Source organism: Castanea sativa, chromosome 5 (assembly GCF_040712315.1).
Source record: "Castanea sativa cultivar Marrone di Chiusa Pesio chromosome 5, ASM4071231v1".
Lineage (NCBI taxonomy): Eukaryota > Viridiplantae > Streptophyta > Magnoliopsida > Fagales > Fagaceae > Castanea > Castanea sativa.
The window spans coordinates 32,957,301-33,093,574 of NC_134017.1; the positions used below are offsets into that span (position 1 = coordinate 32,957,301).

At 40.4% G+C, this 136,274-nt stretch overlaps 3 protein-coding genes, 66 non-coding genes and 7 pseudogenes across 72 annotated transcripts; 74 read left to right on the forward strand and 2 right to left on the reverse strand.

Moving 5' to 3' along the window:
• Nucleotides 1-15,771: 15,771 nt before the first annotated feature.
• LOC142636535 (magnesium transporter MRS2-1) lies at nt 15,772-26,100 on the forward strand. Its single transcript, XM_075810789.1, has 7 exons — nt 15,772-15,891; nt 15,975-16,071; nt 16,784-17,412; nt 24,077-24,205; nt 24,786-25,118; nt 25,213-25,260; nt 25,587-26,100. The coding sequence occupies exons 3-7, from the start codon at nt 16,822-16,824 to the stop codon at nt 25,815-25,817; spliced, it is 1,332 nt and encodes a 443-aa protein (XP_075666904.1). The 5' UTR covers nt 15,772-15,891; nt 15,975-16,071; nt 16,784-16,821; the 3' UTR covers nt 25,818-26,100.
• A 3,232-nt stretch (nt 26,101-29,332) lies between these two features.
• LOC142635084 (uncharacterized) lies at nt 29,333-29,701 on the reverse strand. Its single transcript, XM_075809299.1, has one exon. It carries the CDS (start codon nt 29,699-29,701, stop codon nt 29,333-29,335), a length of 369 nt encoding a protein of 122 aa, XP_075665414.1.
• Nucleotides 29,702-37,119: 7,418 nt separating this feature from the next.
• LOC142636594 (metal transporter Nramp1-like) lies at nt 37,120-63,146 on the reverse strand. 4 transcript variants are annotated; one of them, XM_075810859.1, is made up of 14 exons: nt 62,767-63,109; nt 62,246-62,377; nt 60,599-60,677; nt 60,466-60,506; nt 59,926-60,004; nt 59,716-59,820; nt 58,067-58,176; nt 57,667-57,848; nt 57,519-57,588; nt 57,150-57,323; nt 56,886-56,990; nt 41,356-41,487; nt 38,202-38,297; nt 37,120-37,587 (listed from the first exon to the last, which is right to left on the reverse strand). In XM_075810859.1, the coding sequence occupies exons 2-14, from the start codon at nt 62,363-62,365 to the stop codon at nt 37,261-37,263; spliced, it is 1,620 nt and encodes a 539-aa protein (XP_075666974.1). In that variant the 5' UTR covers nt 62,366-62,377; nt 62,767-63,109; the 3' UTR covers nt 37,120-37,260. The 4 variants fall into 4 exon arrangements, with proteins under 4 accessions (XP_075666974.1, XP_075666975.1, XP_075666973.1 ...); XM_075810860.1 differs by having other exon boundaries at nt 62,246-62,382; XM_075810858.1 differs by having other exon boundaries at nt 62,246-62,398.
• An 11,800-nt stretch (nt 63,147-74,946) lies between these two features.
• LOC142637555 (5S ribosomal RNA) lies at nt 74,947-75,065 on the forward strand. The gene has a single exon (XR_012844714.1). It is a non-coding gene; the product is annotated as a 5S ribosomal RNA (ribosomal RNA).
• Nucleotides 75,066-75,308: 243 nt separating this feature from the next.
• Nucleotides 75,309-75,426, forward strand: LOC142637608 (5S ribosomal RNA). The gene has a single exon (XR_012844764.1). It is a non-coding gene; the product is annotated as a 5S ribosomal RNA (ribosomal RNA).
• Nucleotides 75,427-75,669: 243 nt separating this feature from the next.
• Nucleotides 75,670-75,787, forward strand: LOC142637609 (5S ribosomal RNA). Its single transcript, XR_012844765.1, has one exon. It is a non-coding gene; the product is annotated as a 5S ribosomal RNA (ribosomal RNA).
• A 240-nt stretch (nt 75,788-76,027) lies between these two features.
• Nucleotides 76,028-76,145, forward strand: LOC142637654 (5S ribosomal RNA). The gene has a single exon (XR_012844808.1). It is a non-coding gene; the product is annotated as a 5S ribosomal RNA (ribosomal RNA).
• A 599-nt stretch (nt 76,146-76,744) lies between these two features.
• LOC142637602 (5S ribosomal RNA) lies at nt 76,745-76,863 on the forward strand. Its single transcript, XR_012844758.1, has one exon. It is a non-coding gene; the product is annotated as a 5S ribosomal RNA (ribosomal RNA).
• Nucleotides 76,864-77,103: 240 nt separating this feature from the next.
• LOC142637605 (5S ribosomal RNA) lies at nt 77,104-77,222 on the forward strand. The gene has a single exon (XR_012844761.1). It is a non-coding gene; the product is annotated as a 5S ribosomal RNA (ribosomal RNA).
• A 239-nt stretch (nt 77,223-77,461) lies between these two features.
• LOC142637678 (5S ribosomal RNA) lies at nt 77,462-77,579 on the forward strand. Its single transcript, XR_012844830.1, has one exon. It is a non-coding gene; the product is annotated as a 5S ribosomal RNA (ribosomal RNA).
• A 239-nt stretch (nt 77,580-77,818) lies between these two features.
• LOC142637597 (5S ribosomal RNA) lies at nt 77,819-77,935 on the forward strand. The gene has a single exon (XR_012844753.1). It is a non-coding gene; the product is annotated as a 5S ribosomal RNA (ribosomal RNA).
• Nucleotides 77,936-78,173: 238 nt separating this feature from the next.
• Nucleotides 78,174-78,291, forward strand: LOC142637620 (5S ribosomal RNA). Its single transcript, XR_012844776.1, has one exon. It is a non-coding gene; the product is annotated as a 5S ribosomal RNA (ribosomal RNA).
• A 238-nt stretch (nt 78,292-78,529) lies between these two features.
• On the forward strand, nt 78,530-78,648 carry LOC142637656 (5S ribosomal RNA). The gene has a single exon (XR_012844810.1). It is a non-coding gene; the product is annotated as a 5S ribosomal RNA (ribosomal RNA).
• Nucleotides 78,649-78,887: 239 nt separating this feature from the next.
• LOC142637642 (5S ribosomal RNA) lies at nt 78,888-79,005 on the forward strand. Its single transcript, XR_012844798.1, has one exon. It is a non-coding gene; the product is annotated as a 5S ribosomal RNA (ribosomal RNA).
• Nucleotides 79,006-79,245: 240 nt separating this feature from the next.
• LOC142637572 (5S ribosomal RNA) lies at nt 79,246-79,363 on the forward strand. The gene has a single exon (XR_012844730.1). It is a non-coding gene; the product is annotated as a 5S ribosomal RNA (ribosomal RNA).
• Nucleotides 79,364-79,602: 239 nt separating this feature from the next.
• Nucleotides 79,603-79,720, forward strand: LOC142637573 (5S ribosomal RNA). Its single transcript, XR_012844731.1, has one exon. It is a non-coding gene; the product is annotated as a 5S ribosomal RNA (ribosomal RNA).
• A 238-nt stretch (nt 79,721-79,958) lies between these two features.
• LOC142637627 (5S ribosomal RNA) lies at nt 79,959-80,077 on the forward strand. The gene has a single exon (XR_012844784.1). It is a non-coding gene; the product is annotated as a 5S ribosomal RNA (ribosomal RNA).
• A 239-nt stretch (nt 80,078-80,316) lies between these two features.
• On the forward strand, nt 80,317-80,433 carry LOC142637657 (5S ribosomal RNA). The gene has a single exon (XR_012844811.1). It is a non-coding gene; the product is annotated as a 5S ribosomal RNA (ribosomal RNA).
• A 242-nt stretch (nt 80,434-80,675) lies between these two features.
• LOC142637616 (5S ribosomal RNA) lies at nt 80,676-80,794 on the forward strand. The gene has a single exon (XR_012844771.1). It is a non-coding gene; the product is annotated as a 5S ribosomal RNA (ribosomal RNA).
• Nucleotides 80,795-81,026: 232 nt separating this feature from the next.
• LOC142637632 (5S ribosomal RNA) lies at nt 81,027-81,144 on the forward strand. The gene has a single exon (XR_012844788.1). It is a non-coding gene; the product is annotated as a 5S ribosomal RNA (ribosomal RNA).
• Nucleotides 81,145-81,383: 239 nt separating this feature from the next.
• Nucleotides 81,384-81,502, forward strand: LOC142637536 (5S ribosomal RNA). The gene has a single exon (XR_012844696.1). It is a non-coding gene; the product is annotated as a 5S ribosomal RNA (ribosomal RNA).
• A 238-nt stretch (nt 81,503-81,740) lies between these two features.
• Nucleotides 81,741-81,859, forward strand: LOC142637688 (5S ribosomal RNA; annotated as a pseudogene).
• A 237-nt stretch (nt 81,860-82,096) lies between these two features.
• LOC142637569 (5S ribosomal RNA) lies at nt 82,097-82,214 on the forward strand. Its single transcript, XR_012844727.1, has one exon. It is a non-coding gene; the product is annotated as a 5S ribosomal RNA (ribosomal RNA).
• A 238-nt stretch (nt 82,215-82,452) lies between these two features.
• On the forward strand, nt 82,453-82,569 carry LOC142637687 (5S ribosomal RNA; annotated as a pseudogene).
• A 238-nt stretch (nt 82,570-82,807) lies between these two features.
• On the forward strand, nt 82,808-82,925 carry LOC142637574 (5S ribosomal RNA). Its single transcript, XR_012844732.1, has one exon. It is a non-coding gene; the product is annotated as a 5S ribosomal RNA (ribosomal RNA).
• Nucleotides 82,926-83,163: 238 nt separating this feature from the next.
• On the forward strand, nt 83,164-83,282 carry LOC142637582 (5S ribosomal RNA). The gene has a single exon (XR_012844739.1). It is a non-coding gene; the product is annotated as a 5S ribosomal RNA (ribosomal RNA).
• Nucleotides 83,283-83,519: 237 nt separating this feature from the next.
• LOC142637584 (5S ribosomal RNA) lies at nt 83,520-83,637 on the forward strand. Its single transcript, XR_012844741.1, has one exon. It is a non-coding gene; the product is annotated as a 5S ribosomal RNA (ribosomal RNA).
• A 237-nt stretch (nt 83,638-83,874) lies between these two features.
• LOC142637615 (5S ribosomal RNA) lies at nt 83,875-83,992 on the forward strand. Its single transcript, XR_012844770.1, has one exon. It is a non-coding gene; the product is annotated as a 5S ribosomal RNA (ribosomal RNA).
• A 238-nt stretch (nt 83,993-84,230) lies between these two features.
• On the forward strand, nt 84,231-84,348 carry LOC142637575 (5S ribosomal RNA). Its single transcript, XR_012844733.1, has one exon. It is a non-coding gene; the product is annotated as a 5S ribosomal RNA (ribosomal RNA).
• A 237-nt stretch (nt 84,349-84,585) lies between these two features.
• LOC142637594 (5S ribosomal RNA) lies at nt 84,586-84,703 on the forward strand. The gene has a single exon (XR_012844751.1). It is a non-coding gene; the product is annotated as a 5S ribosomal RNA (ribosomal RNA).
• Nucleotides 84,704-84,941: 238 nt separating this feature from the next.
• On the forward strand, nt 84,942-85,058 carry LOC142637617 (5S ribosomal RNA). The gene has a single exon (XR_012844773.1). It is a non-coding gene; the product is annotated as a 5S ribosomal RNA (ribosomal RNA).
• Nucleotides 85,059-85,296: 238 nt separating this feature from the next.
• On the forward strand, nt 85,297-85,415 carry LOC142637663 (5S ribosomal RNA). The gene has a single exon (XR_012844816.1). It is a non-coding gene; the product is annotated as a 5S ribosomal RNA (ribosomal RNA).
• Nucleotides 85,416-85,667: 252 nt separating this feature from the next.
• LOC142637689 (5S ribosomal RNA) lies at nt 85,668-85,786 on the forward strand (annotated as a pseudogene).
• A 253-nt stretch (nt 85,787-86,039) lies between these two features.
• Nucleotides 86,040-86,158, forward strand: LOC142637545 (5S ribosomal RNA). Its single transcript, XR_012844705.1, has one exon. It is a non-coding gene; the product is annotated as a 5S ribosomal RNA (ribosomal RNA).
• A 240-nt stretch (nt 86,159-86,398) lies between these two features.
• On the forward strand, nt 86,399-86,515 carry LOC142637621 (5S ribosomal RNA). The gene has a single exon (XR_012844777.1). It is a non-coding gene; the product is annotated as a 5S ribosomal RNA (ribosomal RNA).
• Nucleotides 86,516-86,756: 241 nt separating this feature from the next.
• On the forward strand, nt 86,757-86,874 carry LOC142637576 (5S ribosomal RNA). The gene has a single exon (XR_012844734.1). It is a non-coding gene; the product is annotated as a 5S ribosomal RNA (ribosomal RNA).
• Nucleotides 86,875-87,114: 240 nt separating this feature from the next.
• On the forward strand, nt 87,115-87,232 carry LOC142637578 (5S ribosomal RNA). Its single transcript, XR_012844736.1, has one exon. It is a non-coding gene; the product is annotated as a 5S ribosomal RNA (ribosomal RNA).
• Nucleotides 87,233-87,471: 239 nt separating this feature from the next.
• LOC142637652 (5S ribosomal RNA) lies at nt 87,472-87,588 on the forward strand. The gene has a single exon (XR_012844806.1). It is a non-coding gene; the product is annotated as a 5S ribosomal RNA (ribosomal RNA).
• Nucleotides 87,589-87,829: 241 nt separating this feature from the next.
• Nucleotides 87,830-87,948, forward strand: LOC142637701 (5S ribosomal RNA; annotated as a pseudogene).
• A 253-nt stretch (nt 87,949-88,201) lies between these two features.
• On the forward strand, nt 88,202-88,320 carry LOC142637606 (5S ribosomal RNA). The gene has a single exon (XR_012844762.1). It is a non-coding gene; the product is annotated as a 5S ribosomal RNA (ribosomal RNA).
• Nucleotides 88,321-88,560: 240 nt separating this feature from the next.
• On the forward strand, nt 88,561-88,679 carry LOC142637535 (5S ribosomal RNA). The gene has a single exon (XR_012844695.1). It is a non-coding gene; the product is annotated as a 5S ribosomal RNA (ribosomal RNA).
• A 243-nt stretch (nt 88,680-88,922) lies between these two features.
• Nucleotides 88,923-89,041, forward strand: LOC142637558 (5S ribosomal RNA). The gene has a single exon (XR_012844717.1). It is a non-coding gene; the product is annotated as a 5S ribosomal RNA (ribosomal RNA).
• A 238-nt stretch (nt 89,042-89,279) lies between these two features.
• On the forward strand, nt 89,280-89,396 carry LOC142637614 (5S ribosomal RNA). Its single transcript, XR_012844769.1, has one exon. It is a non-coding gene; the product is annotated as a 5S ribosomal RNA (ribosomal RNA).
• A 240-nt stretch (nt 89,397-89,636) lies between these two features.
• On the forward strand, nt 89,637-89,755 carry LOC142637667 (5S ribosomal RNA). The gene has a single exon (XR_012844820.1). It is a non-coding gene; the product is annotated as a 5S ribosomal RNA (ribosomal RNA).
• Nucleotides 89,756-89,999: 244 nt separating this feature from the next.
• Nucleotides 90,000-90,118, forward strand: LOC142637691 (5S ribosomal RNA; annotated as a pseudogene).
• A 602-nt stretch (nt 90,119-90,720) lies between these two features.
• LOC142637682 (5S ribosomal RNA) lies at nt 90,721-90,835 on the forward strand (annotated as a pseudogene).
• Nucleotides 90,836-91,076: 241 nt separating this feature from the next.
• Nucleotides 91,077-91,195, forward strand: LOC142637600 (5S ribosomal RNA). Its single transcript, XR_012844756.1, has one exon. It is a non-coding gene; the product is annotated as a 5S ribosomal RNA (ribosomal RNA).
• Nucleotides 91,196-91,437: 242 nt separating this feature from the next.
• LOC142637631 (5S ribosomal RNA) lies at nt 91,438-91,556 on the forward strand. The gene has a single exon (XR_012844787.1). It is a non-coding gene; the product is annotated as a 5S ribosomal RNA (ribosomal RNA).
• A 244-nt stretch (nt 91,557-91,800) lies between these two features.
• LOC142637610 (5S ribosomal RNA) lies at nt 91,801-91,918 on the forward strand. Its single transcript, XR_012844766.1, has one exon. It is a non-coding gene; the product is annotated as a 5S ribosomal RNA (ribosomal RNA).
• A 241-nt stretch (nt 91,919-92,159) lies between these two features.
• On the forward strand, nt 92,160-92,278 carry LOC142637549 (5S ribosomal RNA). The gene has a single exon (XR_012844708.1). It is a non-coding gene; the product is annotated as a 5S ribosomal RNA (ribosomal RNA).
• A 242-nt stretch (nt 92,279-92,520) lies between these two features.
• LOC142637562 (5S ribosomal RNA) lies at nt 92,521-92,639 on the forward strand. Its single transcript, XR_012844721.1, has one exon. It is a non-coding gene; the product is annotated as a 5S ribosomal RNA (ribosomal RNA).
• Nucleotides 92,640-92,875: 236 nt separating this feature from the next.
• Nucleotides 92,876-92,994, forward strand: LOC142637567 (5S ribosomal RNA). Its single transcript, XR_012844725.1, has one exon. It is a non-coding gene; the product is annotated as a 5S ribosomal RNA (ribosomal RNA).
• A 244-nt stretch (nt 92,995-93,238) lies between these two features.
• On the forward strand, nt 93,239-93,357 carry LOC142637541 (5S ribosomal RNA). The gene has a single exon (XR_012844701.1). It is a non-coding gene; the product is annotated as a 5S ribosomal RNA (ribosomal RNA).
• A 243-nt stretch (nt 93,358-93,600) lies between these two features.
• On the forward strand, nt 93,601-93,718 carry LOC142637570 (5S ribosomal RNA). The gene has a single exon (XR_012844728.1). It is a non-coding gene; the product is annotated as a 5S ribosomal RNA (ribosomal RNA).
• Nucleotides 93,719-93,961: 243 nt separating this feature from the next.
• LOC142637500 (5S ribosomal RNA) lies at nt 93,962-94,080 on the forward strand. Its single transcript, XR_012844662.1, has one exon. It is a non-coding gene; the product is annotated as a 5S ribosomal RNA (ribosomal RNA).
• Nucleotides 94,081-94,323: 243 nt separating this feature from the next.
• On the forward strand, nt 94,324-94,442 carry LOC142637533 (5S ribosomal RNA). Its single transcript, XR_012844693.1, has one exon. It is a non-coding gene; the product is annotated as a 5S ribosomal RNA (ribosomal RNA).
• Nucleotides 94,443-94,686: 244 nt separating this feature from the next.
• LOC142637534 (5S ribosomal RNA) lies at nt 94,687-94,805 on the forward strand. The gene has a single exon (XR_012844694.1). It is a non-coding gene; the product is annotated as a 5S ribosomal RNA (ribosomal RNA).
• Nucleotides 94,806-95,049: 244 nt separating this feature from the next.
• LOC142637571 (5S ribosomal RNA) lies at nt 95,050-95,167 on the forward strand. The gene has a single exon (XR_012844729.1). It is a non-coding gene; the product is annotated as a 5S ribosomal RNA (ribosomal RNA).
• A 244-nt stretch (nt 95,168-95,411) lies between these two features.
• Nucleotides 95,412-95,530, forward strand: LOC142637539 (5S ribosomal RNA). Its single transcript, XR_012844699.1, has one exon. It is a non-coding gene; the product is annotated as a 5S ribosomal RNA (ribosomal RNA).
• A 244-nt stretch (nt 95,531-95,774) lies between these two features.
• Nucleotides 95,775-95,893, forward strand: LOC142637671 (5S ribosomal RNA). Its single transcript, XR_012844824.1, has one exon. It is a non-coding gene; the product is annotated as a 5S ribosomal RNA (ribosomal RNA).
• A 244-nt stretch (nt 95,894-96,137) lies between these two features.
• On the forward strand, nt 96,138-96,256 carry LOC142637599 (5S ribosomal RNA). Its single transcript, XR_012844755.1, has one exon. It is a non-coding gene; the product is annotated as a 5S ribosomal RNA (ribosomal RNA).
• Nucleotides 96,257-96,499: 243 nt separating this feature from the next.
• LOC142637598 (5S ribosomal RNA) lies at nt 96,500-96,618 on the forward strand. The gene has a single exon (XR_012844754.1). It is a non-coding gene; the product is annotated as a 5S ribosomal RNA (ribosomal RNA).
• Nucleotides 96,619-96,861: 243 nt separating this feature from the next.
• Nucleotides 96,862-96,980, forward strand: LOC142637629 (5S ribosomal RNA). The gene has a single exon (XR_012844785.1). It is a non-coding gene; the product is annotated as a 5S ribosomal RNA (ribosomal RNA).
• A 244-nt stretch (nt 96,981-97,224) lies between these two features.
• LOC142637643 (5S ribosomal RNA) lies at nt 97,225-97,340 on the forward strand. The gene has a single exon (XR_012844799.1). It is a non-coding gene; the product is annotated as a 5S ribosomal RNA (ribosomal RNA).
• A 244-nt stretch (nt 97,341-97,584) lies between these two features.
• Nucleotides 97,585-97,703, forward strand: LOC142637607 (5S ribosomal RNA). The gene has a single exon (XR_012844763.1). It is a non-coding gene; the product is annotated as a 5S ribosomal RNA (ribosomal RNA).
• A 244-nt stretch (nt 97,704-97,947) lies between these two features.
• Nucleotides 97,948-98,066, forward strand: LOC142637543 (5S ribosomal RNA). The gene has a single exon (XR_012844703.1). It is a non-coding gene; the product is annotated as a 5S ribosomal RNA (ribosomal RNA).
• A 243-nt stretch (nt 98,067-98,309) lies between these two features.
• Nucleotides 98,310-98,428, forward strand: LOC142637619 (5S ribosomal RNA). Its single transcript, XR_012844775.1, has one exon. It is a non-coding gene; the product is annotated as a 5S ribosomal RNA (ribosomal RNA).
• Nucleotides 98,429-98,672: 244 nt separating this feature from the next.
• On the forward strand, nt 98,673-98,791 carry LOC142637551 (5S ribosomal RNA). Its single transcript, XR_012844710.1, has one exon. It is a non-coding gene; the product is annotated as a 5S ribosomal RNA (ribosomal RNA).
• Nucleotides 98,792-99,035: 244 nt separating this feature from the next.
• On the forward strand, nt 99,036-99,154 carry LOC142637696 (5S ribosomal RNA; annotated as a pseudogene).
• A 244-nt stretch (nt 99,155-99,398) lies between these two features.
• LOC142637730 (5S ribosomal RNA) lies at nt 99,399-99,517 on the forward strand. The gene has a single exon (XR_012844856.1). It is a non-coding gene; the product is annotated as a 5S ribosomal RNA (ribosomal RNA).
• Nucleotides 99,518-99,760: 243 nt separating this feature from the next.
• Nucleotides 99,761-99,879, forward strand: LOC142637769 (5S ribosomal RNA). Its single transcript, XR_012844893.1, has one exon. It is a non-coding gene; the product is annotated as a 5S ribosomal RNA (ribosomal RNA).
• A 243-nt stretch (nt 99,880-100,122) lies between these two features.
• On the forward strand, nt 100,123-100,241 carry LOC142637560 (5S ribosomal RNA). The gene has a single exon (XR_012844719.1). It is a non-coding gene; the product is annotated as a 5S ribosomal RNA (ribosomal RNA).
• Nucleotides 100,242-100,485: 244 nt separating this feature from the next.
• LOC142637638 (5S ribosomal RNA) lies at nt 100,486-100,604 on the forward strand. Its single transcript, XR_012844794.1, has one exon. It is a non-coding gene; the product is annotated as a 5S ribosomal RNA (ribosomal RNA).
• A 244-nt stretch (nt 100,605-100,848) lies between these two features.
• On the forward strand, nt 100,849-100,967 carry LOC142637559 (5S ribosomal RNA). Its single transcript, XR_012844718.1, has one exon. It is a non-coding gene; the product is annotated as a 5S ribosomal RNA (ribosomal RNA).
• A 244-nt stretch (nt 100,968-101,211) lies between these two features.
• LOC142637540 (5S ribosomal RNA) lies at nt 101,212-101,330 on the forward strand. Its single transcript, XR_012844700.1, has one exon. It is a non-coding gene; the product is annotated as a 5S ribosomal RNA (ribosomal RNA).
• A 245-nt stretch (nt 101,331-101,575) lies between these two features.
• On the forward strand, nt 101,576-101,694 carry LOC142637583 (5S ribosomal RNA). The gene has a single exon (XR_012844740.1). It is a non-coding gene; the product is annotated as a 5S ribosomal RNA (ribosomal RNA).
• The last annotated feature ends 34,580 nt before the right edge of the window (nt 101,695-136,274 follow it).

Consider the following 136,274-nt stretch of genomic DNA (forward strand, 5'->3'; position numbering starts at 1 on the left):
AGACTTGGGAAAGGAACCAAAAGTAAGAATATGGCATTGAAGGCCAAAAGTAATGAGACTGATGAGTCTTCAAGTGATGAAGATTCCAAGATGAAGTCCTACATCACTAGGTAATTCAAGAAGTTCATAAAGAATGCCAATGTGAAAGGTTTTGACAAGGACCGTAAGCAATCCAGTTCTTCTTAATTCAAAAGTCAAGACAAAGAGAAAAAGGATGCTAAGGATGGCGGTCAGTATACTATTCCCTCCGGACCAAAGTGATTCGGATGTCAAGGTTTTGGGCACATGAGACAAAAATGTCCAACATATCTCAAGTAATTGGGAAAATCAAGGCTCTTGTTGCTACCTTGAGTGATACTGAGCCTGAGACTGAGTCAGATGACAGTGATGACGAGAGAGTCTTAAGTGCTTTCACTGCCACAGTGGATCCTACTGAGGGGATCGTAGAAGTAGTGGATGAAGAAGAGGACTTGGTGGAATCCAAGTTCGAGAAGATGGATGAACAGGATGGCATCCATACAGCCTATGCAAAGTTATACAAGGTATCTAAAAAGTATAAGAAGTTGTATAGGCTGTCTACTAACAAGCTTAGTGAAGTGGAGCTGGAATGAGAGGAGCTATCCACAAAGGTTGATGAAGCAAATCAAACCATTGGAGCGCTGGGGTTCGAGAACAACTTCTTGGCTGAAAGAACTAAGAAGTTTGAAGCAGAATTATTCTAAGTTCGAGCTCAGTTGGAAAGGACTTCTAATGCAAAGTTGGATGAAATGTGGAACCTCCAGAAATTAGCTTCTAACAAAACCGGCTTAGGATATTAACTCTCTAACTCTTCTCATATTGCCTCTTCTAATAAGACTATTTTTGTCTCACCTGCTAATAATGAAAATCTTGAGAAAAATGAAACTAAAACTGAGATAGCTAGTGAGAACAATCTAGTCAAAAACAAATCTATTCTAGGAGCACCCCCCTAAGATAGAGAAGAAAGAGATTAGAAACCCAAAGAGCAATAAGGCTAAAAATAAAAAGTCTCAACTAAAAAAGCCGCATTTCTGTCATCACTGTGGAACTTTGGGACACACTCATCCAAATTGCTATAAGTGGTTAGCCACTCAACAAAGCAATAATGTGTTATCATCTGGTGGTCAAGACCAGATTCCACCATCATTGGGTCCTCTAGGAGATCTTCTCATGGCCCTCATGTTCCTTTCAAACTTGAACAATTTCAATTTTACCCCCTCACCTTCGAAACAAAGGTTCAACTCTAGGAAATGATCTTCCTCCAAAACCAAAGTTTGGAAAGAAAAAGGCTCAAAGTGATTCAGTCACTTTTTCTCCCTCTCTCCCTTTATGTTTTTGCATTACTTGTTTGTTTTGCTTTCTAGTTCCTGAGTCATTCTAGCTTTATGCTTAATATGTTTACATGTTTTTTTTGTTTTTGTTTTTAGCTTTGTTTTATTTTGTTTTACAAAAAAAAAAAATTTTAAAAAGAAAAATACAAAAACAATGTGTGTTTGTGTATATTGGTACTTGTGTACCCTAGATGGCCATTGAAACAAAGTTTTCTAAATTTTGTATCTCTTGTAACTTAGATGAGCATCTCAATGCATAACAAAGCAAGTGAGCTTTGTGACTCGTGTTTGTGATAAGTATGATTAAGATTGTCTCTTATATCTCATACTCATATCACTCTTTTTGACGGGAAGGACTAGAAAATCATAAGAGAAAGACATAAATAACTATCTCACCACTAAAACCCGCCAATCATTTATAACATCTGTGTGCTTTGGCATAGCAAAATTGGGATGTTAAACATACATAATTAGGTATTTTCTTTTCTCTCTCTTATATGCCCATGCATTATATACTCAAAAAGAAAAATATGCAAAGAATAAAAGCAAAAAGATCAATATGCTTTTTATATGATTGCAAGTGTGTTTCTAGGAGATGTGGGAGTTAAAAGATGTACCTCAAAGGTGATAGTCCCCATCAAGCAGTTATGATTGTGTGTGAATGTATTTGATTTTCTCATATCTCAAATCTTCATAATATGAGACACATGCACTCTTACTATGTTTCAAACATTACACGCAAATTCTTTGCTACTTTTGATACATGTACAGGTACAATGTGATTTGGCTATCATAGGAGATACATGTGTTAATATATGCTCACTAAACTGTCTTAACTTGTTTTTGTAATATAAAATTGGTTAGACTTGTTTAGTGTGTGTGTGTGTGTGTGTGTGTTTGGATCTATGGATGCTATGCTTATATGTTGAGATATGTTTTGAGAGCTTAATATGTGGCTTGGATGTTTTTCTGAGTAGCTTGTTTGTTGCATTCATCTCTATGTGTTTTTCCCTTTTTGAAAAACCTTCTTTCTTCAAGCTCGACAGCTTCTCGACACATCCTCGACAGATTCCTTTCTATCGAGTCTTCATCTTGTGATCTCAATAGATCCTCGACAAATTCTTGATCCATCGAGATTTTTGGGTTATCTCTCGATAGCTTCTCGACAGTTTCTTCGATCCATCGAGCAAAATTCTTGTGCTCTTTGTCTACTCGATAGATTCTCAACAGATCCCCGATCCATCAAGACCATCCTTTAGCCATCGACAGATTCTCGATAGATTCTCTTCTGTCGAGATTTAGAGCTCGACAGATTCTTGATAGATCCTCGATCCATCGAGATGCAGTTTTCTATATATAGTGAGGCGTGATCCGGTTCTTTTCATTCTCACTTCTCCTTGATAAAATCTCTCTCTATCTCTTGATCCAAACCTCTCTTTCTCACCAAAATCCATCAACCCACTCCTTTCTCATCCTTGCTTCTTCTCCCTCTCCTTCTCCAAAGGCCTCTCTTGATGGTGAGAATGATGAGGATGGTGCTGACTCTTCTAATGATGAAGAGATAACGACCTTTCAGTGACTTACCCTTTGTCATTCGTGACAAAAAGGGGGAGTAGTTTTGGGTTTTGAAAGTAGTCTTGTACTTAAGGGGAGAGTTAGTATAGGACATATTTTTTGATAGGGGGAGTGTATATAGTATTAAGGGATGTAGTAAGGACTCTATGTATTCTTTTCTTCCTTATTTACATTAGCCTCTTATACACCGATCTTGTGACCATTTTATTACATACATTGTACTTTATTTTCATATATATATGATGATGATGTATGTTTTTCTTCACCTACCTCTACATATGTTGTTTCTTTTCTCTCTTTATACACATCTTTCTTTATGCATGCAATCTTTATTTCTGTTTCACACATGATGCCTTGATGAGTCTTGTTTAAGTATTTCAAAAAGACAGGATGTGAAAGTCTATCATGCCATGAACTTTTGTCTTGCAAAGTTTTTCAAGAGTTTGTAGTAGGGATAGATTTCTTATGTAATACAACAAGTGGTTATGAGTCTAGTGATTTAAGACTTCTTTCATGATTATTTGTTTTGTTGTGGTTTTGTCACAGATTGCCAAATGGGGAGATTGTTAGAGACATATTTTATGTAATTGGCTAATCTTTTGATAAAATGCACTTTACTTGTAATTGGATACATCTAAGATGGGTTTAGGACTTCAAGAAACATGTTGTTCAAGTCAAGTGTTAAAGCCATGAAGATCTGACCAAGAAACAAGTGAAGAAAAGTTGTTCATTAAATCTCGATAGCAATCTCGACAGAAAGACTTCTATCGAGGTTTATAGTCGAAGCTCGATACAAGCTCGACACAAGCTATTTGTGTCGCGACTTACGAAATCAAAATTTCTAGAGCTGATTTTCGGCCCATGCTTGTATATTTGTGTAGGGTTTCTTTTCTCACAACCCTAGACATATATAAGGCTTATTTTAAAGTTAATCCCATATGCAGAAAGTTCCCTAATTCATTATTCTCTCTGAAAAAAGCTACTGCATCTTTACGCCAAGGGTTTTGTGACCAATGAGCTCCCTGAGCTTCATCGTTGATAAACTAAAGAACTTTACAGCCAACAACCTCTTCAAGTTGCTAGAGTTAGTCATGTACTCGGATCCGTGCACATTGGTTAGTCACGTACTAGGATTCGTACATCAAGGGAAGGATTTCTGCTACAATGCAAGTCCAGCTACGTCTTTACGCCAAGGGTTTTGTGACCAATGAGCTTCCTGATCTTCATCGTTAATGAACTGAAGAACTTTGTAGCCAACAACCTCTTCAAGTTGCTAGAGTTAGTCACGTACTGGGATTCGTGCACATTGGTTAGTCATGTACTGGGATTTGTGCATCAAGGGAAAGATTTTCGCTACAATGCAAGTCCAATTAGGTATTGGGGTAAGGGTTCAACTGTAGGCTGGTATTTCGGGAAAGGCTAAAGGGTTTGGTAAGATTCCTTATATTTGTAACTGCTTGTGATTGATGATAGTGGATTCTTGGGAGTGGTGACCTTAAAATCACCCAGTGGGGTTTTGCCTCAGTGGTTTTCCCCATTTGTAAACAAATCATTTGTGTCAAATTTATTTTTCATTGCATTTAGATAATTTGGTTATTTGTTTGTCCTACCACGCTATTGCATGTAATTTGATCTAATTAATTGACTTAGGTAATTAATTAATATGCAAGGGGTCAATTCATTTTAACCCAACAACATCGAATTTAAACAATTAAACACATTTGATGTGTAGGGTTAAAATTGTGATGAGATCACGATGATTTAAAGACCGTCCACTTGTTTTGAAATTTCTAGTGCGAGTGAGATTCAACGGTTGAGTCTCACGACCTCTATTGCCAATTTATAGTAGTGTGATTAGGCACCTCGCCTTGGCATATATGCCTTGCTCCCTATGGAGGGTGTTTAATGCATGGTACCACAAGTTAAACTTCTTAATGATGGATGAAGAGTGTTTTTGCATTGAGAATGACCACGCTACTGTGGAGTTACTTGATGACTCATATAAAGTTTAAGTAATGGTGTACACTAGACTAAGTGTAATGTTAACCTCCTAACGGAGCTATGTCATTACTACTTAGAGGGTAAAGGGAGAGCGGCAAATTATTTTTGTTTGATAAGAGTTGCCATGATAGCATTAATAATGAGAATAGTTTTCGCCTAATCATAGTAATTGATATGACCTTGCTACCAAGAAATATTAATTGTGAGATTGGATTGTCATTGCACCTAATATAATATGTTTTTATGGATTCCATATTATATGGTTGTGGATGCAAAATTATAGTGTTCTTCTAATTATGTTCATAGTCTCAAATTATAGTTGTCATAAATTTTTTGTTCTCTAGCTACTATTTTAATTGAATCACATAGACTACTAAATAATTTTGGACATTATGCTTAAAGGAGCTGAAGTACATAAATATGTGATCATAGTCTCATTGAGATGTTAACATGTTACATTGGCTTCTATCTCAATTGTCCTACAACATGAGATGCAAAAATTAGCACTAGGTTTAGACTTTATATTATGTCTGAGATGTTTGGTATGAAATATCATGTTACTAGGCAGTAGCCGATATAAATCATATTGAGTGCTAAGAAAGGCTTAAGGAGTTCCAATTCTATGCCATTTTATGATTTTTTTTTTTAAATGAATTGGAATCCTTGGATGTAGAGATTAATTTTTAATCTCATATGGATATGATCCACAATTCCTTGTGAGAATCGTTTGATCAATTTAGATTGTTTTGAAAATAAATAAAATCTTTTTTATATTATCTGAGTTGATGAGTGAGTTCTATGCAACAGAAGACATCCTAAAAGCTAAGGCTAGGATCAATATGACTTAATTCACATTCTAAGCCTTAACCGAAAGGTAAGGGTAAGAAGAAGAAGAATAATACCAAACAGTTGAGCAATCTAGTTGTCCTAGGAGTTGCCAAAAAGGAAATTAGACTCAAAAGCATGATCTAAAGAAAAGTGTTTCCATTATGGTAAAGCTAAGCACTGTCCATAATTGTAATCTAAATGAAATTTACACATTTTACTTTAAAGAGAAAGTTTGCATCCTTTAGCATTGTATGTTTTGGCACTTAAGTCTAGGTTTTATTAATCTAAATGATATTCAAGATTGGTGAAAAATGGGCTTTTAGAACCATTATTTTGTTATATTCCCAGTCTCGAATTCTATTTAAAGGATAATATGACCTAAGGCTCCTTTATTGTAAAGGAACATAGTTCCAATGACTTCTTTAAGTCAGTGCATACATGAAGGAGGAATATTTCTATTTACTTATTTCTTTTGGAGATATACTTTAATTGTTACTATACATTTTCTAAACTTGATTCCAAAAATTTGTTCCTAGGACATTTGTCAAATTGTGGATTGAGTGAAAACCTAGAATATGATACTTCCATTTTTGGAGATGTCCAGCACTTGTGCTAGAAAGGAAGTTTGACAAATTGGAATCAAAATGTATAAAAATGTGTGTTATGTTGGGTATCCAAAAAGAATTGCGGGAGATTATTTTAGTAGTCACAAAGATAACAAGGTGTTTGTAAAGTACAAATACAAAGTTTAAGACTATAATGACTATGTGAACAATCTTAAAGCTAAATGTAGAATTGTTCTAGAAGAATAATGTCAAAATTTGTTGTAGGACAACTATAAAATACATTTAGAAATGAGATGGTTGTATTAAATACACCACAAGACATTATTCTATAGATAACTAGTACACTAGTGCAATATCATAGTGAGAAGTGTTGGAAAATCTGGTTTTGTATCTTATACAAAACACATAGCGGAAGCAACAATCACGGATCAACTTCATTCATGAGAGAAAACATGTAACCTTGAATTCTAAAACAAAGAATAGAAAGCGTACCTTGTTGTAGTGAAATTCAAAACCAAGACTTGAGAATACCTCTAATCTTCATCTCAATTCCACATGATGCCTAAGAAGTGTTGTCTCTCAATCAGTTTACATGTATGTGTTCAAAAGAGAAATAAGAGAGTGGCTCACATACACACCATTTTCATCTCATGAAAAAACTGTATTTTTCTCTCCTTATACATAATTGATTATCTAATTGGGTTAGCCTTTTGGGTCTGCCCAATTGGGCTTTAGTTTGTGGCTTGAGATGGAATCAAAGGGAACAAATAAGACTCTAACTCTAATGGGTCTTGGGTTTTTCTGTCAACTATTGACAAGTACAAAGTTACCATTTATTATATTTAATACCACCATATAAATATAATTATACTCTAGGCCTTATTAATAAATTATATCCCAAGACTCTAATGATATCATTTGACCCCTCCATGAAATATCCGTAGTGAATAAAGTCATAATAAACTGTCACTTTGTAAACAACTATTTTATCCTTCAGTACCCGGTTTTATTTTTTAGTTATTCACATTTATTGAAATCCAATTTCAATAAATATAAGTTTTAGTAACTCCTTACTAAAGTGGGCGCCCTGAATAACCAGTTCCCATTAAACTTATCTCAAGGGAATATTTCGTGTCTCTACAAAAGAGATTATGGATTCCATCTTAAGAATATGTGTTCCCTCAACACTACGTGTAGTTACTCAACATACTGAGGTTTTGACCATGAATATTAGATCTCACTCATGATATATCAAAGTAACCTACATTCCATGATCGGGTTCACTACCCTCTTAGGATTGAAAGTCTATGAAATTAGAAGTTGTGAGATTAATTATTCAGGTGATAGTTGTTGATTGAATAATTAATCTCACAACGGTCTAGTTTAGTATGTCTTAACTCTTAAGTCACATCAACACATCAACTAGAAGTGTTATAGTCTTCGCAGATGAAACGCCCAATTTTATCACCAACTACGAACTACATTTTGAGTTTACAAGGAACTTGTGATTTACATCTTCTATGACTAAATCACATACAGTGCATCTCATGAATTATGATAATGTCACATTAGTTCATTTATAAATAGTCTCATATAATTAAACAATTTAATTATTTATGACATACCAATAAATTGGATTTTATGGCATAAACTTCAATAGGAAGATTATTAGTTTACCTGATAAATTCAAATTTTCGAGATAGATTTGTGAACTCATCCCATAAGGATATGAATTTGATCCTCAGTCCTAAGAAGAGGCAATAGATGATATGAATATAGATTACTAGATCATAGTTATGTAAATAAAAATTAAATTCTATTTAAAGTATAGAACTTGTAGAAGCGCCTAATGGCATTAAGCCTATTATTTTCAAATAGGTCTACAAGAAAATGAGATTGATAGATAGAAGGTGTAAACCTTCAAATTCATGACTAGTGGTGCAAAGATTTATTCAGAAAGAAATAGATCGATTATGGAAAGATTTTTTCACCAATAGTCATGTTTGACTCTCTCTAGATCTTCTTATCCATTATATTTCATTTGGATAAAATATGGCAATGGATATCAAGAATGCTTCTCTTAGTGGCAATCTTGAGGAAGACATCTATTTGATGTAGCTAGACTACTTCATAGCAAAGAACCAATTGTATTTAGTATGTAAGTTGCTTAAAATCCATTTATGGAATAAAGCAAGCATCTAGATCATACAATATCATCTTTGATCAAGTAATCAAATTGTTTGATTTTGATCAAGTAGTAATAAGCCTTGTGTGTGTAAAAGTTATATAGAGTAATAAATCTCTTAATATATGTTGATGACATTCTAATCATTTAGAATGATGTATAAATATTGTCTTCAATAGAATTTTTTTTTTGTCAAGACCAGATTGATATGAAGTATTTGAGTGAGACTGGTCACATCCTAAAAGTTAAACTTTGGTAAGATTCAGAAATTAGGATGTTGAGTCTATCTTAAATTGCTTAAATAGATTAGATTCTAGCCAAGTATAGCATGTGATACTTCAAGAAAGGATTCCTTCCTTTCAAGTTTGAAGTAATTTTGTTTAGGACTGTAGTCCTAAGACATATAAAAGGAAGAGCATATGAAGATGGTTTGTTATACCATGTTAAAAGGAAGTCTCAATTATGCTATGCTATATACTAGGTCAAATATCTATTTGGCAGTGGGCATGATAGGCAAATATCAATTAAAGTCCAGGATTACTTAACTTAGTGGGAGTAAAACATATATATTCAAGTATCTTAGGAGAACGGGAGATTATATGCTTATCCACCAAAGTAAGTATTTGATAGTTACTGGCTACACAACATTGACTTGTAGTTTGATTGTGATTCATGAAGTTTGACTTCAGGATATGTGTTCACTCTAGGTGGTAAAGATACACATTAAGCGTAAGTATCATCTCATTAGAGAGATATTAAAGCATGGGATGTAGTAGTAGAAAAGATAATTTATGCAATAAATCTGGCTGAAACTTTTTCCAGACCTTGCCTTAGAGTGACTATGAGTTACTCTAAAGGGAAGTAAGTGTTAGACATATGCAAAATTGTCTTTGAGGTCAAGTGGGAGATTGTTAATATTGGCATGTTATAAATAATTAAATTGTTTAATTATATGAGATTATTTATAAATGAACTAATTGGACATTATCATGGCCCTTAAGATGCATTGTATGTGATTTAATTACAGAAGATATAAATCACAAGTTTCTTGTAAATTCAAAATATAGTTCATAGTCAATGATGAAATTGGCCGTTTCATTTGCAAAGACTATAACACATCAACTAAGATGGTTCATCTTGATCATAAAAGTTGAGACTTCTAGTTGATGTGTCTTAAGTGTATAAGACTTATTGAATTGGACCGCTGTGAGATCAATAATTCAATTAACAACTGTCACTTGAACAATTAATCTCATGGCTTCTAATTTCATAGACTCTAATCTTGAGAGGATAGTGAACTCGATCATGAAATGTAGGTTACTTTAATATATCTGGAGTGAGAACTAGTTTAACGGTTAAAACCTCAGTATGTTGGATAACCACACATAGTGTTGAGGGAACGCATATTCTCAAGATGGAATCCATAATCTCTTTCTATAGAAACACGAAAGATCTCCTTAAGATAAGTTTAATGGAAACTGGTTATTCAAGGCTACTACTTTAGTAAAGAGTTACTAAAGTTCATATGTTATGAAATTAGATTTCATAAATATGAATAACTAAAAGATTAAACTAGGTACTCAAAATGAGGTGTCTACACTAAGGGTATAACAATGTCTGATTTTTGCTTTTCTTGTACCATGATTGGGCCATACCCTTATTTCCTCCTTTGTGTGCTTGCATTGTGCATGTGCATGCTTTATACATATATATATATATATATATATATATATATATATATATATATATATATATATATATGTGTATGTGTGTGTGTGTGTGTGTATGTATGTATGTATGTATGTATGTATCTGTTTGTTTAAAGATGGTCATGCACTTTGTATGATGGACTCACGTGGTTAGGAGGGTACCCTTCTTGTGATCACGGGTGCTCTTGACCTTAGAGTTTGGGTATGCATTCAAGGTGGTTGTTGTAGATGCATATTCATGCTACATTGTGTTCATGATTGTCATTATGTGATTGCCTTTGATCCATGTCAACTAGTGACGTTGGTTTCCCCGTGTATGTGACACGTGTCAATGTGTTTAATACTTTGGTGAGCTTCAGCTTGCCTTAGTATGAACATACTGACGCATGCCATATACATAGATACGAAATCCTGCTAGTGCACCATATCACAACAAACGCGAAATGTTTTTGGATTTTTGCCATGAAAATGGGGCAACTTTTTGCCGTATTCTCATAGCAAAAGCTTGGTGAGAATAGTATTTTGTGTGCTATGATGCACTTGACCCGAAATGCTGCCAAATTTCTGCCATGAAAATAAGGCGAAATGCTGCCAAACTTTTGTTGTAGAAATTTGAAAACAATTCCAAATGTGCTAATAAAGCATTGATAAAGGCCACACCCCTTTCCAAAATCAAACCTCAAAGCCCAATTCTTTTGAAGCCCCGAAAGCTAATGCCAGTAGCTTGTTTTTAACTGCCAATGTCTGAAAATTAAGATTTTACTGAAATAAAAGACTATCTCTAGACAGGGATTGTGGGGTACCTAACATCTTCCCCACACGTAACTAGACTTCCGAACTCAAGAATCAAGACTTTTTACCATTTGTATTAGATTAGAAAAAATGACTATTTTTCTTAGCCTAGGGTTGGTAATAAAATCCAATAGAGTCAAGTGACCAATCATACCTTAAAAAAAAAAAACCTAATGATTGGTGGCGACTTCACTACCTTTGGTAATAATAGATTACAATTAACTCAATTCAGTCACACATCAGAGGTTACCTTTTTTTTTTTTTTTTTTTTTTTTTTTTTTTTTTTTTAACTCTCTTTCACAGCACCCAAGCTCTGCAGCAGACTAGAGGTGCAAGTGTTGCTGTGATGGGTGCCCGACCACCGCGAGGCATGGACACCTCTCATCAAATCTTTTCTATCTTAAAAATTGAAGAAAAACCTTGTTTTTCAATAAAACCATGAGACCCATTTTCTCAACAAAAAAAAACTGAACTCTTTTCTTGTAAAAATGCTTTTATTTTCCAAATTCACTTTCCTTCAAATCAACACTTTCCCACCCAAGAAAACCCATTTTTCATGTAAAATAAAGAGGAGCTTTTTTCCAAAAAGAGGTAAACCTTAGTTTCTAAATAAACCTTTTGTAAAAGTCATGATTTTTCCTAAAAGAAATTGATCATCTTTTCAAAGGTAAGTTTTCATGGTTTTCATTCATGTCCATTACTTTGAATCATTGGAATTGCACTCTTTTAGAGGTTTGTGTTTGTGGTTCATTTTTATTGAACCAATAGACACCAATCAAGCTAGCATGTTCCCCCCTCTCCTTTTGCACTAATGTTTTGGTTCATTATGTTGTGCATGAGAATGAGAAAATGGAGAATAAATTTGTAAAAGGTGACATCTTTCCTTCCCTTTATTTTATTTTATGTTGTATATATTCACATACTAAATATGTAATAAATAATAATCACATCTTAAGTTATATGTATTATTTTTGCAACGTAATAATTCTCACATGTTATGTACAAATCATTTAAAATGCTTTGTTTGTAAATAATTTTTTGAAATAAATACTTGCACACACACACACACACACACACACAAATCTTTTCAAAAACCAAATGCCAAGTATCTAATTTTTTCATTAAAAAGTTAACATTGGAATTAAAATTAAAATGGGGTACTATCCTTTGGATAGGTGGTGTGTGGTGTCTAGCATCTTCCTTACCCATAACCGAACTTCCAAGTCCAAAATCTTTGACTCAAGACTTTGGTTTACCTTAATTAAGTAATAACCCTTGAATTGGTTTTAGTTAAATAGGTAATTAAAAAGTCTTAGACAAATAGGTAACCCATCACACTTAATAAAAAACCAATGATTGGACGCGACTTCTAAAAATAAAATATGAAAAATCGACTCACACACATACATACATACACACCTCACCATAGAAATACATGCATACAAAGAGAGTCATGTCGCCAAAGACCCAATGTGCGATAAACCAAAAAGGATCCCTTAAACAAGGCTTTCTCCCTTTTGGGGTGTCTACATGGGGTATTCGGCTAAATGGCACAACCTGAACTTGACCCATTTAATAATTGTATCACGACTCTTCAACTCTAACACGAGCTATTAATGAAGCTAGTTGACACGACATGACCCACTTGACACACTAATAAATGGTTCGTGTTGGATTGATATGAATGTGACAACACATTTCAAACCACTTAAAATTAAAGGGATTGGGTTAACACAAATTCAATCCATTTAACTTGCATAAAAAAGCACTTGATTAATATTTTTTATAAATTTAATAAACAACAAATTTAGTACAAACTCATAACATCAAAATACTTATTAAGCATACAATTTAAAAGTTAATAATAACATCAAATACTTAAACACATTGAAGAGAGAGAGAGAGAGAGAGAGGGGTGAACTGAATGAGAGGGAGTAAGTGATTTAGGGTTTGAGAGTGAAAGGGAGTGAGCACATGTTGAAATAAAAAAATAAAAAAATTAACTATTGGCGAAAATACCTTTTCGGTCCCTATATTTTGACCCTATTCTCATTTTGGTTCCTACTTTTTTATTTTTTCCACTTTTAGTCTCCAAAATGAAAATGTGTTCCATTTTGGCCCCTACCGTTATTTTACTAAGGGAAATATCATACACGCCAGACAAAATATTGAAGTAGCCAATAAAATAATATTAAAAACAAACTATTTGGCATTAAAAAATGCCACATCAGCATAAAAAAATAATTAAAAAAGACACATCAGCATTCACGTATACCTTTGATTCTAAATAAATTAATTTATCCATTCAAGAAAATAAAAAACTGAATTAGAACCAAAAAACACATGAATTTGGATCTTAAACATGAACACATAAGAACACAAACCTAGAAAATTCAATGACAAGAATACAAACCCACCAAAATTAAAATTTACCAATCTTTAAACACAAGATCACAAAAATTAAATTTGCAAATCTTTAAGCACAAAAAAAAAAAATTCTTTCATTTTGTTACTGCTCTTTGAAAATTCAAAAAACTTCTTAACAAAACCCACAGTAAAAGTCTTAGAAAATTCTCATACATCCTTTCATCTTTAACTTCAAGCTAAAAACCAAACTCCTTTGTAAACCCATTCCCACAAGAAGCACTCAAAACACGCTGAAACAACCATAAATTCTTTTGAAACTAACCAATACCCACGCGCGCGTGCGCACACACACACAACTCTTCGTTTCGATCTAAGAAATGAGAGAGAGAGTGAGTGAGAGTGGTGGTGGCCGACATTTTTTGCGGCGGAGTAAGGAGGCTTCACCACGTTCACCTTATCAGCCTCACCCTTCCACATTTCCTCTGCTCTCCATAACCTCCCTCTTAATTCTACTCTCTCTAATTTCCTCTAGTTGAATCCTTCACCACATCGACCATGTTGTTTTTGCTTCCACTAGACTTGGTTGCCCATATCTTTGGTTTAGGTTCTGGTTTTATTTATTTATTTATTTTTTTTTTTTTTTTTTTTCTTCCATTTGGGCTTGTTTTTATTGTCTGTTTGTGTAGATGGAGGTAAAAGAATTGGGTTGTTGCTGGGTTGATTTTTCTAGTTTGGTTTTGGAAGATGAATACTGGGCACGTGTTCTTATGTTTATGTTTAAATATGAGTTTGTGTTCTTTAGTGTTCTTGTGGAAGATGAACACAAATCTAAATTCATATTTTTTGGATTTTACTTTTTTTTTAAACTTTTTTTTTTTGTTTAAATTGATAATTAATTTTTTTTTAAATTTAGATGTTGTAATGACATTTTTATTATTATTTTATTGGTCATGTCAGCATTTAGTGTGCCAACGAAGCACTTTGTCTTCCATGTAGAATATTTCCATTAGTGAGATGATAGTAGGGACCAAAATGGAATGAGATTTTCGTTTTGGGACTAAAAGCGGTAAAATAAAGTAAAGACCAAAATGGGGATAGGGTCAAAATGTAAGGACCAAAAAAGTAATTCCGCCTTAAATATTAATATGAAGGTTCAGAAACTTAGGGTTCGTAAAGTTTCAACTTACAATTATATCACTTATAAGCTTTTGTAATTACTCACTTTTCTTTTTAAGTTTAAAATATAAGTTGGATACAAAAGACTTTTGATAAATGTAAAATAAAATGAATTTTTATTTGTTATACGAGTTAAACAGACTTTATTAAATTGGTCATTTTGGGTTGACACAAATAAATTAAGGTGTCAAACATGTGCGGTTCACACAGGTTGATCCACTTATGACATGTTTCTTATCGTGCCACTTTCTTGTCGATCTGTTTAAGACCTAAAATTCACTAAGGCCTAATCAAAACCCGTAAAAATCCATGTCGTATTTGTAGGTTGTGTCAAATATTGAGACCCCTAATTCTTAGACAGGACATTCCCTTATTCAGGGTTTACCCATTTTTGGGCTTGGCATTCTTTATTTAGGGTTCACCCATTCCTAGGTCTGCCAAGGTCTGTCATGTTTTGTTGGTCTGAATACTTTTATAAATCCACGTACCTCCTTCTCTTGATCTTGGGCATGGCAGAACCCTCAAATTTTGGGTATCAATACACTCTCGATGCATGTAACAGACTTTACCAGCTCAAAAGTTCCATGTAACATTGCTCGATGCCTGGATTTAAAACCTATTAAAGAACAATTCAATATAATAATAATAATAATAATAATAATAATAATAATAATAAAAAATAAAAAAAATCATAAGAACAAAAGAGTGGTGGATTGAAAAACTGTTGATAAAAAATTAAAAACTTATTAACGAAGCTACTATTAATCGTTGTACACCTGGTAACTAGGTGGAAATGGAATATCAGCTAGACGCAATCGTAGCTTCTAATACCAATCACAATTCAAAATTAAGGAGTTAATAAATTTTTATATAAATTTATTGGTGAAGTACTATTTCTCTTAAGCTAAAAATCAATTAATACATTGACTTGAGACAAATGATAAAAGAACAATTGTTATGAAACAAACATTATAGGTTGAAATACTATTATATGTTATTTTTATATTAATTAGACTTTATAACACGAATGGATAGAATAATAAAATAAATAATAAAAAAATTGAGGTAAAAGTAGGTCATGTTTGTAAAATGATTGCTTTCGGTGTTTTTACAATTTGTTGATAAATATTGCTTTGGGTGTTGGGGTCGTTTTGCTTGTTGTAGTTTAGAAAGATGATTAAGCTCATTTATTATTAAAATCATTTGAAGCAGAGACGAGAGGAGATTCCCATTCCCAAAAATTCTTTTGATTCCTTTCCTTTCCTTCCTTTCCTTTCAGGCGCCAACTGCCAAACCAACGCAATCCACTGCACTTCAATAATCTCTCTCTCTCTCTCTCTCTGGTAAATGAAATCTTCTTATTTACGCCTTTCTTTTGTGTCTATATATTTATATCGTAATATTTGTTTGATGTTTTTTCCTACAGAATTTTTCATTATCAATCAATCGATCGGCAACATCACCAACGTCTGTAATTCAACTAACACACCCTTTCTAATTTCTTCTTTCATTCTTTGCACCAGGTATTTACTCTCTCTCTCTCTTTTTTTATTATTTTTTTATTTTCAGTTTGTACGTTGCTGTAGATGATGAAGCATGGATTAAATTTGATTCTTGATTTTCTGTTTTTTTTTTCCCTCTTTTTGTATTAAGCTTTTAATTTATGATTTTTTTTTCTTTCTTTTATATATGTTGTTGTTTATAACTCCAGAAGATTGTAATCATATGTTGTATATCAGTGGGACAAGTTCAATATTACGTAATGCTTAGCTGCTTAATGGGTTTTTCATATATGGGTCTCAATTTATGCCACGAAAACAACCTTAAAAACTGGGAGTTAGACAAATCTTTGTCTTGTATTTGAGAATAGAAATATTAATTTAACTATGTTTTGGTCTTTGCCATTTTATTTTTTTTGTTTTATTAACTTTGTGGACTTTGGGGAAGTGAGTTGCTTTTTCTAAGTTGAATTAGATGGTCTTTAACCGGTTTTGACTCAATTCTCACCTCTCCAATGTATGTAGAGTTGCAGAGTTTTGTTATGTTGGCAATGTCTGCAATGGCATTATATTGGCTTGTTCTAAATATTTGTTTCACAAGTTAGATAATCCAATTCATCAATATTTGTTAGTCAAGGCAAGGAAGGACCGTTTTGCTATGATTTTTTAATCTTATATTTGCAAATTGTAATGGTAACCATTGTTTTAAATTTAATTGGTGCATTTGTTTTGTCAGTTGTTTTTCATTTGTTGCAGCAGTTAAAGCTCATGTAAATGGCGGAACTCAAAGAACGCCTGCTCCCTCCAAAACCTCAGTCAGCTATAAACCTTAGAGATGCAGCTTATCGATCTTCGGCCTCTGGCCGGCAACCTTTCCAAGGTATGGATGTTTTGGGCCTGAAAAAGCGGGGCCAAGGCCTTCGATCTTGGATTCGTGTTGATGCATCTGGGAATTCACAAGTCATTGAGGTTGACAAATTCACTATGATGCGGCGTTGTGACCTTCCTGCCCGTGATCTACGCCTGCTTGATCCCCTATTTGTTTACCCCTCAACGATTCTTGGTAGAGAGAAGGCTATTGTTATAAATTTGGAGCAGATTCGATGTATTATCACTGCCGATGAGGTTTTGCTATTGAATTCCCTAGATAGTTATGTGTTGCAATATGTGGTGGAGCTACAACGGCGATTGACGACAAGTGGTGTGGGTGAGGTCTGGCAGTCAGATGCTGCTGACTTGAGCCTACGGAGGGGAGGTAGAAGCTTCGACAATGTGTTTGGGAGCACATCACCAGACTATTTGCCTTTCGAGTTTAGGGCACTGGAAGTTGCTCTGGAGGCTGCTTGTACGTTTCTTGATTCTCAGGTGTGTCCAGGAACAACACTAGTTTGTACTTTACTCATTGTCTCTTTTCTCTCAACGTCCTTAACGTTGTCATTTTTTTTAATTAAAAATTATATGAGGGTGTTTACATTTTTGGTCATGATAATTGCATACTGATATGATTAAAAGACTTATTTTCTGAAAATGTTCCCCAAGTCATATAGCCTTTCTAATTTCTGGACAAGTTCTTGGCTTGGGTTTGGTCAGGTTGGGCCTCAGTACACTATGGCAACAACATAAAGACATGTTCTAAGAATTTTTCTCTAAAAATATCAGAACATGTGTGTAAAAAGCTATTCTGTAAAGATGATGTGTGTGGTTGCCTATGTACTCTTTATGAAATATGTTTGATTGATTCCTGGTCTGTTCTCCCAACTGTGTTTTACAAGCTATAAAGCAGTACTAACTGCATCCAACTTCTCTCTGTGGCTGTTTTACCACGACTATTGTTACTTGGAGAATTTAGTGCACATTTTAGATAAGGACTTGGGTTTATGTATCAGGTACAGCTACATTTGTATATAGAAGGTTTGTGTACTTGCAATTCTTAGGAGAGACATTGATTAATGTATTATGAAAATAATGCAATATTCTTAATTCCTAAATTAAATTAAGTTGGGACATTTTATTGATTATGAAATAATGTCTCGCAGTTTGACATATTAAAAGTTTCTTGTAGGAAACTTCTAAAGAATTAAAATTGTTCGTATTTTGTTTATTGGAAATGTCTGTTTGGTACATCTTTGTTGATATGATTCCCAACATTTCATGGGTGCATAGTCACATCCCATGTAGTAATTTGTCTGAAATCCATCTTGCACACATTTTGAGGGTCAATGTTACATTGCACAAACTTGGTGATGCAGCCAAGTTTATTTCTTAACACAAACAGTTGTAGGCAGGTCTTTAGATCTGTCCTAAGTCCAATGGTGCCGTAACTTTCCCTTCATTAATATGTCCTTTCTCTTGACTATTATAGCTAAATGTACATTAGATTATGCCATTTACCTCTGCTAAAGACATCTCCAAAAAGATTAAAATAGCATGCTAAGATGTCCTTATCAAAGGTTTTACATTGTCGTGTTAGAATAATGGTTAGTGCCAATGAGTTGTAGCTTAATATTAATGTGATGGAGGGTGAGGTTGTGGGTTCAAGACCCATAGGGTGTGTGTAACCACCAATAAAAAAAAATGACTATGATAAGTAAGTAGTATTATTTATTCAAAAAAATGAACGCAAAGTATCTAGAAAGTTACAACAAGATCATATAAGAAATGAAGGGACTAGTAGTTTAAACTTTTGGGACTAGTAGTTGTTTATCATGGTATTAGAGTAGTTGTCCTTAGTTTGGACCATGTCTCCACTCTACCTTCCATTTAAAAATTAAAAATTTGGGGAATCTAGGCCCACGCATGATGGGGAGTGAGAAAAACTGTTAGTGATTAAATATGCCATTTCCTATCAACTTAAGCTTTTGGAACTTGTGGCAGTTTAGCAATAGCAAGGTCTCATTGAATATCTATGGTTATAAATTCGCTTACTCTTATTATATAATTTTTAAATGCATTGTGCTTATAAGATTCCTGAAGTCATTACTTGCCTAACTCAACATTCAAGTTCATAAATATACTTATTATTATGCTGGAATTAAGATAATCAATTCTAAGTAAAAATTAAAATAAATATACCATGTTAAAGGAGGTTACATAATTTCTTTATTTCAGTCCCAAAAAAAAAAAAAAAAAACAGATGAGGCTGGTAAATGCATAGCTGATTGTCCATACCTGATGTGATTTGGGTGTTGGCACTCACATTTTTTTTTCCTCCATTTTGAAGAAAAAATCTATGCATTTTTTTAAGAAAATTAATGGAATCAAGAATAGGGAGATTAAGGCTCTTGCTTGAGAAAGGAAACTTGCCTCATGAACTACTTCCAAAGTTTCATACTCTTGTATCCATTAACTAAATCTCCTGTCAACCCTTGTCTATTGTGGCTTAAATTGTTATTTGATCAATGATTCTTTAGCTTCAACCACACTGGAGGATTAAACATATCAAATGATATTAGCTGTGGCATGGCCTAATTACTAATGAGAGAGTTATTCTTGTGTCCGTGTTTCTTTTTTATGCCTCAAGCATTGTTTGCCTACAACTTTAATACCTATCAAATATTCAAGCGAGACAATTACGATTGTCAAAGAAAGCTGAATCTTGGGTTTTTCAGTAATACTGGTAGTACATCAAGGATTTTTTCTCATATATATGATAGTCTTTGAGCCAATTTATTCATTAGAACTTATGTAATTTTGAGGGTTGTCATCTTCTTGACAGTCTGGCAGATGATAACTAGGGTGCAAAACGTTCTTTTCTACCTTATAGTGGCTAGCATTAAATGAGTCTGATCAGTATGACCTTGGTGCTTTGCCCTTTTTTCTTATATAAGTAATAAATTCATCAAAATAGTGCACAAAGGGGTGCAACATTAGTAATAAATTTTCTAAAAGAGTGCAAAAAGGGGTGCAACCCTAGTAATAAATTCAGTAAAAGAGTGCAAAATGGGGTGCAACCCTAGTAAATGGGATGTATTCAAGATAAATGCCAAAAAGAAACTATCTTCGAAAACTTCAGAGGTTTATGAATTCCAATAAACTAGAAAAAGAAAAAGAAGAAGTAACCTCTATCCATCCATATAATGACCGTAGGATTTGAAGCTTCAACTCCATAACCATATGTTTTCATCCCTTGAAGGTCCTATCATTTTTATGCGCTTCAAGTGCCTTTGAGAATGTTTTGAAGGTAGTTATTGTTTATTAGATATCGCAAAGCTTCCTTTGTTTTTTGGGGTCTCTTGGATTGTTCTACCCTAATGGATTTCCTTTTGTCTATTAGAATAGTTTAGCAGCTGCTTGTGTCTTTTTGTTTCTTATTATTCTTTGTTTCTTAATTAATAATATTTTCTTCTTACTTATATATATATATATATATATATATATATATATATATATATATATAAAAAAAAGAATACATAATATGTATAATTAGTGTTTTTGTATGAATTAAGGTTTGGGAAGGAACTTGTATCTTGCCAAGAGGGAAAATGTCTATATTAAATTTTGAAGAGACGAATGTGCCATTTGTGTGATTATGCAATTACTTGTGAGGCTTATTGTCACACACATACTGCCCCAAATTTCCAGTGAACCTCTGTGTGAAGATCTACCAAGTTATAGATGGATGGGCTTTCCAGGAATTGGTAGATAGCCCTCCGGTTCTATTAGTCATAGTACTACTGGGCTGAAATGTTGTGTATCATGCTAGGGTTTGATACTTGATAAATTGTTTACAGATCAGTGGCTAAAATTTATGAAATGAACCAGTATCTTTTTTTATATTTCCCTTAGTTTTGTTTTGAAGCATTTCCTTATGGGCATGAAAATTACGAAGGGTTTCTGATACACCTACTGAGAATGATACTTGTTCATGTCTTAATTTTGCTCAAAATTAAGGTGAGATTACATAAACAAGTTGCAGTATGTACAGAATTGAACCTTTTAGCATGTAGGGGAAACAGAAGGTTCTCTTGTTATGAGGGAAAATGGAAACTGCAAGTACAAGATAATGAGGTTCCTATACCATTATTTTGAGAGGCCTGAAGGAGAAATTAATTTACTTTTGAGTTGAACAGCTTTGGGGATAAGTGGAGGTGGTGTTTAAATGCCTATATTTCTACTATCCACTTCTCAGTTATGGCCAATGGATCCCCTACTGGTGTTTTTGGTAGTTCTCAGGGGCTAAGGCAGGGGGACCTTTATCACCACTTTTCTTTATTCTGGTCATAGAGGTTTTCAGCCAGATGTTTAAGAAAACTGAGGGTGGTTTTATTCATTGTATTTGAGTGGGGCCCAACACAGCTTAGGGGATAAGTATTTTTCATCTTTTATATGTTGATAATACTAAACTATTTTGTAATGCAAATAGGGAAATTTTTTTGCATATTATAATGGTGTTGAATTTGTTTTGAAGCTGTCTTAGGGTTGAAAGTCAACGTAAGTCAAAGTGAAGTAGTCCCTGAAGGGGAACTGGCAGATATTCTATGTTGCAAAATCTAGAGTTTGGCTATGACTTATCTGGGAATGCCATTGGGTGCACCCTTTATGGCAATTTCAGTATGGAATCTTATTCTTGAGAGGATGGAAAGGAGATTTTCTGGTTTGAAAAAATTATAATTGTCAAAGGGTGGGAGGCTTACTTTGTTGAAGAGTGCGCTTTTGAGCTTCCCTACATATTTCCTCTCCTCATTTACTATTCATGCATCAGGCAAATAGGTTTGAGCGAACTCAGATGAATTTTTTGTGGGATGTCTTAGAAGATGAGTTCAAATATCTGTTGGCTGTGTGGGATATTGTTTGTTCTTCCATTGAGGTAGGAGGATTGGGGATTAGGAAGATAGGGAGTTTTAATCAAGCCATACTGGGAAAATGGTTAGGTGTTTTATTTGGGCATGAAGTAACTCACTTGTGGCACCCAGTGATAGCCTTGAAATATGGGGTGTAGGGGGGTGGCTGGAGTACTAAATCAAGTAGAGGGACGCATGGGTATAGTCTTTGGCGGAGTATAGAGAGTTTGGATAATTTCTTCTATTATGTATGCTTTGAGATAGGTGATGGCACATTTGCTGGATTTTGGCACGACCAATGGTGTGGACAACTATTTGTACCCGAATCTGTTTGCTTGCTCAGTTGTCAGAGAGGCCTTGAGGTCATTGACTGTTTGATTAGCCAATGCGATGGGAGAGATAGGGGTTCGAATACGTGTTTCCACAAAGACTTTCACAATTGGGAATTGGAGTCTGTGAATTCCTTTTTAGATCTTATTCATTCACAGGTGCCTGGGGCAGAGGGAGGTGATAGATTGCAATGGCATTTGAATTGGAGTTGAAAGCTGATGTTCGTTCTTTCTATAAGGCCATTAGAGGTACTAAGTCTTCTTCATTCCCCTGGCAGAGTATATGGTGTGTTAAAGCCTCAAAGAGGGTGTCCTTTGTTTTGAGCGTAACTTGGAGTAAGATTCTTACCTAAGATAGCCTCATCAAGAGGGGGTCTCTATGTAGTTGGCTGGTGCTGCATGTGTTGTTATTAGTGGGGAAACGGTTGGCCATTTGTTGCTTCATTGCAAGACTACATGTGCTTCGCGGAATAAACTTTTTAAGGTGTTTGGGGTTCAGTGGGTGGTGCCCCAACAGTAGCTATCTATTGTTTTGATGGAGGAATTGGTTTGGAAAGCACTCTTCAGATGTTTGGAATATTACTCTTCTCTATGTTTGATGTTGCTAGTATGGAGAGAATGTAATAGTCACACTTTTGAGGATAGGAGAGATTGTTGGATCAATTGAAATCCTTGTTAATCTACACTTAGGTTAATTGTTCTCAGACGTGGGGTTTTACACATTGTAACTTTATTTTGGAGTTCCAACACTCACTTTGTTTTTGGTTTTATTTGTTGTACTATCTTATGATACTTTGTGTTCATCATCGTGAAGATGAAGTAATCTTTTCTTTCAATAGGTTTATTACTTGTCAAAAAGAGAAAAGTCTGAAGAAGTTGAGAGCTACCTAATAATTTGGTCACAAACCACTTGACTTTGATGCATGGCTTTTATAGCTTATGCAAATGAGAGCCTTTTAGCATGGACCATATTTTTTATATCTTATTTGGCCTACAGGTGTATTGGTCTGTCCAGTATAAAAAGTAAAGAAACATGAGTTCAAATCCTACCTTAAAGATGATTTTTAAAAAAAGAAAAAAGAAACAAAAAAGATAGTAATTTACTATCTTTTTCTTTTGTAATTTACTTGTTGTCTTTGTTTCTCTTTGTTCTCTTCTTCTTGTATCTCCTAGGTTGCTCTGTGTTTTTTCAGGCATAGAGTAACCTTTCGTATATATATTATTCTTACTTATCAAAAAAAAATTTAGGAACAAATAGGCAACATGGATAATAATTTTATTTTGAAATTTATTATTGGCAGGCTTTGGATTATTGTATACTGGCTGTTAATGATTAAATGTTTCCTTTTAAGGTCTTCTGTTATTTGTGCATCTTGGAAGTGTCTCTGTGAAAACTTGGATGATGACACTTGTGTTCAAGTGGTATATATTTCAAGCAGAATTGTTCACCTCCTGATTACTTTGTTGACTCTTGATTACACTTGTACGTTGCTTCCGAAATCTTCTCTCTTTAATTTTCTGAAGGAGTTCAGAACCCTTTTGCTCAATTTGTTATTCAAGTTTTATCCTCTCTCATGCACAAAATCACAGACACACAAATAGGGACATGCACAAAAACTTATTCAAGAGTAAATATGATGGAGAGATAAAATGCCAAGTAGAATGACAATTTGATTGAAGTTTCTCCAAAATTTGTAAAAGATTGAAAACTATTGACTTATAAGAAGAATCGTGTCTGTTTATCTGTGGAACTTCTTATGCTCTTTGTTAACTCAGGTATCATAACTTGTTTCATCATGTATTTGCTGGTTTAAAGATTTTTAATTTTTAATTTTTAATTTTTTTGAGAATCTTTCCTTGCTATAAAGTTGATTACCTGTGCGAATTAGTAACTCATTTGATATTTGGAATTTTCTGAAGGCAGCAGAATTAGAAATTGAAGCATATCCACTATTAGATGAACTTACATCAAAGATCAGTACACTAAATTTGGAACGTGTGCGTCGATTGAAAAGCAGGCTCGTTGCATTGACTCGGAGAGTTCAGAAGGTACTGTATATTCAATTAGGGTTGTCAATGGGTTAGGGACAGATCTCACAGGATCCTATTAAAGATCTAATAATATACTAAAGTTGAACTCTTATGGTAGATTTACAAAATGATGCTATCAAACTCAAATCTGACTGTAAGTACAAAAATGTGCTTACAATTCACTTATGAATTTTTGTAATATAGTTATTATATAATTTTTTTTTTTTTTGGGTTAAAAATACCATTTATCATTATCATATCAATATATAAGTTTATGTATTGATACCTTGATGATAGGTTTTTCTTGGAATATGTTTGTTGCACTTGGAATTTTAATCAGATTTAGATCTTAATTGGATCAAATCTATTCAATTCTGAATTTAATCTGATTATGAATCTTTAGAACGAAATTTAAACTTAAACTTTGAAATCGGATTATATGCTAATCAAATCTTATACAGGTTGGTTTCAAATCCTGTCCAAACCCATTGACAGCCCTAATATTTTGTTTACTGCTTCCTATTGTATGCAACCAAGTCATAGCCATCTTTTTTATTTTATTTTTCCTTTGCTCTCCTTTTTGAGTTGTATCTATTAGGTTAGGGATGAAATAGAGCAGCTCATGGATGATGATGGAGATATGGCTGAAATGTATCTTACTGAGAAGAAAAAGAGGATGGAGACATCATTCTATGGTGATCAGTCTGTGATGGGATACAGATCAACTGATGGTGCATCTATTTCTGCTCCTGTTTCTCCTGTTTCTTCACCCCCTGAAGCTCGGAAGCTTGAGAAAAGCTTGAGCATTGCAAGGAGCCGATATGAGAGCATGAGGAGTTCAGAAAGTGTGACGGAAAGTATAGAGGAGCTTGAGATGTTGTTGGAAGCATATTTTGTTGTCATTGATAGCACCCTGAACAAGTTGACATCGGTATGTGTAGCATTTATTTTGTTTAATCTTTTCACTTCTTATCTTCCCGAGTAGGATGAAGTGACTTAAAATCATTTTCTTCCTCTTGTTTCAGTTGAAGGAGTACATTGATGACACAGAAGATTTCATCAACATTCAGCTGGTATTATTATTATTTTTTAAGTTCATTTTTTGTTCCCATTTCTTGATATAGAAGTGTGTTCTAAAATCTAATAAGTTGATCAAGTAGACAGGACAACACAAAATACCCTACGTGATATTAGTCTTAATGCATACTTGTCAATAATGATGGGCAAAAGAAGACGCCAGTTTGTGTTATTACAAATTATGATGGTGTCATTGCCCAAGTCCTCATGCCCAATGACATCTTTTATTACCGGCATACTAGCTTGGGATATATAATGGTCCCTTTGAAAAGATTTTAAGTTGATAGGAAATTGGAAATTGATAGGAAATTTTTGCTTGCAGGATAATGTTCGGAACCAGCTGATCCAATTTGAGCTGCTACTCACAACTGCAACATTTGTTGTTGCAATCTTTGGTGTGGTAGCGGGGATATTCGGTATGAATTTTTCAATACCATTATTTGATGACCCTGGTGCATTTAAGTGGGTCCTTCTAATTACTGGAGTTACTGGGGCCATCATATTTTCTGCATTTGTGTGGTTCTTCAAGTACAGAAGGCTCATGCCACTATAAATTTATGAGGAAGTGACAATCAAGAAAGGAAAATTGCTTTTAATCCTGTATTCTAGATGAAATTGACGTAGATAAATGAAAAGCTGGCTCTATTTAAGAGCGATTCTTTTTATTTAATTTAGATTCAATTGTAAGAAATTTTGGTAAGATCTCTAATGTATATTATTGTGAAATTTGTGGCTAAAAACAAAACTTCAAATGTATATGAGGGTGGTGAGACACTAGGAATATGGTATGGCTGGAAAATTTAAACGGTATGAAGTCAATGAAAGTATTGTAATTTGAACCCCATTATGAGTGACTTTAAGCCTGGATTATTTGGAAACCCAAATAAGAGGGGTAGGAAAAAAAAAAAAAACCCGAGATTTCCGATTTTTTCTTTGGCTAGAGTCAGCTGTAATTCTTGTCCTACCATTTTTCCTTTCTTCAATTTTCTGGTCTTCTTTTTCAAACCACCACACTTTCTTTTTATATATAGCTATTTATCCGATTTGAAACTCTCTCTATTCGGGGTTTTGATGCTTTATTTATATCTGGCGGCACACTGAAGGTAAACACACAAGGTTTATAATAGCAATCTTGAAATTATCCTTTCTTTATTGTATAATTTTTCCTTTACTAATACTTATTTTTTAAATGTTGCGCACGAATCACATAAACCAGCACGATGACTAGTGACTATCACATCTAACATTTAATTTTGTTTTGGGTAATAAACTAGCTTTTAGTCTTTTTTGTTTTTAGACATTTAACATAAAATTACCAAAAATTATATATATTTTTTAATAAACTCTGTTTAAATTTTTTTTTTTTAAATAAATACTATGCAAATAAGCTGTGGGAGAAGAAACTGTTTCCAGCCATTACCCTGTTATAATCTTGTTGATACCCAAATTTTAAATTATTTATCCTTCCATCACTAAAGATAACACTAACCTACTTTGCTTATTATTATATTCAATGAGACACCTTTTGGGCTTTAGACTTTGTTTATATGTAGATCCTGTAGCCATAAAGAAATGACAAAAGCTCAGTGTATGGCAGAAAGTGGGGAACTGTTCCACAGTTGCAGATCATGGAGAAAAATCCCACGATAGCTACATATGGAGAAAGGTTCTATGATAGAAGCTGTATAGAAAACCTGTTACCAGTTTTGTGGCTGGAAATAATTGATATTTGCAAAGTACTTTTGCTTTATAATCTAATGCTATATCTTGTTACTAGATATTTTCGCTGGTCCAGCCAAGCGACCTCACTTAGTCATGGTGGGACTAAGCTTAACTCTTTACATTCTTAGTATATTGCCCAAGTAGCTACATAATTAGATATGGACGAGTCCAAATCTTCTGTCTCATTTTGTCTATTTTACTTTATACTCCACTAATAAACACACGCCACGTGTCCACCTATTTAATTAAATTTGACTTCCTATTTTAATTATCTAAAATAAAATTACACCTCACACCGGCCATCACCACCCAACCATCAACCTTCGCTGGCACCGTGACCTGTCCTCCTGTTGCTGTCCTCTTACCGCCGGCCTCCGACGTCGTCAGCATCGCCGGCCATGGCCAACCCACCTATTTAATTAAATCCAACCCCATTCCCACTATTGCTTTCAAACCCACCAACCAAAAACCCATGTTTCAAACCCAAGCCAATATCATCAAATCCTAATAACTGAACTCCAAAGAGAAACTAAATCATTGAATCAACCAAAGACAACAAAACAAATCAAAGAGAACTAACACAAAATGGGTTTGGTAATAGTATAAAAATCAGGAAATAAAAGAGAATGAAAATTAAAGAGCAAAAATAGAAAGGTAATCTAGGAGGCTAGGAAGAGAAAAAAAAAAAGAAGAAGAATGAGGAATGGGTTTGAAACATGGGTTTTAGCTATGGTAATGAAACATGGGTTGGCTTAGGTATGAAACATGGGCTTTAGCTATGGCAGTTGGTGGGTTTGAGATTGACGGTGTGGACTGGAGATGATGTTTGGTAGTGACCAAAGATGTTGGTGGCGCCACTGACCAGTACCGATGAAGGTTGATGGTGGCGGTGGTGGGTTGAAGGTGATGATATTGGCTTGGGTTTGACCTTTGAAACATGGGTTTGACCTTTGAAACATGGGTTTCACTTGGTTGATGGGTTTGAAAGGAACGGTGGGGATGAGGTTGGATTTAATTAAATAGGTGATTTGGCTGTGACAGGTGATGCTGATGACGTCGAAGGCCGGTGGCAGGAGGACGGTGCCAGCAAAGGTTGATGGTGGGGTGGTGATGGCTTGTGGGGTGAAAGTTTATTTTAGATAATTAAAATAAGAAAAGTCAAATTTAATTAAATAGGTGGACATGTGGCATGTGTTTATTGATGGAGTATAGAGTGGAACAGACAAAATGAGACAGAAGATTTAGACTCGATATGAGCTTCGCTGAACCACAATATTTGTTTGGTCAGATAATAACTAAGAGTGGCAAAATCAACATGAACTCATTCGTCTACCCAAACCCATCCACTTAAATGAGACCCAAACTCACCCAATTATTAATTGGGTTAAATGGGTATTAACATAATTAAACCCAACTATCACTAATGTTTATTATGTTTTAACTAGGTACCCAATTATGGTTTAAGTATCATTTCTACAAATTACTCAACTCTAAAATACCTCAAAACCACTAAAAATTACCAAAATACCCCCTTAAACCTATAAAATGACTAATATACCCCGTAAACCTAAAATGACCAAAATACTCCTAAAACCTAAAAAAAAAAAAGACTAAAATACCCCTTAAAACCTAAAAATTAACCAATATACCCCTAAACATAAAAATGACCAAAATACCCCTAAAACCTATAAAAAGACTAAAATACCCCTTAAACCTAAAAATTACCAAAATACCCCTGAAACCTAAAAAATGACTAAATATGTGGACCCACAATATTACCTCCACCACTCACAAATCTCCACGTAGCGAGTTGTGGCAAAAGTTGTTGTAACTAGTATTTTCCATCAAATTTAATCCACTAACTTTCATACATAGACCTCATCTTTAAATAAAAAGTTTTTATTTTATTTTTAAAAATGACATGAAGATCAAAAGAAATTTCAATGTTGTGTGAATATAGTTATTAAATCCATACCAAATCACTAGTTAAACTGTGAAATCCATGAACCAAAGTATTATCCAGAATGGTTTGGAGCAAAATACCAGATATGCAATGAACCATTCTCAAACCGTGTAAAGCGACAAATTGCACAGGTTAATGTTTTTAACTGAACTATGAAAAAAGATTAAACTAAACTACTAAAGTCACTAAATAGTTTTTTTTTTTTTTTGAAGGCAAAGCATTTAATCATTCATTGATATGTAAAGAGTCATAGTACAAAGCATCCACCGCAGGAGGTGGAGTATCTTCAATCCAATACAAATCCTCAAGTAAACTCCTAGCATGTTTCTCTAATGAGTGAGCCACCATGTTTCCACCTCTTTTAACCCGATTGAAGGATAAACCTACATTCCTCTAAGGTTGCACTTGATATCATCATAAATATGGCCAAGCAGTGGTCTGTTCTTCGTAGGATCAGATAGAGCTCTCATAACATTCAAACTATATCCTTCAATGATCAACCTAGAAAATCCTGCATCCTTGGAGAATTCAATAGCTCTTCGACACGCCATGACCTCAGCCTCATCACTGCTATGCACATAGGGACCCTTAGCTAACATTCCTGCCATAACCTCACCATTTGAGTTCCTAATAATTGCTCTAAACCCCGAGCATTGCTGGTCTAAGAAAACACCAGCATCAAAATTTAGTTTATAGTCCTCTAAAGGTGGAGCTCGCCATACACATTTACTTGCTGGTGTGTTCGTAACCATTAGAGTAACTTGCATTTTCCTTATTCTCATCAAGGAATTCTTCAACTCTCCTATTCAGCCAGCCCAGTTCCTTCAATTGTCCACCGTGTACCATTGCATTTCTTTGGTTCCATATCATCCACACTTGCACAAGAAAATGCTCCAACTCTTCCCTTGGTAATCTGTTCATCAAGCACTCAAATAAATGCTTGAAATCATGGCAGTTCGTAGACCATTTTTGCAGAGGAGTGATGCTTCTAGCCCATACATCCTACGCAGTTCCGTATTCCCAAGCAGCATGGATGGCAGTCTCGGCAATTCTTTTGTAGCAATGGCACTTGTCATCATCTAGTATTTTTCGTTTTGCCAAGTTCACTTTGTTAGGATGTGTGCCCTTAAATCCTATTGTATGATACTATGTATGACATTATGTATGACTTAATGTTGTGTTTAATAAAGTTGTTTTATTATTATCTAAAAATAATAGTAACATGAATATTTGGACATTATCATATAGTCTATGAGATGCATAGTATGTGATTTAGTCACAGAAGATATAAATCACAAATTCTTTGTAAACTCAGAATTTTAGTTCGTAATCTGTGATGAAATTAGGCATTTCATCTGCGAAGACTATAACATATCAACTAAGATGATTTGTCTTGACCATGGAAATAGAGATTTCTAATTGCTATGTTGATATGTCTTAAGAGTTAAGACATATTGAACTGGACCGCTGTGAGATTTATTATTCTTCTAACGACTGTCAAATGAATAATAAACTCATAACTTATATTTACATGAACTCTTAATCCTGAGAGGATAATATACCTGATCATGAAGTGTAAGTTACTTTAATATATCAGGAGTGAGATCTATAGTTACGGTCAAAACCTCAGTATGTTGGGCAACCACATTTAATGTTGATGGAACATATATTCTCAAGATAGAATTCGTAATCTCTTAACAGAGATATAAAATATTCCCTTGAGATAAATTTAATGGGTTTGGTTATTCAGAGAGTTAGGCCTAACCACTTTAGTAAGGAGTTACTAAAGTATATATATTTATGGAATTGGATTTCATAAATATATAATGAATAACTTAAAGGATTAAACTGGGTACTCAAGGAATTAAGATGTAGTAATCTACAAAGTGGCAGTCTACATTCATAACTTTGTATTACTACGAATATTTTATGAAGGAGTTGCATGTACAATAAAGTCTTAGGATATAATTACAGAGTGATGAGAGGCAGACAGGTTCCTTCCATATAGTTACTACTTCTACTCATAGTACCATATTGCAGTATCTATTGTGTGAACATTGTACCAGGCATTTGGCTAAGTGCAAGTTAGTCCACTATAGTAACGAGAAGTACCAGTCTTGTCTTTGGGTAATTACCAATTTCTGTGGTTGCTTTGTTTTTGATTTTCTGTTAGCTTATCGTTGGGTTGGGTTGAAGTCGTTTGGGCATCCTGTCGTGGACTTCTTTGATAAGGGAGTTGGCTTTTCATGGAGAGCTTATAAGGATTTGGGCAGTGGATTTACTTGTGTTAATTCGATTATAAGCCCTTTCATGGCCACTGTCGGGACCACCATCTTGTTGACTGCTTACAATAGGGGGGGGGGGATTACATATTTGGTTGCCACCAATGCTAGGTGGTTGCCTTATTTGGCTGATGAGGGTGTCTGTTATGTTCATTATTCTGCCAACATGGTAAGGAGGTAGTTTGGGCTTGATTAGGACATACCCGATGACTTTACTACTATCTTGGAGTCTACTACTTCGGCCTGCCCTTTCTTGCGCCCTTGTGCCTTTGAGTTTTGGAGTAGGCACTTCACAGCTGTCACCATTCCAAATTCCTAGATAGAGGGCTTTTGCGTTGCTTAGATGCATGGGTACTAGCAAGCCGTGGTGATCTCTTTTGGCTAGGAGTTGTTAGATGGCTGTGGGTTTTCTTTTGTCTCCATTGAGGGCCTGCATGCCATCATTTTTGTGAACCCATGATTGTTGCTTCCCACCAAGTCCGTGGTGGTGTATGATAGGAAGCAGAGTAGGTCTGCTATATTTGAGTGGCAGGAAAAGGAGAAGAGGTGGTAGTTGTATGTTGGTGAGTTTCCTCTGGGTTGGGAAAAGAAGGTGAAAGTGAAGGTGGTGAACCTTCCTACGCCTACAAAGAAGGGCTTGGTGTCTTGGACCACTAAGCGCGCCAAAAGAGGTGATGACTCTTCTGAGACTTACTCTGACATTGTCCTATATAATGGAGTCCTCCCCTACTAGCAATATAGTTCTTAAGAGCTATCCCCCTCCTTCTGCTCATACCAATTCCAGCAGGTGTTCTACTATAGGCAAGCCTAAGCCTTTCGCACCAAAGCCATCTATGAATGCTCCTCCTTCTAGCAAAACTCATAGAAGCAAGAAGAAGACATTTCCACTAGCTCCATCTGCCACTGCCGAGAGAAGAGTTTTATTTCTAAACTTTATTCTTCCATTACTTTAATTATCTACTGGGCTTTCCTGCAGCTAACTTTGTACACATATTTTTTCCTCTGTTGGCAGTTTAAGTACAAGGAGGATACTTCGGCCACTCACCCTATACTGCTCGACGAGCCTGAGTTTAAGGTATATTCCTCTCCCCTTATTTGTGTACGCATCTCCATTCTTGGTCATTGTCACATGTTGTTATAAACTTTCTATTATTTTTTTTTTTGCATGCTTGTTTATCTCCTTTCCTACTTCGACATCCTTTCCTTAGGTTGATCCTGAGCCCATTTCTGTTTATCATCCTGTGAGTGAGGAGACTCTTGCTACTGTTGGTACACCTATGAGCTTCATTGAAAGAGCGAATGTTGTATCTGAGCCCATGGCTTCTGCCTCCACTATTGCTGCACAAGGAGCTCCTACCGAATCTCCAATCCCTCTATCTGAGCCTATTTCTACCGAAGAGAGTACCCAAGCTGAGAGGGTTGTTGCTAGGGGATCCGCTCCTACTCCAGCCGAGACCTCCACTCCTCAAAAGGGAGTCACTCCTGCAGAGGTGTCCCAAACTGAGAGTACCTTTCGTGCCACTCCTCCTATCATATCTACTAGCGATCCTTTCATTTCCCTCTCCCAGACTGTGAAGGATGGCTCTTCCTTGGTGGCCACCCCTTCTTCTATCCCTAGTTCTGCCACTCAAGGGTCTAATGCAAACTTGTCTTCCGATGAGTGGTTAGGGGAGGTCTTTGAGGACTCCAAGGATGAACCCATCATGAAGACACGTGTTTCTGATTCTAACGAGGACGGTGATGGCGATGAGTAGGAGGCTGAGACCATGGGTATGTGTCCTTTACTTCTACTAAGTTTTCTTTTTTCTTCTCTTCCTGTCATTTGTCAACATATCCCTTTATTTACTCCGCATGTTATTCTTACCTTGCAATCACGGACGAGGAGTCCAAGGCTATAACAGATCCCACAATGCCTACAGCCCCTGTTTCTGCAGCACCCGCAACCCCCAATCTTGCTGGTCCTAGTAATTTCCTTACCCTTATACCATCTTCAATTAAAACTCTCGTCATTGCATTCGTCTCTTTCCTTCATTTACTCCTTACGGGCTTATGCTATGCCTTGTATTTTCTTCTAGGTTCATTTCCTGCAGGGGTGGATCCAACCTCTCAGTTTGAGATTAGTAGCAGTTATGCCACCGTTTTTGATCCTGTGAGTGAGGTCACTGCCTTCTTCACCCGTTTTGACTAGGTTGAGATCAATGCCCTTGACCCAATAGACTTTTGGAATGCCAAATCTCCTTATGTTTATTTCCATGGCTTCTGGGTACCTGAAGAGTGTGTTACCCGTCTCAAAGCAGTTTACAACAGCAGTAGAGATTTCATGTAGGGATTCCCCTTTGGTCGTTCAATAAGGGAGAACTTCCTCAAGTTGGGGTGTGCGATGAACGACATTGAGCAAAACATTATTAACACGATTTCTACTAAGAGAATCTTGCAGTGGAGGGCTGCAGTTCAGGAGTTGATCGAGTAGGGTTTGCTGTGGAGTTTCTGCTGGATCATTTACAAAAGATTGCTCGAGCCCTTTTCATGAGGAAGGTCCAGCTTGCTATGGACGCCATCGACACTCACATCGAGAGTTTGAAGAAAGAGGTGACAAACTTAGAGGCATGTCATGAGTGTCTTCTTTTCGGTGTTACTGGCTCCAACCACTTCGAGGACTAGACCCTTATTTCAAGTCTTTGATTACTTAGACGTTTATCCCTTATGATGATGTGGCTTTATTTCCCTCTCCTGTGTTTATTTCTTTCCCCCCTCTCTCCACAGTACACTTTATTGCTTTAGCACTTATGACTTATTTTGATAAGTTTGATATGAATTATACATTTTGAGTTAGTAATCTATTATGCTACATCTGCTACAACTATTATGCTTTATGATACAATATATTTCTGCTAATACTTCATGCATGATCTTCATTATTTTTTGCTTTTGCTTTTTTTTAAACATAAGTTACAAGTAAAACATGCTACAATACCTTCTTATGACACCATATCCCTCGCAAGGGTCGTCACTTGGAGAAAAGGAAAAAAGAAAAGAAAAGAAGGAATGATTACATAATGTTTCTCTACACATAATAGTGTTTCAACTGCTTGCCACTAATGGGGTCAATCAAATCTTTTCCATCCATCTGGGCTAAGCGATAATAACCATTTGCATGTGCTTCCTTTATCACGAAGGGTCCTTCCCATTTTGGTGAGAATTTAGATTTTTCTGCCATACCTCGCCTGACATTGTCTGCTGTCCTTAACACGAGTTGTCTTTTCATAAACATTCTTTCTTTAATTGTCATGCCATAAGCTTCAGTCACCATTTGCCTATACCTGCGTCAGCGCTCTTGGGCTTCCTCTCTTTTCTCATCCATCCTTCCAAGTCTTCACACCTTTCCACCAAAAAGACTTCCTTCTCCATTTCTATCTTTCGCGACTTGGGCGAACTTTGATAAGCTCATAGTGCATCTGGTAGATGCGTTGCCCAACCTCCCCTGTATTCCTGACTCATTTTGCTGATGATCTTAATGAGGGTTTTGTTGGTTGCTTCTACTTGCGCATTCCCTTGCGGGTAATAAGGCGATGACCGATGATGCTTTACATAGTAGAATTCTAGCATCTTCTTCAATTCGCTGCTGACAAAGGGTGTGCCATTGTCACTTATGATTTTGTGAGGTACCCCAAATCGAAAAATTATGTTTTCTTTGATAAAATTTGTCATAACTCCCGGTAGCTTCGCAGAGTGGTATGGATAAAACAAACAATGGAAATAACACTATAGCAAACAACTTAATAACTGAACAGTAAACTAATCATCCCATAAGCATAAATAGCGAAAAGAAAACTTGTCTGCCAGATAACTAGGCTTAGCTTTTCAGCAAAAACGAGCCCAAGAAGGGAGTCAATCTCCAACGTGAGTAACCTCAAGGAAGGCTTCTGCCATAGAAGTTACGCACTTTGGATAAATAACCTAAATGATTTAAGTTTCAATTTTCAATCCCTCAGAGAGTAGGTCTATCAAGAGGGAGAGGAAAATGTGGTCTATTGATGCATGCTTCTATTCCTACCACTTGTATCCCTCTGTTTTTTCTGTGTGTTCTTTCTTTTTCCCTATTCTTTTTTTTCTTTCTTTTTTACCTCTCCTTCCTTTCGTTCCTCCTTCTTCTCATTTTATACTGTTCATGGCTACCTCTTTTATAAAATCTCCCATGGTATATTTACGATTTTTCCCCCTCAACTTCTTTTGGCTCATTATGGGTGTCCTTCCAAGATTGCCCACTGACCTGCCGGCTGTCTAGCCACTACCTCTACTCAGAGTGCTTTGGTTGCACCAATCTCCATTCCCAGGCAAAATTGCTTGTCTTGTTTCATACCTCTCCATTTACACTTCACTCATCTGGATAAAGATTAAGCTTTCTCACCACCTACCTCTGTGACATGCATCAAGTGGTCTTAGCCCATACTTACCTCTTTTGGATGAGATGTCATTCCAGTAGGACGTCTCTCCCAAAGAAGATTGAGCGGGAACCCCAGAATAGACCATTTTTTCTCCCCACCACCAAACCACACCCTTTGAAAGTCTTGACCTGTGGCCCACCTCCCATGTATTGGCTGGATACAAGTAAGTGGTGTCGTGCCCCTTTGTGCATGCTCCACTCCGTCTAGATTTGTTTTTTTCTGGTCTTCACACCATTTCTGTTGCCTCCATGTTTGTTTGGTTCTGCTATACGTGCTAGTTGGTGTTTATCTTTTGTGGCGGAAAGGATGTGTGGGCTTTTTGGGCTCATGTTCCTTTTACCCCTTCTTGGACTAGGTGTTGCTTGGACAAAATCCTTCATCTTCCTACCGAGCCCATCATTTTCTTTTCTATGACTGTCGGCCTTTTGGCTATTGATTCTGCCATATCACTTTGTCATGCCTACTATACCTTTACCTCTCTTTTTATTTCTTGTTGCCCCGTGGGCTTGTGGGCTGATGCTCCTGCCATGCTAGCCTACTTTTTCATCAATCTTTTGCTCAAGGCTTCCTCGGCTCATTTTCCACATCTTGAGCTTTTGAGCTTTGTTGCCCAATATTCCTATTGTGCCAACCCCTTTTACTACTTCATTCCTTGGATTTTCTTAGCTCATTTACTTCTTCTTTAGCTCTTTTACTCCCATGGGTTTTTTGCTAGATTCTTTAGGTTTCCTCAGCCCAATTATCACATCTTTACCTCTTATTACTTTTCAAGCTTATTAGCCCTTAAGCCTAATGAGTTTACTAATTTAGTTCCTAGGCTTCCCCGACCCATTTACTTCCTCTTTATCTCTCATTATTCTCATGAGTTTACTATTTCATTCATTGGCTTCCTCGGCTCATTTACTCCTTTACCTCTCTTTATTATTGTGGACCTACTAGCCATCAATCATGCCATTTAAGCCTATTAGGCTTTTTTCCTTATTCCTTTACCGTTTTCCCCTTCTCACATTCTCTATTGTTGGGCTTCTTTTGCGGTTGGGCCATTTGTCAAAAATAGACATCAACACTAGTTCACCATCTCTACTTGGATCAAGTAGATGTTCTATTTCTTCTTTCACTTGGATTACAATCTCTAAATGCATGCTTTTCCTTGAGATTGTAGTATAGATCTTTTGCTATTTTTACTCATCAAATGGATCATGAGCATCGCTTTCCAAATCAAATCCAGAAAGCATGCTCTTTCAACTTTTCTTTTTCTTTTTTCTTTTGGGCTTTCAACAATTTTATTAAGCTTTAACCCTACACAGTTTATACTCGTGTGTACCTAGGAGTGATTTCATTTTTTGTACATGGGTGATTGAACTTGGTGAGAATATCAAGCAGTCTATACCCAATTTAAGCCCTAAAAAGCCGAAAATCCTATTTTTAAACATGAAAAAAAAATGAAGAAAAAAGTCAAATTTATTATAAACTTTATTTGAACATAGTTTCCATCTCTAGATGTTAGCAACATTGTATACCTTGAACTATAAACTAAGTGTCCTAGACTTTCTTCCTTCGTAATTGAGCTTACCCAACTAATCATCAGTCAAGATCTACTGTATCTCTTCTCGAAGGTAACTGCATGCTCGCTATATCTTCTCTTGGTAGACTTTCTGATTCATTAGTCATTTGCCTACTTCCAGGTGTTGTTAATGCCAAAAGGTGTGTAGCCTGCCTGTTTTTGCGGAAAACCAAATATAGGATTCCAGCCAAATATACTGCCATACTGGAAAACCCAAATATTCCAAGAAACACAGCTGCCACAAGTTTCAAGTGGCTATGAAGAATCAACTTGATGAAACCAGTTATCAGACAGTATATATTTATTGTCATAATCAGGGAACCAATGATCCATGTGGCAGCTGAAATCTGCAATAGAAGATAGAACAAATTAATGAACAATTACAGATAAGGTGCAAAAACATCGGCACTGCCCTTGTGATTATATTCTAGTATTGGAGCAGTGTAGCACTTTCTCATTATTGTACATATTTCATGGCTAAAAAATGAATGGAAAAATTTAATTAGTAGAATTTTTTTCCATGTTGGCTAAAAAAAGACTTTTTTTCCTTGTAAAGACACTTTGGTCAGAAATCAATGCTTGCATTATCTATGGTAAAGGATATACTACACCCAGTTTCTAATACTGGCCAGCAAGAGAACTACTTGAAAGATACTCAAAAGGGTTGAAGTTTCCACTAGCACTTGTTGATTATTAGTTGCAGACCGTCTAACATACTATTTTATTTAATAATTAAATATAAGAAAAATCTTAGAATTAAAAATAAACAGAATTATGTGCAGATTTATTGTCTAACATGCGAATTCATTTGCTTGTATATCTTCAGGATCAGAAAATCCAATGCAAGGATACACTTAATAGTCTCGCCAATTTAAGAAACAAATCAAATATCTACAACCTTATGCTTGATCAAATGTGTACGGGTTTTGCTACATACGTTGCCACTCATACAATATCCTACCAAGGTAGAGTTTGCATGTTCCCCCATCTTGGTCTTACTGCTGGTGAACTTGAGAAGTGGAATAAGAGCAAAAGGGAGTTCAAATGACAAAATCATCTGACAACATAACATCAGAGTAAGCTTGCAGCAGAAACTAGATGTGGAAACAAAAACATAAATTAACTTGTGAATGACTAGCATGATGATTTGCAAAATCAGAATCTCATTTTTAACCAGAAATGTAGGACTATCAGTGAAATATGTGAAAGAAGAAAAACTTGAAAGCATAAAGTTGAGAGTAAGGAATTCCACTTTGTATATAAAGGTTCAAATAAATGTAATGTTGGGGTGCCGAACTTGATGCAGGGAGCAACATATTCATTTAAGAATTTGATTCTAAATTTGAATTTTGAATTTGGTTTTTAATGTTGAGAATTCTTTAAGGGATTTGATTAGGCAATTTCCATATTAGTGTTATTACTAAAGCCTATTAAACTAGTGTTCTTATAATTGTACAAGCAGGTAATTTTGAATAAGAATTATTATGATAAGTTCAGAATATGTCTCCTCTTTTGTTCTCTTTGTTTGGTGGTGATGCCAAATGTCCTTAGGTTGTGATGCTTAGGGCTTGCAGGCAGATTCTAGGTGATGAAGCCTAGGGATTGTTCTGTTGTTCCCTTTTGTTTTGTCTTTTATCACTATCCTCCTACCATGTCCTGTATCAGAACTGCCCTGGGTATACCCAGGGGACCATAAGATAAAACTAAAACACAGTAAAATAAACAAGTAATTCCAAATTTTAGAGATGTGAAAGTACTCCCTGGAAATAGACTAAATAAATTATGGCACAAGAATCAACAATAGAATAACCATCATTAACAAGGAATATAGGAATATGCAGTGCCAGTTAGAAGCACAACTTATGCATTGAAGACTAACAAGAAAGAAATCTAAGCAAATCAACTCTAGTAATTTAGAAAATCTATTTTATTACAAACACACATGTTAGTCTTTCTAATACTCAATATACCATATGAACGAAAAGGTCAATAATTTCTATGTGAAAGTAAGGGAAAACTGCACTAACCTCTCTTGAGGTTTGCTCAAATTACATGATCTCCCTCCTAATATTTGATTGAACACAAACCTCTCTTATCTTTCAAAAAAAGCTACAGTCACCTCCCCTACATCTTAACTCCATTAAATCCACTAACGGAAATTGATATACTTATGCTTTTAGCCTCACTTTCCAATTGAAATTCTCTTTTAATATTCACTTAAAAAATGAAAATTTTCCATTTTACCCTCCACTCAAACCCTTTTTTCTCTATTCCGGATTTTTTTTTTCTTTTGTTTTTTATAAGAATTCTATTTTGCTTTTTTGGTCTCTTTGGTTTTTATTTTTGCTTTTCTTCTCTCTCTCTCTTTTTTTTGCTGTTTGTTTTTACTATTCTCCTCTCTCTCTCTCTCTCTTTCCTGTTCCTTCTATTCTGTATGGATTTTTCTATTTCTATTTTACTCTCTAGAATGCAAACTCTACTTCTATCTAGAAAGAATACACTAATGATACAACACAATTAAAATTTTAGCTATTGCTATCCAACAGTTGAAGCAGCCCTCTTCTGCATTAGCAACAGGAATGCTATCAGTAGCCCAGTTTGATCATGAAGAATAAAATCAAGTCCAGCAACTATTGTAACTGCAATGATCTCAGCACAATCACCCAATTGATGTCTTCATCCAACTGAGACTCCAGAATTTTTATTTACAAATGATTAATAAAAAAAAAAAAACCATCAACAAAAACCTTTCTTTTTCTTTTCATCAAGTGAGAAATGGACTTAGCTAGAGAGAGAGAGAGCCACACTAGTAGCGGAGGCTTGTGGTGGCAATAGTGTGTTTGGGTGGAAGAGGGTTTTGGCTTGTTACAGTTAGAGTTTTAGGGTTTGGAATTTTGTTATAGTGCATTTGGTTTAGGTTTAATCCAAGGAGGCTAAAATGGGAATTTAACTTGGTTTACAATTATTTGTTAAGGTATCAATGCAATCTTTTAGTGAAAATAATTCATCAACGCACTACGACATAGAGGGTTGTAACCTAGGATGCATGGACGTGGCAAACTGGCCGCCGCACCCGCGTCCAACGCGGCGACGCGCGAGGGACACCGCTGCCTGCGCATCGAACCGCGTCCATTTTTTTTTTGTTTCGCGAAACGTGCCGACCCAAGCCGATTTGCGCCAATTCGGGCCGAATCGGATCGTATTGGCCGAATATCGGTGTGTTTCGGCCAGAAAAAGAAAATAGCCAGTAAGGAAAAAAAAAAAAAAAAAAAAACTTATACCGAAAATACCACGCCACTATCGCCGTCACAGTTTCACCGGCCCTAACCCCTTTCTTCTTCTTCTTCTTTGCTTCTTCATCTTCTTCTTCCTTTTTTTTCGCCGGAGCCCAGCGTGCGTTATGTTCTGTTTCTTTTTGACAGTTTTGTTGACAAGTTTTTTTTGTGTGTGTGTGTGTGTGAAAAGGATTATTAAATGCCTTTGTCAACCACTAGGCCTTATTTGTTTTGCGTGCCTCTGACCAAACATGTGACTAAGCCCCATGTTCCCTTTTTTTTTTTTTTTTTAATGAGAAACTACACCTATTTTAATCCTTTGTCAATAATTCAAGTCAAACTTTTGTGTACTTATTATTATTATTATATAAAAAAACATGCTTAGTAATATATAAAATATAAAAAAAAATATTTTTAATAATTTTTTAATCGCCGCACCTCGCCGCACCCACACCCTATTTTTTCAAAAATTGCCGAGTCCCGCACCCGAATTTGAAAACGCACCCGTGCTTCGTAGCTTGCAACACTCTTCGGATGGTCATTTGATTAAGGTCATTTTGTCTAATGTTAGTCCTTTATAGTATTTTTCTTTCTCTCATACACGTAGGCAAGGTAATGCTTTGGCATATGCTTTAGCTAGAAGGGCAAGACATTCTTTTCCATTGTTGGTCTAGATGGAGTATGTTCCCCCAGATCTTTATAATGGTTGTTTGTCATACTTTAAAGATTTTGAATAATACAGCCTTACTAGCCTTCTTCACAAAAACAAAAATTCAGATTAGAATGATTGATCCCAAAACTTTGTAAGTAAAAGAGAAATGACAGGAAAAAATATCTAACCGAAGCAATGATGATTAACTTTCCAGCCCCAGCAGAGCCACCAATAAGAGCAATAATTAAACTAGGGACTATAGCCAAGGAACGTGTCAAAAGGTTCCGAATCCATGGCTTAAGCCTTAAATCAAGAAATCCCTACAAGAATAAAAACATGAACCAGGCATAATAATCAGTACAACGACAATGTAACTCAACCAAGGTAGGGAAGGGAAAAGTGAATACTGTATACATGCGCTCTATTAAGACATGAAATAATTGCTAGCATCACACTAGTAGATTCCTTAGTAAAAGAAAGTATCGCATTTCTAGGGTTTGAGAGGAACACAAAAGCCAACCATCAAAAAATTTTACTCAACGCCAATGATAATAAGACTCCCAATACAAAGCTTATATAAGCTTGTCAAAAGTCCCAGCAACACATAATCTTGACAAATAAACTAAAATAAAAATTAAACTGAATAAAAACCACAAGTCCCTACTAATTGGACCCACAGATTATTAAAATTCTAAATTTCAGCACTGCCTTTAACAGTAAATTCAGCCCTCAACTTCAAGTTAACTCCCCCATATAGAATCTATAACACCCACCTCACTTAAATTTAATTTAATTGTTTCTAGAGTGGAATTAATGAATTATTTGATTTGTTTTGAAGGTGATATTATTTTTTATTTTATGATCACTACAACGAAAATAAATAAAAGATTGATGCATGGGATAGTTGAATTGAAAGACGTGGTCCACTTATAAAATTAATTACGGAGATAAAATGTAAAAGCTGAAAAGTAGAGTCTTAGGGTTTCTTGTGTTGAAGAGAGAGAGACTGCAAGATTAAGAGCGATGGAGTTCTGCATCCTTGTGATCAGGTATATCTCTCTCAAAGATCTATGGGAATAATCTATGAAGCTAGTTGTAGCCTGATAGATTTGCATGAAAGTTTCGAGATTTCTCTTATGAATATTTCATCCGAACTCATGGATACATGATAAGCATTTAAACGTTTAGTTCCAGAGTTTAAGCACCTTCACAGTTAGATTGTTATAGTAGTGTTGAGTTCATGACCCTTGTGATCTAGAATATTGTTTCAACTTATTAAAACTTTTGTTAGTACATGTGATAGATTACGAAGTCTTCTTACGGGTAGAGATCTCAATGGTTGCTATAGTATATATATCGGGTTGATTATGAACTACAAGCATGTATTTACTTGGAAGTCAACTTCTACCGGGAGTGTTTCTAAACAACATAGGTAATTACACAAGGTTATTTGACTCATTGGAATTGTTTACTAGGTAATGATTTTTGGAGTACTTGATAAAACAATTGCACCTTAATTTAGTTGCAGTTTCAGACTAAGTTGTGAGATATAAATTTTAAGAGTGAAATTTATATTTTCATTACTGCCTAGTGTGGCCATTCTCATTGAGTTGTCTTTTCCTTATTTAGGTTCTAGTTGACAATGTTTTAGATAGTTGAAGTCAAGTTTGGTTTAGCGACTAGAGGTAAGTGGACTTCAGAACATGATGTCTCTCAAGACGTGTATATTTTATATATATGCATATTTGCAAAAGTAAAGTTTTTTTTTTTTTTGATAAGTAATCAGAAAGCTTATATAGAAAAGAAAAAGAAAGACATACAAGAAGTTCATGATGATGAACAACAAGAGAATGAGAAAAACTACTAGGGAACAAAGCTAAGAGAGGACATAAACACTGAGAGAGAAGAACAATTAGTAAACCCCCAACACCGAGACCACTCTAATAGATTACGCTGGCATAAAAGCTTTAGCTCAAACAAGGTCTTCTCTTTATCCTCAAAGGAACGGCGATTCCGCTCCAACCACACAGTCCACATTAAGCACCCTGGAATCAAATTCCATATGTCCGACTTATCCTTTCCATGCCACTGATGCCAGCAAGAGATCAATTCCGCCACCGATCCTGGCATAACCCAAGGAATCCCAAAGGCCTGAAGCATCGAATACCATAGAGAGTGGGTAACAGGACAGTGCAGGAGAAGGTGGTTAACCGACTCCCCATCCATGCAACACAAACAACACCTATAAAACAAAGGCCTACCCATCAGCATGAGGTTATCCAGGTTGAGAATCCGGCTATGAGCAGCCGACCACATAAAGAAAGCCACCCGCTAAGGGATCTAAGGATACCAAACCCCCTACCAAGGAAGCAAAGACTCCGAAGCACCCCTGATCGCTAGGTAATAAGACCGAGCTTCAAAAATACCATCCCCTTTTAGCCTCCAATAAAGGATGTCTCTCCTACTACCACGAGGGATACGAGCTTGGATAAGCCGGAGAAGAGAATACGAAGCCGCCAACTCCCGATCCTCAAAAGCTCTATAAAACGTTATATTCCACACTCTAGCAGGTACCCCCTTCTTCGGAATCCACAAAACTTCGAGATACGAGCATCCTTGACCGATGAACACTCGTAAAGCTCGGGATAGAGAACTTTTAGAGTAGCATCACCAACCCACTGTCATGCCAAAAGCGGATACGAGTGCCTTCCCCCACTACAAATGAAAGATGCTTAGAAAAATTCTCCCAACCTTCATTAATGCTTCTCCAAAGGCCGCACCCATGGGACCTCCGCAAGCCTTAGTCCTCCACCCTAGCCCCTCTCCATATTTAGAAGAAATAACACGACGCCACAGGTGAGTATCTTCGTGGCCATATCTCCACAACCACTTCCCTAATAAAGCCTGATTAAACGACACCACCTTTCTTAACCCCAATCCACCCTTCTCGACGGGAATACACACCTTCTCCCAGGCCACCAAAGGATATTTGAATCCCCCCTCCGAAGACCCCCAAAGGAACTTCCTCTGAATATATTCCAATCTAGCCGCCACAGCTTTAGGAATAGTAAAGAGTGATAGAAAGTAAGTCGGGAGACATGAGAGAGTGCTCTTAATTAACATGAGCCTCCCACCCTTAGATAAATAGAGACGCTTCCACCCAGAGAGCCTCTTCTCCATCTTTTCCAAAATAGGATTCCAGATCAAGGGGGACTTAAAAGAAGAACCCAATGGCATCCCCAAATACTTCATAGGCAATTTGCCTACTCTACATTGCAGCACATTAGCCAAAGCATCAAGATTAGTCACCTCCCCCACGGGGACAATCTCGCTTTTCCCCACATTGACCTTCAAACCCGTGAACGCCTGAAAACAAGACAACACCAGCCTATTGACGAAGTCGCTCCCTAGGCCTCACAAAATGATGGTGTCATCCGCAAATAAAAGATGGGAAATACTCACCCCATTGACTCCCGCTGGAAACCCCGAATAAGATTACACTCCTGCGTCTTCCGCAATCTACTTAAAACCTCCATTATCAAAAGAAATAACAACGGAGATAGCGGATCCCCTTGTCTCAACCCACGAGAGCTACCAAAAAATCCCTCAGGGGAACCATTTACAAGGACTGAGAATCGAACAGACGTAACGCAAGCTTTAATCCACCTCCTCCATTTCTCCCCAAAACCCATCCGGCCCAGCAAATAAAACAAGGCCTCCCAGTTAACGTGATCATAAGCTTTCTCAATATCCAGCTTGCAAACCACACCCGGAATTTTGCTCTTCAACCTGCTATCCAAACATTCATTAGCAATAAGCACAGAATCCAGAATCTGCCTTCCGCCAACAAACGAATTCTGAGTCTCAGAAATGAGATTATCCAAAACCCTCCTCATCCTATTGGCCAAAGACCTTAGACACAAACCTTATAAACACTACCCACCAAACTAATGGGGCGATAGTCTTTAATGTTAACGGCTTGCACTTCTTAGGAATTAAAGTGAGGAACGAAGCATTTAAAGACCTTTCAAACGAAGCATGCCGATGAAAATCTTCAAAAAAATCCATTACATCCCTTTCCACGACACTCCAACAATTACGCGAAAAAGGCCATGGTAAAGCCGCCAGGACCCGGCTTTATCCCCTCCATCTCCTTTAGAACCCGGAAATACTTCCTCCTTTGTAAACTCCTTCTCTAAAGACTCCCGATCCACCACTTCAATAAGGGCAAATACTAACCAAACCAGAGAAGGACGCCCCACCTTTCGTTTCCTTATACAACTCTTGGTAAAAGAGGACTATTTGAGAGCGAACATCATTCTCTTCCTCATAAAGGATACCGTTCACCTCCATCCTTTTAATTTGATTAGCATTTCTATGGGAGTTTGCTAATCTATGGAAAAACCGAGTATTATTATCTCCCTCTTTCACGAATAAGGCTCTCGACTTTTGCCTCCATGAAGTCTCCTCAAGAATAGCCAAGTGCTCAAAGTCCCCTTTGAGATGGAGACGCCGAATCTGATCCTCACTAGAAAGACCCACTAGCTCCTCTCTCAGATCTAACCCCATCAACTCGCAACAATTTCTTCTTTCTAAAAGCCAAATCACCAAACTCCTCTCTTGTTCCACTTTTTAAGTACGCTTTTAGAGCCTTCAACTTTTGGGCCAAGATGAAGCTTGAAGAGCCCTCAAAACTGTAGCTACCCCACCACTGCTTAACTCTATCAACAAAGCCCTCTTCCTTTAACCACATGTTCTCAAATTTAAAGGCACTTCGACCACGCCGAACAACACCAGCTTCCAGCAGAAGGGGGCAGTGGTCGAAGAATACGGGGAAGCACCCGTTGGGATACATTCTCGAAGTGCTCCTCCCAATCAGAGAGACCAAGGCCTGTCGATTCTTGACATAGAGGGAAGACCGGAATCTCTAAACCAAGTGAACGAAGCCCCCTCTAAAGGTAAATCAACTAAGGAATTATTCTCTATGAAATCTGAGAATGCGTGCATAGCGGGGCTGAAGACTCAGCCAAGTCTCTCACTTGGATATCCTAATATTAAAATCACCTACCGGACACCACGCCACAAAGGCCACCTAGCGCGTACCCCAAGACGGCTCCCCACAAATTAGGCCGTTGCCCATTGTCATTAGGTCCATACACACCGAACAAGCCCACACAAAATCATCCACCACTCCTCTCGCAATACAGCGATAGAAGGCCGACCCACACTAAAATCCAACTTCTCAAAACCCTCTTATCCCAAATCAAGCAAGACCACTCCCAGAGACATCCAAAGCGACCCCAATCGGTGAACGGGCTACCCCATAAACTCCGAACAAAGACCCCATCAATAGACGAAACTTTCGTTTCTTGAATACACACAAAATCGCACTTCCACTCTTTTAGGAGGTTCTTACACACCTCTCTTCCGGGGATTATTAAGCCCCCTTACATTCCAAGAAAGGCCGTATCGTCATTTAAAACTACTAGCACCCCCCAAATTAGTCAAAGAGTCTCGCCTTACTCCTAGCAATGGCCCCCCATAATTGACATCCGAAATCAGCCCCTTAAGCTCCCTAAGGCCTCGTGTCCCCTGACTTAACGGGTCTCTTAGCCACCTCTTTGTCGTTCACCTTGAGGCGGTCTGTTCTAGAATGCTAAAAAGGGCCAAACATTGATCTTCATGTTTCACAATAGGGAACCCCACCAATTTACGAATTTTTCATCGGCTTGGATACCTAATCCGAGTGTGGACCAGATACATTCCTCCGTGCTCCCTCTACAAATTCCCGAGTCAAAGTACCCACGTTTGGATCAAAAGGAACCCAAAGAGACAGAGGTTCACACCAACACACAATTATCGTTCTCTCCATCGCCACCACCACCGACCACCCCCCATTGGACTCCCTGAGGAAGAATGGAGAGCCCAGAATCTACTGAAAATCCCAACCAGAACCACCTCTTCCACAATTGTTTCCCCTTCCCCAAGCCGAACCTCCAACATATTACCCCAAATCTACAAAAGGCATCGGACCACCGCTCACCGGCCCATTCCTAACCAAGTCCGAGCCGCCCACCAAGTCGCCGGTGACACCCAACTCCAAAAACCCCATTCGATGAGGCGATCTGAATCGGGCTCGGAAAGCCCAGTCCGGCCTTGCCGGCGTCAATAAAAGCTTTATCGGCGCCGCTAGGGCTCCACCAAGCTTCCGGTCACTTGGGTCTTCGCCACACTTTCGTCGCCGGCCACGTCTCTTCCTCCCTTGAACACGAGCCCACTAGACCCGCTCTCGGAACCCGATCCTCCATCATCATCTTCATTCTCGGATCCCGAAACTACATCAGGTTCTCTGGCGGTGGGCAGGGTTCAACATTTTTGGACTTTGACATGGCCTCCACTCTTACCGGGCTTGGTCGAACTTTGGGAGGAATATGTTTAATGGGCTTTGAGGGTTTAAATGATTTTGGGCCCAATTTTCATTTACCTCGACCACACAATAGCCCAACTCCCGTCAAACCCACGTTCCAATCGCATAAAGAGGTCCAATGCTAACTCGGATTTCTTCCCATCACTATCTATATCCTTTACCGTTGACAAAATCTTCACCCCTAGAAGCTCCTACTCGCCTGAGAGTACTAGCCTTGCAAGAATCATGGTAAGCACATCTTGAATCGTACACAATCTTCTTTCCAACCTCGCTCCTCTCCGTCCTAGACACTATTCTTGCGAGATTCGCGCACCGCCTTCGACCAAATCTTCACCCCTCCCAACGCGGCTTTCTTCCCTTCAACCCTCCGATGGTGGTATTATTCCTCTGCCCCACCACTCACCGATGCATAGGATGAGATATCTGTGTTTGGTTTCCTTGGTTTATCTCACCACCATGCAAAAGGGACTGTCACCCTCACGGCGCCTCCACCTCGTAGCCCCCTGTTCTCCGAGAAGATCCCCGCCGACCGGCAGGCTTTGGTCTCGATATTTTCCTCGATTAATGCCGAAATAGTGCCAACCACAACCCAATCTTCCTTCTGGTATCACTATAGTACCCTTCCGGCGACCATGAAGAAGTTCTGATACCATAAGAAACTTACCATGTGCATTTGACCCCAGTTGAAGGATGTACACCAAGTTACCTTCTCTAAATGTTTTAACATATTGATCAGGTGATTTCTTAGAGTATAAATCCTCCAGAAGGATCATGAATCGAAGTGCACTCTCCTTCCCCATAAACACAGAACGCATTGAGGAATGTCCTCTCTCAAAAATCCGTAAAGAGAAAAAAGAACCCCCCTCCACAATGGAAATCTCAAAAGTTTTGGATTCAATGAAGAAAAAGGTGGAACCACCCATAACTCTAATTTGGGATATACAAACTAATCAAGATCATTTGCATGAAAAGGACATAATCACCAGCAACAAGCCTCTTTGCACTCACAAAGACACTCCATCCTGTGGTAAGAAGATGCCTCTTGGGCTGCTAATATGTTAATGTCCAAAACTGTTTTCTTGCTAATATGCTAATATGTTAATTGGCAAAAGTAAAGTTTCAAAATCCTATATCATTGTCAATGCTTTATACATACCTGAATTTTATTATTCTTGTATGTTTCTTTGAAACTATATATGTTAAGAATGACTCAAAAACTATTTTTTGAGAAAGTACTCATTATATGATGTTTTATAATATGTATTTACAATACTGTAAAGTAAGAATGTTTTCAAATGGTTAGCTAGACACTCTGCAACCTTTGCCAACACAAGGTTAAGTGTTGATATTTGGCCGAAGTAGTTTTATTGTGGTGCGGTGCAGTATTATTGTTTGCCCTTCAAAGCCAGTGTTATTGTTTGCTCTTTGGAGCCAGTGTTGCCTCTTTGAGGTTATTGTTATTGTTTCCCATAGGGATCACCCACCAAGTGTTTTATCAGTTTATATCTTGTCTGGTTAATGTTTTCCATATTAAAACTACTGTTTTATTGTTGTTGGCCTTTATAAGCAGAAATTTTTTTTATTACTATATAAGACTGTTTCTACCTATTTAGTGTATTTTGGCCAACAAGGTGGTTACTATTTTATTTACTGATTTCATGATTTCAGTGTTATAGGCAAATGTTTCATTTCTAAAAGTTTTACAGAATATATTCTATTACAGTTAAAACTATATGGAAATGTTTTGTAAAAATTATATTTGTCAATGATACTATTATTTTGTTTTGAGAGACATCTTCATGTTATATAGTCTCTCATTGAACTTTTAGCTCATCCCCCTTTCTCCACCCTCTTAGATTAGAACAGTGGAATCTCTTTTGGTGGATGATCATTGGAGCCATAGATTGAAGACTTCATTTGGAGTTATGTTAGTTAATTGACTATGTTATTATGTTTTCTTAGGATTATGAACTTAGTATTTTGTGAAACTATATGAGATTGATTTCGGAGACTTTATAGTTAAAGTTTTAGTTTTTATGGATTTTGTTAGAAATACTTCATGGTTTGATCTCTTATTTGTGGAAATTTAATTATGCTCTGTTACATTATTTGAATTTTAGCATATATAAGACAAGTCGTGTATCTAAATCCGGGTTTTGGTTTTGGGTCATGACAGAATCCATAGCACAATCATCCTGCCAAATCAAAGCTTGGGTTTTGATCATAAATCTGACTTTTCTTGGTTCTCCTATAAATTGACTAGAAAGCATCTAACATTCTCAGGCATTAATTGGTTTTGCTTTTAACTACAAGTTGAAGCCACTTTTGTTGTACTGTACTAGAAAGCTGTTAGGTCAAGTGCACTGCTTTCTCTCTCTTATGATTGAGGCCCGGCTACCTCTAATTAGCCAGAAAATTGTTCTGTATACAACATCAGATATGGGTGGGATTCGTAGTTTCTTTATTTAATAAAAAATTTTCCATTTGGTGGTAGAGAAAGGGGGAAGTTTTTTTTCATTATGGATTTTTGAACGGGGCAAATATTTCATGAAATCAGTGTTTATGGGTAAGAACACGGTGCAGTGGTTGATGAACAATATTGAGCACACCATTTTTGGGGTCAATCCCAAGAAATTCTTTACATTTAGACAAGGAGATACCGCATACACGTTGCAAAGGTGCTCTAATTCCTTTGGTCAATACTTATCATTAACTAAACTTAAAGTGGGCGGGCTAAGGAGGTCTATCTTCATCCCTGAATGTAAGGCCAAGTGTGGTTGGAAGTTTTTTGGGCTTGAACTAAGAAAATTGTTGGAAACCAATCAATATGCCTTGGGGAGGTCGGGCTATGAAAAAGCTATTGCCCAGAAGTATAAGCAAATTCCAGAATCCCAAACCTCTCAGTCTTTTGTTGAGACCGTTAAGGGGCATGAGAAATCAAGTGGTTTGGAGCATTCATGTCGGCCTACTGTCATTAACAATGGTAAGAACCAATTAGGGGACAAGGACTTAGTGAAGCCAAACAATCCAAAGCCTGCTAAGGCGGTGGTGGTTGATAATTCTGGTGTTAAACCCAGTCCAACAGTCGTGAGAGATAGGGATGGGAGGGACCGGCGCATTAATTTGAGCACTAATTTGGGTAAGAAAATTACGAAAGGAATTTCAAAAAGATTTCTCTTAAGGCTTTCAAATTTCAAGCGATATTGATATTGGGAAGTTGCGAGAAATTAGGATTGGATAGGGAAAGAATTGATTGTGAAGGTAGTTGAGGAAGGAAAAAGGCAGGTATTATGGGAGGAAAATAAATTTGGGTCCAGGGGTGTGCAGCCAACCTGCCAAAGCCAACCTGATCCAACCTAGCCTGCCAGGTTGGGTCGGTTTTTAGGGGTTAGTGGGTTGGGTTGTAAATTTTTTTTATTTTTTTTCTTTTTGTATAGCAGGTTAGATTGGGTTCAGGCATAAGATTCACTAACCTGCCTAACCCGACTCAACTCACCTATATTTAATATATATTTATATTTTAAAAAATATAATCAATATATATTTAAAAATATATAATACAATTTTGTTATTTATTTTTTTGCCCCTCTTCCTCTCTACCGCCACTACCACTCCTATTTTGAATCATAAATAAAATTCAATCCCTAAGTTCTCCTCATATAGTTTGTGTTGGTTTGGTGTTATGCTCAAGATTATTTAGATATAAATTTGCTCTTATTTGTGGTCATAGTATTCTAATGCTTAATTTAATAATAATAATAATAATAATAATAATAATAATAATAATAATTAATAATAATAATAATAATTATTATTATTATTATTATTATTATTATTAAAAAAAATGTCCAACCCATAGGTTCATACCCAATGGTCCAACCCGATCCACGTGGATTGGGTATGGACCCTTGTGATGGGATGGGATGGGATGGGTTGGGTTGGATTTTTTGTACCCCACCATAGTGGGTCGAGTTTAAAAAACCTCTCAACCCAACTCATGCACACCTGTAGTTGGGTCAAGAATTTTATATGGGTTACACATGAGACTCCTAGCCTAAGTGTGGATGGGCTTCAGGAGAGTTTGGGTCCAAGCTTAAAGGTAAATGGGTCCAATTTGGACTTGGGTTCAAGTTGAACCAAATGAAATATGGGAAAACCAAACATGGCCCACTATTCTTAGGCCCAAGCTCTTTTGTATTTGGAGAGAGTTGTATAGCTCACGCATGTAGCGCTCCAGTATCTTTGGTCTCATCTTTTAACTGGTGTCACAGCCTCTTTGACCTCTTTTTTTTCTATGAGGTGAGGAATGGGGATGATTTTGAACAATCCAAAGTTGCGTCTCTAATCTCTGAGTTGAGTAAGATTCGATTGGAGAGATCTGTGATGATGACTCCAACGCAGTGGCCACAAAGTGATCTCTTCGGGAGGTCCAATTCCATATTTAGTATTGGTTGAGAGCGAATTGATTGGTGAGGGGTGTTGAGAACTCAACATATTTTAGCGAGTTGGTGTTGGGTGATGATGGGGAGAAGAGCCTTGTGTTAGGATCAGATATGGATGAAAATTCTTTCGATTGTGTAACCCTTTGATGACAATTATTTATGTAAAGTTATAATTTATAACTATGTTTTTGTTGGCATTAATTCCGTGTCAAATTTGATTGTATTTTGTTCAATCATTCCTCTATATGTTTGTGGGATTTAATGTAAAGGTTGAGTGTGAGAGTTTGGTAAAGAATTGTGAAGACATTGAAGTTCGCGACTAGCTCGCGAGTGGACAACCCGCAAAAAGCCACGTGAGTAGTACATGCTGGAAGCTGAATAGACTTATAGCAGGCTAGTTTTCACAAGTCACTTCGCGACTTGGCCAACTCACGAGTGACCCATGAAACTCTCCGCGTGGATGTTTTTAATTGTGCTTTCCTCATCTCTTTACCCTCACTATATAAGCCCATATTACCCACGAAATTGTAAGGAAACTTTCAGAGAGAAAACCCTAGCAATACACTTGAGGGTTAAAGATTGTAATCCCACAATCACTTTCACAATTTCTCTTAGTTTTCCTCTACTCTTACCTCTCCAACTACAAATTATTGAAAGGTTCTTAACCTAAACACTTACCTCACCCAATCTGAGTGTTGAGAGAAGTTTTGGTGAATGTGGGAAACATTGGAAGAAGCCATTAATTGGTGGATGCAATTTGGAGCTTAATTTTAGGATTTTGATAACTAGTGAAGACAAGACTCATTGAAGTCTGTTGGGAGCTAAAGCTCGGAGGGTTCAAGTACATTGAGTAGATTAGGCTTGGGGGGTCTTTTTGATATCCTTGTACTCCAACTTTATTCACTAGTTGATCATTTCGGCTTGGAGGGCTATAGAGAGGTTTTTCGCCGAATACTTCGATTATCTCTTTGATAATATGTCTCAATGTTATCTCGTTTGCATCTTTCTTCCCTTACTATTTATGTTTTATACTTATTGTTTATTGTATATGCATATGCTTTAAAGTAGTTCTAGCCTTATTGCGTTATACTTACTCTTATTCCGCACATAGTTAAGTAAGGTAAAAGCAATCTAGCCTTTTGTTTAAAATGGAAAGTCTAAACAAACAATAGTGTTTTAAACTAGTTGAGCTTTCAATTTAGATATGATCCAATGGATATTACCTTGCCATATTTCAGACCATTTTCCATCCTTTTGGAGGTAGGGGGCAAGGCAAGGGGCAAAAGTCCATTCAGGTTTGAAAACACGTGGTTGAAGATAGATGGCTTCTCAGATATAGTTCAATCTTGGTGGAATTGGCACTCTTTCGTTGATACACCTAGTTTTGTGCTCGCAAAAAAATTGAAGGTTTTGAAAAAAGATATTATACATTGGAATCGTAGAGAGTTTGGACATGTGGGTATTAACAATAAAAAACTACTAGAGGAACTAAAGAGGTTAGATGCTAAAGAAGGAGACTTTGGACACAGATGTGGAAAAATGTGAACATGTTGAAGTAAGGTCCTATGTAGAGCATCTTCTTTCCTTGGAAGAAATATTATGGAGACAGAAATCACAAATGTTGTGCATCAAGGAAGGAGAAAATAATACTAAGTTCTTTCACAAGATGACTAATTCTCATAAAAGGTATAATTATCTAGGTATTTTAAAGGTGGATGGGATGATATATGAGGAGTCAAAGGTGGTTGCCCAAGTAGTACAGTTTTATAATAAAAAAAAAATTTGTATCAGGAGACAGAAGAGTGAAGACCTTTCGTGGAGGGTTTGGAGTTTGATTAAATTGGGGGGAACAAAGAGGGAATGTCTTGAAAGGAAGTTTGAGAAGGATGAGATCCTTTAGGTTGTTAGAGATATGGAAAGGGATAGAGATCCAGGTCCAAATGGCTTCTTTATGCCCCTTTTTCATCATTGTTGGAGAGTTGTGAAAAAAGATGTTTTAGCCATTTTCGAGGAGTTTTATCAATATAGTAAGTTTCAAAAATCTTTCAATGCTACTTTCATTGCTTCAATCCCCAAAAGAAACAATGCCTCCAAAATTAGAGATTTTCGGCCTACTAGTTTAGTGGGGAGTGTGTACAAAATCTTAGCTAAGGCTTTGGCAAATCATTTGAGAGGGGTTTTGGATCAATTGATATGTGAGTCTTAGAATAGCTTTGTGGGCAGAAGACAAATACTTGATTCAATCCTTATTGCCAATGAATGTGTGGATAGTCAAGTGAAGAGTAAGGTTCCAAGGGTTATTTGTAAACTAGATGTTGATAAAGCATACGATCATGTGAATTGGGAGGCACTCCTAGATCTATTGAAGAGAATGGCATTTGGGGAGAAATGGTGTAAATGGGTCCGCACTTGTATATCCACAGTTCAATTTTCTGTTTTGGTAAATCGGTCTCTAGCTGATTTCTTTGGAAGTTCAAGGGGTTTGAGACAAAGGGATCTCTTATCTCCTATGTTGTTTTTAATTATGACAGAGGTTTTTAGTAGGATGTTGAAAAGAGTGGAGGGGGCTGGTTTAATTAGTAGTTTCAAGGCTGATGGTAGGCGGGGTGATGGGATATGTGTTTCACATCTTTGATTTGTAGACGATAGAATTCTTTTCTATGATGCAAAAGTGGAGCTGATCCTCCATATATAGATACTAGTACTATGTTTTCAAGCTATGACCAGCTTGAAGGTTAATGTGCTTAAAAGTGAAATGGTTCCTATTGCAGAGGTTGATAATGTGCATGCTTTGGTAGAGATTTTGGGATGTAAGGTTGGGACTTCGCCTATGTCTTATCTTGGCTTGCCTTTGGGTGCTTCTCTTAAGTATACTTCTTTTTGGAATCCTATCTTTGAGATATTTGAGACAAAATTGGCAGGGTGAAAAAAGCTATATTTGTCCAAAGGTGGTAGATTGATGTTGCTTAAGTACGTTATCCAGTCTTCCTACCTATTATTTATCGCTTTTCACCATTCCTACTCATATGGCTAAAAAGATTGAGAAGATGCAAAGAGATTTTCTTTGGGGAGGTATGGGGTTAGTCCAAGTAACATTTGGTAAGATGGGATAACTTTTTCCCTATAAGGCTAATGGTGGTTTGGGAATAAGGAAGCTAACTACATTCAATAAAGTCTTATTAGGGAAATGGCTTTGGAGTTTTGGGTTTGAGGAGACAAGACTTTGGAGGAGGGTTATGAAGTTTGGAGAAGCACGGGGGATGGACCTCTAAATTGGGTAGGGGTGTACATGGTTGCGGTTTGTGGAGAGAGTTGTATGGGTTGGGAGGCATTTTGACAAAATACTTGGCTTGAGATTGGGGTGGAGAATAAAGTGAGATTTTGGCAAGATAGTTGGTGTGGGGATCAACCTCTTCAAGTGACTTCACCGATTTCATATGAAATTTCCATTAATAAAGAGGCTTATGTAGAGGCTTCATTGACAAGACAGGGGGTGGGGAAGAAGAGGACTTGGAATGTTTGTTTCATTCGAGATCTGAATGACTAGGAATTGGATTAGTGGTGGATTTCCTTCATATGTTGGAATCCAATATACTTTCAAATTAAATTGGGGATCATATGAGGTGGAAATTGAAGAAGAATGGAGGATTTGATATCCGTTCGCATTTTAATAAGCTGTAAGGCTCCCTCTCCAATGTCTTCCCTTGGAAAGGTATTTGGAGAGTTAAGGCCCCTTAGCGAGTTTTTTTTCTTGTTTGGACTGCCACTTGGGATAAAATTCTCACGAGTGACAATTTACGAGGTAAGGGTCTTGCTTTTGTTGACTGGTGTGTCATGTGTACCTGTTGTAGGGAGATTGCAGATCATTTAGTGCTTCATCATGAGAAGGTTCATCAGTTATGGGGTTTTGTCCTTACATCTTTTGTGGTTTCCTGGGTCTTTCCAAGAATGGTACTAGATATTCTTTTTGGCAAGTGGAATTGGTTGGAGAAACATTCGTCAGACATTTGGAATTTAGTTCTGCTATGCTTGATGTGGTGTATATGGAGGAAGCGTAATAGGCGGACATCTGAAGATGTGGATAATTCGGGAGACCAGATGCTTGCTTCTTTTAGTGGTTTTCTGTTTGATCACATCTAGTAAATCCTCCCTTTGTTTATTAGTTCTCTTTTACTTCGTATTTAACTTTCTTTTCTTTTTCTTTTTTTAATCTTTGTACTTTGTGTCCACTTGTATTTTTTTGCACAGTGGCTTCATATATACAGACTTTTCTTACTTATCAAAAAACAAATTCAGGCATTAATTCTTAATTTATAACTCGATAAGTTTATCATATAAGAATATAAATTATGAATTACAAATCAGGATGTCATCTGCAAAGAAAAAATCCATAGCCTAAAGTAACTAAATTATGCAAGAGGATCATTAGCTATAGAACTAACTTGTCAACTTATTCAATCTAATGACACGAAACCAATGGCACTCATTAGGAATTGATTTAGGGAAAGATTTTGCTGCATATTTGTATGCAGCAATTGCTGCAAAATGGGTTATGTGGCAGCAAAAAGAAAGCTACATGTGTCCAAGGGTCATGTGCAATGCACATGATCAAGTGGACCATTAGACACTTGTTACTTTCTTACCTTTCCCATTAATTTATATCCTTTAACGCTAAGAAATAAGGCTAGTTAAGACAATAACATTATATCTTAACTTCAAATTTTCAACTATGAGAAAGTCAGTGTTTTTTTTTTTTTTTTAATGGTAGAAAATTGATAATGTTCTTTGGAAAAAAGAAATACTAAAAAAATGCTCAGACCTGCAGAAACACAATCAATTAGCAAAATACCTGCATAACATATTGCCCTGCATATGTCCCTGTTATAGTAGAACTCTGACCCGATGCCAGCAAAGCAATTGCAAAAAGTTTCGAACTCCAACTACCTAAGACATTCTGTAAAAAATAATAAAATCACAACCAGAAAGCATTTGGATGATTAGGACATTCATTAAACAATGTGAAATAAATTATGAACTGCATAAAATATTAGCATTTGTTTTGCCAGAACAGAAAAAAACGATTGGAACAATCGTAAATTTGGCAACCACGTACTTCTAATAAAAAAGAGGCCTTGTTCAGGTCCAAGTTCCCACAGCTGTTTTGATCTTCAGCACTCAAATGTGAGGAATTACAAACTGTGCCACTTACAGAAATAACGGATATATTAATGAGGAAAGCCACCATTAGTGCAAAGGCACTTTCTATTAGATAGAATCTGCAAGCCTCCTGTGAAATATTATGCCATCAGTTGCTGCTCGACCGTATTTCCAGAATACTCTTTTCAGGAAACAAATGATGCATACAGTGAAGAGTTTGGGGGAAAACAAGACTAAATACCAAAATCTTCAAGATTTGGCAACAGACACAAAGAGAGAAGAAGAATAAAGTTCAAAACTGGTCTGCTAAAGAGAGAATTTTTACTTTGATGCCTTGAGCAGATTGTGGTATCTTCCTAGAAAGCACCAATGCTGAATGGAGGAAGAGATTGTGCCTGCAGCAAAGTACACAAAATAAAAAAGGTGTGGGGCAAGAAATAATGTATAACTTTTGGAAGGCATAAGAAACCTACGGCATAACCATCGCACCAAGGAGTGAAATTGCAAGGCCAGTAGCACCATTTCCTTTGAGATTAGGAACAAAGAGACCATTTACAACTTCAGTAGCAGCTGGCTTTGTATATCCGAGCTCCGCAAAAAAGCATGCAGCAATTGTTAATACAAGAAATGCAATCAAGAATTCAAGTTTCCTAACCTGTAAACAATGAAAAAAATGAAAAATATTATCACAGGGCATGATTTTTTTTTTTATTATTTAAAAGTTACCTGTATCAACATATTCTTGTTAACATATATCTCTTTGGGTCATAAGCATAAGAGATATAGTTATTACTCTTCTTAAATATGATCCAAAAAAAAAACCTTTATAGATAGTAGGAAGCATATAGACTATTGAAAAGCATATCAAGATACCCCGTATTGCTGTAATGCTAGAAGAACCAATGTACTAAGCCCTGTCAGAAGAACACCACACCATAAAGGAATACTGAAGAGCATATTCAATGCAAAAGCTGTACCAATCACTACAACATAAAGGAGAGAGTATGAATCAAATAAATTTGGACAATCAAAATGAAGTATTAATTAGATAAAAGCAGGAATTTTCACACAAAAATTAGATTAGGAGTCCGTTTAGAATCTGCTTATTTTGCTGAAATTGAAAACTTTTTACTAAAAATACTGTAGATAAAGGTAAAAGTTAGCTGAAATAGTACAGTGTGACTCATGAATAGTACCAAAAAGTGCAATGAGACCCATGAATAGTAGCAAAAATAAGCTGAATAGTAAGATACGTTGGCAAAATAATTCATGCCAAATGCACACTAGGAATAAAGGATAAATCATCATGACATAAATAAGCAGATCAAGTGAGAGCTTGTATACAAATGGAAAAGACTCCATGCCGGACTTACTTGAGCTGTGTTTCAATGGTCAACAAGGCAAAAGAACTATCCCAAGAGCCATACATGAAAGTATGCTTTAGAGGGAAATTTGCATGAACTTCAACCAACTCTTTAGGGTCAACGTCATATATCTTGTTTCTCTATTCTACGGTATTGGAAGTCAAGTCTCCAATTTAAATCATAAGCTATTCAATCTTCCAATCTCTCTAGCTCAACCCATTTTCTTTTTGTCAATTTTAAAGATTTATCAACTTTGACAAAACCTCATTTTGAACATATTTTTTCTTTGATAAGCCAATTTGAACAAAATTGCACTCATCTTGTGAAACAAATGATCTTTGTTGCAACAACACTACCCACCTTAGTCCCACTAAAACTTACCACCAATATATTTCCCATGCATTCATCCCAAAATTCTATTCCCATCTCCCTACTCATCTTATCAACCTACAGAATAAAATGAGGCTAGTACTTGTGGTCTCAGACAAAGCTAACCCTTTAATCTGACCATCTAGAGTTAAAAGAGTGCTTCAACTAAGATTCAGGCAAGCGAATATTTAATGTTAGGAATAACTATTAGGTAATCTTAAAACTTCCCATCAATTGCTTTACCCTCTTCAATCATTCAACAAAACTGTAATAACTTTATTCTTTATCGAGCTTCACGAGTCACATCAACCATAAATACCTAATAGAAAATAAGAAAAAAAAAATGGACCTATTCTTGTGGCCTAGTCAATTAGCTGTACATTAAAATTGCTAATGTATTAACTAAAGAAGGTTGAGCATGTTCATTTGTGACAAGTTTATATAAAGATGCCAAGGTGATGGTCTTAAGGTGGCATCTGGTTCAAAGAATCTCAACAAGATTCTCAGGGGTATCACATTCTCATTTTTCATGGGAACATGATTACCACTTTGAATTATTATAATCTGACATTCCCACTGAGTGGGAATGCACAGGGCGGCGGGGGGGTGTTTACATAATGCACACAGACACACACACAGGTATGTGGAGATTCTTGAATTAGTGGAAGTTTTAAATTAGTTAGCTAAAGCTGTAGAACATTCAGAATTAGCCGTTTAATACAGTATAAATTAATAGCATTATATATTTCATATACTGTAGTAATTTTCAAGCAATAAGTAGTACCTTACCTTCAGGAATGTCACATGCAACAACAGCAACTTCGGCAAGAACCCATAGTATGAAGTTTGGGACCTTATTATATTCATTTCTACAATGCTCTGCTAAATGCTTTCCTAAAATTGCAAAACAGCATTGAGAGAAAGACAGCAGATTTGCAGTTAAGTATGAATAGATTGGGATAATACATATAATAAAGTGTAGCTTCACAAATCACATGCCTGTGACAACCCCCAGATTGGCTGCTAGGGATTGAATAATGAGAGCAGCACAAGAAGCCACTAATATGATCCAAAGTAACTAAAAAAAAAATAGCATTGTAATAGTAAATAAATAATTAATTGAAAATAGAGAGAGCTCCCGAATGAAAAGTATATGCTATGGATTTTACCCAAAAAAAATTGCAAGTAAAGCTCTAAGAGTGTATTCTATAAAACAGGCAGGCCAAGACCAAATGAGATACTATGATTTGCACAAGGGTACATGTAAAGAAACTCTAGATGCATGGAACCAATTATACACAGGTCCATCTAAATGAAAATTAATTAAAGATGTAGAAAAAATTTCCTATAACAAGATAGCTGTCATACTTGTCATTGTTAATGTATGACATTGCCAAGGTTGCAAATTTTGAAAGATTCGCATGTGGTTGGCATTGAATTCTAACAAATGTCATTGCGTAAGATTACTTTCTTCTTTAAGAATGCTATCTTCTATTGAATACCAAAGAAAAAGCTTGTATTAAAAAATGAAATACACACCCCATACTTGTATTGTGCTCCTGCTTGTAGATCCGTTTCAACTGTGAGTTAAGAGTAAGATAAAAAGATGGTATATATGTTAGTAAACACATGATTTATGTGGGCACAAAAGGAAATATATATACAATCTTACAATTTCCAGGATCAATATATGCAATAGAAACTAGAAACCCTGGGCCCATGTATGCAAATAAGTTTTTCCAACTTTTCCTCTACAAAAAATAAAAAGATAACATAAGTGGCCATGAATCAATCAATTTTCTATAAAATTTAATACCATCGACAAGAGATCACGTCTTATCATTAAGCAGGAGATGCAAAAAAACAGACCTTCAAAAAGAGAGGAAAAAGTAGAAAAGTACATCAGCTGGCACAATTCATGCAAATCTGAGAGTCAATGGCACTTGAGGCACATTTTGCTCAAACCAAGAGTTAATGGCACTTAATGTTGTCTTACAATCAACATTTACAAAAGATCAACAATGTTTTGGGGAAGCAAATTCCATTTATAGAATAACAAAGTCATTAACCCATTTAAGTGTATTTTTGAACATGCCATTTGTGCATTAATTACCACATGGTCCACATACAAACGGAACTCTAATAAAATACTACATCATCTGTTTGTTCACTACAGCATTTCAACTCCTATACATTGGTATCTTCTGCTCGCTATTGCATCTTGAACAGCCTAAAATAAGCAATCATCACAATCATTGAACCAACCTAAGTGATGCAACAAACTTACAAAGATAAATCTGTAGCATGCAAAACATATATCATGTGCATATTGCAGGGCTTGTTGGCATGATTTTTTCTAGAAGGGGGGGGGGGGGGGGTTGGTCTCCATAATTTATTTTCTTTTGTAGTCCTTAAAAGGATATAATTTTTATTCTTTGTTTGGCCAGATAGGTGTTCTGTTTCTAGGAATCAAAATTATCTGTATCAAGAATTGAAATACGCCCCCTGTTGATGTCACCAATCTATATTATAATACAAGAAAAATAAAATAACCTCTTTTTTTCTGTTTTACCAAAGAAAGTCCCTATCCTTTTTCCATCAAGACCATCACCATGGTCTCAGATTTTTTAAGCCATGAGGTTAATTCAAGTAGTAATATCAGATGGAACTTTGAATTCCATCCCTACCATTTGAACCAAAAAGACAAAATTGACAATTGACTGAGGGTGTCATAATCAACTCTTATTTGTATTAACTTTAATCTTTGACATAATTTTAAGTTTTATCCCACTCTTTCGCAAAACCATTCTCATCTTACAAGTGACAGCATATCTTTCACAGTTAACACACACTTATTGCCCTCCAGTGCCTCTACCCAACCCCCTTTTCTCCTTTCATGCAATTAGTCATCTAAATGACACCAATAGACCAAAATTAATTTTGGACCTGAGGGATTGACTAGGTGAACTGCTAGTTTTTCAAATAGAAGATATCCATCCTAGTCACTAAGGACGCATTTGTCCATAAAGACGTCTAACAGAAGAGTAACTTTCAAACAATTAACCATATTCATTCATCTCGGTCTTTCTCTCATAAGGATTTGTTCAAAAACTTCCAACAAAACATGTGCTTAAGATATCTTTCTAGATTCTATGCAATCTTATAATATAAATTCACCCAACAAAAAACATAATTAAAAAGAAAAGAAACAGAAAGTAGAGCGTTAATCAATATTCAGTTAGCAGTACCTCATCCAAATAAATTATGCAGAAAACAAACATATAACTAAATATTTGACAAGGAACATAATTAAACTCACATCAGGAACAGCGATCCTATCAGCATCTGGGTTCTCAATCAGCGGCGCATTTGAAAAACTCCTATTTCCAGTGCTGGCAATGAACTGTGGCTGCCCTGATGTTGAACCAGTCGCAGCCATTTCTCTCTTCCTCTATACTAATATTATATTATACTACACCATTAGAACCAAAGATAAATAAATAAAGGCAAGCTTGAGTTAGTAATTGATATTCACGTAAAAACTCAATATGTGCACAAATTTAGTACTGAATAAAGGGTAAAAATAAAGAATAAAAACCAGTTTTATTGGTTACCGAAAAGTGAGACACATGGGATGAGAGTGCAAGCTGAACTGTAGGTATTTGACAGAATGTTAGAGTAAAGCAATCTTGTATTTTTTTTTTTATGTTGAACAATCACTTATTACAGATATACACAATCAGATCATACAAGTAATTGAATTTCGAATTGCTACTATGTGTATATGTAACAACGTCACATTCTCTGCACCAAAAATACAAAGAATAAAAAAGAAGAGACTTCAAGATTTTGCAGAACCTCCTCCCTCAAGTAGAAGAAGTTCACGGCACGAATTCAGAGGAAAAATAAAATGTCCTTTTTATATATATTTCTCAAACACGCGCACCCCATCTATGATGCTACAGCTGAGTAGTATAGTTAACTTGTGTTGTGACGATCCACTTGTGACAAACTTGTAACAAAAAAAATTTGACGCTGTGTGAGTGTGACTCTGTCCACCTTTTCTGAAACTCTCAGCTCATACCTGATTGTGAATGATACGACTCATTAATTTCAATCTCTCCCTCTCTCTCTCTCGTGAATAAACGAAGATATCCATTTATAAATGTCACAAGCCTACTTAAAATGCCTACAAAAAGATATTCTCCCTTATTAGTTCATGTCTTGATTTTAAGAAAAAACATTAGTTTATGTCTTTAAAATAAATTATCCAAAATTAAAATAAAAAAAATTTATGACACTAGACCAAAAAAAGAGTCTCACTGCACGTGCAAAGTGAATGTGATGAGACTAATATTAATACATCCACCTGGGACCACCTCTCTCTCTCTCTCTCTCTCTCTCTCTCTCTCTGGGTTTTGAATGAATAAATGACAAAATCTATTTATGATGGATGCTAGACATGACAAACAAACCGGATTAATTGAGTTTGAATTAATAAAAATGTCATCTTAAATGGGTTTTAAAAATAAGTTGGGTCAATTAGGTTACAGATCAAATCAGGTTCAGGTTGACCCATTTTCTCAAATGAAAAATAAATAAATAAACATGCATTTGTCACTTTTTAACATATAAATAAAATAGTATTAGTGTAGTGATCATAAGCTTCTTTCTTCAAAGAAGCCAATTTGGCCTCAGATGCCCCAAGATTTTTGTTGTTCACTTGTGTTTTATTTGCTATCATATATATGGACACAATAAGAGATTGTGTTGATAATTAAATTTAACTAATGGTTATGTCTATAAATGCAATAAAAAGTAACTTTTTAAAATTATAATTAAATTCAACTATGTAGTTCATTGGTCATTACAATCCCATAGATGAATTTAAATATTTCGTTGGATTTAACTGAGAAAATAACGAATTAGGGATATTTATTCATTGGCGTCTTCTCTCTCTCATGGTAAGTTTTCTCACTTTTTCTCTCTTCCCTTTGCTTTTTCTCTCCTCACACCCTTACTGTCACTAATTCTGGTCTCTCCTCTTCCCATAGATCTCTCTCTCTAACCATCTCTCTTCTCTCTCTTCTCCATGTTTCTCTTCCCCTCTATAACACAATTCTCTGATTAAAAATCATTCACTGATCGGTCAATAGCTCTGACTTGCAAAGGAGAACAAATTTGCAGCAGTAACTATTTCATTCCATGGGACAATATTAAAACATAGTACCTATATTGCTCTAAATTGCTTTTACATGGGACAATATTTACCGTGGACTAATAATATTGTTATATAATGAATGATAATTTTTTAGGAGAATTGCATTTGTTGGCAAATATTTTTTTTGTTGGCAGATACTATGCAGTGATAGTACATTATGTAAATACATAATTTAGAGTAATATTGAAAATTTGATAACTAATTAATTTTGATTGTATATTTTCAAAATTTTATTATAAAAACCAAATTCATTCTTGGTTTTTTATTTATAATGATTACATTAGTTAGTTTACATAATATACATGTTTTATATTATACAAGAAATATTTTTTTAAAAAATTGCATACCAAACACCAAAATACATTCTTAAGCTCATTTTTAAGATTGTTACCAAACATTGAAAAATAAGATAGTTATCTAGAAAATACTCTTTGGAAAATGAACTATTTTCCAAAAAAGGTTAATGCTAAAACAAACAGAGCGTAAGGGGAAAGTTGGTTGATTTAAAAAATAATGGCAGAATTGTGAACTACTCCAAATATAGAAGAAGAAAAATATTTTTCCACATGTCTTGCAATTATATATATATATCTTAAAAGGAGAAGCAAATACGTGTACCACGCATAGGGTAAAACATTGCTACAAGGAAGTGAATAAATGCGCTAAAGCTTTGATGAGAATCAACAAGCATTCAAGGATCCATTGCATGTTCCAGTTGAGCCTATTACAAGAGCAAGATCCAAGAAGATCCAAGAAGCACTTAATGGGCTGATTCAAGAGATTTAAGCTGATTCTAACGCAGGACATTTCAAGCTTGGCCCAAAGGAAACTGAAAACGTAATAAATTTAATTCAAGCTATTTAGGGCTGATCTAGCTTAATTGCGAGTGATTTATGGCATGAATTAATGGCTGATTGACTTTCCAGCTCTATATCATTTAAGGCATATTTTTTCCTATTTTGGATATGCTAATTTCAAACCAAATCAACTTTTATTTAGGGTTTTATTATTTAGTACATTTTTTAGGTATTTTCCTTATTTTTAGGTCAAATTTGATTCCTGATATGGTAAGGTATCAATTAGGAGTTATTTTAAAATATATTTTCTTGTCTGTCAAGTTTTATGGGGCCCTTAAATAGACTCTGAAATTTGTAAACGTTTTTCAGAATATTATTGAATAAAAATCAGAAAATGTGAGGCTTTGCTCTCTTTTGGTTCTTCAAGAACTGTGAACTTATCAAGGATTCTTCCTTGTGGCGTTCAAACTTTATACCTTCGGTTCGTGATTCTTTATAACCATTGGGTCAAGGTCAACTTATACCTTTGGTTCGCGTTTCGATTATAAACGTTGGGTTAGGGTTTCTATCATAAATCTGAATTTTAGCTTTCCTAGGTAAATATTCCAATATTGTTTGTTGGGTCTCAAAGCGTGTCGATTGAGGTTTGCATCAAGCTTTAGCTAGGAAATGATCCAGCCAAGTTGATGAACTTGTTAGTTTGTATGGTCCCCTTCGGTCATATGTATTTTATTTTAATCTCAAAAAGGGATATGGCTTATAGACATATATTTTTTGTTTAATATATGATCTATCCTTTACTAAAAAAAAAAAAAGTGCACCTCCTCAAGAATAAAAATTATTGTAGAACCCATAAAAATGTCACTTTCACATGACTCTCAATTTTTTTTTTCACTACTCTTAATGTGCTATGTAGATAGTTTTGATTTTTATGTAGTCCTAAAATTTTTCTAAAAGTGGAAAAAAAAGAAAAATGAACATCTAAAGACACAAAATTTGATATATTTTTTAATATAGCTGAGAACAAAAACTTGTGAAAGCTTGCTATTTCAACATATATAAAAACAATTGCCAATTTTTTTCTTTTGTGCATGTAGCATTATTTGTTATTAAAAGAAAAAAGCTACGTATACATAGGAACCTCTGACTGGGTCCAGGGTAAAATAAAGGATAAGGTGTGAGGAGGGGTCCAGGCATTTGTATTTTGATAGGATGTTGAGAATTTTGTGACGTGGCTGCTCAGGGTACAAAATGGATGACTGAGAATTCGTGGCATCTATATACTGGGAATGTAGTTGTTTGCGTTTGCGTTTGCGTTTGTCTGGCGTATGTTATTTTTTTCCAGAAAAAATGAAAAATATTAACCGTAGGAAAGGAAAAGGAAGAAATAAAATTAAAAAAGACCATATCATATCATATCATTTGTACATCTATATCATATCATATATATATATATATATATATATATATATATATATATATATATATATATATATAACCAAAACTTCTGAAACTCCCATAATTTTTCACATCAGCACATTATCTAAATGAAATTATCATTTTATCTAAATAAACTTATTTTTGTTTAGTCTAAACTTAATAAGGAGTGAAACTCTATCTCTTTAATAAGTCCAACTTAAACTTAAATTCATCATTTTTTAAATCATTTTTTTAAATAAAATTATTTCTGTTTAATCCAAACTTAACAAAGAGTGAAATTCTATCTCTCTAATAAGTCCAACTTAAATTCAAACTCATCACTATCATTTTTTTAAACAAAATTAATTTTGTTTAGCTCAAATTTAATAAAGAGTGAAACTCTATCTTTCTAACAAGTCTAACTTAAACTCAAACTTAAACATTGATAAATAAAAAAATAAAATAAAAAACTTGTTAAATCCTATATTAAGATTATCCTAAACGTGGCTTTATTTGGATAAATATAAAAATCATCAACTATTGATAAAGTTCAACTTCTTTGAATAATAGAACAATTCTACTGAAACTTCTTTAAAAATTAATTTTCGTACATAAACCACCAAACTCTTTTTAGCTGTTTTTTACAAGATAAAGAAACTTGTAATAATTGAAATTATTCTTTTAAATGTAACTCATCTTTCTTTTATATTTCTCTATTGTTTAGTCATATATGTTTTGTTTCAATAATTTCTAAGCAGTAAATCATCTGAATCTTTAATATTTTTTGGAATTTTAGAAGTTTTAATATCTGAAATTTTGAGTTATTTTTTTGCAGTAATTGAAATTTTCTGAAAAATTGTAACACAAATTGAAGTCATACAAGAGCAAATCATACAATGGTGTAGTTTTTTAATCAATTTAAGATTTTATAAAATTATTTTAGTTTACCTCACAAATATGTAAGTTCCCTTGCATAGTATGCTATATAATAAAAGTTGTGCTTAAATGTCGTGGTTGCGCAAAGTGGCTTTACCATATTGTAGAAATTTTTTTTGATTTATCAATATTGCATAATTTTATTTAGATTTAAAATAATAAGACACGTTAAAAAAAAAAAAAACCTTAGAAACATGGATAAGTTAACTAATTTACTTAGATTAGGATTGTGTAACCATTAGTATTTTATTTAAAATTTAAAATTATAGATAAAAAATAATTTTATAAAAAAATACACGCTATTTTTTTTTTTTGGATAGAAACATTTTTTAACAATATATAATTGATTAGAATTTCACATAGGATAGGTGTTTTTTTTTTTAATTCCAAACCATCTAATAATTTCTCTTATAATTTAACTTCATTATAATTTGAAATTCTATGTCTAATAGAACTCTCCCAAGTCCTAACTTCCAAGTTTTTTGGATAAACATGCATCCTAAGTGATGAGTTTTACGTTTTTTTTAAACGTTAATTGTGATAATTTTTTTTTCATACACATATTTTTCCTAATAATTCTATTTTTCTTATAATTCCTAAATTGATTAGAAATCTAACATCTTCACATTTGAAAATTCTCTATGTGGGGGGTAAAAATGCTTAAATGCACATTTGGGCCTGGTTTGTTGGTATAAGTCTGTTCAATTAGAGTCTTCGAAACTCACAGGTCAGTTCGCGCTACAAGGGGCAGAGGAATTGTCCGAGGAGGAGTATCTCCTCGGACAGGCACAGTAAAGGCCATGGGACGTGCTAAAGGATTTATAGACAGAATTCTGGAAGATCTGTTGGGTAAAGGCGTGATCCAAGCACTCTTTAGAAGGAGGAACGTGTGAGAAATATCTGAGGAAAAAAGCTGTTACCACCGCATTAAAGGCCCTGCATCTACCTCCTTGGCCGCATTAATGGAGAAATGATCTCTGAACAGTAATATTCAGCCTTCCAGCTATTATTTGAAGACTTCAAGAAGGTGGTGGATGGGATAAGTATCTAAGAGGAAAATCTGTGCTACACGTGGGAGAAAAAGAAGAGAAGAAGAGGGATATAAGAGGACATGAGCGGTATGAAGAAGAGGAAGGAGGAAAAACTAAAAGACCAATTGTAATCTTTTGCTTAGAGAGAAAGGCAATACAAGTGGTCCTCAGCTTACGTCCGAGGAGAGTTTTTTGTCATATTCATCTATTACTTGCATAGATTGCGACATTCTAGCCTGTTTATCAACTCTCCAATATCCTTAACCTAGATTTCAAACCCATACTCTATAAATTTCATTGTATAAGACTCTTTGGGCCTGGGTCCATCTAGGGATTGGATCGGGTACAAATTGTGCACCTACAATTGGTGCCGTCTGTGGGAATCTAGTGTTGAAAGAATTGGAACATCATGGCAGGCTTAGGTTCGCATCATGCAGAGTCTTAGGGGTCCCAGTGCGAAGATCATTTTGAGCGTCTTGAACGTCGGAGGGATTGAGAGGGAAATGTGCATACAGTACACCCTGATGCAAGCCATTCGTGTGGTGGAAGCAGGGCCACCCATGAGGATGATGCCAAGGCCATGTAGAGGGAGATTGACCACCTTAAGAAAAAGCTATTCCGTGTCAGACGAAGGTGGGTTTCACCTCCGTCCAATCCTTCCTTTGGGGGTCCCAAGGAAGCAGTTACAGTCCAAGGTCCAGGACTTCACCTAGCGAAACCTTCTCTTACGAGAAGGATGAGTTTCCAAGTCGTAAGCATAAGAAGTTTCCCTCCAGGGGCTTGGGAAACGATACTATGAGCCGAGCGTTGCACCAATACTCCAAGTCACCCTTCTCATGCAGGATCGAGAAGGGAAGGCTCCCACGGTGGTTCACTCAGCCCACCTTCACCATTTATAATGGCAGGACAGACCTAGTCGAACACGTGAGCCATTTTAATCAGAGGATGGCGGTACATTCTCAGAACGAAACCTTGGTGTGCAAAGTCTTTCCCTCAAGCCTAGGACATGTTGCTATGAGATGGTTTAACGGACTAAAGCCGAGGTTTGTCGATTCTTTCATGGAACTCATTAGGGCATTCGCGTCTCGATTCATTACATGCAGCAGAGTCCCTCGGCCTTTGGACTCATTGTTATCCATGGCCATGAGGGAGGGTGAGACTTTGAAAGCATATTCTGATAGATACTGGGAAATGTTTAATGAAATCGACGGTGATTTTGACGAAGTGGCGATTAACACTTTCAAAGTAGGCCTCCCAACTGATCACGATTTAAGGAAATCTCTGACCAAAAAGCCCGTGCGGAGTGTATGTTGCCTCATGGATCGCATCAACGAGTACAAAAGGGTTGAGGAAAATCAACAATAAGGTAAGGGTAAGGCGAAGGTTATCCCTCAAGAGAGAAGGGATTTCATGTCGGACAAGTACCATAATAATAAGCCGATGAGAGATTTCTCTGGGCAATCTGATTCAGCCACTCCTCAAGTAGTTAATACCGTATTCCGAGAACCAGTGCACCAATTGCTGGAGAAAGTCCGCAAGGAACCCTACTTCAAGTGGCCCAGTAAGATGGCGGGTGACTCTACGAAACGGAATCAGAACCTCTTTTGCCAGTATCATCTGGATGTGGGTCATACTACTGAGAATTTTCGGATCCTTTGGAACCATTTAGAGCTGCTTGTTAGAGAGGGAAAATTGAAGCAGCACCTGTATCAACCCAACGGACAAGGAAATCATTCGGGTTCAAATAATCAGAAGAACAACTCATCTCGGTCGCCCTTGGGAACGATTGATGTCATCTTCACTGCACTTGGCAGGATCGGTTCCTGTCCTACAAGGGTGATGGCAGTGTCACATTCCCAGGCCGAGGAGTCTGACTCGAGGCCGAAAAGGATCAAAGGGAGTACGCCTATTTTGGGATTCTCTGATGAGGATAAGGTTGGGACTATTCAACCACATGATGATGCCTTGGTGGTCACATTGAGGATATGGAATTATGACGTCAAGAGGGTGATGGTCGATCAGGGTAGCGGTGCAGATATTATGTACCTTGACTTATTTAAGGGGCTTAAGTTAGAGCTAGAGGATCTCAGTCCTTATGATTCGCTGTTGATAAGCTTTGAATGGAAGGCTGTCATACCAAAGGGACAAATTCGTTTGCTCGTACAGTCGGGCCCGAAAACGGTCGATGTAGATTTTATTGTGGTTGACGCATATTCTCCATACACGGCCATCGTCGCCAGGCCTTGGCTGCATGCTTTGGGTGCTGTCTCCTTGACTTTACATGTTAAAGTGAAATTTCCCTTGAGTGGATTGATTGAAGAAATTCTTGGGAGCCAATCAGTAGCAATGCAATGCAATGCATATCGGCTGCAATGCTGCATCAAGCCGAATCAGAATCCTCGACCTCGGTTGTGGAAGACTTATAGCAATTAACAACTCTGGATGCGCCCGGTGTAGTGACAGTAGAGGAGGCCACGTGTGAAGAGTTGGAAAGATTTCTCATAAATGATGACCTCGAAAGGTTCTTTCAAGTTGGGATATGGCTACCACACCAAGAGAAGATGGAATTGGTGATTTTTTCGAAAAACAATATCGATGTTTTTGCATGGGATCCCTATGAGGCTCCGGGGGTTAACCCAAGTTTCATTTGCCATCATTTGAACGTCAATCTTGCCGTTATTCCTAGGAGGCAACCACCTCGGCGTTCTTCTAAAGAACATGCCGAGGCCGTTAAGGAAGAGGTACTCAAGCTCAAAAGGACTAGGGCTATTAAAGAAGTTTTCTACCCAGAATGGTTGGCACACACTGTCGTAGTAAAAAAGAAGAGTGGAAAGTAGAGAGTATGTGTGGACTTCACAGACCTGAACAAAGCCTGTCCAAAAGACTCGTTCCCGATGCCTCGCATCGATCAGCTGGTGGATGCTATGGTTGGGCATCCTCGGATGAGTTTTTTGGATGCCTTCCAAGGTTATCACCAAATACCTTTGGCGTTGGGTGATCAAGGAAAGACTGCCTTCATTACTCGTACAGGGAATTATCACTATAAAGTGATGCCATTCGGTTTGAAAAATGCAGGGGCTACTTACCAAAGGATGATGACCAGGATGTTCGATTCAAAGCTTGGGAAAACCATTGAGGTATATGTGGATGATATGGTAGTGAAGAGTAAGACAGTACCTATGCATGTGAAAGATTTGGACGACACCTTTCAAACACTTAGGAAGTACAAGCTGCACCTTAACGCCTCAAAGTATTCTTTTGGGGTGGGCTTCGGAAAGTACCTAGGCTACATGGTGACTCATAGAGGAATATAGGTAAATCCGGCACAAGTCAGAGCCATTCAAGGCTTGCAACCACTTCGGAATCCGAAGGAAGTTCAGAAATTGACCGAGATGACTGCTGCTCTCAGCAGATTTATCTCTCAGTCCGCTGATAGGTGTAGACCTTTTTTCCAATTGTTAAATAAGTGGAAAGGATTCCAATGGTCCGAGGAGTGCGCTTTAGCTTTTCAGCAACTTAAGGAATATCTTTCCCGGCCACCCATCATGTCTCGGTCGGAGGTCGATGAAATCCTGTTTGCATACCTAGCTGTAGCTATCCATGCAGTCAGCTTGGTTCTGATAAGGGACGACGGTGGAGTACAAAGACCGACTTATTATGTTAGCAAATCTTTGAATGAAGCTGAGGTGCGTTATTTGCCTTTGGAGAAGGCAATTTTAGCCGTAGTCCATGCTACACGAAAGCTTCCTCACTACTTCCAATCCCACACCGTCGTGGTTTTGACTCAACTGCCTCTCAAGTCAGTATTGCAAAGTACTGACTACTTGGGGAGGGTAGCCAAGTGGGGAACTATTCTGGGAGCTTTCGATATCAAATATATGCCGCACACCTCGGTGAAGGACCAGGTTCTTACTGATTTGGTGGCAGAGTTTGCCGAACCATCGTTAGGAGAAACTGCAAAAGGAGTCGCATATGGATGAAAAATCAGTTGGCATGATCACATGCAAAGGGCCTCCAGTTTGGAAAGCGTATGTTGATAGGGCAGTAAACCAGAGGGGATCAGGCGTTGGACTTGTTTTGGTATCCCCTGAGGGAATTACCTTTGAGAAATCATTGAGATTAGTGTTCCCGACCACTAATAACGAGGCTGAGTATAAAGCTGTCTTAGTCGGTATGGATATGGTCTGGAGAATGGGGGGAAAGGCAGTTCATATGTCCTCGAATTCTCAATTAGTTGTGGGCCAAGTGACGGGGACCATGGAGGCTAGGGATCCAAGAATGCAAGAGTACCTGACCCATGTGAAATGTTTACAATCCAAGTTTGATTCTTTCATCCTTTCGCATGTCTCTAGAAGTGGAAACACGCATGCGGACTCGTTGGCCACTTTGGTGACGTCCTCGGCTCAATGTTTGCCTAGGATTATCCTCGTCGAAGACTTGTTGAAATTGACTTTAACCACCACAAGTGCCGTCCATATCCATCTGATAAGGCTCGGACCTAGCTGGATGGACCTCGTAGTTTCTTTTCTAAAGAGCGACGTTCTGCCTGAGGAGAAGTTTGAAGCAGATAAAATTCGTCGAAAGGCGCCTTGATTCTGGTTGTTCGAGGATCAGAAGCTATATAAATGCTCCTTTTTCGGACCATACCTGCTATGTGTACATCCTGAGGCGACAGAGGCATTTTTGGAAGAATTGCACGAGGGAATTTGTGGAAGCCATACTGAGGGGGAGATTTTTAGCCCATAGAGCTTTGACTCAGGGATATTGGTGGCCCAATATGCAGAGAGAGGCTCAGGACTACGCAAGAAAATGTGACCAGTGCCAGAGGTTTGTTCCCAATATTCATCAGCCTGGTGGTGTCCTTAATCCTTTGTCTAGTCCTTGGTCATTCGCTTAATGGGGACTGGATATAGTTAGGCCTTTTTCGAGAGCTATGGGAAACAAAAGATGGCTATTCGTGGGAACTGATTACTTCACCAAGTGGGTCGAAACTGAGCCTTTATCAAATATTAGGGATATGGACACCAAGAAATTTATCTGGAAGAACATTATCACTAGATTTGGGGTACCTCACACACTTATTTCAAATAATGGCGTGCAATTTGATAGTAAAGCTTTCAGGAAATATTGTAATGACTTGGGCATCACAAATAGATACTCCACTCTAGCTTATCCTTAGGGAAATGGGCAGGCCGAGGCCGTTAACAAAGTTATAGTCAGTGGACTTAAGAAGAGGCTGGATGATGCAAAGGTAGATGGGTAGAGGAATTGCCACATGTTTTGTGAACATATCGGACTACGCCGCGAAGATCCACTAGAGAAACACCATTCTCCATGACTTACGGGGCTGAGGCGGTGATACCTTTGGAATCTAGGTTTCCTACATTAAGGACGAGTTCTTTCATCCCGGGAAATAACGATGGCCTCTTGGAGAAAAGCCTGGATCTGGTTGAGGAACGGCGAGAGGCCGCCATGGTCCAACTGGCTTATTATCAGCAGAAGCTCAAACAAGGATATGATGCTCATGTGAAGTTTAAGGCCACTAGCGCCTGGGGATTTGGTGTTGAGGAAAGTCATGGGTACTTCCAAAAATCCAGCGTGGGGAAAGCTAGCACCAACTTGGGAAGGACCATGCCGAATCATTTCTATAGCGGGCATAAGGTCATATCGCTTAGTTGATCTAGATGAAAAAATTGTACAACGCCCTTGGAATGTAAATAACCTACGAAGGTATTATTATTAATGAAAAGCACTTTTGTCGTTCGTTATTCAAATTATCATTATATAACAGTTCGATTTACTTATTACGAATATCAAACAGAAACTTGGTCATGCATGGTCCTCGGACCACATACTTCGTGGAAATTGATATCTTATTGATTGTTAAACAGAACCTTAGTTATGTCGGGTTTTCGGACCTTCTACTTGGGGAAAATTAACATTTCAATTCGCTATTTCTAAATATCAAACAAAAACTTGGTCATGCATGGTCCTCGGACCACATACCTCGTGGAAATTGGTAATTTATTGAGTGTTAAACTACCTTAGTTATGTCAGGTCCTCGGATCTTCTACTTTGGAGAAACTAACATTTCAATTCGCTATTACTGAATATCAAACAGAAACTTAGTCATGCATGGTCCTCGGACCACATACCTCGTGGAAATTGATATCCTATTGACTGTTAAACAGAACCTTAGTTATGTCGGGTCCTCAGACCCTCTACTTCGGGGAAATTAGCAGAAACCATATCTCATAAGTGTTGATGAGCCACAGTAAGTTTGATGGATTGCTTTACTCCGCAGTTAAGCGTGTTTGGGCGAGAGTAGTACTAGGATGGGTGACCTCCTGGGAAGTCCTCGTGTTGCACCCCTTTCTTTTTCATCGCGTTTTATTTTATATCTCCCGTCGGGATTATCGTTCACGTCGGTCCAGGACGCTCGCTTCGCGGGCTTGGTCTGCCCCTGGCCAAAAATACGAGGCAACAAAGCGTCGGGGCGGTGTCGATCTCGAAAAATCCGCGGAAGCCCCATCGAGTTGAACCTGTGCATGCGGTGGTGTTAAAGTGCGTCGCTGCATCCGGATCCTTTATAAGAATTAAACGCGCTTATGCTGATGGGTGCGATCATACCAACACTAGTGCACCGGATCCCATCAGAACTCCGCCGTTAAGCGTGTTTGGGCGAGAGTAGTACTAGGATGGGTGACCTCCTGGGAAGTCCTCGTGTTGCACCCCTTTCTTTTTCTTCGCGTTCTGTTTTTATTTCTTCCACCGGGCTTATCGTTCACGTCGGCCCAGGACGCTCGCTTCGCGGGCTTAGTCAGCCCCGGACCAAAAATACGGGCGACAAAGCGTCGGGGCGATGTCGATCTCGAAAAATCCGCGGAAGCCCCTCGGGTTGCACCTGAGTAAGCGGTTGGTAAAAACACAGACGCTGCAAACGGATCCCTTATAAGAATTAAACGCGCTTATGCTGATGGGTGCGATCATACCAACACTAATGCACCGGATCCCATCGAACTCCGCGATTAAGCGTGTTTGGGCGAGAGTAGTACTAGGATGGGTGACCTCCCGGGAAGTCCTCGTGTTGCACCCCTTTCTTTTTCTTCGCGTTCGTTTTTATTTCTTCCGCTCGGCTTATCGTTCACGTCGGCCCAGGACGCTCGCTTCGCGGGCTTAGTCTGCCCCGGACCAAAAATACGGGGCGACAAAGCGTCGGGGCGATGTCGATCTCGAAAAATCCGCGGAAGCCCCTCGTGTTGATCGTGTGTATGCGGTGTTGTTAATGGTCGTCGCTGGATCCGGATCCTTTATAAGAATTAAACGCGCTTATGCTGATGGGTGCGATCATACCAACACTAATGCACCGGATCCCATCGAACTCCGCGATTAAGCGTGTTTGGGCGAGAGTAGTACTAGGATGGGTGACCTCCCGGGAAGTCCTCGTGTTGCACCCCTTTCTTTTTCTTCGCGTTCGTTTTTATTTCTTCCGCCGGGCTTATCGTTCACGTCGGCCCAGACGCTCGCTTCGCGGGCTTAGTCCGCCCCGACCAAAAATACGGGCGACAAAGCGTCGGGGCGATGTCGATCTCGAAAAATCCGCGGAAGCCCCTCGGGTTGCTACGGTGTATGCGGTGGTCTTAAAAAGCGTCGCTGAATCCGGATCCCTTATAAGAATTAAACGCGCTTATGCTGATGGGTGCGATCATACCAACACTAATGCACCGGATCACATCGAACTCCGCAGCTAAGCGTGTTTGGGCGAGAGTAGTACTAGGATGGGTGCCCTACGCGGAAGTCCTCGTGTTGCACCCCTTTCTTTTTCTTCGCGTTCGTTTTTATTTCTTCCGCCGGCTTATCGTTCACGTCGGCCCAGACGCTCGCTTCGCGGGCTTAGTCCGCCCGGACCAAAAATACGGGCGACAAAGCGTCGGGGCGATGTCGATCTCGAAAAATCCGCGGAAGCCCCTCGGGTTGCACCCGTGTATGCGGTGGTGTTAAAGTGCGTCGCTGCATCCGGATCCCTTATAAGAATTAAACGCGCTTATGCTGATGGGTGCGATCATACCAACACTAATGCAACGGATCACATCACAACTCAGCAGAAAACACAGAATCGACGAGAGGAGTACTAGGATGGGTGACCTCCTGGGAAGTCCTCGTGTTGCACCCCTTTCATTTTCTTCGCGTTCGTTTTTATTTCTTCCGCCGGCTTATCGTTCACGTCGGCCCAGACGCTCGCGGCGCGGGCTGAGACCGCCCCGGACCAAACATACGGGGCGACAAAGCGTCGGGGCGATGTCGATCTCGAAAAATCCGCGGAAGCCCCTCGTGTTGCTCGTGTGTGAGTGGTGTTGAGACGTTTGGTCTTCGGATCTGGATCCCTTATAAGAATTAAACGCGCTTATGCTGATGGGTGCGATCATACCAACACTAATGCACCGGATCCCATCAGAACTCCGCAGCTAAGCGTGTTTGGGCGAGAGTAGTCCTAGTACGGGAGACCTCCTGGGAAGTCCTCGTTTTGCACCCCTTTCTTTTTCTTCGCGTTCGTTTTTATTTCTTCCGCCGGCTTATCGTTCACGTCGGCCCAGACGCTCGCTTCGCGGGCTTAGTCCGCCCCGGACCAAAAATACGGGCGACAAAGCGTCGGGGCGATGTCGATCTCGAAAAATCCGCGGAAGCCCCTCGGGTTGCACCTGTGTTTGGGGTGGTGTCATTGTGCGTCGCCGCATCCGGATCCCTTATAAGAATTAAACGCGCTTATGCTGATGGGTGCGATCACACCAACACTAATGCACCGGATCCCATCGAACTCCGCGAGTTAAGCGTGTTTGGGCGAGAGTAGTACTAGGATGGGTGACCTCCCGGGAAGTCCTCGTGTTGCACCCCTTTCTTTTTCTTCGCGTTCGTTTTTATTTCTTCCGCCGGCTTATCGTTCACGTCGGCCCAGACGCTCGCTTCGCGGGCTTAGTCCGCCCCGGACCAAAAATACGGGCGACAAAGCGTCGGGCGATGTTGATCTCGAAAAATCCGCGGAATCCCCTCGGGTTGCACCCGTGTATGCGGTGGTGTTAAAGTGCGTCGCCGCATCCGGATCCCTTATAAGAATTAAACGCGCTTATGCTGATGGGTGCGATCATACCAACACTAATGCACCGTATCCCATCGAACTCCGCGATTAAGCGTGTTTGGGCGAGAGTAGTACTAGGATGGGCGACCTCCCCGGAAGTCCTCGTGTTGCACCCCTTTCTTTATCTTCGCGTTCGTTTTTATTTCTTCCGCCGGCTTATCGTTCACGTCGGCCCAGACGCTCGCTTCGCGGGCTTAGTCCGCCCCGACCAAAAATACGGGCGACAAAGCGTCGGGGCGATGTCGATCTCGAAAAATCCGCGGAAGCCCCTCGGGTTGCACCCGTGTATGCGGTGGTGTTAAAGTGCGTCGCCGCCTCCGGATCCCTTATAAGAATTAAACGCGCTTATGCTGATGGGTGCGATCATACCAACACTAATGCACCGGATCCCATCGAACTCCGCAGCTAAGCGTGTTTGGGCGAGAGTAGTACTAGGATGGGTGACCTCCGGGAAGTCCTCGTGTTGCACCCCTTTCTTTTTCTTCGCGTTCGTTTTTATTTCTTCCGCCGGCTTATCGTTCACGTCGGCCCAGACGCTCGCTTCGCGGGCTTAGTCCGCCCCGACCAAAAATACGGGCGACAAAGCGTCGGGAGATGTCGATCTCGAAAAATCCGCGGAAGCCCCTCGGGTTGCACCTGTGTATGCGGTGGTGTTAAAGTGCGACGCCGCATCCGATTCCTATATAAGAATTAAACGCGCTTATGCTGATGGGTGCGATCATACCAACACTAATGCACCGGATCCCATCGAACTCCGCTCTTAAGCGTGTTTGGGCGAGAGTAGTACTAGGATGGGTGACCTCCAGGGAAGTCCTCGTGTTGCACCCCTTTCTTTTTCTTCGCGTTCGTTTTTATTTCTTCCGCCGGCTTATCGTTCACGTCGGCCCAGACGCTCGCTTCGCGGGCTTAGTCCGCCCCGACCAAAAATACGGGCGACAAAGCGTCGGGCGATGTCGATCTCGAAAAATCCGCGGAAGCCCCTCGGGTTGCACCTGTGTATGCGGTGGTGTTAAAGTGCGTCGCCGCATCCGGATCCCTTATAAGAATTAAACGCGCTTATGCTGATGGGTGCGATCATACCAACACTAATGCACCGGATGCCATCAGAACTCTGCAGCTAAGCGTGTTTGGGCGAGAGTAGTACTAGGATGGGTGACCTCGTGGGAAGTCCTCGTGTAGCAACGCTTTCTTTTTCTTCGCGTTCGTTTTTATTTCTTCCGCCGGCTTATCGTTCACGTCGGCCCAGACGCTCGCTTCGCGGGCTTAGTCCGCCCCGACCAAAAATACGGGCGACAAAGCGTCGGGGCGATGTCGATCTCGAAAAATCCGCGGAAGCCCCTCGGGTTGCACCCGTGTATGCGGTGGTGTTAAAGTGCGTCGCCGCATCCGGATCCCTTATAAGAATTAAACGCGCTTATGCTGATGGGTGCGATCATACCAACACTAATGCACCGGATCCCATCGAACTCCGCAGCTAAGCGTGACTGGGCGAGATTAGTACTAGGATGGGTGACCTCCCGGGATGTCCTCGTGTTGCACCCCTTTCTTTTTCTTCGCGTTCGTTTTTATTTCTTCCGCCGGCTTATCGTTCACGTCGGCCCAGACGCTCGCTTCGCGGGCTTAGTCCGCCCCGGACCAAAAATACGGGCGACAAAGCGTCGGGCGGATGTCGATCTCGAAAAATCCGCGGAAGCCCCTCGGGTTGCACCCGTGTATGCGGTGGTGTTAAAGTGCGTCGCCGCATCCGGATCCCTTATAAGAATTAAACGCGCTTATGCTGATGGGTGCGATCATACCAACACTAATGCACCGGATCCCATCGAACTCCGCAGCTAAGCGTGTTTGGGCGAGAGTAGTACTAGGATGGGTGACCTCCCGGGAAGTCCTCGTGTTGCACCCCTTTCTTTTTCTTCGCGTTCGTTTTTATTTCTTCCGCCGGCTTATCGTTCACGTCGGCCCAGACGCTCGCTTCGCGGGCTTAGTCCGCCCCGGACCAAAAATACGGGCGACAAAGCGTCGGGCGATGTCGATCTCGAAAAATCCGCGGAAGCCCCTCGGGTTGCACCCGTGTATGCGGTGGTGTTAAAGTGCGTCGCCGCATCCGGATCCCTTATAAGAATTAAACGCGCTTATGCTGATGGGTGCGATCATACCAACACTAATGCACCGGATCCCATCGAACTCCGCAGCTAAGCGTGTTTGGGCGAGAGTAGTACTAGGATGGGTGACCTCCCGGGAAGTCCTCGTGTTGCACCCCTTTCTTTTTCTTCGCGTTCGTTTTTATTTCTTCCGCCGGCTTATCGTTCACGTCGGCCCAGACGCTCGCTTCGCGGGCTTAGTCCGCCCCGACCAAAAATACGGGCGACAAAGCGTCGGGAGATGTCGATCTCGAAAAATCCGCGGAAGCCCCTCGGGTTGCACCCGTGTATGCGGTGGTGTTAAAGTGCGTCGCCGCATCCGGATCCCTTATAAGAATTAAACGCGCTTATGCTGATGGGTGCGATCATACCAACACTAATGCACCGGATCCCATAAGAACTCCGCTCTTAAGCGTGTTTGGGCGAGAGTAGTACTAGGATGGGTGACCTCCGGGGTAGTCCTCGTGTTGCACCCCTTTCTTTTTCTTCGCGTTCGTTTTTATTTCTTCCGCCGGCTTATCGTTCACGTCGGCCCAGACGCTCGCTTCGCGGGCTTAGTCCGCCCCGGACCAAAAATACGGGCGACAAAGCGTCGGGCGATGTCGATCTCGAAAAATCCGCGGAAGCCCCTCGGGTTGCACCCGTGTATGCGGTGGTGTTAAAGTGCGTCGCCGCATCCGGATCCCTTATAAGAATTAAACGCGCTTATGCTGATGGGTGCGATCATACCAACACTAATGCACCGGATCCCATCGAACTCCGCGCTAAGCGTGTTTGGGCGAGAGTAGTACTAGGATGGGTGACCTCCCGGGAAGTCCTCGTGTTGCATCGCTTTCTTTTTATTCGCGTTTTATTTTATTTCTTCCGTCGGGCTTATCGTTCACGTCGGCCCAGGACGCTCGCTTCCCAGCCATAGTCTGCCCCGGACAAAAATTACAGGGCGCCAAAGCGTCGGGAGATGTCGTTCACGAAAAATCCGCGAAATCCCCTCAGGTTTCACCTATGTATGTAGTAGTGTTAAAGTGCGTCGCTGCGTCCATATCCTTTATAAGAATTAAACGCTCTTATGCTAATGGGTGCGATCATACCAACACCGATGCGCTGGATACCATCAGAACTCTGTAGTTAAGCGTGTTTGGGCGAGAGTAGTACTAGAATGGGTGACCTCCTGGGAAGTCCTCGTGTTGCACCCCTTTCTTTTTCTTCGCGTCTTATTTCTTCCGCCGGCTTATCGTTCACGTCGGCCCAGACGCTCGCTTCGCGGGCTTAGTCCGCCCCGACCAAAAATACGGGCGACAAAGCGTCGGGCGATGTCGATCTCGAAAATCCGCGGAAGCCCCTCGGGTTGCACCAGTGTATGCGGTGGTGTTAAAGTGCGTCGCCGCATCAGGATCCCTTATAAGAATTAAACGCGCTTATGCTGATGGGTGCGATCATACCAACACTAATGCACCGGATCCCATCGAACTCCGCAGCTAAGCGTGTTTGGGCGAGAGTAGTACTAGGACGGGTGACCTCCCGGGACCTCCTCGTGTTGCACCCCTTTCTTTTTCTTCGCGTTCGTTTTTATTTCTTCCGCCGGCTTATCGTTCACGTCGGCCCAGACGCTCGCTTCGCGGGCTTAGTCTCGCCCCGACCAAAAATACGGGCGACAAAGCGTCGGGCTATGTCGATCTCGAAAAATCCGCGGAAGCCCCTCGGGTTGCACCCGTGTATGCGGTGGTGTTAAAGTGCGTCGCCGCATCCGGATCCCTTATAAGAATTAAACGCGCTTATGCTGATGGGTGCGATCATACCAACACTAATGCACCGGATCCCATCGGAACTCCGCAGTTAAGCGTGTTTGGGCGAGAGTAGTACTAGGATGGGTGACCTCCTGGGAAGTCCTCGTGTTGCACCCCTTTCTTTTGCTTCGCGTTCGTTTTTATTTCTTCCGCCGGCTTATCGTTCACGTCGGCCCAGACGCTCGCTTCGCGGGCTTAGTCCGCCCCGACCAAAAATACGGGCGACAAAGCGTCGGGAGATGTCAATCTCGAAAAATCCGCGAAAGCCCCTCGGGTTGCACCCGTGTATGCGGTGGTGTTAAAGTGCGTCGCCGCATCCGGATCCCTTATAAGAATTAAACGCGCTTATGCTGATGGGTGCGATCATACCAACACTAATGCACCGGATCCCATCGAACTCCGCAGCTTAAGCGTGTTTGGGCGAGAGCAGTACGAGGATGGGTGACCTCCCGGGAAGTCCTCCTGTTGCCCTCCTTTCTTTTTCTTCGCGTTCGTTTTTATTTCTTCCGCCGGCTTATCGTTCACGTCGGCCCAGACGCTCGCTTCGCGGGCTTAGTCCGCCCCGACCAAAAATACGGGCGACAAAGCGTCGGGCGATGTCGATCTCGAAAATCCGCGGAAGCCCCTCGGGTTGCACCCGTGTATGCGGTGGTGTTAAAGTGCGTCGCTGCATCTGGATCCCTTATAAGAATTAAACGCGCTTATGCTGATGGGTGCGATCATACCAACACTAATGCACCGGATCCCATCGAACTCCGCAGCTAAGCGTGTTTGGGCGAGAGTAGTACTAGGATGGGTGACCTCCTGGGAAGTCCTCGTGTTGCACCCCTTTCTTTTTCTTCGCGTTCGTTTTTATTTCTTCCGCCGGCTTATCGTTCACGTCGGCCCAGACGCTCGCTTCGCGGGCTTAGTCCGCCCCGACCAAAAATACGGGCGACAAAGCGTCGGGCGATGTCGATCTCGAAAAATCCGCGGAAGCCCCTCGGGTTGCACCCGTGTATGCGGTGGTGTTAAAGTGCGTCGCCGCATCCGGATCCCTTATAAGAATTAAACGCGCTTATGCTGATGGGTGCGATCATACCAACACTAATGCACCGGATCCCATCGAACTCCGCGCTAAGCGTGTTTGGGCGAGAGTAGGACGAGGATGGGTGACCTCCCGGGACGTCCTCGGGTGGCACCCCTTTCTTTTTCTTCGCGTTCGTTTTTATTTCTTCCGCCGGCTTATCGTTCACGTCGGCCCAGACGCTCGCTTCGCGGGCTTAGTCCGCCCCGACCAAAAATACGGGCGACAAAGCGTCGGGCGATGTCGATCTCGAAAAATCCGCGGAAGCCCCTCGGGTTGCACCCGTGTATGCGGTGGTGTTAAAGTGCGTCGCCGCATCCGGATCCCTTATAAGAATTAAACGCGCTTATGCTGATGGGTGCGATCATACCAACACTAATGCACCGGATCCCATCGAACTCCGCAGCTAAGCGTGTTTGGGCGAGAGTAGTACTAGGATGGGTGACCTCCCGGGAAGTCCTCGTGTTGCACCCCTTTCTTTTTCTTCGCGTTCGTTTTTATTTCTTCCGCCGGCTTATCGTTCACGTCGGCCCAGACGCTCGCTTCGCGGGCTTAGTCCGCCCCGACCAAAAATACGGGCGACAAAGCGTCGGGCGATGTCGATCTCGAAAAATCCGCGGAAGCCCCTCGGGTTGCACCCGTGTATGCGGTGGTGTTAAAGTGCGTCGCCGCATCCGGATCCCTTATAAGAATTAAACGCGCTTATGCTGATGGGTGCGATCAGACCAACACTAATGCACCGGATCCCATCTGAACTCCCTAGCTAAGCGTGTTTGGGCGAGAGTAGTACTAGGATGGGTGACCTCCTGGGAAGTCCTCGTGTTGCACCCCTTTCTATTTCTTCGCGTTCGTTTTTATTTCTTCCGCCGGCTTATCGTTCACGTCGGCCCAGACGCTCGCTTCGCGGGCTTAGTCCGCCCCGACCAAAAATACGGGCGACAAAGCGTCGGGCGATGTCGATCTCGAAAATCCGCGGAAGCCCCTCGGGTTGCACCCGTGTATGCGGTGGTGTTAAAGTGCGACGCCGCATCCGGATCCCTTATAAGAATTAAACGCGCTTATGCTGATGGGTGCGATCATACCAACACTAATGCACCGGATCCCATCGAACTCCGCAGCTAAGCGTGTTTGGGCGAGAGTAGTACTAGGATGGGTGACCTCCTGGGAAGTCCTCGTGTTGCAGCCCTTTCTTTTTCTTCGCGTTCGTTTTTATTTCTTCCGCCGGCTTATCGTTCACGTCGGCCCAGACGCTCGCTTCGCGGGCTTAGTCCGCCCCGACCAAAAATACGGGCGACAAAGCGTCGGGCGATGTCGATCTCGAAAATCCGCGGAAGCCCCTCGGGTTGCACCCGTGTATGCGGTGGTGTTAAAGTGCGTCGCCGCATCCGGATCCCTTATAAGAATTAAACGCGCTTATGCTGATGGGTGCGATCATACCAACACTAATGCACCGGATCCCATCGAACTCCGCGCTTAAGCGTGTTTGGGCGAGAGTAGTACTAGGATGGGTGACCTCCCGGGAAGTCCTCGTGTTGCACCCCTTTCTTTTTCTTCGCGTTCGTTTTTATTTCTTCCGCCGGCTTATCGTTCACGTCGGCCCAGACGCTCGCTTCGCGGGCTTAGTCCGCCCCGACCAAAAATACGGGCGACAAAGCGTCGGGAGATGTCGATCTCGAAAAATCCGCGGAAGCCCCTCGGGTTGCACCCGTGTATGCGGTGGTGTTAAAGTGCGTCGCCGCATCCGGATCCCTTATAAGAATTAAACGCGCTTATGCTGATGGGTGCGATCATACCAACACTAATGCACCGGATCCCATCGAACTCCGCAGCTAAGCGTGTTTGGGCGAGAGTAGTACTAGGATGGGTGACCTCCCGGGAAGTCCTCGTGTTGCACCCCTTTCTTTTTCTTCGCGTTCGTTTTTATTTCTTCCGCCGGCTTATCGTTCACGTCGGCCCAGACGCTCGCTTCGCGGGCTTAGTCCGCCCCGACCAAAAATACGGGCGACAAAGCGTCGGGCGATGTCGATCTCGAAAATCCGCGAAAGCCCCTCGGGTTGCACCAGTGTATGCGGTGGTGATCACGTGAGTCGCAGCATCAGTATCCCTTATAAGAATTAAACGCGCTTATGCTGATGGGTGCGATCGTGCCAACACTAATGCACCGGATCCCATCGAACTCCGCAGCTAAGCGTGTTTGGGCGAGAGTAGTACTAGGATGGGTGACCTCCCGGGAAGTCCTCGTGTTGCACCCCTTTCTTTTTCTTCGCGTTCGTTTTTATTTCTTCCGCCGGCTTATCGTTCACGTCGGCCCAGACGCTCGCTTCGCGGGCTTAGTCCGCCCCGACCAAAAATACGGGCGACAAAGCGTCGGGAGATGTCGATCTCGAAAAATCCGCGGAAGCCCCTCGGGTTGCACCTGTGTATGCGGTGGTGTTAAAGTGCGTCGCCGCATCCGGATCCCTTATAAGAATTAAACGCGCTTATGCTGATGGGTGCGATCACACCAACACTAATGCACCGGATCCCATCGAACTCCGCAGCTAAGCGTGTTTGGGCGAGAGTAGTACTAGGATGGGTGACCTCCGGGAAGTCCTCGTGTTGCACCCCTTTCTTTTTCTTCGCGTTCGTTTTTATTTCTTCCGCCGGCTTATCGTTCACGTCGGCCCAGACGCTCGCTTCGCGGGCTTAGTCCGCCCCGACCAAAAATACGGGCGACAAAGCGTCGGGGGATGTCGATCTCGAAAAATCCGCGGAAGCCCCTCGGGTTGCACCTGTGTATGCGGTGGTGTTAAAGTGCGTTGTTGAATCCGGATCCCTTATAAGAATTAAACGCGCTTATGCTGATGGGTGCAATCATACCAACACCGATGCGCCGGATCCCATTAGAACTCCGCAGTCAAGCGTGTTTCGGCGAGAGTAGTACTAGGATGGGTGACCTCCTGGGAAGTCCTCGTGTAGCATCGCTTTCTTTTTCTTCGCGTTTTATTTTATTTCTTTTTATTTCTTCCGTCAGACTTGTCATTCACGTCGGTCCAAGACGCTCGCTTCGCAAGCTTAGTCCGCCCCGGAAAAAAAATACAAGGCGCCAAAGCGTCGGGCGATGTGGATCTCGAAAAATCCGCGGAAGCCCCTCGGGTTGCACCTGCATAAGTGGTGGTGTTAAAGTGCGTCGCTGCATCTGGATCCTTTATAACAATTAAACGCGCTTATGCTGATGGGTGCAATCATACCGACACCGATGCGCCGGATGCCATTAGAACTCTGCAGTCAAGCGTGTTTGGGCGAGAGTGGTACTTGGATGGGTGACCTCGTGGGAAGTCCTCGTGTAGCAACGCTTTCTTTTTCATCGCGTTTTATTTTATTTCTTTTTATTTCTTCCGTCGGGCTTATCGTTCACGTCGGCCCAGGACGCTCGCTTCGCGGGCTTAGTCTGCCCCGGACCAAAAATACGGGGCGCCAAAGCGTCGAGGCGATGTCGATCTCGAAAAATCCGCGGAAGCCCCTCGGGTTGCACTTGTGTATGCGGTGGTGTTAAAGTGCGTCGCCGCATCCGGATACCTTATAAGAATTAAACGCGCTTATGCTGATGGGTGCGATCATACCAACACTAATGCACCGGATCCCATCAGAACTCCGCAGATAAGCGTGTTTGGGCGAGAGTAGTACTAGGATGGGTGACCTCCTGGGAAGTCCTCGTGTTGCACCCCTTTCTTTTTCTTCGCGTTCGTTTTTATTTCTTCCGCCGGCTTATCGTTCACGTCGGCCCAGACGCTCGCTTCGCGGGCTTAGTCCGCCCCGGACCAAAAATACGGGCGACAAAGCGTCCGGGCGATGTCGATCTCGAAAAATCCGCGGAAGCCCCCCTGGTTGCTCCTGTGTTCGCGGTGGTGTCAAAGTGCGTCGCCGCATCCGGATCCCTTATAAGAATTAAACGCGCTTATGCTGATGGGTGCGATCATACCAACACTAATGCACCGGATCCCATCGAACTCCGCGCTAAGCGTGTTTGGGCGAGAGTAGTACTAGGATGGGTGACCTCCCGGGAAGTCCTCGTGTTGCACCCCTTTCTTTTTCTTCGCGTTCGTTTTTATTTCTTCCGCCGGCTTATCGTTCACGTCGGCCCAGACGCTCGCTTCGCGGGCTTAGTCTGCCCCGGACCAAAAATACGGGGCGACAAAGCGTCGGGGCGATGTCGATCTCGAAAAATCCGCGGAAGCCCCTCGGGTTGCACCCGTGTATGCGGTGGTGTTAAAGTGCGTCGCCGCATCCGGATCCCTTATAAGAATTAAACGCGCTTATGCTGATGGGTGCGATCATACCAACACTAATGCACCGGATCCCATCGAACTCCGCAGCTAAGCGTGTTTGGGCGAGAGTAGTACTAGGATGGGTGACCTCCCGGGAAGTCCTCGTGTTGCACCCCTTTCTTTTTCTTCGCGTTCGTTTTTATTTCTTCCGCCGGCTTATCGTTCACGTCGGCCCAGACGCTCGCTTCGCGGGCTTAGTCCGCCCCGGACCAAAAATACGGGCGACAAAGCGTCGGGGCGATGTCGATCTCGAAAAATCCGCGGAAGCCCCTCGGGTTGCACCCGTGTATGCGGTGGTGTTAAAGTGCGTCGCCGCATCCGGATCCCTTATAAGAATTAAACGCGCTTATGCTGATGGGTGCGATCATACCAACACTAATGCACCGGATCCCATCGAACTCCGCAGCTAAGCGTGTTTGGGCGAGAGTAGTACTAGGATGGGTGACCTCCCGGGAAGTCCTCGTGTTGCACCCCTTTCTTTTTCTTCGCGTTCGTTTTTATTTCTTCCGCCGGCTTATCGTTCACGTCGGCCCAGACGCTCGCTTCGCGGGCTTAGTCCGCCCCGGACCAAAAATACGGGCGACAAAGCGTCGGGCGATGTCGATCTCGAAAAATCCGCGGGAGCCCCTCGGGTTGCACCAGTGTATGCGGTGGTGTTAAAGTGCGTCGCCGCATCCGGATCCCTTATAAGAATTAAACGCGCTTATGCTGATGGGTGCGATCATACCAACACTAATGCACCGGATGCCATCGAACTCCGCAGCTAAGCGTGTTTGGGCGAGAGTAGTACTAGGATGGGTGACCTCCTGGAATTCCTCGTGTTGCACCCCTTTCTTTTTCTTCGCGTTCTTTTTATTTCTTCCGTCGGGCTTATCGTTCAGATCGGCCCAGGATGCTCGGTTAGCGGGCTTAGTCTGCCCCGGACCAAAAAACGGGAAGCCAAAGCGTCGTGGCGATGTCGATCTCAAAAAATAACCAGGAGCCCCTCGGGTTGCACCTGTGTATGCGGTGGTTTTAAAATGCGTCGCTCCTTCCAGATCCTATATAAGAATTATACGCGCTTGTGCTAATGGGTGTGATCATACCAACACTAATGCACCTAATTCCATCAGATCTTCGCAGTTAAGCGTGCTCCGGCGAGAGTAGTAGTTGGATGGGTGACCTCTAGGGAAGTCCTCGTGTAGCATCGCTTTCTTTTTCTTCGCGTTTTATTTTATTTCTTTTTATTTCTTCTGTCAGGCTTATCGTTCACGTCGGCACAAGATGCTCGCTTCGCGGGCTTAGTCTGCCCTGGACCAAAAATACATGGCGCCAAAGCGTCGACGCGATGTCGATCTCGATAAATCTGCGGAAGCCCCTCAGGTTGCACTTGTGTATGCGGTGGTGTTCAAGTGCGTTGCTGCATCCGGATCCTTTATAAGAATTAAACGCGCTTATGCTGATGGATGCCATCATACCAACAACGATGCGCCGGATCCCATCAGAACTCCGCAGTTAAGCGTGTTTGGGCGAGAGTAGTACTAGGATGGGTGACCTCCTGGGAAGTCCTCGTGTTGCACCCCTTTTTTTTTCTTCGCGTTCTGTTTTTATTTCTTCCGCCGGCTTATCGTTCACGTCGGCCCAGGACGCTCGCTTCGCGGGCTTGGTCTGCCCCGACCAAAAATACGGGCGACAAAGCGTCGGGCGATGTCGATCTCGAAAAATCCGCGGAAGCCCCTCGGGTTGCACCTGTGTATGCGGTGGTGTTAAAGTGCGTCGCTGCATCCGGATCCCTTATAAGAATTAAACGCGCTTATGCTGATGGGTGCGATCATACCAACACTAATGCACCGGATCCCATCAGAACTCCGCAGCTAAGCGTGTTTGGGCGAGAGTAGTACTAGGATGGGTGACCTCCTGGGAAGTCCTCGTGTTGCACCCCTTTTTTTTTCTTCGCGTTCTGTTTTTATTTCTTCCGCCGTCTTATCGTTCACGTCGGCCCAGGACGCTCGCTTCGCGGGCTTAGTCTGCCCCGGACCAAAAATACGGGGCGACAAAGCGTCGGGGCGATGTCGATCTCGAAAAATCCGCGGAAGCCCCTCGGGTTGCACCTGTGTATGCGGTGGTGTTAAAGTGCGTCGCTGCATCCGGATCCCTTATAAGAATTAAACGCGCTTATGCTGATGGGTGCGATCATACCAACACTAATGCACCGGATCCCATCAGAACTCCGCAGCTAAGCGTGTTTGGGCGAGAGTAGTACTAGGATGGGTGACCTCCCGGGAAGTCCTCGTGTTGCCCCCCTTTCTTTTTCTTCGCGTTCGTTTTTATTTCTTCCGCCGGCTTATCGTTCACGTCGGCCCAGACGCTCGCTTCGCGGGCTTAGTCCGCCCCGACCAAAAATACGGGCGACAAAGCGTGGGGAGATGTCGATCTCGAAAAATCCGCGGAAGCCCCTCGGGTTGCACCCGTGTATGCGGTGGTGTTAAAGTGCGTCGCCGCATCCGGATCCCTTATAAGAATTAAACGCGCTTATGCTGATGGGTGCGATCATACCAACACTAATGCACCGGATCCCATCGAACTCCGCGTTAAGCGTGTTTGGGCGAGAGTAGTACTAGGATGGGTGACCTCCCGGGAAGTCCTCGTGTTGCACCCCTTTCTTTTTCTTCGCGTTCGTTTTTATTTCTTCCGCCGGGCTTATCGTTCACGTCGGCCCAGACGCTCGCTTCGCGGGCTTAGTCCGCCCCGACCAAAAATACGGGCGACAAAGCGTCGGGGCGATGTCGATCTCGAAAAATCCGCGGAAGCCCCTCGGGTTGCACCTGTGTATGCGGTGGTGTCAAAGTGCGTCGCTGCATCCGGATCCCTTATAAGAATTAAACGCGCTTATGCTGATGGGTGCGATCACACCAACACTAATGCACCGGATCCCATCAGAACTCCGCACTAGAGAGAGAATGGGCGAGAGTAGTACTAGGATGGGTGACCTCCTGGGAAGTCCTCGTGTTGCACCCCTTTCTTTTTCTTCGCGTTCTGTTTTTCTTTCTTCCGCCGGGCTTATCGTTCACGTCGGCCCATGTCGCTCGCTTCGCGGGCTTAGTCTGCCCCGGACCAAAAATACGGGGCGACAAATCGTCTCGGCGATGTCGATCTCGAAAAATCCACGGTAGCCCCTCGGGTTGCACCTGTGTATGCGGTGGTGTTAAAGTGCGTCGCCGCATCCGGATCCTTTATAAGAATTAAACGCGCTTATGCTGATGGGTGCGATCATACCAACACTAATGCGCCGGATGCCATCAGAACTCTGCAGCTAAGCGTGTTTGGGCGAGAGTGGTACTTGGATGGGTGACCTCGTGGGAAGTCCTCGTGTAGAAACGCTTTCTTTTTCATCGCGTTCGTTTTTATTTCTTCCGCCGGGCTTATCGTTCACGTCGGCCCAGACGCTCGCTTCGCGGGCTTAGTCTGCCCCGGACCAAAAATACGGGGCGACAAAGCGTCGGGGCGATGTCGATCTCGAAAAATCCGCGGAAGCCCCTCGGGTTGCACCTGTGTATGCGGTGGTGTTAAAGTGCGTCGCTGCATCCGGATCCCTTATAAGAATTAAACGCGCTTATGCTGATGGGTGCGATCATACCAACACTAATGCACCGGATCCCATCACAAATCCGCTGGAAAGCGTGTTTTCTCGAGAGTAGTACTAGCATGTGTGACATCCTGGGAAGTTCTCGTGTTGCACCCCTTTCTTTTTCTTCGCGTTCGTTTTTATTTCTTCCGCCGGGCTTATCGTTCACGTCGGCCCAGACGCTCGCTTCGCGGGCTTAGTCCGCCCCGGACCAAAAATACGGGCGACAAAGCGTCGGGGCGATGTCGATCTCGAAAAATCCGCGGAAGCCCCTCGGGTTGCAACAGAGAATGCGGTCTTCTTAAACTGCGTCGCTGCATCCGGATCCCTTATAAGAATTAAACGCGCTTATGCTGATGGGTGCGATCATACCAACACTAATGCACCGGATCCCATCGAACTCCGCGTAAGCGTGTTTGGGCGAGAGTAGTACTAGGATGGGTGACCTCCGGGAAGTCCTCGTGTTGCACCCCTTTCTTTTTCTTCGCGTTCGTTTTTATTTCTTCCGCCGGCTTATCGTTCACGTCGGCCCAGACGCTCGCTTCGCGGGCTTAGTCTGCCCCGGACCAAAAATACGGGGCGACAAAGCGTCGGGGCGATGTCGATCTCGAAAAATCCGTGGAAGCCCCTCGGGTTGCACCTGTGTATGCGGTGGCGTTAAAGTGCGTCGCTGCATACGGATCCTTTATAAGAATTAAACGCGCTTATGCTGATGGGTGCGATCATACCAACATCGATGCGCCGGATCCCATCAGAACTCCCCAGCTAAGCGTGTTTGGGCGAGAGTAGTACTAGGATGGGTGACCTCCTGGGAAGTCCTCGTGTTGCCCCCCTTTCTTTTTCTTCGCGTTCTATTTTTATTTCTTCCGTCGGGCTTATCGTTCACGTCGGCCCATACGCTCGCTTCGCGGGCTTAGTCCGCCCGGTCCAAAAATACGGGGCGACAAAGCGTCGGGGCGATGTCGATCTCGAAAAATCCGCGGAAGCCCCTCGGGTTGCTCCTGTTTTTGCGGTGGTGTTAATCTGCGTCGCCTCATCATGTTCCCTTATAAGAATTAAACGCGCTTATGCTGATGGGTGCGATCATACCAACACTAATGCACCGGATCCCATCGAACTCCGCAGCTTAAGCGTGTTTGGGCGAGAGTAGTACTAGGACGGGAGACCTCCTGGGAAGTCCTCGTGTTGCACCCCTTTCTTTTTCTTCGCGTTCTGTTTTTATTTCTTCCGCCGGGCTTATCGTTCACGTCGGCCCAGGACGCGAGCATCGCGCGCCTGGACTCCCCACCAACAAAAATACGGGGCGACAAAGCGTCGGGGCGATGTCGATCTCGAAAAATCCGCGGAAGCCCCTCGGGTTGCACCTGTGTATGCGGTGGTGTTAAAGTGCGTCGCTGCATCCGGATCCCTTATAAGAATTAAACGCGCTTATGCTGATGGGTGCGATCATACCAACACTAATGCACCGGATCCCATCGAACTCCGCGATTAAGCGTGTTTGGGCGAGAGTAGTACTAGGATGGGTGACCTCCCGGGAAGTCCTCGTGTTGCACCCCTTTCTTTTTCTTCGCGTTCGTTTTTATTTCTTCCGCCGGGCTTATCGTTCACGTCGGCCCAGACGCTCGCTTCGCGGGCTTAGTCCGCCCGGACCAAAAATACGGGGCGACAAAGCGTCGGGGCGATGTCGATCTCGAAAAATCCGCGGAAGCCCCTCGGGTTGCAGACGTGTTTGCGGCGGTTTTAAAGTGCGTCGCTGCATCCGGATCCCTTATAAGAATTAAACGCGCTTATGCTGATGGGTGCGATCATACCAACACTAATGCACCGGATCCCATCAGAACTCAGCAGTTAAGAGTGTTTGGGCGAGAGTAGTACTAGGATGGGTGACCTCCTGGGAAGTCCTCGTGTTGCACCCCTTTCTTTTTCTTCGCGTGCTGTTTTTATTTCTTCCGCCGGGCTTATCGTTCACGTCGGCCCAGACGCTCGCTTCGCGGGCTTAGTCCGCCCGGACCAAAAATACGGGGCGACAAAGCGTCGGGGCGATGTCGATCTCGAAAAATCCGCGGAAGCCCCTCGGGTTGCACCAGTGTATGCGGTGGTGTTAAAGTGCGTCGCTGCATCCGGATCCCTTATAAGAATTAAACGCGCTTATGCTGATGGGTGCGATCATACCAACACTAATGCACCGGATCCCACCAGAACTCCGCAGTTAAGCGTGTTTGGGCGAGAGTAGTACTAGGATGGGTGACCTCTTGGGAAGTCCTTGTGTTGCACCCCTTTCTTTTTCTTCGCTTTATTTCTTCCGCCGGGCTTATCGTTCACGTCGGCCCAGGACGCTCGCTTCGCGGGCTTAGTCTGCCCCGGACCAAAAATACGGGGCGACAAAGCGTCGGGGCGATGTCGATCTCGAAAAATCCGCGGAAGCCCCTCGGGTTGCACCTGTGTATGCGGTGGTGTTAAAGTGCGTCGCTGCATCCGGATCCCTTATAAGAATTAAACGCGCTTATGCTGATGGGTGCGATCATACCAACACTAATGCACCGGATCCCATCAGAACTCCGCTGGTAAGCGTGTTTGGGCGAGAGTAGTACTAGGATGGGTGACCTCCTGGGAAGTCCTCGTGTTGCACCCCTTTCTTTTTCTTCGCGTTCTGTTTTTATTTCTTCCGCCGGGCTTATCGTTCACGTCGGCCCAGGACGCTCGCTTCGCGGGCTTAGTCTGCCCCGGACCAAAAATACGGGGCGACAAAGCGTCGGGGCGATGTCGATCTCGAAAAATCCGCGGAAGCCCCTCGGGTTGCACCTGTGTATGCGGTGGTGTTAAAGTGCGTCGCTGCATCCGGATCCCTTATAAGAATTAAACGCGCTTATGCTGATGGGTGCGATCATACCAACACTAATGCACCGGATCCCATCCGAACTCCGCAGTTAAGCGTGTTTGGGCGAGAGTAGTACTAGGATGGGTGACCTCCTGGGAAGTCCTCGTGTTGCAGCCCTTTCTTTTTCATCGCGTTTTATTTTATTTCTTCCGCCGGGCTTATCGTTCACGTCGGCCCAGGACGCTCGCTTCGCGGGCTTAGTCTGCCCCGGACCAAAAATACGGGGCGACAAAGCGTCGGGGCGATGTCGATCTCGAAAAATCCGCGGAAGCCCCTCGGGTTGCACCTGTGTATGCGGTGGTGTTAAAGTGCGTCGCTGCATCCGGATCCCTTATAAGAATTAAACGCGCTTATGCTGATGGGTGCGATCATACCAACACTAATGCACCGGATCCCATCAGAACTCCGCAGTTAAGCGTGTTTGGGCGAGAGTAGTACTAGGATGGGTGACCTCCTGGAATTCCTCGTGTTGCACCCCTTTCTTTTTCTTCGCGTTCTGTTTTTATTTCTTCCGCCGGGCTTATCGTTCACGTCGGCCCAGGACGCTCGCTTCGCGGGCTTAGTTTTCCGGGACCAAAAATACGGGGCGACAAAGCGTCGGGGCGATGTCGATCTCGAAAAATCCGCGGAAGCCCCTCGGGTTGCACCGGTGTATGCGGTGGTGTTAAAGTGCGTCGCTGCATCCGGATCCCTTATAAGAATTAAACGCGCTTATGCTGATGGGTGCGATCATACCAACACTAATGCACCGGATCCCATCCGAACTCCGCAGTTAAGCGTGTTTGGGCGAGAGTAGTACTAGGATGGGTGACCTCCTGGGAAGTCCTCGTGTTGCACCCCTTTCTTTTTCTTCGCGTTCGGTATTTATTTCTTCCGCCGGGCTTATCGTTCACGTCGGCCCAGGACGCTCGCTTCGCGGGCTTAGTCTGCCCGGACCAAAAATACGGGGCGACAAAGCGTCGGGGCGATGTCGATCTCGAAAAATCCGCGGAAGCCCCTCGGGTTGCACCTGTGTATGCGGTGGTGTTAAAGTGCGTCGCTGCATCCGGATCCCTTATAAGAATTAAACGCGCTTATGCTGATGGGTGCGATCATACCAACACTAATGCACCGGATCCCATCAGAACTCCGCAGTTAAGCGTGTTTGGGCGAGAGTAGTACTAGGATGGGTGACCTCCTGGGAAGTCCTCGTGTTGCACCCCTTTCTTTTTCTTCGCGTTCTGTTTTTATTTCTTCCGCCGGGCTTATCGTTCACGTCGGCCCAGGACGCTCGCTTCGCGGGCTTAGTCTGCCCCGGACCAAAAATACGGGGCGACAAAGCGTCGGGGCGATGTCGATCTCGAAAAATCCGCGGAAGCCCCTCGGGTTGCACCTGTGTATGCGGTGGTGTTAAAGTGCGTCGCTGCATCCGGATCCCTTATAAGAATTAAACGCGCTTATGCTGATGGGTGCGATCATACCAACACTAATGCACCGGATCCCATCAGAACTCCGCAGTTAAGCGTGTTTGGGCGAGAGTAGTACTAGGATGGGTGACCTCCTGGGAAGTCCTCGTGTTGCACCCCTTTCTTTTTCTTCGCGTTCTGTTTTTATTTCTTCCGCCGGGCTTATCGTTCACGTCGGCCCAGGACGCTCGCTTCGCGGGCTTAGTCTGCCCCGGACCAAAAATACGGGGCGACAAAGCGTCGGGGCGATGTCGATCTCGAAAAATCCGCGGAAGCCCCTCGGGTTGCACCTGTGTATGCGGTGGTGTTAAAGTGCGTCGCTGCATCCGGATCCCTTATAAGAATTAAACGCGCTTATGCTGATGGGTGCGATCATACCAACACTAATGCACCGGATCCCATCAGAACTCCGCAGTTAAGCGTGTTTGGGCGAGAGTAGTACTAGGATGGGTGACCTCCTGGAATTCCTCGTGTTGCACCCCTTTCTTTTTCTTCGCGTTCTGTTTTTATTTCTTCCGCCGGGCTTATCGTTCACGTCGGCCCAGGACGCTCGCTTCGCGGGCTTAGTCTGCCCCGGACCAAAAATACGGGGCGACAAAGCGTCGGGGCGATGTCGATCTCGAAAAATCCGCGGAAGCCCCTCGGGTTGCACCTGTGTATGCGGTGGTGTCAAAGTGCGTCGCTGCATCCGGATCCCTTATAAGAATTAAACGCGCTTATGCTGATGGGTGCGATCACACCAACACTAATGCACCGGATCCCATCAGAACTCCGCAGTTAAGCGTGTTTGGGCGAGAGTAGTACTAGGATGGGTGACCTCCTGGGAAGTCCTCGTGTTGCACCCCTTTCTTTTTCTTCGCGTTCTGTTTTTATTTCTTCCGCCGGGCTTATCGTTCACGTCGGCCCAGGACGCTCGCTTCGCGGGCTTAGTCTGCCCCGGACCAAAAATACGGGGCGACAAAGCGTCGGGGCGATGTCGATCTCGAAAAATCCGCGGAAGCCCCTCGGGTTGCACCTGTGTATGCGGTGGTGTTAAAGTGCGTCGCTGCATCCGGATCCCTTATAAGAATTAAACGCGCTTATGCTGATGGGTGTGATCATACCAACACTAATGCACCGGATCGCATCAGAACTCCACAGTTAAACGTCTTTGGGACAGAGTAGTACTAGGATGGGTGACCTCCTGGGAAGTCCTCGTGTTGCACCCCTTTCTTTTTCTTCGCGTTCTATTTTTATTTCTTCCGCCGGGTTTATCGTTCACGTCGGCCTAGGACGCACGCTTTACGAGCTTAGTCTGCCCCGGACCGAAAATACGGGGCAACAAATCGTCGGGGCGATATCGATCTCGAAAAATCCGCGGGACCTCCTCGGGTTGCACCTGTGTATGCGGTGGTTTTAAAGTGCGTCGCTGCATGTGGATCATTTATAGGATTTAAACGCGCTTATGCTGATGGACGTGATCATACCAACACTATTGCACCGGATCCCATCAGAACTCCGCATTTAAGCGTGTTTGGGCGAGAGTAGTACTAGGATGGGTGACCTCCTGGGAAGTCCTCGTGTTGCACCCCTTTCTTTTTCATCGCGTTTTATTTTATTTCTTCCGTCGGGCTTGTCGTTCACGTCGGCCCAGGACGCTCGCTTCGCGGGCTTAGTCTGCCCCGGACCAAAAATACGGGGCGCCAAAGCGTCGGGGCGATGTCGATCTCGAAAAATCCGCGGAAGCCCCTCGGGTTGAACCTGTGCACGCGGTGGTGTTAAAGTGCGTCGCTGCATCCGGATCCCTTATAAGAATTAAACGCGCTTATGCTGATGGGTGCGATCATACCAACACTAATGCACCGGATCCCATCAGAACTCCGCGCAAAAGCGTGTTTGGGCGAGAGTAGTACTAGGATGGGTGACCTCCTGGGAAGTCCTCGTGTTGCACCCCTTTCTTTTTCTTCGCGTTCTGTTTTTATTTCGTCCGCCGGGCTTATCGTTCACGTCGGCCCTGGACGCTCTCTTAGCGGTGTTAGTCTGGGCGGACCAAAAATACGGGGCGACAAAGCGTCGGGGCGATGTCGATCTCGAAAAATCCGCGGAAGCCCCTCGGTGTTCACTCGTGTATGCGGTGGTGTTAAAGTGCGTCGCTGCATCCGGATCCCTTATAAGAATTAAACGCGCTTATGCTGATGGGTGCGATCATACCAACACTAATGCACCGGATCCCATCAGAACTCCGCTTTTTTGAGTGTTTGGGCGAGAGTAGTACTAGGATGGGTGACCTCCTGGGAAGTCCTCGTGTTGCACCCCTTTCTTTTTCTTCGCGTTCTGTTTTTATTTCTTCCGCCGGGCTTATCGTTCACGTCGGCCCTGGACGCTCGCTTCGCGGGCTTAGTCTGCCCCGGACCAAAAATACGGGGCGACAAAGCGTCGGGGCGATGTCGATCTCGAAAAATCCGCGGAAGCCCCTCGGGTTGCACCGGTGTATGCGGTGGTGTTAAAGTGCGTCGCTGCATCCGGATCCCTTATAAGAATTAAACGCGCTTATGCTGATGGGTGCGATCATACCAACACTAATGCACCGGATCCCATAACTCCGCAGTTAAGCGTGTTTGGGCGAGAGTAGTACTAGGACGGGAGACCTCCTGGGAAGTCCTCGTGTTGCACCCCTTTCTTTTTCTTCGCGTTCGGTTTTTATTTCTTCCGCCGGGCTTATCGTTCACGTCTGCCCAGGACGCTCGCTTCGCGGGCTTAGTATGCCCCGGACCAAAAATACGGGGCGACTAAGCGTCGGGGCGATGTCGATCTCGAAAAATACGCGGAAGCCCCTCGGGTTGCACTTGTGTATGCGGTGGTGTTAAAGTGCGTCGCTGCATCCGGATCCCTTATAAGAATTAAACGCGCTTATGCTGATGGGTGCGATCATACCAACACTAATGCACCGGATCCCATCAGAACTCCGCAATTAAGCGGGTTTGGGCGAGAGTAGTACTAGGAAGGATGACCTTCTGGGAAGTCCTCGTGTTGCACCCCTTTCTTTTTCTTCGCGTTCTGTTTTTCTTTCTTCCGCCGGGCTTATCGTTCACGTCAGCCCAGGACGCTCGCTTCGCGGGCTTAGTCTGCCCCGGACCGAAAATACGGGGCGACAAAGCGTCGGGGCGATGTCGATCTCGAAAAATCCGCGGAAGCCCCTCGGATTGCACCGGTGTATGCGGTGGTGTTAAAGTGCGTCGCTGCATCCGGATCCCTTATAAGAATTAAACGCGCTTATGCTGATGGGTGCGATCATACCAACACTAATGCACCGGATCCCATCCGAACTCCGCAGTTAAGCGTGTTTGGGCGAGAGTAGTACTAGGATGGGTGACCTCCTGGGAAGTCCTCGTGTTGCAGCCCTTTCTTTTTCATCGCGTTTTATTTTATTTCTTCCGCCGGGCTTATCGTTCACGTCGGCCCAGGACGCTCGCTTCGCGGGCTTAGTCTGCCCCGGACCAAAAATACGGGGCGACAAAGCGTCGGGGCGATGTCGATCTCGAAAAATCCGCGGAAGCCCCTCGGGTTGCACCAGTGTATGCGGTGGTGTTAAAGTGCGTCGCTGCATCCGGATCCCTTATAAGAATTAAACGCGCTTATGCTGATGGGTGCGATCATACCAACACTAATGCACCGGATCCCATCCGAACTCCGCAGTTAAGCGTGTTTGGGCGAGAGTAGTACTAGGATGGGTGACCTCCTGGGAAGTCCTCGTGTTGCACCCCTTTCTTTTTCTTCGCGTTCTGTTTTTATTTCTTCCGCCGGGCTTATCGTTCACGTCGGCCCTGGACGCTCGCTTCGCGGGCTTAGTCTGCCCCGGACCAAAAATACGGGGCGACAGAGCGTCGGGGCGATGTCGATCTCGAAAAATCCGCGGAAGCCCCTCGGGTTGCACCGGTGTATGCGGTGGTGTTAAAGTGCGTCGCTGCATCCGGATCCCTTATAAGAATTAAACGCGCTTATGCTGATGGGTGCGATCATACCAACACTAATGCACCGGATCCCACCAGAACTCCGCAGTTAAGCGTGTTTGGGCGAGATTAGTACTAGGATGGGTGACCTCCTGGGAAGTCCTCGTGTTGCACCCCTTTCTTTTTCTTCGCGTTCTGTTTTTATTTCTTCCGCCGGGCTTATCGTTCACGTCGGCCCGGGACGCTCGCTTCGCGGGCTTAGTCTGCCCCGGATCAAAAATACGGGGCGACAAAGCGTCGGGGCGATGTCGATCTCGAAAAATCCGCGGAAGCCCCTCGGGTTGCACCTGTGTATGCGGTGGTGTTAAAGTGCGTCGCTGCATCCGGATCCCTTATAAGAATTAAACGCGCTTATGCTGATGGGTGCGATCATACCAACACTAATGCACCGGATCCCATCTTATGTGAGCTGATTAGCGTGTTTGGGCGAGAGTAGTACTAGGATGGGTGACCTCCTGGGAAGTCCTCGTGTTGCACCCCTTTCTTTTTCTTCGCGTTCTGTTTTTATTTCTTCCGCCGGGCTTATCGTTCACGTCGGCCCAGGACGCTCGCTTCGCGGGCTTAGTGTGCCCGTGACCAAAAATACGGGGCGACAAAGCGTCGGGGCGATGTCGATCTCGAAAAATCCGCGGAAGCCCCTCGGGTTGCTCGAGTTTAGTCGGTGGGGTTAAAGTGCGTCGCTGCATCCGGATCCCTTATAAGAATTAAACGCGCTTATGCTGATGGGTGCGATCATACCAACACTAATGCACCGGATCCCATCCGAACTCCGCAGTTAAGCGTGTTTGGGCGAGAGTAGTACTAGGATGGGTGACCTCCTGGGAAGTCCTCGTGTTGCACCCCTTTCTTTTTCTTCGCGTTCGTTTTTATTTCTTCCGCCGGGCTTATCGTTCACGGCGGGCCGGGGCGCTCGCTTCGCGGGCTTAGTCTGCCCCGGACCAAAAATACGGGGCGACAAAGCGTCGGGGCGATGTCGATCTCGAAAAATCCGCGGAAGCCCCTCGGGTTGCACCAGTGTATGCGGTGGTGTTAAAGTGCGTCGCTGCATCCGGATCCCTTATAAGAATTAAACGCGCTTATGCTGATGGGTGCGATCATACCAACACTAATGCACCGGATCCCATCCGAACTCCGCAGTTAAGCGTGTTTGGGCGAGAGTAGTACTAGGATGGGTGACCTCCTGGGAAGTCCTCGTGTTGCACCCCTTTCTTTTTCTTCGCGTTCGCATTTTATATCTACCGCCTGGAAAATCGTTCACGACGCCACAGGACGCTCGCTTCGCGGGCTTAGTCCGCCCGGACCAAAAATACGGGGCGACAAAGCGTCGGGGCGATGTCGATCTCGAAAAATCCGCGGAAGCCCCTCGGGTTGCACCAGTGTATGCGGTGGTGTTAAAGTGCGTCGCTGCATCCGGATCCCTTATAAGAATTAAACGCGCTTATGCTGATGGGTGCGATCTTACCAACACTAATGCACCGGATTCCATCTGAACTCCGCAGTTAAGCGTGTTTGGGCGAGAGTAGTACTAGGATGGGTGACCTCCTGGGAAGTCCTCGTGTTGCACCCCTTTCTTTTTCTTCGCGTTCTGTTTTTATTTCTTCCGCCGGGCTTATCGTTCACGTCGGCCCTTGAAGCTCGCTTCGCGGGCTTAGTCTGCCCCGGACCAAAAATACGGGGCGACAAAGTGTCGGGGCGATGTCGATCTCGAAAAATCCGCGGAAGCCCCTCGGGTTGCACCTGTGTATGCGGTGGTGTTAAAGTGCGTCCCTGCATCCGGATCCCTTATAAGAATTCAACGCGCTTATGCTGATGGGTGAGATCATACCAACACTAATGCACCGGATCCCGTCAGAACTCCGCCGTTAAGCGTGTTTGGGGGAGAGTAGTACTAGGAAGGGTGACCTCCTGGGAAGTCCTCGTGTTCCACCCCTTTCTTTTTCTTCGCGTTTTATTTTAAATCTTCCGTCAGGCTTATCGCTCACGTCGGCCCAGGACGCTCGCTTCTCGGGCTTAGTCTGCCCCGGGCCAAAAATACGGGGCGCCAAAGCGTCGGGGCGATGTCGATCTCGAACAATCCGCGGAAGCCCCACCGGGTTGAACCTGTGCATGCGGTGGTGTTAAAGTGCGTCGCTGCATCCGGATCCTATATAAGAATTAAACGCGCTTATGCTGATAGGTGCGATCATACCAACACTAATGCACCGGATCCCATCAGAACTCCGCCGTTAAGCGTGTTTGGGCGAGAGTAGTACTAGGATGGGTGACCTCCTGGGAAGTCCTCGTGTTGCACCCCTTTCTTTTTCATCGCGTTTTATTTTATTTCTCCCGTCGGGCTTATCGTTCACGTCGGCCCAGGACGCTCGCTTCGCGGGCTTAGTCTGCCCCGGGCCAAAAATACGGGGCGCCAAAGCGTCGGGGCGATGTCGATCTCGAAAAATCCGCGGAAGCCCCATCGGGTTGAACCTGTGCATGCGGTGGTGTTAAAGTGCGTCGCTGCATCCAGATCCTATATAAGAATTAAACGCGCTTATGCTGATAGGTGCGATCATACCAACACTAATGCACCGGATCCCATCAGAACTCCGCAGTTAAGCGTGTTTGGGCGAGAGTAGTACTAGGATGGGTGACCTCCTGGGAAGTCCTCGTGTTGCACCCCTTTCTTTTTCTTCGCGTTCTATTTTTATTTCTTCCGCCGGGCTTATCGTTCACGTCGGCCCAGGACGCTCGCTTCGCGGGCTTAGTCTGCCCCGGACCAAAAATACGGGGCGACAAAGCGTCGGGGCGATGTCGATCTCGAAAAATCCGCGGAAGCCCCATCGGGTTGAACCTGTGCATGCGGTGGTGTTAAAGTGCGTCGCTGCATCCGGATCCCTTATAAGAATTAAACGCGCTTATGCTGATGGGTGCGATCATACCAACACTAATGCACCCGATCCCATCAGAACTCCGCAGTTAAGCGTGTTTGGGCGAGAGTAGTACTAGGACGGGAGACCTCTTGGGAAGTCCTCGTGTTGCACCCCTTTCTTTTTCATCGCGTTTTATTTTATATCTCCCGTCGGGATTATCGTTCACGTCGATGCCCCAAACTAAATGCTAAGTTAAGTTTTAGATTGTGTATTGCTGTATTACATATATTATGATTTTAAGGCATAATTTACATATATATACTAAGGGTATGTACTTTTATTTGAAGTTACTGCTAATTGAAATGTTGTAAAGACTATACTATGTATTAGGGGGTGGAGTTAATTGTTCCACTCATGTAATTTTGCGCTAAGGAGAAGCGAATTAGTATGTTTGTACTGAAGGTTGGAAGTCAGTTGAAGATCAAACCTTTCCAATTTCTCATTAATTTTGTCAAGATATACACTGGAAATGAATGCCCTAATACAAAAATTATTACATGAGAAAAGGGGAGGGAGTCCTAACTGGCCTAGGTCTTAAACCTTGCTGGGGAGGTCCTGCTTGGATGTGCTAGCAGCCCCTTTTGCTTTGCTATCCTCCTCTGTTTGTTTTAGCTCCACTTCGAATGAGGTCTGGACTTGTTTCCCTTTTTCTTTTGCAACTGGTGGAGGAACATTGGGCTCGGCATTCTTGCTCGAAGGCTTCTCGGCTTCGTCGCCTTGTTCCTTCTCTTTGTCAGAACCAGCAGGTTCTTTAAGAGTTGGAATGGTCTCTGAAATCATAGATGGATGCGTTGAAGGCGCTGTCTCGTGGGTAGGTGCGACAGGAGGAAGCTCTTTGAGCACTTGGATGTCCTGAGGAAGCCAAATGTTCTCAGGTTTCCTCAACTCGGAAGTCGTGGGAATCCCTGCCACATTCAGAGCTTCTGCCCACACTTGTTGGCAATACTCCCTACATAGCTCGGCGAACTCCTCTGTCAATTGATTTCTGTCGCCTCAACCCCTTCTTTGTAAGCAGCCTTCTTGGCAGCCTCCACGCTTTCCTTAAGGGCACGAGCCTCTTCCCTAACTCGAGCAAGCTCCTTCTTCAGGTCAGAGTTTTCTTGTTGAGCTTTGGACAAGTCCTCGTCCTTTTGACGTAGAAGTTTGCGTTGCCCCTCCACCTGAGTTTTCGTCGTTTTAAGGCTGGCCTCGGCACCATCTCTTTCCCTCTTCTCCTCTGTCAGCTACTTGGTTAGGTTCTCGTTCTCCGCAAGGGCTTGGCCTAAGGCTTTCTCGGTCTCCTGTTTGACCTCAAGTTCAGCTGCAGCCTTCTTCCGAGAGTCTTTCACCCACTTTTTTGTAGCAAAGACTTCTTGTATGGCCTGTGTTAAATTATTAAAACAAATGCATTATTGTTCAAACGAATCCAAGGTACGTATGAACGATTTTTCGCTAAAACGTAATGAAAACAGTAACGTGGGGGTAAATATGAGACACTCACAAAAGCCAAGTCCCTTTTGAGAGAGAGAAAAAGATGTGGTTGAGTCATCTTATCTAGGGCATCCATGTCCTTTGGTAGGAGAAGAGGCCGTTCCAAAGCCTCAACTAGGTGATGAGCGTGTCCTTGCTGGAATGCCCTGATGTTGGATTGGCAGGAGATTAGGGCCCTATCTAGCTTCAGTTCGGGAGACCAATTGGCCTGTGTACGGCGTACCTCGGCCAGGTCACGGTTCTCCCCACTCTCTACCGAAGAGGCACGTCCCTTACCTTTGCCTACTTTCTGTTGTTGTTGTTGCTGCTTTAGTTTCTTCTGCCTCTCCATATCTGCCTCCTCGGCCTCGTTTTTCCTCTTCTTCTTAGGCTTCGGAATGGGAATCTTAGGATCAGAGGGAGGAGGGGGTGGTGGCAGAGGGGGAGGGATCTGTGACTCACCCGCACCTTTTTTAGAGGCTTTCGTGCCCCTCTTAGACATCAGCTTACTAAGAGTGGACATGTTGTCTTCTTCAAAGCTAGAGTCGGGTTGTGCTATTATTAAACCCTTTATGCCAGAAGTTTTTGCAGGTATGTGCTCTTCATCCGAGAGGATGACGAGTTGATCCTCTCAAGGTCTCTCAGCTTCTTCAAGGTGAAACTGGTCAATCTCCTCGTCTAACGATTGTTGCAAGGACGTAGGTTCTTCTCGGATGGTTGTTGTTTGGGAATGCATCGAGTGAGGAATTGCTGCGATAAGATGATGAAGGGGTCGTTTGGGAGTTCGTGGTCAGAAAGGAAGCCTCGTCGTGAAATATCTATCATTTTGCGTTGTTGGTCTCCTGCGGTGATTGCGTTGTCAATCTCTTGGAAATCGTCTGATAAAGGATCGTATCCTAATATCAGGTGGGCTGCTCTCACTTGTAGGTCTTCGCTAACAAACACTTCAGATCGAAGAACGCGATTGAGGTCCGCGACGCTGCAAAGACTTAGACGCGGCCGTACGTGTTGTTTATTTATAAAAAACGTTCGAGGAGACGAGCATGGTTAAATCAGTAATAAATATCAAAGAAAGGTGTAGTAATACGCAATGTAACAAAAAACGGTAAAGTTAATGGGACTAAGTCACAGGTTAGGGAATCTAACTCCTATGGAGTCACACCTGGGTTTCCCCATTCGACTGGGCAGTGAGGACCGTCAGACCAGTTTCCCAAGGCGATAAGATAGTCGTCTTTCATGCCTTTGTTGGATTTGGGAAGACAAGATATGAGCCTAACAATGCTAGATCTGGATTTAAGGTAGTATCCTACGCTTTTAAGTTTGACACTCGTACATGTAAACGACGTCGTGCCATGTGAGGTTCAGGCCCATTTGTTCATTTAAAGCGTTGACACAACCTAAGACTCTAAACACATTTGGTGTGCACTGATCTGGGCATAACCTATGGTTACGTAGGTATTCGCTGGTTATGTTTCTCATGGGAAGGGTCATCCCACCTTCTAGGAATGCGATGATGGGGATGATAACTTCTCCCTCTCTTCTAGCGTTACCTATGGCTTCTACTGGACAATATCTCAAGCCTAAGTCTTGGGGAATATGATATTTGGCCCGAAAACCCTCCATACTAGTGTCGGTATCTACTAAACACTTAAATCTACCCATTTGGTGGGAGTGAGAATGAAAGTTTAGAGAAGGGGAGGGGTCTAGTTGGTGGCCGAGGACAGAAGCCAAGAAGAAATGAGTAAAGGAAGTTGAAAACTTATGGGAAATAGTTAGGCGATTCTTCACGAGCTTTTTGAGAGGAAAGAGAGTGAGTAACTCTTAGACTTGATTGATTTTTGAAAGGATGGATGAAGATTCGGTTTCCTAGGCGTTTTGGCGGGTGGGAGGCGACCTTGAATCAGAATTATCTCGCCTAAATTTTTAAAGTGAACCCAGACCGTTGGATGCGTATCTCACCATTGAACGTGGGGAACAAGATGTAACTTGCAGTCATTAATGCGAGTGTTCCGGGTTTCAAAGCGTCAGGGGCAGTTTTAAAGGAACGAAAGGACCCCTACACGTGTGGCAGTATGCAAAGTGTGTGGAAGGTGCGCTGTTGGTTCAAAACTCCATTTCTCTCCTCGGATGGGGGGAAAAAATGAAGTTTTGAGGGGCTATTTGTGGGGGTAAAAATGCTTAAATGCACATTTGGGCCTTAGGCTTGGTTTGTTGGTATAAGTCTGTTCAATCAGAGTCTTCGAAGCACACAGGCCAGTTCGCATTACAAGGGGCAGAGGAATTGTCCGAGGAGGAGTATCTCCTCGGACGGGCCTAGTAAAGGCCATGAGACGTGTTAAAGGATTTAGAGACAGAATTCTGGAAGATCTGTTGGGTAAAGGCGTGATCCAAGCACTCGTTAGAAGGAGGAACGTGTGATAAATATCTGAGGAAAAAAGCTGCTACCACCGCATTAAAGGCCCTGCATCTATCTCCCTGGCCGCATTAATGGAGGAATGACCTCTGAACAGTAATATTCAGCCTTCCATCTATTATTTGAAGACTTCAAGAAGGTGGTGGATGGGACAAGTATCTAAGAGGAAAATCTGTGCTACACGTGAGAGAAAAAGAAGAGAAGAAGAGGGATATAAGAGGACAGGAGCGGTATGAAGAAGGGGGAGGAGAAAAAACTGAAAGACCAATTGTAATCTTTTACTTAGAGAGAGAAAGGTAATACAAGTGGTCATTGGCTTACGTCCGAGGAGAGTTTTTTGTCATATTCATCTATTACTTGCATAGATTGCGGCATTCTAGCCTGTTTATCAACTTTCCAATATCCTTAACCTAGATTTCAAACCCATACTCTACAAATTTCATTGTATAAGACTCTTTGGGCCTGGGTCCATCTAGGAATTGGACCGGGTACAAATTGTGCACCTACACTCTATATATACCATTTTTTAGTGTATTCTTATATATTTATTTGCACAACTTCTTCATTTACGGCTTCTTTCTTTCTCTTTTTTGTATTTTTTTTTATTAATTTTTTTGGGGATAGAAATACTACTTATTGTTATAATCAATTTTTTCTCTCCCCATTATTAATAATAAGTTTGTATGTCTCATTTTGTTTGCAGTAGAATAGTTTTTTAAAATCCCACTATTACAGGTATGTTTCTATTCTTTGTTTTTGTTTCTATGGTTTTGCTTATGACTCATAAATGCAATTTTAAATCCATGAAATTCATATATAAGGCTATATAAATATTTGACATTTATGATCTGTCCGGCATTAGTTATTATTTGAGTTGATTTTGTTTGTAGTAGAATGCTTGATCAAAGCCACCACCCATATTATTATAGGTATGTTTCTCTTCTTTGTTATTTTTATGTGTGTGTGTGTGTGTGTTTTTTTTTGATTATTATTTATTTAAGGTTTTGCTTATGAGTCATTAAAAGGTAATTTTAAATCCATGAAATCTACTATATAAACCTCTATAAATATTTCACATTCTTCTATATATATGTCACCTTCATGATTTGTCCACTTCAATTATTATTTGAGTTAAACTTAAAGGAATGGAGATTATTTTATTATTAATTTATTATTTCTCAATAAAATTCTACTAAAAGTTTATAACTAAAACCGTGCAACGCACGAGCATAATACTAGTCTACATATATATATAACCAAAACTTTTGAAATTTCCACAATTTTTCACGTCAGCACAATATTTAAATAAAATTATCATTTTATTTAAATAAAATTATTTTTGTTTAGTTTAAACTTAACAAAGAGTGAAACTCTATCTTTCTAATAAGTCCAACTTAAACTCAAACTCATCATTATCATTAATATTTAAATAAAATTATCATTTTATTTAAATAAAATTATTATTTTTTAGTCTAAACTTAACAAGGAACGAAACTCTATTTCTCTAACAAGTCCAACTTAAACTCAAACTCATCATCATCATTTTTTTAAAACAAAATTATTTTTATTTAATCCAAACTTAAAAAGGAGTGAAACTCTATTTCTTTAACAAGTCCAACATAAACTTAAACTCAAACTTAAACCAAAGCCTTTGACTTTTTGTTGATCTCTCCAGAACTTGCCACATCATTATTATTTTTTCAAAACAAAATTATTTGAATTTTTTACACCTCATTATAATTTATTTTATTTTTTAATTTCTTCAATTAGATTGAAAAAAAAAATGTCATAAAAATACAAACATTAATTGTAATAATCCAAAGTAGAGTTCCAAAGAACACAAAATTTCATCAAAAAAAGAAAAATACACCAACTAACTGTGTATATATATGTACATTCTCCACTCGAAAGGAATCCAAGTAAAAATCAAATACCTTAAAATTCTTGAACTCTACATTAATATTGTGTATATATCAAACATATATTTTTTTTTGGAGGGGGGATATACAAATGGAGAATGTATATAATCAGGTTTTTTACTAAAGATGTAATTAAAAACTGGATGCTACTTCGAAAACCACTTTTTTGAAACCCTAAGATTGAAAGGGTAAAAACAAACCAACATCAAAATCTGAATCATATTATTAAACATATTGAAAGAGTTTTTTTTTTTAAAAAAAAAAATTATGTATATGTAATAATTGAACTTTTTGAATACTAAAAGATCATGATATATTAGAACTTTAGGAGACTAACTGCTTGGTGGAGAAGATATTGGCACCAGCATAGATGACTCTCAATGGTGACAGCTTGATTGGTGAGGAAGAAAAAAAAGTTGCATAATATATATAATTTCGATCTCAAGTCTCAACAACAAGCTATTATCCTAGGGTAAACTTTGCGCTAGGTTTAACCCACCAGTAGATTGTTTCATCTAAATAATTCCATTGTGTTTTAACTGCTGACTTTTTGGTTAATTTTTTGTAACATTTAAAATTTTCTTGCAGATTTTAACAATTATAGCAATGGATTATTGTTTTGAGGGTACAATATCTTTCTTTTATATTTCTCTGTGTAGTTACATTTTTTTTTTTGTATATATTTTGTTTCAATAATTTGTAGACACCAAATTTTCTAATTCTTTAGTTTCATATGAATTTTTAGGTTTATTTTTTGCATTATATGAAACTGTTTGGCATATTTCAATGGCATCTTTCTCTTATATTTCTCTTTTGTGTGTAATGATTGTAGTCATATACTTTATTTTTTCTATTGTTCCAATAATTCTAGGTTTAGAATCTTCTAATTTTTTAAAATTATTTTTTTGGTAATTTAGAAGTTTTAATATCTGAATTTTTCCATTAGTTTTAGCAATATCTAAACATGTCTGGTAGATTTCAACAACTATACCATGGATAATTCTTTTGAAGATAACTAATATTTCTCTTATATTTCTCTACTGTGTAGGCATATATCTTTTGTTTTGTTTCAACAATTCCTAGGCAATGAATCTTCCGATTCACAAATATTTTAAGTTTTGACTTCTTCATCAAATTGTGACACAAATTCAAGTCAAATAGGAGCAATCTATGCAATTGTATAGTTTTATAATCAATTTAAGCTCCCGTGCATTGCACGGGTTAGCGACTAGTCTATATATATATAACTGAAGTCTCTGAAGCTCTCACAATTTTCCACGTCAGCATTAAATTTTTTTTTTCTATTTTTTAAATTTGATTTAAAAATAAATCTAATTTTTCCCCACCAAATACCCGTTACAAAACCCGATACCTCTCTCTTCTCCTCTCACACACTAACATCTCCTTCCCCTAAACCCAAAACTCACCCTTTCCTTCCTCTAAAATCAAAACCCAAAACTTAGATTCTCCCACCATCGCCACAGATCGCTGCCACCATGGATCGCTGCCACCACGGAAAGGCAGCCTACTGAATGATGCAAAATCTCACACAACCACCGTCACTCCAATCCTATTCAAATCGTCACACAACCACTGTCTCTCTCCAAGTCTCTCGCAACTTTCAATGTTAGATAAGTAACAATTTGAAGTTAGAGTTCCAAATTTCATCAAAGTAAAGATTTTAATTTGTTTATAATTGTCTAAGATCAAGGTTTGCTATCAACTACAGATTTAAACGATGTTGGCTTCGTTGAACCTAGGGAAACCCTATAGAAGATCAAATTCTACATGGGCTTCATCTCTTGGCATTTTAAAGAATGGTAAGTGATGTTTTTATTTTAATTTTAGGTTTTCCCCCTTACCTATTCTCTTTATTTGGAGTGAATTTGTGGTTTTGATTTTGGGTTTTGTTCTATTGGTTTTGGCTACTAAGTATGATTTAGGGTTATGTTTGGGAGTGTTTCTTTTGAATGATTAGCATAGATTGATCGGTTTGGAACCAGTAGTGGAGTCTTCATATTTTCAAACTTTCTTTGTATTAAATTTTCCTCTATTTTATACACAAACAAGAAAAAGATGTGTTTGTTTTTTTTTCTTTTCCATTTGTTGAATAATTGAGGGAAAAGAAAGAAAACACAATTTAATTGAATCTGATTTTCTTGTGCTATATATAATCAACTATGGGTTGAAGATTTCATGAATGATTAGCAATTGCAACTTTTTATAATGCCATACGTACTCATTTTCTTACTTCTTGAGTTTTCTTCTTTATCCAAGATCAGTGAATTTGATATGTTTGACTATGTGCCTTATATTATTGTGATATATATTTGACTATGTGCTACTAGGAATAGTTTTGACAGATTTGTTAATTATTGAGCTATGAGGAGGAATGGACTTCACAAGAATAGGCTTCCACTGATTGATGGGAATTTGAAATTCTCATGGGAGTTTAGTTTTCCAGAATAATAACACTATAGGTTCTCTTTTCTTTGCCTTGGCTTCACAGCAAAACTGAGGATAAGGTAATCGTGGAACTTTTATAATTCATATTGTGCAACTTCGTATACTTTCTAATTCAGTGCTTTTTCTCACCGTATATTTCAATTTTGTATGTTCTTTTTTGGGTTAAGAATTATCGTACTTGCTAAAATTCTTCACATATTTTATTTCATTACAGTAATCACTATAGTTGTCACAATCTCTGAGAATTTGAAGAACAACGGACTGGCTACTGAAAAGAGTAAGAATCCCATTGTCCCAATGCTAATAATCATTCCATGTACATGATAGTAGTGATGATTTTTGTTTATGGAATTGAACAGAAGTTTTGACATTTACTGTTGGTGTTGGAATAATCATGGTTTGTATCTCATACAAAATATACGCAGCGAAAATTTAACGGATCTACTTCATTCACAATTGATAACATGCACGATGTAAATTTTAGAATTCAAGAATAAGAGAGCGTACGTTGGTGTGGTGAATTTCAAAACAAAGATCGGAATCACTTGGGAATACTTTTAAGCTTCACTCCAATTCCACTTTACGCTTAAGAAGTGTGGTCTCTCAATTAGCTTTCTAAGGGAGAATGATAAAGTGTCTATCTCTTATATACATACTGTTTCATACATATATATAAAATTCTGTATGTTTCTCCCTTTATAACTAACTCATTATCTAATTAGGCTGGCATATTGGGCCTTTTTAATTGCGCTTCAGTGTGTGGCTTGGAGTGGGACCAAAAGGGACCAATAAGACACTAGCTCCAATGAGCCTTGGACTTTTCTGTTAACTCTTGACAAGTCCAAAGTTATCATTAATTATATTTAATACCACTATATAAATATAATTGCACTCTAGGCCTTATTTATAAATTATATCCTAAGACTTTATTGTACATGCAACCCCTTCATAAAAATATTCGTAGTAACACAAAGTTATGAATATAGACTGCCATTTTGTAAATTACTACATCTTAATTCCTTGAGTACCCGGTTTAATCCTTTAAGTTATTCATCATATATTTATGAAATCCAATTCTATAAATATATACTTTAATAACTCTTTACTAAAGTGGTTAGGCCTAACTCTCTGAATAACTAAACCCATTAAACTTATCTCAAGGGAATATTTTATATCTCCGTTAAGAGACTATGAATTCTATCTTGAGAATATATGTTCCATCAACACAAAATGTGGCTGCCCAACATATTGAGGTTTTGATCGTGATTTTAGATCTCACTTCTGATATATCAAAGCAACCTACACTTCATGATCAGGTCCATTATCCTCTCAGGATTAAGAGTTCATGTAAATATAAGTCGTGAGTTTATTATTCATTTGATAGTCGTTAGGAGAATAATAAATCTTACAGCAGTCCAGTTCAATATGTTTTAAATCTTAAAACATATCAATATACCAACTAGAAATCTCCATTTCCATGATCAAGATAAATCATCTTAGTTGATATGTTATAGTTTTCGCAGATGAAATGCCCAATTTCATCACCGACTTCGAACTATAATTCCGAGTTTACAAAGAACTTGTGATTTATATCTTCTGTGATTAAATCACATAAATCACATACTATGCATCTCATGGACTAAATGATAATGTCCCAATATTCATGTTACCATTATTTTTTAGATAATAATAAAACAACTTTATTAATCACAACATTAAGTCATACATAACATTACACAATAGGATTTAAGGGCACACATTCTAACAGTTGGCATGAAAGAGAAGAACAAGGGTCCTGGTGTTCAAAAGGCCAAGGTGGTTTTTCTTTTTCTTTGGGGGAAGGGTGGGTATGCATTTGGGTATCTTGGTTTAGTTTGTTAAATTTGTTTTAAAAAATTATGATTATTTATGATATCTTTCTTTTTGGTTTTTGACTTTCTATTCCCCTGAATTTAGATTGAAATTGTGCTGGGGAAATCTAAGAAATTTGACTCTCTGATGACTACTGTTGTGACTGCTGCTACGACTCCTGCTACAAATGAGCCTTCAACTGCCTATTTTTTTGGGTTGTGGGGAGGGGGGGGGGGGTGTCGTTGGGGAGCTAGAATGACCGTTGTGTTAAGCTTTTGTTTTTGAGAATCAAATGAAATACAATTTCTGCTCTGCCACATAGTCTTGTGTACATTTGATTTATTTTTGTAATTAATTTCTCTTGTTTTGTTACTTTTTTACTTAGTCTTTTAGACATATAATTGATCTTTATAGATTGATTTATATTTGTATGGAGGGCTGTCCCTTTGCTGAACTCTAATGCTAACAAGTGCTGGTATGAAACTTGAGAAAAGGGCTAATTTCATTTTCTCTGTTGCTATGAGGTAGGAACCCAAAGTGGAGGTCTCCACAAGCAGCTATAATACCCAATTTCCATCTTCCAATGCGCAGTTTGGAAGTTAAAAATAGGTAAATTATCAAATGACATTTTCTCCATATAGATGCATTTTTCATACCAAATATGTGGGCTGTTGTGCCATCTGTAGTGCCTGGTATTTAATGTTTTAAATGTCTAGTGTGTGAATGTGTATTGTACTTATAGTTTGTCAGAGCTACAACTGCCAATACTACTCCTACTACTACTGCTGCTAGAATGCAACCAAGTGTGTTTTTCATAAATCACTGTTGTTTGGTACCCTTGCAACTTATTGAAGCATACAAATATATATATGCATTATTTAATCACACATCCCTACATTGTGCAATGCTTGAATGAATTTTTTAGAAGTTTTCTACTTTTACTTGTTATTGGCCATAATTTATTACTTTTTAAAAATAAATGGCAAATATAGTAGGCGCCCCCAAAGTTTTTTCCCTTTTAACTCACACCCTTTTAATTTTCATTACTAAATACCCATCTTTTTACATATTGTCTACATCCTTATTTATTTATTTAGGGTTGTTTTTTAGTTTGGAAGACCACACTAATTTTGACTTTTTTTTTTTTCCCTTCTGGATTGTTTTTTTGTTTGGAAGACTTTGACAACACTACCAAGCCACAAAGCCTTTGTGAATTGCACTCAGGCATGCCTTTAGTTTTGGTTTGGCATAAACTTGAAACAAATGCCATAAATATCTAGATTTGCGGCTTTTGTACTCTTTAATATTTGAATAAAATCATATAGTACAATTTAAACATGTTTCACAAAAAGATAATACGTTTTTGTGTGTGAATAATCTATTTTGTTATTTATTTCTAAATTTCATGATGAAAACCAATGGAATGCTTATTTTCATGAAGATTATAGACATATTGAACTTTTTTAATAATTCAATAGTTGGGGTGGCGTTAATATGAAATTTATTGCCATAAAGAGTGTTTGGTTATACATTGTACATCTTAGATGAATTGGTATAATTTGGTGTTATACTTGATACTAATTTGGTGAAAAATTAAGTAGCTTGAAGAAGTTGAGAAAAGAGAAGAGCCTAAGAGAGGGAGGACATAGACTCTTGAAAAGCATTGGATAAAGCTTAAAGATGTAAGCACAATTGTATATTTAGTCTATTTACTGGTTCTTTTGTAATACTTATTAAACCAAATGTAAGAGCACATTATGATTATTTTAATATATTACTTCATAATATTTGTATTTATCTCATTTTTAATGATTTTATGTTTAATTTTTTGATAGTTTCATCATAATTACATGTTTCATCTTATATTAGAGCCAATTTAGCTTTCAATAATTGAAATTAGAGAAATGTTTAAACCTGAACATGTTACCAAATGTAAGAGAATGATTATTGTAATATATTACTTCATAATATTTGTATTTGTCTCATTTTTAATGATTTTATGTGTAATATTTTGATAGTTTCATCATAATTACATGTTTCATCTTATATTAGAGCCAATTTAGCTTTCAATAATTGAAATTAGAGAAATGTTTAAACCTGAACATGCTAATTTGATTTAAAACAATCCCGTGCATCGCACGGGTTAGTGACTAGTTTATATATATATATATATAAAACTGAAATCTCTGAAGCTTCCACAATTTTCCACGTCAGTACAATATTAAAAAAAAACAAAAGTATAAACGCAAAAAAAGAAAAAAAAATTTCTAAAACCAAAAAAAAAAAAAAAAAAGAGCAGACCCACGCTTTGCTGTTCCTCTCTCTTCTTTATTTCTCCACCTTCTCCTTCCCCAAAACCCAACACTGAAAATCAATCCTGCCAAGAAGCCATCCCCACACTGTCAGGTCCGAGATAGAAAGAGGGTATCACCAACCGTATGGTTTGGTCCTTCGGCGATACATACAACTATGGTTTCACTGCAATAGAGCTTGAAGAGACAATCAAATCAGACATCGCCACTGCTGGTAAATAATTTTCTATACCTTTAACATATTAAGAATTCATAACCCTATATTATATTTTGATTAGGAATCCATAACCCTAACCAAATTTGATTAGGAATCCATAACCCTAAATTATATTATAAATAATATTTTTTTTAGCGATTATTTGTTACCATGCAACTCACGGCTAAAAATTTGTATTTTTCATTCCTCTCTTCTAAATTTTTTTTGCTCGCTTTACAATTATGAATTTTTATTACTCTCTTTATAATTCTTCAGTTTTTTTGAATTTAATTTTGTGAATTTTTATCTAGGTTCATGTGGCTACCGCTTAAAAACTTGATTTTAGTGTATAGTTTGGGGATTTAAATTAGAAATTCATAAGGAATTTTAATTTCTAATTCTTTGAGATTGTGTATTTGAAATTCTTTTATGATTCATATGTTAGATATTGGGATTGGTATGGGTTTGAATTTTTTATTGTTAGATATTGGGATTGGTATTGATGATGGGATGGGTTTATATTGTAGAAAACAACATTTAGATAGTTCTGGTAATAGTTGATAGTATTGTACAATTTTTTTTTGGCTGCACTATTGTAACAAGGTCTAATTTAGGATTTAGGGAACATTCAAAATTCCTCAATTGCTCTTTTTGGAGTGGTCTATATTGCACATGTGGTTTGTCACTCTTAAAGAGCATTCTCAAACCATTTTATCAAAAAACTACAGTAGCAGTAAATCAAACATATGGTACTTTATTGTAGGAATAAAAGTTAAGTTTATTGAACCTTTTTGCTAGGAAGTTTATCACTGCCATAGTATCCTTTATATTGGAATCTCCCCATTCCTGAAATCCATCTCTTGTCCCACTGATATTTCCATTTTGTAATCCTTGAATCGCATGCAGGTCAGCAATTACTTTCATCCCATATTTCCTAAAATTTTTAGAGAAAACATCAATTTATAGTAATTTGTTATGATCTTTGTTCTTAGTAATTTGTGCATCATGTATCTTAAAGAGCTTAATTGGGATCATAAATAAAACTGTCTTTTTAATATATATGGTAGGAAGTTAGAATATGGGAAAACTCATACTGCACTAGATAACGTAATTACTTCATGAGCATTAGCTGCTCTTGGATGATAAAAGGTTTGAGGTGATATTTGGAGAATTTGGAATTGGAAATGAGATCATGCCAGGCCCTGCAAACACATTTTAATTGTAGAAGACACTTGACAGGAAGTTTAGATAGTATGCTTCCCATTATGACATTTCAGCTAAAGCTGTGAGTAGCCGATTCTTTGATTATCAAGCATCTATTTAATTTATTAATAATGTAGAAAAATCTAAATCATCCATTTATCATTAAATGATTATGATTATAAGAACTTTACAACGAAGTTATCCTAGAAACTCTAGATTAGTTTGCTAATTGATGCAATGAGAGAAGAGTAGGACTTGGCAAAGTTACAAGACCTGTTGGATGTAGCTTCAATCTTTGCCATTGTTAAAATTCCTCTAAATAAGAAATACACCAGATAAGATTATGTGGGTAACAAATGCTCATTGCCCAAGAAAATAATATAGAGCATTATCCCATTGCTTTCAACGTTTTTCTCCTTCTTCCAATTCCAGAAAAAATACTTTGCATATTTTACCGAACAAGTCCACGCTTTACACCAGAATGGCACACTAAATGCATTGAATGTACTAACATTGAATTTGAAAGACAATTATTTAGCTATCAAACATGTCAGAGTGCTTGCAAATATTTTCATCACAAAAAGAATGATGAATTTGAAAGACAATTATTTAGCTAAACATTATATCAAACATGATGTGCTGTGATGTGCTAAAAAGTACTTCTCTTTGTATTGGACACTAAATGTGCCGCCCTAACTTTTAATTTTTGCTTGAAAGGTGATCCAAAATATTTTACCTATGTATGAGCTCAATCTTTACTGTAGGAAAATTATTTCATCATTCTCAAGTGAAATATGTGGGGATAGTGCAAAATCAATGACACATGAAATATCGGAATGCTCAGAAGCACCGGAAGTCTAGAGACCAACCATGACGTTTCCATAAGTATAGTGTTATTAGCTGGGAAGCACGGGTGCGGCGTTTGGGCCGCCGCACCCGCATCCTACGCGGCCCGATTCGGGGACGCGCAGGCGACGCCGCTGCTTGCGCGTCCGTGCCGCGTCGGGCATTAAAAAAATACTTTTTTCGGCGTGATTCACGCCGATACGGCGCCGATTCGGGCTGACGCGCGCAAAATCGCGCCGATTCGGCCCGAATTAGTACGTATCGGGTGAAAACCAGTACCGGCGAAATCGGCCGATACCGGCCGAAATTCAAAAAAAAAAAAAAATTTCTCTTCAGCTAGGCTCTCTCCCATTCTCTGTATTCTAGTTATTATTTACTATTACTCTTAAATTTGGTATATATTTATATAATGTGAAAAAAGTATGTTTAGCAATATATTAAAAATATAAATAAAAATATTTTTAATAATTTTTTAATCGCCGCACCCCGCCGCACCCGCACCCTACTTTTTCAAAAATTGCCGAGTCCCGCACCCGCTCCTGCTCTCGCACCCGCACCCGAATCCCGAAACGCACCCGTGCTTCATAGGTTATTAGCAAAATGGGCATGTCATGGAGGTGGAGTTCATGCTGAATATAGCCTGGCTGTTATGGTACAATCGGAACCAAAGGTGGGTGAGTGAAGCTAGACAGTAATGAATTTGGTGCAGACAGCTTCTAATCTTGATATGGAAATTCATGGAAGCTTAGAAAACTAATCAGACAAGAGTGGTTGTTGAAGAGTGTAGATAGAGACCTCCTGTAGGTATCAGGAATGTATTACAAGCTAATCAAGATCTAACATTTTAGATGGTTTTTTAGGATCATCAAGATCTATTATTGCTTAAATTTTATAAATTTTTTCTGCTGTTAGATAATGCAATGGGTCTGAATGATTGATAGGATGCTTTTAAACCCATATATAATGGTTGCATGATAATGATTTTTAGTTATTAGAGTTCTGAAATTACTAGAAGTTAATTTGTAATATCGACATGTTTAATGTTGGCGATGCTCTCAGAATTGAATTGATATTACTATTTCATGAATAATACTACATTCTTACATGAAAGCATCTATTAGTGGAGAAGGTTTTGAATTGACTACTTAATTCAACTGAATGTACGTTGTATATTATGTTTGATAACATTCGTCAGGAAAATATGAGGATTATCTGTTATTCATCCTCTTAATAAATATGTAATCCTTAAAAATAAGTGATTTTTGTTATGATAAGTAGAAAAGCTGGAAGCACTACTCTGATTTGGATACATTGTCATTGGCCTTGATTTTTTATTTTGTTGTTGGAAATGAATTTCTTATAAGTAGACATGCATATATTTACTTACTAATTTGATTGTGTTTCGGTATTAATCTCAGAGGAATTTATGCACTTATGCCCACCGTGTAAGGTTAAATCTATAGAACCTGAGCATGTTTCACAAGGATGCAAAATTATTGACATTACATATGATTTACAATTGATCTCTACTATAATGACTTAAAAATAACTGGGGACAGTTTTATACTCTTTAATAAGAAAGTCGAAAACCTTAGCCTTTGTCATAGCATGAGCAAACCTACCTTTCAGATTGGTGAAGACACATTAGACGCACACCTTTCAGTTGCTCGCACATTCCAAAATTCCATATCCTAAAGGAGCCAATTCTTCAGATTTCATATTCAAATTTCACGTGATTGTGAAAGAAGCATCTTTAGAGGGTGACTACTCTATACTTGCTTTAAACCAATGTAATATTTTTTTCCTTTTATTTCCATACTACTCTAAGTTATACATCATCAATTATCTCCATCACAAAAGTTAGCCTCCATCAGCAGTTAGTCTAACTACTGCTAGCCACCAAAAAACTGTCTCAAAACGATAGCTGTCTACTCTAACAAAGTTTGTAAAATAATGGAATGAGACAGAGCTTGGTAAGTAGCATAATTAATGGGGGTGGGGGAAATGCAAGTTTCATGATAATGCATAGTTTACGATCCTAGGGGCTTTTGATATCAAGTATATTCCTACTAACCTCTGTTAAAGGTCAAGTCCTTGCGAATTTGGTGGCTGAATTTGTTGAATCTCCACTGGAAAGGGAGAGAGAAGAGCAGAATATAGATGGAAAATTAGTTGGGATGGTGTCTTTGCAAGAACCTCTAACCTAGAGGGTATACGTTGATGGTGTAGCCAATCAAAAGGGATTTGGAGTAGGGCTCGTCATGATATCTCCTAAGAAGATCACTATTGAGAAATCCTTGAGGCTGGACTTCTCAGCCACAAACGATGAGGCTGAGTATGAGGCTTTGATGGTTGGAATGGATATGGTTTAGAAAATGGGAGGAAGAATAGTAGAGGTGTTTTTAAATTCAAGGTTGGTTGTTGGCCAAGTAAACGGAGAATTGGAAGCCAGGGATTTAAGGATGCAAGGATATTTGAGTCAAGTCAGGCACCTACAATCAAGGTTCAAGTCTTTCACCCTACAGCAAATCCCTAGATGCAAAAACACACATGAAGACTCTCTTGCCACTCTCGCGACCTCTTCGGCATAGAGCTTACCTCGGATTATCTTGGTTAAGGATTTGTGTAAACCCATTGATTTGAAGAGGGAGAAGGCTCAGATTCATCAAGTCAGGGCAGGGCCTAGTTGGATGGATCCTATTGTGCTGTTCCTCAGGGATGACATCTTGCTCGAGGAGAAATAGGAGGCCGATAAGGTGCGGAGAAAAGCTCCTCGTTCTTGGTTGTTCAAGGATCAGAAGTTGTACAAGTGCTCTTTCTTTGAACCATATTTGCTATGCATCCACCCTGACGAGGTAGAGCCACTCCTAAAGGAGCTACATGAGGGGATTTGTGGGAGCCACACAGGAGGTAGGTCATTGTCTCACAGGGCCCTCACTCAGGGATATTGGTGGCCAAATATGCAAAGGGGGCACAAAAATAAGTGAAGAAGTGTGACCAATGCCAGAAATTTGCTCCAAACATTCATCAGCCAGGAGGTGTGCTTAATGAGGTCTAGTCCCTGGCCTTTTGCTCTATAACACCCCATAATTTTATTACTTATTTAATTATTATACGTAAATTAAAAAGGAGGCCTACAATTAAATAGATTAAATTGATTTGGGCCTAAGATATTAAAAGTGAGATATATACTATGGAATATGAAGCCCAAGTGAGGTGGCATAAGTAAATATATGGGCCTTGTTAAGCTTTAAAAAAAAAAAAATAAATAAAACCCTAGCCTTCTTCCTCTTTAGTCACACGTGTATTTCCTTGTGCTTCAGCCGAAAATTGAACCTTGCTTTCTTCACTGTGGTGTTGAGTTGGAGACTACAGGTACAATTCTCTTTTGCTCCTAAACTTAGAAAATTTGAAATACTCATGAATCTCCACCTATCTTTACATTAAGGGAAAAGATGTCCTATATTGTTATTATATTAGATTAGGAGTGATGTAAATAGCTATATGGCTGGAAGGGTACTTTGTAGCTTTTAATTTTGATAGATAAAATAGAGTACCTATAGAAGTATGGTTACTCTGCCAACAAAAAGATATAAGTGACAAGCACTTGTAACTCTAGCTTCTGCATATGGCCATGCTGGTTTTGTTTCTTTCAGTTTGATTGACCCTTCTCAAGCCAATTCCATCTCATGTATTGTCGTGGGCCTGCCAATGTTCAAAACTTGTCTAGCTCCATCATTAAGTTTGGCGGTATTAAGGGAATAATGGGCTGGCTATGGGATTGATATATTAAGAATAATATTGGCTTCAAGTATATATATTAGATTGATCAAATAAATATCATTCAACCATACTGAAGTTTCATGAATACCTATGATTATGTTAATGGGAAACCCTGATTAGGCTACAATATTTTAAGTCCAAAAATCTAATCAAAGATGAAAGTGAACTAGAGAGTTACGTAAATAAATGTAAAATTTTGGATATAGCAGTATTGTCTAGGATAAAATTATTTAAGTGTGAAAATAGATTTTTAAGAAGGAAATTGTGTATTGATGGACCTATTTTTAGTGTTGCTAGGTTCTAATTCTACTAAATTGTTGTGATTCAACAGAGGTTGATTTCCTTTATATTTGCAACTAAGAGGTAAGTGGTGTTTGCTGATTTTGGGGGTTTTCTCAAACAATGTTGATTAATTAAACTATTTCATATCAAGAAAACATGTCGTTATTCTATACATATAAATGGATATTTTATCATTGCTTGATGTGCACATGAATTATTCATTTTATGAAAAAACTTGTGGGACAGCCTAAATTGATTCAAATTTGTATGTGTGAATATATTCTTATATTTTTTAGAATTATGAATGGATTATTTTTGTGAGCATCTTGAATGAATTATTTATGTGAGCATCTTGAATATATTTTGAAAACCTATGGCAAGTCGTGATTAAAAGCTCAGTATTGTGTTAGTCCTTAGCAAGGAACAATCATACTGCAGTTAGTCCTTAGCAAGAGATGGTCCCAAAAAAGGGGACAGTGCACATTTAGTAGCTTCTTAGCAAGGGAGTATACTATTGAGGATCCAAAAAGGAAGCTCCTTAGCAAGGGAGTGCACCTTTTGGTTCCAAAGGAACCATCCTTAAGAAAGGGGATGAAAAGGAGGTTCCAGTCCCAGAAAAGGGAATAGCACAACCCTGTCAACGGGCCGTAAACGTTGACCACGAGTAAAGCCTAGGAAATTGTGGTTTTGATGGTATTGATATATATATACTTTGCTGGCTCACTTTATAAAGATTTTTGTTTCTTTTATATGAAATATTTGATGATAAAATATTGATGAGGTATGAGTAATGAATCGTTGTAAGAATTATTTTTTTAAAGGTTGTTCCCACACCCCAATGTTAGTGAATTCCACTTATTGAGTTATCTCACCCCCCTTTATTTCCCCTTATAGATACATTAGAGGGATTATTGGAGTAGAGATTCCTGGATGTCAACAGTTACAAATTATTTTGTGGGCTGAAGATTTATTTTTATTTTTTTTATGATAATAAACATTGTACTGGAGAACTATTTGAGGATGTTTTGATTTTTGGTGGATTAGAGCTTTGGCATTTGTGATGAAATTTTTTAGGTTGCTGGATTCTTTTATTTAATAGTTTTATGGATTTTTCAGATTAAATAGAATTTTATTGCTTATGATTTTTGGGGCGTTACATGCTCAATGGGGCTTGAACATTATAGGGCCCCCTAAAGCAGCAGGAAGTAAAAGATGGTTTTTGGTTGGCACTGACTACTTCACTAAGTGAGTTGAAGCGGAGCCACTGGTAAATATCAAGGACGTGGATGCCAAGAGGTTTGTGTGGAAGAATATTGTCACTCGATTTGGGGTTCCTCATACTCTCATATCGGACAATGGATTCCAGTTTGATAGCAAAACTTTTAGAAGGTATTGTTGTGAATTTGGGATCGAGAATAGGTACTCAACTCCGGCTTACCCATATGGGAATGGATAGGCTGAGGCTGTCAATAAAGTCATAGTAAATGGACTCAAGAAGAGGTTGGATGATGCAAAGGGTAAATGGGTGGAAGAGCTGCCACATGTCTTTTTGACATATTGCACCACCCCTCGTAGGTCCATGGAGGAAACACCCTTTTCAATGACTTATGGGACCGAGGCTATGATTTCTTTAGAGACTGGATTCCCAACACTAAGGACAAGCTTGTTCACTCTAGACAGCAATGACAACTTGTTAGAAAAGAGCCTGGATTTAGTTGAAGAATAGAGAGAAAGCGCCATGGTTCAATTATCATACTATCAACAGAAACTCAAACAGGAGTATGACTCAAGTGTGAAGTTTAGACCGTTAGCCCCTGGGGACTTGGTATTAAGAAAGGTTGTGGGCACTGTAAAAAACTAGCAAGGGGAAAGCTAAGGCCCAATTGGGAGGGGCCGTACCATATCACCTCAGTAGCTGGTATAGGGGCATAATTCCTAGAAGATTTGGACGAAAATGTTGTACCACGCCCCTGGAATGTAAATAACCTACGAAGGTATTATTATTAAAGACAGGCAATTCTACCACATTTTTTGTTAAAGTTATGTGTCATATGGGCTACTTGTTTGAATATTAAACAGAACCTTGGTCATGCTTGGATCCTCAGACCACATACCTTGGGTAAATTAATATTTTGGGCTACTTGTTTAAATATTAAATAGAACCTTGGTCATGCCTAGCTCCTCGGACCACATACCTTGGGTAAATTAATATTTTGGGTTACTTGTTTGAACATTAAACAGAACCTTGGTCATGCCCGGCTCCTTAGACCACATACCTTGGGTAAATTAATATTCTGGGCTACTTGTTGGAATATTAAATAGAACCTTGGTCATGCTTGTCTCCTCAGACAACAAACCTTGGGTAAATTAATATTCTGGGTTATTTGTCCAAGTGTTAAACAGATGCTTGACTATGTTTGGTTCCTCAGACCACATGCCTTGGGTAAATTAATACTCTTAATTATTTGTCCAAGTGTTAAACAAAACCTTGGCTATTTTTGGTTCATCACACCACATACTTTGGGTAAATTAATACTCTTCATTATTTGTCCAAGTGTTAACAGAACATTGGCTATGTTTGGTCCCTCGGATCACATGCCTTAGGTAAATTAATACTCTTCATTATTTGTTCAAGTGTTAAACAGAACCTTGGTTATGTCTAGTTCCTTGGATCACATGCCTTGGATAAATTAACATTTCTTTGATCATGAGAATACCAGGCAGGACCTCGGCCATGCCTGGTCCCCCGGACCACTTGCCTTGAGTAAAATAACACTTTGCAATTTCACCAAGGATGGAACCTCGGCGTATGCATCATCATGAGAAAACAAGAACTCACCCTGGCTTTTGGTCAAAGGATTCTGAAGGTACATTCATAGGGTACTCTTAAAATGAGAGACCTTAAACACAGTACTTTTCTACTAAGTGTTTTGCTTGTCTATAAGGACTTAGATGTTCCAGTTGATTATACAGTTCTTAGTATTAACAAATAGTTATTTTTCTCACTATTTACGTGGGCTTAGTTTATTTGAATTAACAACAATTCATTACTATTGGCTTTTGTTAAAGTATGGGTGTCCACCCTTAGAAGCATCACCAATCTAGCCTTTTAGTAAAGGACAAAGCAATAATTACAACCAATCAGAGACAAATATTGCAAGAAAAACAAAGGTTCATAAAGTAAAAGCTAATGTCTTTTCATTAAATCAAAAGGAAAAATACATCATAAACTAGGGCAAATTGCCACAACAAAAGAAAAGTACATATATATAAAAAAGAGAAAAATCCTAGGCTAAGCCTTGGCTGGGAGAGGGTCTTTTATGCTGGCTGGCTGGGAGATAGAGGGATTAGAAGCCTTGCCTCCTTGCCCTTGACCCCTTCCACCCCCTGGCTTTGGTCATTAGCCTTGTCTAGCCCTTTAGAGGTCTCAGGAGGGGGGAAGAGAGGCCTGGGTACTTTGAGGCTGCACAGGGGCAATCGTTGCAACAGTCGCATTTGCCTCGGAGCCCAGAAGTGCTGCACAAGCTTCTAGAGGGTTTGATGGGTAATATACGTTTTCAGCCCTCCTCCACTCCGAGGCAACAAGAACTCCAGCTAGGTTCAACGCCTCGATCCACACCTCTTGGCAGTAGTCCCTGCAGACCTCAACATGCTCCTCAGTTAGATGGGCTTTGGTCTCTTGCACCCCAAGTTCATAGAACTTCTGCTTAGAAGCCTCCGCAGTCGCCTTAGAAGCATGAGCAGCTTCCTTGGCCTTCTCCAGATTTGCCTTCAGAGTCACAACCTCCTGTTTGGCCGCGACTACTTTTATCTCAGCATAGTGAAGCTTCTTGCATTGCTCCTCAACCTGAGCCTTGGTGGTTTTAAGGCCAGCCTCAGAGCTCTTCAAACCCCTATTTGCAATAACTAGCTTCAAAGCTTGCTCCTTGTTCTTTCTCTTAGCAGTGGTCAGGGACTTGCTGGTTTCTGCGCAGAGGTTATCCGCATGCCTAGCCTCTTTTCAGGCATCTTCACCCACTCCTCGGCCATAAAGACCTTCTGGATGGCCTGCACAAAAATGACAGAAGAATGCTTTATCAAATGAGGAAAAGATAACCTAGCATAGGATTATTAAGGCATGTTAAGAGGCTTACCAAGGCCAAGTCCCTTTTCAGGGACAGAAAAATGTCCTGCTGCCTCATATTCTTCAAGGCAGTTATATCCTTTGGCAACAAGAGGGGTTGCTTTAGGGCCTCGGAGAGGTAGTGGGCATTACCTTTCTAGAACTCCTTGATGGTGGAGTTCCATGGTATGGCTTCCCCATCCAACTCCAACTGAAGGTTCCATGCTGGATTTTGAGGGCGCACCTCAGTCACTTACCGATCCTTTTTGCTCTCGAATGAGGAGATCCTCCCTTTACCCTTGGCCATCTTTGGAAGCTTTGGAGGAGCCTTCTCATTATGAGGGACCAACTCCCCTCCTCGGCCACCTCCTTGCCCTTCTTCCTCTTCTTTAAGTTGGTAGGTGCGAAGGTGTTGACCGAAGGAGAAGGATGAGGAGGAGGAGGAGAAGGAGGGGACCCCGAAACATCCTTGGGCCCTGACCCCTTAGCCCTATTCACGATGAGCTCAAGTAGACCCTTCTTCCTCTCCAGCGGCATATCTTCTTCTTCTTCCTCCTCCGAATTGCTAACTGCACGCAACGACGAGTCCGGAGGTACGGATGCCTGAAGATCTGTCAAGCTCGTCTTCTGAATTCGAGACTTGAATCACTCCCTACTTCTCTCCCTCTTCCTCAAGCTGAAACTGGTCTATCTCTGCCTTGAGTGACAGGGGCGAAGAAGCTGTCTCTTTTCTCAGAACGCTGCTTCACAGGGAGAGCGATGGGAGGGCAGTTCAACTTGCACGGTGCCTTCCTAGGCTAGGAATCTGGGCGCCGAGACGTCAATTTGAGGTAGCCGAGGATCACCTGTTCTGATCACGTTGCCCATCTCTTGAAACTTGTTAGACAGAGGTTTGAAGTCGAGGATGAGGTGGATGGCTCTCAGTTGCCTGTCCTCGCTTACGAACACCTCGGATCTCAGCACTCTGTTGAGATCGAAAACGTTGACGAAGTTGAGATTGGGGTACACATATCTTTTATCTGGCAAAAAGCTGAGAAACAAAGCCATAGTTAGAAAGGCAAGTCATCAGTCAGAAGGAAACCAATTACTAATGAAATGAAGAAAAAAACTACAAAGCTGATTCCCATACTAAAGGACCTAAGTCTAGGGTATCCCACCTAGTGCTTCCTTTTGGGTTGGGCAGTGAAGACCGTTATGCCATTCACCCGAGACGATTAGAAAGTCATCTTTCATGCCCTTATTTGATTTGGGGAGACACGAGATAGGCCTACTTCAGAAGACCTAGACTTAAGATAGTAGCTAGAGTTTGCTAGCAGATGGCACTCGTACATCTAGGCAACGTTGTTCCAAGTAAGGCTCAACCCCATTTGCTCACTAAGAGTGTCTACACTACCTAGGACTCTAAACAGGTTGGGCACACACTGATAAAGGTAGATCCTATGGGTGATCAGATAATCCCTAGTCACCCTACCCATGGGAAGCCTTATTCCCCCTTCTATGAATGCATCATTGGAATCACGACCTCTCCTTCTCTTCTGAGGTCATCCCAACCACTCTGAGGGTAGTGTCGCAAGGAGACACCCTGGAAAATATGGTACATGGCCCTAAATCCCTCCATACCTGCGGGGGTATCTACTAGGTGAGCAAACCTACCCATCTAAGCAAGCCAAGGTTAAGGGAAATGACTTTTTTGAAGAAAGAAACAAAAGACAGAAGGCCGAGGAGAAAAGAGCCTAAGAATAATATGGGGGTAGACAGGGAACTTACGGAAATAAGAACTAGAGTCACTTTAGGAGCTTCTTGGAAATTAGAAGATTTGGAAAATGGGAGAAATGAATCCCCCAAGCGCCTTATATAGGGGGAAGAGTTGGGTGGGAGTTACCCCACCCAAATTTTGAGGAAAAACACCAGTTGTTGGATCTCTATCTCACTGTAGGACGTGGGGAATAGAGCACCGTATAGAGCATTTAATGATGCACTGTGGACTTCGAAGTGTCAGGAGTGGTTATAGGGCATACAAAATAACATTCTCACGTGGGAACTCAAAGAAACATGTGGGGACCATCACCAAGGGGACAAAACCCCATTTTTTCTCCTCGGATAGGGGAGAAAAACTATAGTTTTAAGGGGCTATTGTGGGGCACAGGATTTTGATAAGGTAATAGTGACACGTGTTGTACCCGAGGCCGAGGAGGTCAATGTAGTTTTGAGGAAGCCATACCCTCGGATGGCCAGGCTAGGGAGGCGAGCTTTGGCCCCATCGATGGCACATTACCAGAGAAGGTCACATTGTGGAGGAAGGGCTTCAAGTAGTAGAGTGGTCCTGGCATGTCTAAAAGGATGGTAGCTGCCACCACATTTATTGCACCCCACCAAACCCTCTAGTCACATTTATGTGGAGAAGACCCTTGAACAGTGTTGTCTTGGTTGCTGCAACTCACAAAAGACTTAGGAAGGTGTCTGATGGGACAAACACTCAAGTAATGACCTCCATGATCAACAAATGGAGGGCCAAGATCATGGGAAAGAGGCTATATAATGTAAGAAATCCTTCAAAGCAGGGGGGAGGGGATCATCAGAAAAATGGTGGAAAAAGACACTGTAGCGACCAAGGACTGAAATTGTAACCAAGTCTGAAGAAATATATTCAAGAACCAAGTCCGATGAGGGATTTTCTTTGCACTCAGCTTAATTTTCTTCTCTTTCCAATTATCCTTAGTCCATTGTGTGCGTTGCTCAATCCATTGAAGCCCAGTCCATAAGCCCATTCTCTACAAAATTCATTGTGTTAGGCTCTCTGGGCCCTAGCCCTGTTACTTTTTAGGCTTAGGATCCAAAACCTATCCTTACATCAGCTAATCCTTTTTTATTTATTTAAATTATATTACTACACATAGATACAATTTGAAGGGCAAAAACGTGAGTTGTTTTAAAAAAATTCATAAAAGACTTTTAGTTTGAGTACAATTTAAATTTGTTAAAAATTTAAATGATAAAGTTTTACATAATTATACTATTTTTAAAATTTATCCCTTAATTTGAATAAAATTTAAATCTGTTAAAATTTAAATGATAAAATTTTAGATAAATTATATTATTGTTAAATTTTAGTTTTTCCACAAATTCACTATTTCTTTTATGGATAGCCATAAATTCACTTCACTTACACATGCTCAACATTCATGGGTGAAGAGAACTATGTTTTTTTTTTTTACTCTATTGGTACTTGGTAGATATATATTATCCATTAACCGACTTGATATATTTTCGTCGTCATTGTTGTTGTTGTTGTTGTTGTTGTTGTTACTTGTGCTCAATAACTATTTAGATTAGCATTATACAATCTAACTATACCTACAATTTTGTGGCTGACGTCAAAATGAGTTATGTTTAGAAAAAATTGTTGCAATTTTGTAAAGTCATTTTACATAAGTAACTACTTTTAGTGTTTAAATAAAACACTTAAATTCTTTGGATTTCCTCTTAACACAATGTGACTTTTTTTTTCTTTGGATTTTCTATTCACACATTACTTTTTTTAAGATTTACTTCAGCTTTACACTTCCACAAATTAGACTAACAATAGACTTTTTGTTCATATCAACTTTTTCAATAAGAAGTGTATATATATCAAATAATTCATAATGAATACTTACCATACAGTTCTTTTTCTCTATTCTTCTATGTACAACCTTGTAGGTATGTATTTGTTTACTCTATTTTTTTTTCATTAAATTGAATAGGTTTTGTGTATTTTTTTGTCTTTTGTTTAACCTAATTTTAAGTTTTATCCAATTTATATGATTATGGTTTTGCAAATCAACCATTAAATATGCTTAGACATGATTTTTAAATTTATTTTGCATTTTATGACACGAGTTCCAATGGTAATATGTTGCTTTCATCATCTCAATTTTGATTTAGAGAACAATATTCCTTTTAGCTTATTACTAAGCATGTCTTGATAATTTGATGGTAACTTGTTCATAACAATTTGATTTTTATCGATCATTTTTCTAATAAAGAACAATAATAAACAAGAGCAAGAATACATATAGTGTACAAAGAGATACTCAACAATCTCACAAAGATACAAAATTCTCATTAGAGCACAATTGGTATGTTACAAAATTCTCATTAGAGCACAATTGGTATGTTACAAAATTCTCATTAGAGCACATGTCTTGATAATTTTAGGTTTTATCATTTTATATTTGATAGTTTTTATACCAATACAATTTATTTATTTTTTGTTATTATAATATTAATTATTTATTTCATTATTGTTTATCAGATAAAATATATATTTTATAAGTTTATGATAAAACTGTGCAATGCCCGGGCCTTTAATTAGTTTATAATATTTTCACAAGACTTTTTAAGCGACATATATAGATAAGCAAAAAAGTAATTTCAGTAGTTAATTTTTTTATTTAAAAAAAAAATAATAGGGGAAATTTTTTTTTTCATCCAATGAAAACTGACCTAGTCATATATATCAAAACTCAAAGAAAGTCAAATTAAAATCCAAATTGGAGAACAATTGTGCGCTATGTGTCCCATCAAAATTTTAATTATGGTGCTAAGTGAATTATTGAGTGTAAAAATTGAAAAATCCAAATCTAATTAGATTCTAAATTGGATTTCAGTTAGAATCCAATTTTGTGTCGTGTGTTGATACCGTATTTTGTCTGCCCTCGATTTGGGTGCCGGACCCCGAAAAATCCAAAAATATAATCTTCTCTCCATGGGGCCACGAGAACATCTAGAATGATGTGACACAACCCATTTGGACACAGGAGCACTCAAAGTGCCACTTTCAGCCAAAATTACCAAAATGCCCCTGGTCAACCCTAGGTTGTCTGAAAATCAAACAAGGTCAAAATCCCCTCAAAATATCACTTTTTATAGTTTTACATCAAACCCGAGCTTCTCGGAGATTTTTTGGAAACTTTGACCAAGTTTGACCCGAAGTTGACTTTTGGTAGGCCCCGAAAACCCTAATTTTAATCTGGCCGTCAGAACGGGTTGAACCCAATGCCATTGAAAACATTATCAAATTCTCATTCCAATGACTACTCATGGGTCAAAATCGGAGTTAAAACGGTTGATATATCACGAAAACCGGTTAACGCACCAATCGATGCACCATTAACTTCCCGGAGTCATAACTTCCCGGAGTCATAACTTTTGATCCGACCGTTGGATTTTGAGTTCCATACCTTTTTAGAAACTGGAAGTCAAGATCTTTCTAGGGGTTTCAAGATCAACCCCATTTGAGGAGCTCCACAGGTGGTGGCCCTTCAAGGTGCGCCACCTCGTAAAGCGTGCTAATGCTATAAAAGGCCACAGGCACCTCTAGACCAAAAAAAGGGGACTTCCTAGCTGCCTACTCTTTGCCTAGACAAATTCTGAGCTTTTCTCCTCTCTTTAAAACACAACAAACACACGAAAAACACATCAAAGCCTCTTGATTCTTCTCTTCACCAAAAATACAAGGTAGTGTTCATACCCTCCATCTTTCTCTTCTTGGTTCCATACCTTGGATTTGAGGTTTAAGGGGTATGGATGTAGCTTTTTCGCTACTATCCATACCCCTTTTTCTTTAAAGCTTCATCTAGCTTTTTAACTTGCTCTTTTTGCCTTAATAATATGATTTATTGCTTTATCTAGCATGATACTTGCTTTATCTTGCTTTTAGCATGCTTTTTAGCTTATTTCCATATGCTTCCATGTTTGTTCATGTGCTAGTTGCATTTTCTTCATGCTTTATGCTTTATGCTTTATGCCATGCTTTAGATGCTTAGATCTTTTCTTTCCCATGTGTTGATGTTTGGGTCTACATGGTCACATGCTTGATATTATGTCTCTGGCTATACCTTGCTTAGATCTACATGTTTGTATGCTTGGGTTTGCGTTCTCCCATGGCTGTATGTTTATATTTATATTCTTAGATGTATATCCACATGCATACATGCATATTCCCGTGCTTATATGAGTAGATCAGTGTGCTTACATGCTTAGATCGATGTTCTCTACAGGCTTTATGCCATCATATATGGGCTCGCGTGCTTCATGCCACGTTTATGTGCTTAGGCCTAGACCTTGTTTGTCATGCCATATGCTTTCGTAGCCCTTTTGTTCCTTTTATCGCATTTTCTTATGTTTTGGCCTAATGGTTAAGACCCGATCTAGACCCCATGGTCTTTGTCATCGTCCCTACACCAAGGCCCACATCAAAGGGTTTGGATAATCCTATTTGCATATCTATGCTTGCTTGCTTCTATGCATTATGCTTGTATGCAAAGCCAAACCTCAAAGCCCCCCTTGTATGCAAAGCCCTAAAAGCCAATGCCAAAATTATGTTTTTTAATACCAATCTCTAAAAATTAAGGTTTTATCAGAACAAAGGACTGTCCTTGGACAGGCATTGTAGGGTGCCTAACACCTTCCCCACATGTAACTAAACTTCCGAACTCAAGAATCAAGATTTTTTTACCATCCACATTAGATTAGGAAAAATGCCATTTTTCTTAACCTAGGATTGGAAATAAAATCAACTAGAAACAGGTGACCAATCACACCTTAGAAAAACCCAATGATTGGTGGCGACTTCACTTACCTTTGGTAATCACCTAAAATTTGGCCAAGATTCCTGCCACACCTCCAAAGGTAGACCTACCTTCCTCCCGAGAGAGAGAGAGAGCACTCGAAGCTCCGCGTGAACCACACCATTATCAAAAGGGGCCTCCAATAGGCCCCGTGCGCACAGGACCGTCACTACGGCAGGTGGTCGAATGAAGACTCGACGGTTTTCCAGCCGTTCGTGGCCTGGGCATCGACAGATTGGCGACTCCATTAGGGATCGATGAGAGTTTAGCCTTTAGAGCTTTTGATAAAATCATAATATTTGGACATTGGCTTTCAAAAACATGGATATTGGCATTAGCCTCTGGGGCTTTCCATTTTGAAAAAGGCTTCTGCTATATCCTAGTAGACTATTTTCAAAAGAGCAAAAACATTTTCCAAAAAGGGCTATGAGGTATTTTCATGGGGCTTTACTGCTTTCCTCACATGCAAACATGGGGTAGCAAAATTTAATTTCTGCTACACCTTTATCTGCTTTCATATATATATATATATATATATATATATATATATATATATATATATATATATATATATATATATATCTACTGTGTTTGGAAAAAGTCTTTCCCCTTCATTAAGGATTGCATGACATATACACCATTTTTGAGCTGAACCATAGCTCTGCACTGCTGGCGTAGTTACATCTCTTTAGGGATTTCATCACCCCATCTACAGATGCCTAGACACAAATATTAGTAGTGTTACCCATAGTGAGATCTGGGGCTGACTTTGTAGGCAATTATGGGTCCATGGGTGGACAGGATTAGCTAAAAGGCCCCTTTGATACTGCCTGCCCCACAACTTCCATGAAGGGAGGGGTATGGTGATTGAGTCCCCTTAGGATAGGAACAACCTACCAGTTAAGCCTTTGCATACAGTTGGCCTAGTTATGTCAAACCTTTGAGGACTAGATTAAGCCCAGAACCCATGAGGAATAGGTAAAGCCCAAGGAGTGAACATCCAAGCGTAGGAAAGGATACCCTTACAAGACTAGAGGTCAGGGGAGATTGTTTTTTAATAGGTGCCAAAGAAACTGTGCTCTACTCCTGGTTCTTTCTATCCTGCTTGCATAACATCCATGATTAAATCCCTAGGAAAAGCAACCCCGTTGCTTATACATGCTAGATCTTACACTATCCCTAAGGGTTTACAACCCTATGAGGGCATTCATGCATAAACTAAATGGTTTTGTCACCTAATTGTGCAAAGATAAAAATTGTGGCAAGTAGCCGAAACTCTATTCAGGAGGAAACGTTGCCGAAAAGCTGTCAAGAATTCCAAAGCATCAAGAGTTCAAGAGATTTCCTAGAAAAGATCCAAAAAGATTACCCAAAAGCTTAAATTATCAAAGAGATCACAAGATGTCAAAGTGGCCAAGAGGGTCCAAGACCCAAATTGCCAAGAGATCCAAATTGCCAAGATGTCAAATTGCCAAAGGTCCTAGATGTCAAGAATCCAAGGGCTCCCCCAAGAGATCCATGATGTCAAAGTTAACAAGAGATCCAAGTGTCCAAGAGCTTCCTTGAGAAGTCCACATTGTTAGAAGCTGAGCTTTTCCTCGTAATTGCATTTCCTTGTATTGTAAAAGGCCCACTGTTGGAGCCAATGAACCCTACGTTGTAAAAGCAAATATTGTACAAGCACTCTGTTTCCATGTAATTAAAAGCAAGGCCTGTCCCGCATTGTCCAAAATGTCTTGAAAGTTTCAGTTACTTGCCAGTCTCTTGCATTAATCTCATATCATAGTAGAAACTCACCATGATGAATACTCGATCAAGGGTGCAAAAGCCAATTTTTTTCTAAAAATGGTAGGTGCATGTTAAATAGCAAGGGCATAGACTAACTTGATTTTGGTGTTGTGTTTCCACATTGTCAAATACACCTCATTTCTTTCACCTCCTATTTTTTCTCAGGATCAAAAGATTGCTAAAAAGAAACAATCAAAGCTACCACCACATCGTGATCTCATCATCACTAAGTCTCGCGCAAGTGAGATGTCTACTAATGGTACTTCTCCCCATGAGGAAAATGCTCAGGAAATTGCTCTTTTGAAGGAGCAATGGTAGAAATGATGCGTATGATGCAACAATTGGTTGTAGGAGAAGGATAAAACCCCTTTGGTCATAGTCAGGGAGGTCCCCAAATTGAGAATGAAAATCAGCCCCTAGCAAAACAGGATCAGGGCCACAATATACCGCCCTAGGGCAGTGACCAAGAAACAGATCCTTTTAAGGACAAGAACCCCAAATTTGGGATTGGCCAAGTCAAGAGCCAAATGGAAACTTTGGCTAAAAAGCTTCGAATCATAGAGGGCTCCAGTGCCCATGGAAGCATTGATCTAGATAGTCTGACCAACTTCCCTCAAGTCGTTATGCCTCCCAAGTTCAAGGCACCAGAGTTTGTTAAGTATGATGGTATAAGATATCCTTGCGCGCATTTGTGCATGTTTTGTAGGAAGATGGCTCCCTATGGGGAAAATCTCCTTCTGCTTTGCCAAATTTTCCATGATAGTTTCACCAGGCCCGCGGCCACATGGTATGTGAGATTGGAAAAGACCTCTAGCTGAAGGGAAATGGCCAACTCTTTCCTAGAATACTACTGGTTCAACATCGAGACAGCTCCCGACCGCACGGTCCTTATGGGAATAGAGAAGAAGAGTGGGGAATCTTTCCGAGAATATGCCCAGAGGTGTCGAGAGCTAGCCGCACAAGTGCAACCCCCCATGATGGAAAATGAGATGATCAAATGGTTCATTGACAACCTCAAGCCTCCTTACTATGAGAAGATGATTAGCACCCAAGTCACTCATTTTGCTAGCCTCATCCTTATCGAGGAGAGTATTGACGATGGTATTAGAAGTAAGAAGATCATGGATCTCGAACCTTGAGTTTCATGGTTGAACAACAAGTCAAGAAAATGACCGGCCGCAAGACTAAGGAAGCCGATGCGCACATGGTCGACAATGCATCAGAAAGGCCTAGGGGTATTGCTGTTGTTTATGCAACCCCAGATACTAGACCTTATCAGCAACAAGCGCAGTCTACTCAAGCACCTAATTGAGCCTTTAATTAGAGAGGGAGGCCAAACCACCTTATCCCCCCACGAGCGAAAACCAGAAGTACACTTTGTTACCCATGCCTATGGTAGATCTCTATGCTTACCTACTGGAAAGGAAGCTAGTGACCTCGATGTTTGCTAGGCCTAGAGAAGGTCCTCCATCACCTGGCTTTGATCCGTCCAAGAAGTGTGAACACCATTTTGGGGCCAATGGGCACACTCTGAAAGAGTGCTACCAATTGAGAGACCGTGTCCAGGAAGGGAATGCAAATGCTCCGAACATCATCACCAACCCTTTGCCTCCCTATCAAGAAGGGAATGTAAATTCCATCATCATAGTGGAAGAAAGGGTCCTAGATTTCTCCTCACCTTCATTCCCATGGAAGGCCATGCTCTGAGCCTTGGTCCAAGAAAGCTACCTTGATCTTAAGGGTATGGAAAATTTGTTCATTTTGCGATAGTGGAGACAGGCATGCCCTGTTTGATCGTAGAGTGCTTTGAGCATAGGTTTAAAGTCTATCCGATTGTGGTATTATCTGGATTGTAAGGGAAATTGTGCAAAGAGATGATTGCATGGCAGCCAGTTTGTGTCCTCCAACTACCCAATCAGGAATTAGCTACAATGCTATATCAGTCGGGTCGAGAAAATATTGGGACGAATATTTACTGAAACACCTTGTTAAGGTTACTTCAGTACCTCATTCTTCAGTAATCATTGAGGAGATCATAGAATCACCTGCGGATATGGAGTCATTAGATTCAGGAAAAAGGCAAACCCCGCCAACCATCGAGGGGTTCACTCCTCTAGTTCTTGCATTACCTGCGATCGCAATGCTTCTAGGGAGGCCTTGGCTATACGCCGCGGGTGCAGTTGCTTCTACCCTTCACCGGAGGCTCAAGTTCCCTTCCAAGGATCAGTTGATCACTGTTATGGCTAAAAAGCTCCTAACCATCTTCAAGGAGACTTCTATCCCTTACATTGGTGCTAATGCCTTTTCGGAGGCAACTTTCCATAGTTTTGAGCTAGTGTCCCTAATTTTTAGAGCTTCAGAACTCGAGTTAGCATGGCCCTTTGCTACTTTAATGGCTGCCAAGGGGATGCTCAAATTTGGCTATCATTTAGGCCAAGGCCGCGATGCCGTAGGACATGGGAATGCTTCTCTGATTGAACTCTCAGACAACAAAGGAGGATTCGGTCTAGGCTATGAACCCTCCAATAAAGAACTTTTCCAGGCTTCGAGAGGAAAGAAAAGGAAGTGCACTGGCCAAGGGATTTTCATTCCCCATATCAGGGTCACTTTTTCGGCTTTGGCCGAGGTCATCAGATCAGAAATGGCACAGGAATCATGCGAGGAGGAATTAGATCTAGCTTGTCTCATCCGCTTGTGCCTTGAAGAATTCTCAGTGAATGCTATCATATCCCCGAGGATGATTTGACTTCTACTATTTGGCCCTGTGCACCAAGCGAGACAACATGCCATTGGACCATTGAGCCCTGCTTTGTGGTTGCACCGGCTGAGTAAGGAGTATTCCATCATTATGTGGTTAGGTCCTCCAATTGCCCGAAAGAGTTGGAATAGCATATCTAGTTTGTTTTGCATGTTTATTTCTTGCTTTCCGCATTCCTTGTTTGCATTTTGCCAGTTTATTTCCCAAAAGAAAAAGAAAGAGTATTTCCCTTTTTATCATTATCAGGAATGAACTTTGTTATCCCCTTGTCTATAACTCGTTTATCATTATCTCTATATTTGCTTTCCTATGAATATGTGCATGCAAATTATCTTATGTTTCTTTGTACATGTTCCATTCTATAGGATCTATTCTGATTCCCAAGCGGGTACATCATCCTGTTACCATAACGAGGATATTGATGATGTGAACTAGACAATAAAGTTGGATCATGATGTTGAAGGATTAGAGGAAATTCCAAATTTACCTCGTTATATTTTGCAAGCTCTAAATAGAGAAAATGAGGGGTCTAAGCCTAACATAGAAGAAGCTGAAGTGATTAACCTTGCCGACGAAGGCGAGAATGAAAAACCTGTCAAGATTGGGGTGAACTTTCCTAAATACATGAAGCCTAAGCTCATAGCACTACTCAAAGAGCTTAGAGAGATATTTGCTTGGTCCTACCAAGATATGCTAGGGTTGGATGCTAAGATTG

What these genes read in the sequence shown, in the direction of transcription:
- LOC142636535 (XM_075810789.1), top strand. Translation starts at nt 16,822, where the DNA reads ATGGCGGAACTCAAAGAACGCCTGCTCCCTCCAAAACCTCAGTCAGCT. An exon ending in TGACTCGGAGAGTTCAGAAG is followed by an intron (nt 24,206 to 24,785) that starts GTACTGTATATT and finishes TGTATCTATTAG; the next exon opens with GTTAGGGATGAAATAGAGCA. An exon ending in ATTTCATCAACATTCAGCTG is followed by an intron (nt 25,261 to 25,586) that starts GTATTATTATTA and finishes TTTTGCTTGCAG; the next exon opens with GATAATGTTCGGAACCAGCT.
- LOC142635084 (XM_075809299.1), bottom strand. Translation starts at nt 29,701, where the DNA reads ATGGTTACGAACACACCAGCAAGTAAATGTGTATGGCGAGCTCCACCT.
- LOC142636594 (XM_075810859.1), bottom strand. Translation starts at nt 62,365, where the DNA reads ATGGCTGCGACTGGTTCAACATCAGGGCAGCCACAGTTCATTGCCAGC. An exon ending in AATCTGCTCAAGGCATCAAA is followed by an intron (nt 57,324 to 57,518) that starts GTAAAAATTCTC and finishes AATATTTCACAG; the next exon opens with GAGGCTTGCAGATTCTATCT. An exon ending in AACATGCAAACTCTACCTTG is followed by an intron (nt 37,588 to 38,201) that starts GTAGGATATTGT and finishes CTTCTATTGCAG; the next exon opens with ATTTCAGCTGCCACATGGAT.